Below are 144,179 nucleotides of genomic sequence, written 5' to 3' on the forward strand. Positions count from 1 at the left end.
TGAGTGGTGCATGTGTTCACTTTTGTTAAAATGGATTTTCCCCCCAAGGAGTGATGCCTTAGAGTACAGAACTTTTACCCATCAATGCAGTTATACTGGTTCTGAGTAAGTGACTGTCCTTAGTGAAACCAGCGTTTTTCTCACTTTTCAGGGGACATGCACCTTAGTTTTAATGACAGAAGCTGACACATGTGTTTGTTCAGTGTGTTCTGTTTTCCATAGAAACAGTGAATTTGCTTTCAGAAACATGCATTACACTGTTGTTTCTTCTTGAAACAAACACATGTGTAGAAGTACTGTGCTTTCAAAAACTGACTGGTTTTCCAAGTTTTCTAACCAAAGAAACAAGTTACAAATATTGAAAATGCATTTGTTCAATTTCGCTAGAAATGTTTTTTTTTTGCCTAAGCAGTGCTGCCTTAGAGTACACTACTTTTGCCTATAAATGCAGTTGTACAGGTGCTGAGTAGTGACTGTGCTTAGTGAAATCAGTTTCTCTCACTTTTCTTTGAGTAGGGAGCTTATTTTAGCAAGAGAGGCTTACACACATGTTTGTTTAGTGTATTCAATTTTCCATAGAAGCAGTGACTTTGTTTTTGAGACATGCTTTACAGTGTTCTTCTTCCTGAAATAAACAATGTGTAGATTTAGTGTGCTTTCAAAAAATGACTTTTTAAAATACATGTGTTCTTACCAAGGAAGCAACTTACTAACGTGAGTGATGCACGTGTTCACTTTCTTTAGAAACAGTTTTTTTCCTAAGGAGTGATGCCTTAGTGTACACAACAGTTGTCTATCAATGCAATTGTACAGGTTCTGAGTATGTGACTATTCTTAGTGAAATCAACATTTCTCTCACTTTTCTGTGTGTAGGGAGCTTAGTTTTAGTGAGAGAGGCTTACACACATATATGTTTAGTGTACTCAGTTTTCCAAAGAAACAGTGACTTTGCTTTCAGAAATATGTGTTAATGTGTGTTTCTTCCTCAAACACATGTGTAGAAGTACTGTACTTTTAAAGCAGTAACTTACTGACGTGAGTGATGCATATGTTTACTATCATTAGAAATGGTTTTTTTCCCCCTAACGAGTAATACCTTAGAGTACACAACTTTTGCCTATCAATGCAGTTGTACAGGTTCTTAGTAAGTGACTGTGTTTAGTGAAATCAATGTTTCTCTCACTTTTCTGTGAGCAAGGAGCTTAGTTTTAGAGAGAGAATCTTACACATGTGTTTGTTTAGTGCATTCAGTTGTCTGTAGAAATAGTGACTTTGCTTTCAGAAACTAGTGTTACAGTGTGCTTCTTTCTTCAACAAACATGTGTAGAATTACTGTGCTTTAAGAAAGACTGTTTCTACATGTTTTCAAACCAAAGAAGCAACTTACTAACCTGAGGGATGCATGAGTTCACTTTCACTAGAAAGTGTTCCTCCCCGCCCCCGCAAAGAGTGATGTCTTAAAGTACACAGCTTTTGCACATCAATGCAGTTGTATAGGATCTGAGTAAGTGACTGTGCTTAGTGAAATCAATGTTTCTGTCACTTTTCTTTGAGTCAGAAGATTAGATTTAGTGAGAGAAGCTCACACATGTGTTTGTTTAGTGTATTCAGTTGTCCATAGAAATAGTGACTTTGCTTTCAGAAAGGGGGCAGAAAGAGGGCATCAGATTCCCTTGGACTGTAGTTAGGATGGTTGAGTTTCCACATAGGGTGAGAACTGATCCCTGGTCCTCTACAAGAGCAGCCTGTGATTTTAACTGCTGAGCCATATCTTTAGCCCCAATTTCTATTTCTAAAATGAAGTAGTTAGTACACTTAGATGACTTACAGGTCATCTGGGTTCTGATGTTGTTTTTTGGCGGGGTTGGGTGGGGATTATTTGTTTGTTTGTTCGGTTTTGAGTCTGGGTTTCTCTGTGCAGTGTTGGCTGTCCTGGACTAGATTTGTAGACCAAGTTAGCCTCAGACTCACAAGGATCCACCTGACTCTGCCTCCTGAGTACAAGGATCAAAGTCATGCACCACCATGTCTAGCTTGGGTTCTGATATTGTATATTTTCTCACAGTCAAAGTGATTGTGCTATCACTTGACAAAATTCAAGCTGAGTACAGTGGCACACTTACATTCCATCTACTCAGGAGGCTGGCAGGGATTTGGAGCTGACCTAGGCAGCACAATGAGACAATACCTCTTTTTAAAACAGCCCCAACTCAGTAGTCACACTGGAAATGAACAAGTAAGATGAGAACTTCATTTGCGCCAGTGTCTTCCTGTGACATGGTTGACTTCCATAGTAAAAATTATATTTTTGGCTGGAAATAAATGGAAGTTATCAAGGTACCGTACTTCTCTGTGAATTTAGTTTTTTATTATTAATGAGAATGAGGACATGACCACTCCAAATTCTGGTTGAGGAAAATGATTTTATTGTAGATATGAGGGAGAAAACAGCCAGAGGCATCTGGGAAGACTCTGGACTAAGAAGAGAAAGTGGTGGACAAAATATGACCATAACACAGAACCAGGCCATGAGAAGAGGGGAAAGAAAGAGAGAGATAGGAAACAAAGAGGAGAGAAGATGAGAGAGGGCAGGGAACAAGAGGAATCATAGACCAGGCGACCCAAGAGATTATGTGGTCTAAATGGCAGGTTTCTATAAATATGAGGAGCTGGGAAGAGACTGAGCCCCACACTGGAGAGGTTTAGGGTAGGGGGCAAGGTGAGGAGTGATGGGAGGAGCCACAGGTACTGAGTGAGCCTTGTTGTGGCTTTCTTTGGGACCTGACAGTTAATTAATAATCAATTGGATACAGATATCATTATGTAACCCCATGTGTCATTCAAAGTAGACTAACTGACTGAGTCTGTATAGGTACAACCTTTGGGCTGGATGCTTCTGGGAAGTAGGATAGTCCAGGCTTGTGAGTCCCAGGGCCAGATGTTCTCTAGCCTTCCTTACTCTGAGGGCCCATATCTCAGGCTGGCTGGATTGTTGGGTGGTGTATGGGATGGAACGCTGAGGTGTGGAAAGATCTCTTGTTGCTCCTTGCCCTAAGCCTCTGCAATGGTAAAGCCAGGAGAGGAACTGACTCTCTGCTACTGGGAGAGCTCCTCAAGGCCAGGACTGGGATTTTAGCTCAGTACCTGCACAAGGAATGAATAAGTAAATTGTTGAGCGACTAAGTGAGGGTGAGGAAAGCTCATCCTGTGGCACATGCAGCAGTAGTCACTAAACCTGACAAGGCTTTGATTAGCAAGACCTAAGGAATCCAGTCTTCCAAGCTGAAATAATTGAGTCATTGTTACCCATTCAATTTTCCCAGCCTCCTGCCACCCACTTAGTGCCCTTGTGTGGTTTTGAACATGAATTCCTTCTGTTTAGTCAGTGCCTTCTCCCCAAGTCTCTGATAGAAGTTGTTTGCCTTAAGATGGGGGATGTGGCGAGGCACCTGATAGGGAACAGAGTTTTGGGGGACCACTCAAGAAAGAGCCTTACTGAGTCCAAAGCCCATGACAAGATGAACAGAGCTGACATGGGAGCAAGTCAGGAGGCACTACACATGCCTCTGATGGATTGTGCTTCTGTGCGCAACCAAGCAGGGCTGTGACTGCCACAGGTTGAGCAGAGACCAAGCCACTTCCACATACCTGTATAGGTCTGACATCCCTCAGGACCCCTCTTGTCACACTGGCAAAAGAAAAAGAAATTTCTCTTGCTTTGGTCCACACTTGGAGCAATTTTAGTCAGATGGAGAAGTGAACTGAGGAACCTTTCCAATTTAGGGTCCTTCCTTCTTGACAGACCAGAAAAGATAAAGTAACTGCTGGAAGTGCCTGAGTATGAAGGCAGCTGACCAAGCACAAGTCTACAGGTGCCTGAGGAGGCGCACTATGGAAGGCAGCGGACCAAGCACAAGTCTACGGGTGCCTGAGGAGGCGCACTATGGAAGGCAGCGGACCAAGCACAAGTCTACAGGTGCCTGAGGAGGTGCACTGTGGAAGGCAGCCGACCAAGCACAAGTCTACAGGTGCCTGAGGAGGTGCACTGTGGAAGGCAGCCGACCAAGCACAAGTCTACAGGTGCCTGAGGAGGCGCACTGTGGAAGGCAGCCAGGGGCATTAGCTTCATAGTGCAAGTCTTCTTGCTTGATTATAGCTTTCTTTTCATTTTGGGGGTGAGTGGGTGGGATGGAGAGTCTAATACTGTAGTCCAGGCTGTCCTCAATCTGGTGACAATCCTCCTGTATCAGCTGCCAGAGTGATGGGATATTTTGCAAAGTACTTAGTTATACTTTCAACAAGTTTCCCTCCCCCCCAGGCTTCATTTTTGATAAATGAATTATATTTTAAAGTTGTTTCTTAAGAGAGATCCTGTCTCAAAAACAACAACAAGAAAGGCAATTGTTTCTTAATAAAAACAGACCAGAATGTATTTAAAAAATAAACTTACGTAAATTCCTTATAAATGAAAACCCTAAAATTTTTTTCTTTATCAATGTTGCTTTCTCATCCCTGAAGTTTGCATATTTTTCTGGTTAGCTCTTCTGAATTCCAAGAGCGTTTATTTCCCTAGCTAGAGAATCAGGAGCCATTTTTCCAGTTTGTCACTTTCTCATTTCACGTTGTAGCCATGACTTGTCTGCTTCATGCCCTTCCCTGAATGCAGTGCCTTCCTGCAAAAGCACCTGTGTGGGGAAACAAACCGGCTTTTGGAGCCACAGTTCTGTTACTCACTAGGAGGTAAAACAAGGATAAGAGTATAGTTGCTTTGTGTGATTTTTTTTTGGCAAGGATTAAATGAGATAGATGCAGGAGACACAGAAGCCTGCCATGATGTCACCTGTTATCGTCTGCTGTCTAAAAGAGTGGTCTGTGCACTTGCGCACCCGTGTTTATTGTCCTAGTATTCAAGCTAGCAGGAACTAGAACAGATGAACGGATAAAGAACACGTGGCGCATACACACAATGGAATGTTATGTAGTCAGAAGAAAGGTGAAACCATGACAATCACAGGAAAAGGGCATAAGTGGAGATCATGACTTGAAGCAACCTGACTCAGAAAGACAAGTGCCATGCTTTCTCTTATACGCAGAATCCAGTTTTAAAAGTAAGTGTGTGTGTGTGTGTGTGTCTAGAAAGAAGATAAGGAGAGGAGAGGAAGAGATGTTCAGGGAAGTAGAGTGAGTGGGAGGACATGTGCAAGAGGAAAGCAAACAAGAGGGGCTGGAGAGATGGCTCAGCAGGAGGACGGAGTGCCAGGAGGCAAGCACATGAAGGGAAAGTGACTGTATGACACATGCATGTGCAGACGCTGGAATGAAACCTATTGCTGTGTTTACTAACCTAAAGATTAAACAACAGAAACAAAACAGAGAATGAGCTCTCTTAACAGTGTGCCTTGTCATTCCTGCCACCAAGAGGCTCATAAGCCATGGCTGCGTTTACTGCTGCAGTTAAAGCTCCAGTCTTCTTCCCTCTATGTCCGCAGCACCCAGAGCATGGCTGGTACTCAACACGCAGTCAGTGAACATTTATTTACTGAATGAATGTATATAGGAAATTACAGTATTTTATGAATAGGGAAACAAAGGCTAGAGCGCGTCGATGACGTAAAGTCTCCCCGTGACTTTGAGGGGACTAGGAAAGGGTTCTCTAGCTTGGCTCTCTTCTACCACTCCCTTCCTAGGCCTTACGTCACCATCTACATCTTTAGATAGGCTTTCTTTGCTATTAAATATAAAAAGGATTCTGAAAGTTTGGAATCTACCGTGGTGTCCCCCACCTTGACTGCTTCCGTGGGAATGTGCTTTGGAACTGGCTCCTCTTGTGACAGGGTCACACATCCTGAAGCCCCTAAGGTGATGACCGAGACCTGGCAGCCCCCGTTCTAGGAGAGTCCATGCAGCCTTCCCAGCCTCGGTCGGGTTATTCACTGCAAGGCCCATTAAAATCTCAGCCTGGAACACACATGAGAAAAGAAGCCATGGTGACAGTAAAGCAACTGAGACCAGGGCTGTCCTTTAGAAAGCGTGTCCCCTCCTCTCCTCCCAACACTCAGAGCAGTGGGCATGGTGCTCTCAGGCTCACTGTCTCAGCATTGGGGAGGTCAGGATGGAGGATAAGGAGCTAAGGGCACAGCAAGTTGAAGCAGCCTGTTACAGAGTGAGAGCCTCCCTCAAATGACAACAAACACAAACAAAACCCCAGATAAAACAAAACACTCTTGGGGCCTGGAGAGATGAGTCAAAGGTTAAGAGCACTTGCTGCTCTGGTACAAGACTGAGGCTTAGTTCCCAGCACCCACATGGTGGCTTGCGGTCATCTGTACTTCTACTTCTGGAGGCTCTGACCCCCTCTTTTGTCCTCCACAGGCACCAGTCACATATGAGGCGCACTTACACATACACAGGTAAACACTCAAATGCATGAAATAAATCTAAAAATATTTGTAAGCGTCGTGGGATAACTTTGATTTTCTCTGTGTAGTCCTGGTTGTCCTGCAACGAGATCTGCAGACCAGGCTGGCCTTGAACAACCAGAGATCTGCCTGCCTCTGCCCCTCAAGTGCTGCAATATGTTCATTGAGTGTATGTGTGCATACCAGCTGAGTCCTGGGGATTGAACTTAGGTCATTTATCTTAGTAAAGGTAAAGGGTAAAGGTGTATGCTTCCGCCGCCCTGCTTGCTTTTACTTTTCAATAAAAACAAAAAATAAATACTCGCTGGGAGTAGGAGAAGCAACATGGCAGTGTTGGCAGCTCACAAGGTGAGGGTGGATGGCTGTGTTGCTCTCTCAGATCCTCTCGATACAGAACTGGGGACAACAAATGCAGTCTGTGGAAGGAAGCGAGGAAGGTGGGAAGTGGAGAGAGGCTCATTGCCAGGGACTCCAAGTTTGCTGCGCCTGTAAACACTGGCACCTAAGGACGCCATTGCCCAAGGCCTCTCGTGGCCTGGTGTCTTCCTCATGGTCCTGCAGACTACTCAATTCTGTTTGCTTCTGCTGAGGAAGCTGGAGGCACGTGTAGTCTTGTGTAGTGTATGGTTAAACTACAGTATAGAGAAGGGAATATAGTTATACACTCTTAGTTAAAAAGTACCGTATAATTCCTCCAGTGCTGGAATATGTATGAGTTTGTAGTTTAACCACACACTATATAAGGGTGTGCTGGGTGTGGTGGTGCATGCCTGCAATCCCAGAACTCAGGAAGCAGGGGCAGGTGGATCTTCGTGAGTTTGAGGCCAGCCTGGTCTACAGAGTGAATGCAGGACAGCCAAGGCTACAGAGAGAAACCCTGTCACAAAAACAAAATACAAACCCCTGCCCCCCAAAAAGACAGCATATATCCATTCGCTATATAAAAGCACAAAGCACACAACTAGGCTGCTGAGATGGCATAGGTAAAGGCAGGCATTAAAGGCATGTGCCACTGAAACTAATGTCCTGAGTGTCATTCCCAGGACTGGTGGAAAGAGAATATTGAGTCTATCAAGTCCTCTGACACTTCCATGTACATGTCATGGCATATGAGCATGCATGCACACATACACACAGAAAATGTATAAAACACTTTTAAAGGGGCTGGAGAGATGGCACAGGAGTTAAGAGCACTGACTGTTCTCTCAGAGGACCCAGGTTCGATTCCCAACACCACACGGCAGCTCACAACTGCCTGTAACTCCTGTTCCAGGGGATCACCTGACATAGACACACATGCAGGCAAGACACCAATGTATATAAAATTAAAAAAAGCTTTAAAAGTATATTACCAAATTCTGTCTTTTCTGTAGTGCAGTTTAATCACATGCTGTGTATTCCTAAGAATGGGACTACACTTCACTTTTATTTGCTCTGAACATGCCCAAATCAATACTTATGCCATATGAAAAATCATTCCTCAAGTGTCTGCTCACTCTGAGCCTCAACTTGGCCATGTACCTTCTCTTCCCGTCTTCTGAGTGGTCCCTTTCAGTCTGAGTTGGTTGTACTCTGAGGCCATCTTTAAATTTTAAGTATTTAGGTGCATGTGTGTGTGTGCCTGAGTATATGTCTATGTACCAAGTGTGCACAGGAGGAGCCGAGGAGGCCACCAGAACAGGGCACTGGATCCCTGGGACTTGAGTTTTAAAAAATGGTTGTTAGGCACTGTGTGGGTGCTGGGAACAGAATGTGAGCCATCTTAATAAGTTTTGTGTTAATCTGTGTTACTGGGACCACTTCTGTCTGCAAAATTCACTGATTTAGTTTCAGAGACGTTCAGTGACATCTTCTTAAAACTCTGTAATCTCTGTCAATACCGTGTGTGTGTGTGTGTGTGTGTGTGTGTGTGTGTGTGTGTGTGTGTGTTCTGACCTACAGTACCACTGTGCACCAGGCAACACTAGTACCAACTGTCAAACATGAGTGAAGAATCCCTCAGCCTTGCTCCGCAGGGACCACAGAGTGAGGACAAGCCATGCTGGGCCCTATGTGAATTCTCCATCTGTGGCAGCTGAGAACGGAAATCATGAACGTTGCTTTGGAGAACTTATTGCATTAGGTAAGTATACAAACAGGGACAGGACACAATAAGGCAGATGCTCTGTCTTAATGAAATTTGAAATTCAGTGGAAAAGGTAGATGAGCTGATTAAACAACTGTCCGAGGAATAAATACAGTGTCTTTTAAGTGTCACTGGGGAACTCTAAGCCCATCTGGTGGTTGAGAGTAATGCAACCTTGTATTGCGAAATGGTCGCCCAGTGCCTAGCCATGGTGGTTGCTCAAAAATGTTGCATACCCTACTGTGGTTTGTTAGAATTAGTTTCCACGTAGCAGCCTTCTCTCTCCTGTATGTTCTGACAGATAAAACTGTCAAGCAAGCAGGTTAAGAAAGCCTAGACCTTGATTGAGCCCTAGAGCCAAAGGAAAGCTAACCTTTCCTGACCACCTTTCTCCCTGTGCATGCTGTATCTCAATGACGACAGAACTCTAGTGTAGCTGGCTTTCTGTAACAATGGCGACTGACTGAGACCTCGTTCCCAACAGTACTTACAGACGAGTAGGTTATATCCCCACACTGACAGGTATGTTCCGCGACCTGCACATTATGACCCTTGGGCAACAACACACTGCCTTCCTTGTACAGCAGCCTCCATGGGATCCTGCATCTCTCCACCACTTCCGTCGCACGAGCTGGACACTGGAAGGCAGCAGCCACCCCAGGAGCTGTATAATAATTGCAGTTGCCAGATAAAATACAAAAAAAAGCTCAGTTAAGTTTGATTTTCAGGAAAACAACAAATAGTTTGTATGTTTTTTTCACTGATTATTGGATATTCAAATGTAGCTGGGCATCCTGTATTTTAATTTGTTCAACTTAGCAACTTTATTATTAGTTAGTCTAGCTAGGTGCATGCCTTTAATCCCAGCACTCGGGAGGCAGAGACAGGTGGATCTCTGAGTTGGAGGCCAGCCTGGTCTACAGAGTGAGTTCCAGGACAGCCAAAGTTACACAGAAAAACAACTTAGTCTAGAAAATGTGCAATAATTAAAAAGAAAACAATATATCAATATTTGTGGACTGGAGGGTGCTAAAACTGGCAGAGGGCTAGTCAGTGTCAGCTTATGGGGCATGCCTCAGAATCCTTTATGGTCACACAAGGCTTAGTAATTTCCTTTCCTCCACCCCTAAAACAGTGAAAAATCTCTTTTTACTGAATTCACATGTGCTCAAACTGATGCAGCTGGTCCTGCCTCTTTGTTTTATCCAACAGAGGAACCAAACCAGCTGTCTCTACCTCACTTTCATTGCAGCAGAACACACTGGAGAGGGTATAGAACCGGGGGTCCAGGCAGGCAGTGGCAGGAGCTGGATTGAATAGCGTTTCACTACCAAGGAATGGGAAAGGGGATCAATAGTTATCATTTAAAAATATTAATTTAATCTTTTTAGTTCTCTTTTAGGTCAGATGTAAAGTAATGGGTTTTGGTATGGCATTTTCATACCATTTTGACAAGGGGTATGCACAGACACTAACTGAGAGAGATCTGAGGGCCATCGCTTTTGCACTCAACCAGATTGAATATCTTTAAACCACAAGCACAGAAAGGCTTGAGATCTCAGTCCTCACAACAGCCTAATGTCTCCATTTCCTCTGCGTGTTTGTTTATTTTTGTTTGTGTTTTTTTAACTTTACCATTTCAGCTTCAGGGGCAAGCGTCAGATTGACAACTAACATGATTATACAGTTTAGGTGAGGGCAACAAGTGTATTAGAGTAACAGTTGGTATATAAGGACATAGATGAATTTGAATGGAATGGTGAACATTCTTGTAGGTTTGTAAGGTGTACTTATCTGTTGGGGTGGTCCACAAATTCATTTTTCAGGGGCGAAAAAGCGACAGGAAAGAAACAGCAAAGAATTAGAAATTTTCCTAGTAGTAACAGCATGTAGAAAACTGAGGTGTGGTGGCGCACGCCTTCAGTCCCAGCACTCAGGGAGGCAGAGGCAGGCAGACCGCTTGAGTTCGAGGCCAGCCTGGTCTACAAATTGAGCCTGGAATAGCCAAGGCTACACAGAGAAACCCTGTCTTGAAAAACCACCACTACCACCACCAACACCAACAACTGAAAAAAGATTAAAAAAAGAAAACACTTAAGTATATGTATATTTATACAGCCATTAGTACAGGACAGAAGTGCTTTTCAGAGGAGAAAAATGAAACATAGAGAGATGAGGCCCAATGCTGACGTCATACTTATACTCTGGCACATGATAAGGCTGAGTCCTAACCAAGAGTCCCTTGGCTTTGATTTTAAGGTTTGAGTCTCTTTAAAATAGCAACACGACGTTCCTTCTTCGTCCTCCAGGCAGCCCGCACAGTCCCTTTACCACCATGCCGATGTTGATCGTGAACACCAATGTTCCCGGCACCTTTGTGCCAGAGGGGTGTCTCTCCGAGGTCATCCAGCAGCTGGCGCAGGTCACCGGCAACCCGCACAGTACATCTCAGTGCACGTGGTCCAGGACCAGCTCATGACTTTCAGTGACATGAATGACCCCTGTGCCCTCTGCAGCCTCCACAGCATCTGCAAGATCGGCAGCGCCCAGAATCGCACCTACAGCGAGCTGCTGTGCATGCATCAGCCCGGACCGGATGTACACCAACTATTACAACATGAACGCAGCCACCGTGGGCTGGAACAGTTCCACCTTCGCTTGAGTACTGGGCTGACAGACTTACCTGCACCTCTGTTCTTGGAGCCTTGCTGACGCTGTGTTCTGTGTTTGTCCACCAGTATTGATGCCCGACTTCTGGTTGGGAGAACTAAAAGGTCTCTATCCACAACAACACATCCCTCCAGTACCAATGCACTGTATCTCACAGCAGTTCCCGGTGTGAAATTCTGCAAATTATTTTAAAGGACTTAGAAATTCCATTTGCAAAAGGCTCCTACTTTGTGACAAAACAACTGGGTTGGCTGGATTTCTTTTATCAGCCTGGACCCATAGATTCACACGGCAAACAATGCCACCTGATTAGTTCTAAGGAAAAGTCCTTCAGCTGCAGTTCTTAGAGACTGTTCTAGAACAATGGTTACAAGTTTGTTCACACAGCAGGAGAGCCTGATCAGACAGATGGGGGGCTTCCAGCCTCCACTTCCAGCCCACTGATCCAGGAACCCCCACACTCACAGGTTCTCCAAGTGGCTCTCGTAGCTAGCTCAGCAGTGACACATCCCCCTGTCCTGAGGAGATGCTAATCTGCTTATGGCTGATAGAGACCCCATTGCTGCAACACTGAGTGTGTCCAGCCCGCTCTGACCTTCCTAGGTCTTACTTAGCAGTTGGGTCAGTCAGTGGTCTTGACCAGTCTAGCCTAACAGTAGCACCACACTTTTGTTATTTTAAACTTTACAATGTCCTCCCACACAAATTTTATGGGGTTTTTTTTTCCTGCTCTGATTTTTGTACAGGGCAATTGTTTGGCTTAAATTAGAAAATGCATGTAAAAGCCCCATGTAAACTATAAAGTGTTGTCCAAATATAAAGGATTATTACTGTTATTATACTGTCTTTTGCACACAGCCTACAGCCACGCCTGTCCACCCCTCTTCTGCCTTCTGATAGAGCATGTAGCCCACCCCCAACCTCTTAGTGGTTTTTTTCATGTCTTCAGGGATGAGAGATGTCCACTATGCACACATATTCCTCAGGGCAGTCAGGTTTTCAGTTTTCTGACTAGCACTGCGTGGGTGGGGGTGGGGGTGGGGGGTGGGGTGGGAGGTGGAGGGGTAGGGGGTGGGGGGTGGTCTAGATGACAGTGGCTCCATAGGTGCATATGTCCCAGCTGAGGGAACTGACAAGGGGTAGGAGGTGTAGCCCTGTTGGAGGAGGTGTGTTTCTGGGGTGGGCTTTGAGGTTTCAAAGCCTCTGCATCATGCCTGTGTCCAGGATGTGAGCTCTCAGCCATTTCTCCAGTACCACGCCTGCCTGCTTGCTGCCATGCTCCCTAGAGGGCCACAGACCGTAAGCCCCTGAGACTTTAAGCCCCAAATAAACTCTTTCTTCTATAGGAAGCTGTCTTATTCAGTGTTCTTGCTGTGAAGAGACACCATGACCATGGGAACCCTTATAAAGAACAATACTTAATTGAGGCTAGCTTACAGCTTCAGAGGATTAGTACATTATCATCATGGTGGGGAACATGGTGGCACATGGGCACACATGGTGCTGGCGAGGCAGCTGAGAGTACTACTGTAGCCAATAGGAAGACAGAGCCACTGAGCTCGGCTCGGACCTCAGAAACCTCAAAGCCCACCCTCAGTGAGACGCTTCCTCCTACAAGGCCATGTCTCCTAAGCCTTGCTGCTCCCTCATGGCCAAGCATTCAAATCTCTGAGCCTATGGGGACATTCTCATTCAAACTTCCCTGGTTGCTCTGATCATGGGATCTCATCACAGCAGCAGAAAAGAAATCAATGCAAGCATACTGTTCTCTGATTGCCTCAAGCACTAAATTGAATGCAGTTGCTCATCTAGCTTGATCCTCAGCATTCCTCAGCACCTGAGCACAGGTACCACACCAAGGTACCAGGAACAAAGATGCCGGATGAAGCCTTCTTAGAGAAGTTCCTGTTGGTTCCTCCAGAGACCCAGGATCTAGCACTTCCTCTCCTGTGCTCATCTTCAGAAGGTGACAAGCTACAGATATGAAGTATGGTGATGGTCATGCTACTGCTTATGGGAGAAAGCAAAAGGAATTTTAGACATCTGTCCATAGAGTTGCTTTAGAGAATTGCACTGGCTGCTCTAAGCTATATGGCTGGTCCTCTTTTTTCTTGGCCTACACGATACGTACTCTAAAGCTGCTAAAGAGTGATGCTTTGTCAGAGAACTATTTCTATACTTTATTTACTAAAAAGAAGTCAGTCTTGTGTCAATCCTTCCATCTAAAAGAAAGCAAAGCATCACTGGAAGTGTATCTGCTTGTAGAGAGGAGGAAACATCTGAGCCATCCCTCACTAATCTCACACATGATTAGTTATAAAGATTGCTGGGAACAAGCCTGGCTGTAGATTCGGTGTTGTACTTCATGGAATGACCTCGTTCTTAAAACACTCACAGTATCTTCTACCAATGAAGAAATGATACTCGGATTAGTGGTGGGGGATAGTGGAAAATAAATTAGGATACAAGTGAAACACCATCAACAAGGTCTGGGAAATCGTGGACGGTAGATGAAGGTACTTTGTGGGCTTACTGGGCTATGCTCCCTGTCTCCGTGCCCGTAATGTTCTACAATGAGAACAAATGTTAAATAGAATTACACTGTATTTTAAGTATCAATGCTGGAATGAGGAGCTCTATAAATTAATTACCATAAATATTGCATAGAACCAGGCAAATCCTATTTGTCTGTACTTCACTGGGGCAACATTCCTTCCAACCGCCACTGTTTATGTAAGCGCAGAGTCTGATGTGTGGTTTATAGCACCCAAGCTTAGGGCAGAAGTGGAATTGCTATAAGGAAATCACTCTTCTTGGCTTCTGCTTCTATAAATAAACAGAAACCCTTTACCAGGATGGAGAAACATGAGGAACTAGTGGACACAGGTAGTGAAAGAGAAGTACACATTTTTAATACCCGAGGTGGAATCGATACACAGCTATTCTGAGTTGAAATCCTCTCCTCCTCTTTTCATAGCCGTAAAAATATATCCAAATTGGTAAAAATCAATCAATCAATCAATCAAATCCTGTGTGTATGCTATTTCCCAGCACCCATCTCATCAATCTACCCTTTGTGCCATTCTAGTCCCCCCCCTCCCTCCACTCATCCTGTCCTTACAGAGAGTCCCACAGAAATGCCTATGACAGTCACTTCTTCCCAGCAGCCACCTAGGAATGGAGGGGGCGTGCATTAGGGTTTCCAAGGGAACATACAAATCTAGTGTGTGAGAAAATCAGGACCAAAAGAGGAGCCAACCCTTGCCAGAAAGTTGGGGTTTTTCCAACCCCATGAAAAGGAACAGGTGGGCGTCTCTAGGTGAGTGGTAACAGAAAACACAGAACTTCTTCAGCTCCTCAATCCCATGTAGGGTGCTATCTTCTGTCCGTTCCTGAGAGGCCATGGCAGACCTAAGAGTGTAAATCCAATAAACGTCAGCGGCACTGGCTAAGAAGCAGATACTTACAGCTGCTTAAGGAAGGGCACGCTGAAAGAAAAGATTGGAGGAACGCTGTCATTGAATTGGTACCTATTGTTTATCAGTGCCATGACAGACTCACCACAGATTAAAAAACACAAACAACAACAACAACAACAACAACAAAAAACAAATTAAAAAAAAAAACCTTCAAATACCTGCAAGTGCCATGAAGGCAATAAACATCTGTGAAGGGTCCAGAAGCAAGGCAAGAAGGGATGGTGGAACCTGAGGCAGGTTCAATATAGCCTTTCACTAAACACATTCAAAATCAGTTTCTAAAATACAGGCCACCTGCACAGGTCAAGGGAACTGACCTGTTGCCTCCTGCAATGAGGTGTGTGTAAAGAGGCTTTTGTCCTGGACCTTTCATCAGCGGGTTAATAGAGACCTGTCTGGCAGAAGCAGGTATGAAAAGGGAATAAAAAGAAGATATAACAGAGTCTTAATTCCTGGAGGATTAGGGGCACAGAATGATCTTCTTAGGCAACATTCAACTCTTAGTTAGAGCCTGCCACTAAAAGAAGCAACTTGGAGACCATTAATGATGCATGAGGTGTGGGGATGCTAACAAGAGAGGTGGGGGCGGGGGTCTCCAATAGGGCCAGAGAAATCGGATGCCTTACTGGACTCTAGGTTTTAGAGAGGAGGTGGGGAGAGACTATATCTATGGAGAGGACTTATCTCAGGTGAGCTTTATGGTTCCTGGGATCATGCCCAGAAGGAGAAGGGTCAAACAGGGAGTTAAGGTACTCACAGACATGAGGAATGCCATCCGGCCAGAGGTCCCCCATCCACTCAGCACTACCAGGGCCCCATCTGGATCCCGAGGAAGGAAAGAGGCCCAGCTCAGGAGAGAGGAATTATTTTCCTCCTTGTCAGTAATGGAAGAAGACTTATAACTCCTTATTCTCGTTATAAAATTGAGCAGAACATAAGCCATGTGAGGTAGTAAAGTGAACAATGATTTGTAGAAGGATGCTCTTGGCTCTCCTCTCTGACTAAACCAGTTATTAAAATTTGTACTTATTCCAGAAGGGACTTGAGAGCAGCTTTGTCAATTAAGTAAAAGTAAATAATCAAAGCAGCAGCAGCCATCAATCATCAGCGGATACATTTGAGTAATCTACTGAGACCATCCTTTCTTTGTTTCCTGGTCTGGGAAAAGAAAACACATTTAAAGAATTATAATGCCTACTTTACAGACTTTTGTGAAGGTTCTGAGTGTGAAAGTACATTGCTGGGGCTGACGGCTCAGCAGTTAAGGCCCTGGCTGCCTTCCATTGGTCCCAGGTTTGATTGACAACACCAACATGGCAGCTCACAATCATCTGTAACTCTAGTTCCAGATGATCTAACACAGTCTTCTGCCTTTCATGGGTACCAGGTACACATGTAGTACACAGACATATATGCGGGCAAAGCTAACACACACACACACTATTTAAAAAGCAGATGCACAGCCGATGATAAAGTATTATTCATCTAGTAGCTATCATGACTATTATCGATGACTAAGGTAGCAATAAATATCCAAAGGGAGGACCAAGCAATTAAAGAATTGAAGTTTATAAAAATGAGAGATGGAGACCCAGGAAAGAGGAAGTTAGAGGGAACAGAGTGTTTTGATGAGAACCAGGTGGAGTGTTTGTACCTTCAGAACTTCCTGGACTTTGCCAGCCACTTGCAACATCGTCATCAGAACTACTCACTGTACAGAAAGTGAACACTCTGCAGAGAGTGGACAAGAATCAGTTTGAAGAAAAGGAGGATAGAGATAGGAGGAAGGCAGTAAGATGGCTCAGTGGGTAAAAGGAGTGTGGCCAAGCCTGAGGATCTGAGTTCAATCCCTGGGCCCCACATGGTGAAAGGGCAGACTGATTCCCAAAAGTTGTTCTCTGACTTCCACACATTTCTCCAAGGAACAAATCCTTCCACCTCATAAAATAAATAAATAAATAAATAAATAAATAAATAAATAAATAAATAATAAAAAAATATGAAAACATGGGAATGGGTGAAAAAAGAAAACAGAGGATGATGGTTTGGGATGGAGGAGAGGGTTTAATATTTCCAGTATCAGGAAGGGAGAGGTTGAGATATGGCTGGCTTGGCATTGCTGTTTGCAGTGTCCAAGGCTCGATTTTGGGTCACCTGGTAGGTGGGCATGACTTGCCCCTTCTCCTGGAATATCTCAGCATCACACTGTCCCAGCAAGTGAACAATTTTCTCTGCATCTGCTTTGTCCATGTTCCGGGTCAGTGGGTTGGACTTCTCTGTGATTGGCACAGCTGCTCCATACCCTAACAACTAAGAGAAAAATGCCCAAGGGGAGGGTCAGGAAGCTAAGTCTGTTTTATACCTGCTGGACTGGAGGTGGGAGTGGCAGTAGGACACTGGTTGGCTTGGATTCACATACTACACACACACACACACACACACAGACACACACACACACACACACACACACACACACACACACAACCATTCACAACCAAGAACTTAGTCTTCCTGTGATGTTGTCATTCTTTTAGGGAAGGAAGATGACAAGGAAAGATAAGGAAAAGGGAATCTATCATGGAATATGTGCCTGTAATACCGGCATTTGGAAAGTGATAGCAGGAAGATCAGGAGTTTAAGGGTATCCTCAGACACATAGCAAGTGTGAGGCCAGAATGGGTTAGATCCTGTCTCAAAAGCACACATACACACACACACACACACACACACACACACACACAAAAAAAAAAAAAAAAAGGGACGGAAGAGTCCAGAGTTGAGGCCAGTCCAAATTTAAAACTACTTTTGGAATCAGTGCAGAAGGCTAAAATTGAGAAAGGACCTCATCTCCCATTCTCTAGGCTCAGGGGTCCCGATCACGTACTGATATCTTTTTGTGCCTGGCATGGTGTCACACTGTGGACACTCTGTCCTGCCTGCCTCTGCAGTCACACAAACCGTATCTGAGTCATGGAGACGATTAACCTAAGAACCCTGCCTCTCTGAGCACCACCCCTACACCCCTCTCTTCAACACCCTTTCCTGCCACTGGTTTCCCAGCCCTTATGGAGCTCCTGCGGGTCCTCTCTGCATATGCTCTGCTTGCCAGCCTCTGCTTTGCCCTTGGAGAGGAGGACCAGAAGGTCACTGCTCTTGCCCTTCAGGTGCAGTGCCTTCTGGGAGGCAGGGAGCCTGGATGTGCACAACACCCAGGTCAGAAAGAATCCTGAACAAGAGAGCTCTGGAGCCCAAATGCCCCTGAAGGCCAGAGGTCAGGGTCAGTAGAAGTCAGAGGACCTGGGTCATGGCTTGATCACGTGTCAGCATGCAGTCCTCCCCTGTCCCAGTGGCCCATTTTATCCTCTCAGAAAGAAAAGCGACAGAAGCTGCTGGGCCCTGGGTTTGCATACACTGAACTGAATATCACAGAGGAAAATTCACAGAAATAGAAATAGTGCAAGAACAGTGAGGACCGAAGAGCCTGCCCTAAATACAGGCAGCATCTATTTCTCCCGACCCATTCGCTTTCCCCCACATGTTAGGTATTATTGGATACAGCGACGCTTAGAAGTCATTGTTGACAGCCTCATTTTTAGATGAGGGAACAGGTTCACACAAGTGGTTGGTTCTTTAGGATCACACGGATTTCATACTCAGCTAAAATATGAAATAATTCAAGGACTTACATGTTTACTGAAGGAACGCAACAACTAACAAGTTTATCCAGATTAATAATACTGCAGTAGCGGAAGGTTTTTAAAAAGATCCTTGTCCAGTGTTTGACATTTGATATTCCTAGTGTTTCCACATTTGATATTCTAACAACTGTTTCTGGTTTCTATGCTTTACAGATGGGAATCCTGAGGCACAAGTTAATGGAGTTCACTTAAACGAATGAGTCACACACACACACACACACACACACACACACACACGCAAGCACGTGTACACACACAGAGGGTGGGTGGGAGAGAGAGAGAGAGAGAGAGAGAGAGAGAGAGAGAGAGAGAGAGAGAGAGAGAGAGATAGATCTGCTTTTTAATAGTCCTCTCCAGTTCTTTTTTTTTTCCTCTCCAGTTCTTATAATGCCAGGCACATAGAAGATGATAAGTGAATATTTGCTGAATAAATGAAAGAAAGAGTGAGAAAGCAAATGGAATCAAGTCAGATCATGAATGGGAAGGAGACTTAAAAGCTGCCGCAGTCTCCAAGAGATTGTTAAAACAATTATCTACATCACTCAGTCTCCTCTCCTCTTAAGTCCCCTCCGGCATTCGGAGATGGAATACCTCCTCCCAACTTGGCTAATTTCACGCGGGGAAGAAGGAGCTCTCTCAGGTGCCAGAGACCCTCATACCTGTGCCTGTCCTGTTCCCTATCAGTTCAGCTGTTAGAGCAGAAAGGGTTAACCGAGAGGGACCCAGCAGGCCGCCGTTGGGAGTGTCTTGGGAGGAGTCCTCAGAAACAGGGCTTGGGGAGAGTGTGAATGGGGCGCTGACCGCGGGAAGAACCAGGGCGGGGCCGGGGCGGGGCCGGGACAGGGCCGGACCAGGCTTGGGGGGGGGGGGGAGCGGGGGGGGGGGGGAGAACGGGGAGGGGGAGAAGGGCGGAATTAGTGGAGGGGGCGGGGCTGCAGCTGAGAGTGCCCGGCCAGCTTGAAGAGCTGCAGCTGGCTGGCCGGGATGGCCACATCCTGCCGCAGGGGCCCATCTTAGGTGGCTGCACTGTCCTCTGCCCTAGGGAGGCAGGCCAACTGCCGGGCCTTGCTGGCAACGCCCTCTGCTCAGAGACAGACCAAGCGCGGCCCCTGGGAACTCCGCCTTTGCCCTCTCTGCCGGCAGCTCGTCTGGAGCTGCCCACCTAGGTATGCCCGCGTCGGGATGGGGTAGGGCCAGCTTTTAGGGGGGTAAAGGTTCAACCTTGGACCATTTAGAGGCCTATGGATATCTTCCTTTCTGCATTTCATTCAATCTCTCTGATATATTGCAAGACATTAGACCAAAAAATTCTTGATAGGATCTGAATCAAACAAAGAAGATAATGTCTTTTCTGCTTAACCAATCCCCAACCCCAGGGGTCAAACCGCTCTAAGCTAGAATGGGGGCCAATCTCTGATCTGTCTCCTGCACTGACCCATAAAGACATCTAACTGGATTTCAGTGACCAGCCTTGAACTCACCTGTTACCCAAAGACCAAACCGGGTGCCTTCCCTTTTCCTAGCCAGTGCTACCAACATATCCCTCAAACCCGGGATCATTTCCTTGAGACTATGGCAGGGAAGAGAAGTTGGGCATGGAGGCAGTAATCTGACAAGAGTTGAGTTATCTTATGGGAATAGCTTATTAAGTCCGGGATGAATCCCTGTTCCAACAACTCTTACTAGCTGTTTTAACTTCGGCGAGGCGAGCGACCCTCCTGTGCAAAATGGGACTGTGCTGCTGCCCACTGAAAACACGGTGCCTATCAGTATTGAGTGGCCTCCTGCAAGTCACATACCTTTTGGGGGAGGCGGAGGTTTCAGCTTGGCGAACTGTCTTTCTCCTCTTGTAGCACCTGCTTTGTTTTCGTCTAAAGCGCACCTGACAGTCTAGCAGTGAGGAAAAAGTAGGTTTAAGGTGAAGTAAGCTCCAGAGAGGGAGGAAGACGCACAGGGTGGAGCTCTCCTTTAGGTTCGCAAGCAGCTGCGGGATTGGTCAAGGAGAGAATTCAACAACCCCTCTTTATGGTGGCGCTATAGGACTCATTGAGCTTGCGCATGTCCGTTTTGCTCCCTCACATACCCACTATGTGACCATATGACGTGGGTCGCACTCAAGTCTCCTGTCTGTCAACGGTTAGCACCGCCGCCACTAGGCGGGTTGCCCAGGTAACCAACCGCAGGAGCATCAGCGACCAGTGTGCCTCACGCAGTTGAAGCACCTGAGGACGCTTCTGAGCCCTCAAGTAAGGAATCTCGTGCCTCTCCCATTCTCCGGCCACCTGGCGTTAAAAAAATAAATGGAGAAACAGAAGTTTATACTTTTGAGTGCCTACTTTGTGCAGAAGATTGTGAAAGATCTTAGAGTAGGCAACACGCACAGCTATCGACCATAAGCTTTCATTGCAGCATGTACGCCAGTTGAGTGCCAGGCCCCAAGCTTAGGCTCTAAGGGATTGGGGATCAAATCCACCTGCGTTACATCAAAGGCTCTTTCTGGAGGGAGAGGCGTTTATATAGACAGCAATCATAACTTTACACAGGATGCAATAAGCACTTTAGATACAAGCCCTTAAAAAGGTATGGTAGAAGGCTAAACCTTTTGGATTGTGAAAGTGTGTTTCTTCAGATTCAGAAGAGGCCAGTCAACTAGTGGGGAAGCCCAGAGACATAAAGGAAGAGTGGGTCTGGGAATGAAGAGAACGGAATTTAGGTTAGCTCCAGCACTGATGTGACCAAAGGGTACCTCTGGCTTTAACGCTCGTCATGCGCAGTCCTTTTGTCGCTAGCTTCTTCAGTTGGGGAAAAAAAGGTAGCAGTGAGAACAACTCTAAGAGACTTAGGAGAAAGTTAAATAAAATTCTACACACAAAAGAACCCCACCATAAATGTGAGGAAACTATTTATGTATTTTGGTTTTTTGGGACAGGGTTTTTCTATGTAGCCTTGGCTGTCCTGGACTCACTTTGTAGACTAGGCTGGCCTTGAACTCGGAGCGATCCGCCTACCTCTGCCTGCCTGAGTGCTGGGGCTAAAGGTGTGCGCCACCGAGCCTGGCAAGGAAAACAAACTGTAAAGCTCAGTGAAGAATGACAGACAACAAGAACATTCGGAATTGAAAGGGCAGGTTAACACAACGCAAATAAGGTTAGCTATAGAGGAAATGACTCCGCGCCAGCATGAGAAACTGAGTTAGGATCTCTGGCATCCACTTACAGGTCAGGCACTTCACTCCCAGTGCTGGGGAGGCAGCCAGCTGGTCCTAGCGGTCTTGTCCTAGAACTCCAGGCTAGCCACACTCATGAGCTCTGGGCTTAATGTCATTAAAATAAATAAATAAATAAATAAGGTGCAGAATGATGGGGGAAGACACTTGATGTTGACCTCTGACCTCCACATGCACACACAGGCCTATGTACCTCGCCCCCCACATCTACATACAAAACGAGTATGTCGCGGGCAGGAGATGCCGCTAGTGGTCAAGCGCATATTGAGCTTGTGTGTGCTCTCACGTTCATCCCCAGCACTACAAAAACAAGTCTCTTACCTGATCATGGTGCTGATGCCTGTAATCTTAGAACTTGGGAGGCTGAGACAGGAGGATTGCTGTGAGCTCTAAGTCAGCTTGACTTGTAAGTAAGACCTTCTTTAAAAAAAAAAATAAGGATAGCCAGGTGTGGTGGCCCATGCCGTCAGTCACAACACTCAGGAGCAGAGGAGGGCAGGTTTCTGGAAGTTTCATGCCAATCTACTCCACAAAGCGAGTTCTAGGACTACATAGAGAGACCCTGCCTCAAAAACTAATAACAATGAATAAGAATAATTAAGTCATTAATACAGATGCTGCAACAGCATAATTAAACACATTAGAGGTATAGCTTATGGGATCAAACATACATAGATTCAAATAACACACCTGCCATCTAAAAACTATATATATATATAAACCTGAACAGATTCCTTATTCTTCAATGCCTCTGTTTCTCCATTTGTAGAATGGAAATAATAATAGCTTCTACCTCAGAGTTAGGAGGGTGGCACTTAATGGGTGTCAGGCATCTGTGGAAATGCCTTCCTGACTCCATTTTATTTAATCTTCAAGACAGTCCAGTCAGGCACCTCACTGTAGAGAAAGGAGAACTCACTGAAAGGAGCTCAGGGATGTTTGCAGAGTGTGCGGAGGGTAGAAGTCAGAAGAAAGAAGAGTTGTCGGGGATGGAGCCCTAGCTCTGTGGTAGAAGACTAGAACGCTGTGCTCCTTGCTCTGTAGACTGCTGTTGTAATCCATAATTTCAAAATGTCCTAATGGAAATAGAAACTTCTGGTCTCTAAAAGAGAGAGAGAGAGAGAGAGAGAGAGAGAGAGAGAGAGAGAGAGAGAGAAAGAGAGAGAGAGGGAGATGATGTCATGGTGCAGCTGGGCCAGATGCCCTGGATGGACTAAGCCAGGAGGAAGGACCAGCCAGAGCTGACCAAGTGCCAGCACCTGCCTCCAACCTACTGCAAAGAATGGTTGGGCCATGGAGGTGATGGTGATGGTGATGGTGTAGTTATTTTCTGACTGTGGTTTGAGGACTTTGGTGCAATGACCTCTTTCCCTTCTAACATTGGACGTATTTAGGTTAGATGTGAAAAGTAAGTTTTGTTTTAAGCCAGACCTCTAGTAGCCCAAGTGGTTAATCAGACATTTGTAGTAGGAGCTACATTTTATTTCAAGTTCAGAAACCTTTAGTGGCAGTGCCTTAGAGGACCACAGCTGGGGCAGTGAACACACAGTAAAAATAATGCACTGGGTAGTGATCACTTTGTGTGTGTGTGTGTGTGTGTGTGTGTGTGTGTGTGCGCGCGCGCGTGCGTGTTTAAGACAGGGTCTCCATAGCCCAGGCTGGCTTTAATCTTACTGTGTAGCTGAGTAAGATCTGAGCAACTGGTCCTCCCGCCTTCACCTCTCAGGTGCTGGCATTACAGGCGTGTGTCACCACACCTGTCACTCCCATATTCTTTTTACTTACATTTTCGAGTTGCCAGGGATCAAACTCATGACTGTAAAGACGGGCACTCTACCAAGTGACCTATATCTCAGGATTAGTGGCGGCCACTATTAACTCTAGACTTTGATAACACAGGCAGTTAGGCAGGGGAAAGTGGCGTTGGTTATTAGAGATTTCAACTCTAGTTATGTTTCTCCTTTTTTCAGAGCTTCCACTTTCTCTCCTATCCCTGCTCAATATGTTCAAACCATTAGCTTGCATTCAAAGGCTCATCCTGGGCTGGCCCAGTCCATACTGCTTGCCTTCTCTCCTTTCTCTCTCCTCTCCTCTTCTCTTGTCTTCTCTCTCCTCCCTCCCCCCTCCCCTCTCTTGTTTACAAAAGTCTCAGCTTCCTTAAATCTCAGGTCCTTGCCCAGAGCTTGACTTTGTTGTGCTAGCCACTCCATCTGAAGTAATTCACCATTCAATAGCATCCATTCTTCAGAGTTTAATTTTGATCATCTAAGTACAAAATTGTCTTGTGCTTCTCTAAACTATTAGTGCACTCAGTACATATTTTTCTTATGGGGCATTTCCAATTCTGCAGCATCTTATTAGGTCCTGGGGCAGGGTCTGTGTTTTGCTCTTTGTCTCTCTGTCAGCTCCTGGCCATATGCCTTTCTGGTAAAGTGCTTGAAAACGCTAATTGAATGAGTGGCTCTAAAGACAAAAATGTATCAAATTAATTGAGTTTATTTGCAGTAGCAGACATGAAAGCTGAAGGAACAAGGAGGCCATTGCCTTTGGAACAGTTGATGAGTCTCAAAAAGCACATTAGGACCTGGGGAGATGGGTTAGTGGGTGCAGTGTTTGCTTAGCTTGAGTGAAACCATGGGTTCGTTTCGCAGCGTGGCAGAAACTAGACATGATGATGCATGTTGGATGCCAGCACTCAGTGACATTCATGGCCTGGTCCTAGAACAATGCTCAATTTGCTTTCTGCACAGTGGACTGAGTGGTCCTGCTGTATGATGAATATGGAGAGTGGAGAGACAAGTTCTCCACCAAACCAGCGGTCGTGAAGGTGCAGAGGGCTCATCCATGCCCTACCCATTAACCCAGGACACTTTGTAACCTGCCTTCTAGCTGAGGGCGTGGGAAACAGTCCACCCCTTTCCTTAGTATAAATCTTCCGGGTCTGTCGGGACATATGTGTGTCTTCTTTTCTCTTTCCTTTGTACTCATTAGTTGTGTTTTTGCTGCCAGTACGGGAGGAAGAGCTACATGGTGAAAGGCATGGCTGTCTCTCCTGATTCCACTAAAATTGCCGTAGGACAGACCGACAGCATCATCCATGTCTACAAGATTGGAGAAGAATGGTGAGGACCGAGACGAAGGGTGGGTGGCCCACAAAAGAAGAGTTATGCATGAGAAGTGCCTCGCTGGGGTGGGGATGACGCGCGTGCGCGCGCGTGCGCTGGGGTGGGGATAACGCGTGCGCGCGCGTGCGCGTGTGTGCGCGCGTGCTCACCTTAGGGGATTGGTGCGAGGGTCAGCTTGGGAGGCGGAGACTTTCTAGAGTCTGTTTCTGTTATGTGCCTGCCTTTGCCTGCCCCACGTCCCTACAGTCCCATCCCTGGAGGGAGGAGGGGATGACTGTAAGGCCAGCAGAAAGTCTTGAAAGCCAGTGTGACGCTATGTCTTTGACAGAGCTCCAGGGGTTCTTGGGTGCCCACTCACATCTCCATCAGACCTCCCACAGAGAGATATGAAACACGAGTGGGCCAGGAAAGGGGTCTGGTCTTGCCTCTTTCCATCACCACCCTTGGAGGCACGGTTTAAAGTATGCTTCCTTTCCTTTTGTTTGACAGGGGTGATGAGAAGGTGATCTGCAACAAGTTCATCCATACGGTAAAGTTCAGACTTTACCCACTTGTGTATGCGCCCACGAGTTGTCCTTTCTAATGTCTAAAGCCAGTATGAGCCTCTGAGAGCTTGATGCCTTTTCTTTTGCTCAGGGAAACCTACTTTTCTCTAAAACGAGATACATTTTTCTCAGGAAACAGGTAATGGCCTGGTCTATACATCAGGTGCTGTAGAGGCTAGAGAAGGACATTTAGAATTATACAATCTTGCTCTGATTTCAATTAGATAATGATTGTATGTTCTTTGGTAATGGTAATATTATATTTTCTCTCTGAAAGAGGAAAAGATGAAGTAGACCTGGATGAAAGGAGAGTGAAAACTTAAGTCAGTCTATACATACATGAATTCAAACTACAGGTAGCATGTATTGGTAGTCCCACGGCATGGGAATGACTCTGAGACTGCCTGAGACATGAATGTCTATGCCTTGCCAATGCTTCTTGCGAGTTAGAGAATGCCCATGACATATTATCACATGCCAGTCTTTGTGTGGCATGAATGAAGGTTTATAGATATCTCTCTTCTGCTCATACAAAGAGCAGAGAACCTGTTTTGATAGTTTTGTGAATCCTGAACACCTCATGCATTTATAGTTTTAAGACTGTATAATGGTTGTGAGAAATTTTATATTTTCAGAACAAAAGAACTGGACACTGATGCTGGATCAGATCTGACTAGATTCATTCTCCATCATATGGAGACACTGACGTCATGCATCATTCATGTTTCAGCCACAAGTGCTTCAGTTGCTGTCTGTCGTCAGAAGAGAACAGCTCCCAAGACAGCTTCAAAGACATCTCCTGATTCCAATTGGTCCAGCATCTCAGACTGTCCCACACAGGACTTCTTTTAAACCTGGAATTTCTCAACGTTTATAGAGACTGGGCCACAACTGCTATCTCTAGCTTGTTTAATCACTTTCCCAATTATATTTGGGCCCTGACATAGGTATTATCCACCCCAAATCAGCCGGAAGAAGCCTTAAAAAGACAAAAATGCCCCATTTCCCTTAAAATATATTGGGTAAGCTTTTGGTTGTTTTCTTGGGCTATGGATGCTTATTTCTATTGGGAGTTGATTATGTTATTATTGGTCTTATTCAAAGAGAGAATGAGATTGGACACAGGAATTTCTTTCTGAGAATATAGAAATATACAGGGATGATAGGACAAAAAGTAGATTATTGAATCTACTCTTGAATTTAAGGCCTTAATTGTTACTTACAAGGTTATTTTTAATTCTGATACATTGGTATAAAATTCAAATTTAAGATTATTCTTTACACACATTATATATATTACTATCCTAATATGAGGTTTTGTACACATACAACTCAATTCTGACACAGGGTTTATTTCCAATATTTTGAAAATGCTATTGTAGGCTGCTTAGGATAATTAGTAATACAAGTTAATTTTTAGTTGAGCAACTCATATTCATGTCAAATACTATTCTATTTTTAGCACAAGAATATACATCCTAGGTTTAATAGATAGATATAATTTAATAGATGATGTAAAATATTTTGATAAGGTCTTTAAAAACTTCAAAGACCTACAGAATACAGCATGTAAAGATATGTTTTTATTGTTTTGAGGATTCTTTGAAAATGAGACAGGTTGACTCCTGGAAACACTTAGCCTGCCTCAAAGAAGATGATGAACATCGAAGAACCTCCTTATGGAGATGGCTTCAGATGTGGCAAACCAGCCACTAAGCAAAAATTTCCTTGTTTTCTGCCACAGAATTCTGTCTGAAATGGGCAAGCTTGGATGCAGGTGAAACTGATGGCCAAACTCTGACAAGATAGGGTAGGCAAGTCTTTAAGAGTGCCTGCTTCACAAATATGTCTGTCAGATAGATATACTGGACCAGAAGGCTGAAGATGATGCTCCAACATGTTAGAGAGTTTTGAGTGACTATTCAGGCAGCAAAGTGTCTCTGTAATTTTTTCATTTTGGAAGATGCTAACCTGCACTTATTTACCAAGATAATTAATTTTATTCCTTCTCAAGTCTCTGATGGGGTTGAAGAAAGATAGTTTAGTTTACAATTAAGCTTAATTGTTTAGGTATTAAGATGTTTTTAGGTTGATAGAGAGTAAACAGAGTTTTGTTTTGTTTTGTTTTAATTAAACAGGGGAATTGTGGAGGAATGCTTTGAGTGAATATAGCAAGTCAATAAAGCCCTGTTTAGCTAATCAGCTTGGCAGAGTAACAGGAAGTGGAAGGTGGGAAACCACCCCCCCAAGGGAGGAGGGGAGAGCTGGTGGCTGGACAGTTGACAGTTGGGGAGAGATGCTGCTCCAGGAGGATCAGATTGGCAAGTGATTGGGATATATGTAGGTTTTGAGGCCACAGGATTAGAGTAGTTTAGTTTGGTTTACTAGTCACTAGTAGTAGTTTATATTCTGCCTAGCCTAGTGCTTGCAGCTTTAAAACACGCTACACTCTTACTGTATCAGTTATTTACACACTAGGCCATACTGATAATTCCAACAAACTGGCACCCAATGAATTTAATGTATACATACCCATGAAATACCATACTTTGTCATAGTTTGGTGGGGGCACTAGCTCCCAGAGAGAGAACTCAAATAATAAAATAGAGGCTGCTATAGTCCCTCTTCAAGTCACTATGGCAAAAGGCTCCTGGATCCTCTTTGGTTTGCTTTGGCTTTTGTTGTTCAGGGAGAAAGAAAGTTGCGAGATGCAAGGCTAATTTACCAACAATGGGAAGGGAAGAAGGAACAAAACTCTTCTCCATAGAGTTCACAGTTGTCCTTTCTAGTGTCTAAAGCTGATGTGAGCTACTGAAGGACAGCGCTGCCTACGTGCTCCTTGTATCCTACTAAGAACCTAGTTGTGTCTGCTCCTTGCACTCTTTCCCCATAGAAGGCTAGGGTGATGGGTGCAGTGTGTGTCAAGTTGTTATAAAGTTCTGATCAATACATGTAGGGTCATCCCTTCACCCTTTTGCATACAGAGAGCACTGTCACTTGTCTGCAGTGGCCTGCAGAATACATCGTCTTTGGACTGGCTGAAGGCAAGGTAAAGGAGGGGACGGGAAACACGCAGTAGGTGCTAGGTGGGGATAATGGTCCTGGGTGGGGAGTGGGGGGCAACATAGTTCATCCTTTCCCCTGGAGCCTAAGTGTGTACTGCAGAAGAATGCACAGGGACCAGTTTTGTACCCTTTGGGTTTTTGTCTTTGTCTCAGAGCCTGGGTGAAATTGAAAGTAGTCTAGCCAGACATGTGTGTACTCTTTGACTTTTTAGGTTTGATTAGCAAACACTAAAAATAACAGGTCATCTACCACCTATGGGACACATTCTTATGTGTTGGCATTGACAACCAAGTGAGTACCAAAAGGAAGACTTGGAAATGTCAGGAATGAGCTGCATTTGACAGAAAAGGGCCTTTGAGTGAGGTCAGTCTCTGGCTCTAAGTTTGCCTTTCTGCCTTTACTCTTCAGCTGCTCTCAGGTCACACAGATGGTACCACTGTCAGATACTTCTTTGATGATGAGGGCTCTGGAGGGTCACAGGTATGAATAAAGCATACTGTGGGGTGGGGTGGACATTCCAGGAGCATCCTAGGGGAGCTGCATGTGTGAGCACCATGACTGAGCTACTGGGGGAGGAGGCTGGCAGGGTGGGGTCTTGGAGGGAGGCATTTAGATCCTGCCATAGAGAAGACTGTGTTTAGGAGGCTAGAGGTTACTATTGATAGGGAGGAGTGGGTGGAAGATTGTCACCTGTTGGCATGCTTGCAGCTTCAAAACGCAGTGTGGTGCTCAGCCTGGAACCCCACAGCAGAATTCATCAGCTTCTCCATGTTCTTGCTGCCTATTTGAGACGTTGAGATCATCCTGCTGTACTCTAGTTGCTTCTAATCTGAGGGGTCCTTGAGAGGAAGGCTTTTAATCTCCAGTGCCTACCTACACTGGCATCTGGTGTGTGATGTATAGCCACCATTTGGTGAGCCAATAATGAAATAGCAGATAAGAAGCCAATTCAGGTCCCCTGTCAGTCCTTTGTGTCTTTCAGTCTTGTGTGTCTTCTGATGTTCTTTTCTTCTCTGAGTCCTATATTTTCTTGTCTCCTTTCCCTGTATTCCTGGCAGTTCATTTATCTCATTTGTCCTCCTTTCTCTACTTCCATTTGCTTATTTTCGAGATAGGGTCTCACTCTGCAGCCCTGACTAGCCTGGAACTCAGTAGGTAGATTACAGGTGTTCAGCATCACACTGGCATCCATCATCTCACTGTTTCCTTTTGCATCTTTTTTATCCTCTCCAGCTAGTCTGTCTCACTGGTCTGTTGTTTTGTATCTGCTTCCCTTTCAGACAGAATCAGACTGGTTTCTTTTAGGTACTAACTTATTTTCACTCTTTTGCTCAGCCTCTATCTTTTCCAGAAGCCACATACCTCTCTAGACACTTTGGGTGTTTAACTTGAGTCCTCGAAGAAGCATCTGGGAAGAGGCTAAGCCCAAGGAGATTGCCAACTTATACAATGTCGCTGCCTTGGCCTGGAAGCCAGATGGCACACGACTCTGTGCAGTGTGTTATCAGTGGCCCCTGTCTGTACTGGTGGTTGCCTCCAAACTAGACTAAAACGCTCCCTAGGCCACGGCACTCTGCTGTGGTACTAGAGAGGCCCAAATTGCCTTGTGACTTCAACTTAAAAGTCTGCTGCTAGAGGCAAGAAAGGGAAACATACATTTATTGGAGGCCCCAAGGGACCTCCAATTATTATTATTAATACCACTACTACACAGCCTTCTGTTTTAATAGGTATATTTGTACTAAGAGCTGTGGGAACAAAGTGAGTGATAGGTGTTATTCAGTAGAACTTTCAGAATCACATGTACCATGAACAGCAAAAGAGAGATGTGAAAGCATTTCCCAGGTAAGAATTCCTGTGTGAGTGTACGGTACTGTCACTATGAACACCATCCTCAGGCAGGTGCAGACACAAGGTATTAGCTGAGCTCAGCATCATGGAGGTGTGTGAGGGGCATGGCACCTTTGCAACTCTTGTGCTGAGAAAGCCTGAAGGGCTCAGACCTGTCCCTTACAGGTGACTGTGAAGAACCTATCTTCGGGGACCAAGGTGGTGCTCAAATCACACTACAGCTGTGAGGTATAAGAGGCGAAGATCCTGGGGAAGGAGTGTTACTTGGTAGCCCACACGTCAGATATGCTGCTGCTGGGAGACTTGAACACTAACCACCTCAGTGAGTTGGGAACTGAGAATAGACGGATGGGTAATGGGACATCTTGGCTTGCTTTCTGGGGACCCAGGACCCCAAGAAGCAAGATCCCCAAAGGAGGCCCTGCCATTCTGATGCTGTTTCAAGGAGTGAAAGGTCTGGAATCCTGGAGTATGGATTTCCCTAGTCAGACTGTATTTGTGCGGCCATCTCTCAGAAGTGTAGAGATCAGGGCAAGACTCTGATGCAGCGCATCTTTTGTGTGATGCCAGACCTCCCTGAATGCCATCTCTCTTTCTCCCTACCGACATCCTTCCAGCCTTGTCTTGGGTAATTGTCTCTGTTGTTTTCTCCTCACTTTGCAGATAGCCTGGCAAGGATCTGGTGGCAATGAGAAATATTTCTTTGAAAATGAGAATGGGAGTAGAGCTTGACTTCTTGCCACCATTTCGATAAGCCCCATTCCACTCCTAGATAGAAGGGCCAGTGGGAAACTGGATCTTATGTGGGGCTTATGATGGGCTCTGAAAAATCCAACTCTGTAGGGGTTTGAAGTTTACTGCATGTATTGTCCTTGGCTGGTGCCATACTTTGAGCCAGACCCCTGGGCCTAGATCTGCCCATCATAATGTTCTTCTTGTAGCTTTCTAGGATCCTCTGGATCCTTCTATTTCCCCATTCTCCCAAACTTCTCCCATTAATGGACAGGACATTCTCCAAAGTTGAGTGGAGAATGGGGTCTGACTTTCACACGAGCTCTGGTGCCCCATATTTGACCATGTCCTCTGGATGGGGAGACCTGGTGGCACTCAGAGGAAGGATAGCAGGCTACCAAGAAGAGACTTGATACCCTATGAGTATATACAGGGGGAGGAGGTCCCCTTCAGTCACAGACATAGGGGAGGGGAGTAAGGGGAAAATGGGAGGGAGGGAGGAATGGGAGGATAGAAGGGATGGGATTACAATTGAGATGTAATATGAATAAATCAATAAAATATTAAAAAAGAAAGAAAGAAAAATCCAACTCTGAGTATGGGACAAAAGCAAGGGGCTGTGTGTTCTCAGTTCCACAGTTTCATCTCTAAGGTATAATGCTCACACCAAGAACATCACAGCGGTGACTGCACTGAGTCTGGACGCTATCACTCCCCCTCCACACCTAACAGCTTCACCCAGGGGCTCCAGCCAGACCAACACCACTTCTGCTCTCCTCCCCTCTACAGGGTGTGGTCTAGCCCTGTTCTGAACATCTACTCCAGCCTTCCTTCTTTGGAGGGGGCTGCAGCAGGGAAGGAGTCACGTGATGACTGGGCTTCCTCTTCTATTGAGACCCTGCCCTCCCATCTCCACAGCAGACTAGGGAGGCCATTGTGTGTGTGAGGGGGGAAGGGTTGGAGCCAATAGGAGAAGCCTGACATTTTAAGGGATCCTTTTGAACCCTGACCTTGAGTTCCTGTCATTTGCACACCTAGTCCCAGCCATCCCACAAGGGGTCTTACAGATGCAAATGGAGTTCAGGTACTGGCCCTTATTGATCTCAAATTACAGACCCATTCTCACCCCCTTCTCTCCTAGATTGCTCTTTCACTGTAGCAGTGGCTGAGCAGGAAGGGGCAGCTAGGATGTACTTACTAGGGGCACATCTCTCCTATCCACTAACTTCATGCCTGTAAACTTGTCCAGCTTTTGAAATGTTTGGTGTGGTTGTTAGTATTCTGCTTCAGTCTGCCTGTGATGCCATTGCCTACCTGCCACAGGGGCGTGGCCCTGCCCAAGGCTATATGAAAAGACAGCCCTCCCTCGCCCCTTCCTCTCTCTCTCTCTCTCTCTCTCTCTCTCTCTCTCTCTCTCTCTCTCTCCTCACTCTTCCTGTCTCTATCTGTGTCTCTTTCCCTCTCTCTCTGGGGTGCCCCTTCCCCCTTTCTTTCTCCCCCCCCCATGCTCATTTAATAAACTCTTCTGTAACATAATATCTGGGACCTTATCTTATTGCCTTATATCTTTATTATTAATTATAAAACTGGTGGCCCTGTATGCAAAAGGCTCTTCCATCACTAACAAGTCTGGAATCCTTTATAGCGAACTCCATTCCTCCAAATTTCATTCTAAATCTCCATTCATTCCCCTCTTAACCCCTCTCTGCCTTCCCTTCAGACCACGATTCTAAGCTGAGATAAATTTCTACTGCTTCACTTTCTCCCAAGACTCAGGGCAGAATGCAGACTAAGCTAGCCTCACTTGCTCCAGGCCAGCGGTGGAGAACCCTTCCTGATCAGCCTTTCAAGACTGCCACTGAGGTAAATGGATGCTCTCTTTGTCTAGGTTCACCAACCCTCAGGAGCCTAACCTTGGCCCCAAGAACACTCAGGCACTGGGCTTCCCATCCCTACTGCCTGCGCAGGGGAGTGGCCTGGGAGCTAAGCCTAGCCAGGTAAGAAAAAAAGACGCTGCTGCACTGCTACATTACATGGTGTTCATTAGAAGATGCTGGGAACAGACATCATCGCATGGGGTGGCCAGATGGCACTTGCTACCGCCACTCGCTGCTTCGTGGCCAGCTTGTGCATCCAAGCTGTTCCAAAGCCAGCTTGTAACTCTATCAGTGCAACAGCTCTGGCTCCTCTCAGAGTGACTGCTGAAGTGCTCAGAAGGATTGGAGTGAGCCTGTTCAGGACTGCAGATGAGTCTGGAAGAAGGCCTGTGTACCATGTTACTGCAGATAATGTAGGGTGTTCTTTCAGAAGAGGTATGACTTTTCCTGCCAGAGGGAATGGAAGAGATTTTTTCAGAGAGACGACCATGGATCCTTTCCAGAGAACTGCATCCTGGCCTCTGGGTGAGATTAACGTAGAAGCTTTTTGAGGGACTGGGACACCTCCAAGGAGAGGAACTCTGTTGGCTCCTCCCAGAAAGACTGTGTGGACTCTTTGCAGAGGGACTGTGTCCTCTTCTCTCTGGAGGACCACAAAGGCTCCTCCCTGGGGAACTCTGAGAGGGTCTCCTTGAGAAAATCTGAGTGCTTCTCCCTGAGGGACTCTGACTGCTTCTCCTTGAGGGACTCCCAGGGCTTCTCTGAGAAGGACTGTAATGATTGTAATGTCTCCTCTCAAAGACATATCGACGAGTTCTCTTAGAGGGGCTGCGATGGCGTCTTTCGGAATTATTACATAGGGCTCTCTCCCAGAAGAAGCCACGATGTTCCTCCCGTGTGTGCTTCTCTTTAAAATGACTCTGCAGGGCTCTCTTCAAGGAGGAGTCAGGTACTGCTCTCTCTTGGGCCCGAAATTCGGCTCCTACATTCAACTTAGGCTCTGAGCAGGGGATGTCATCACTGTAGTTTTTCTTTGCTGGACTACTGACTTTAGCCTGGATAGAGACATCTCTTTCAGAGATCATGGTCTTCTGCAACTGCAGAGGTCTGGGTTGGAGAGCATTCACCTGTTTTGACTGTTGAGCTTGTGTACATTGGTCACCTGTCTCCTGCAATTTGTCCTCTTGCTTAGGGATCGAACCTGTGGCCCTGTGCTTGGCAACTGGCGTGCTGGCCCATGTTGGGCAAGAATCCTTGGCTTTTTGTTTGGGGTGCATATTTTTGCTTGAGCACAAATTGTCTGGCCTTGTCCTGCCCTCAAACTTCTGTCTAAAAAAACGCAAAATTCTAAGTGATTTTTGGAGTATCTTAGACCTTAGGCGCTGAAAAGGCAGTTGGATGAACTTGGACTTGGAGGATTTCTCAGGCTGTCTCTTCGAAGAAATGGTGCTTGCTTGATAGGGTGTAATACTCTTTTTTTTTGACAGATCTGTCAGTGTTCCAGAAGGATTCTCTTCTGTCATGCCACTGTTTTTGTAGAGGTTGGTGTTTTGTGTTTTAGGTCCCTTAGTGGTTGTCTTCTTTGGGTATTTTAAGGGCGAGCTCTTTCTGAGCCTTGCTTTGGCTCGTGTTCCATCCTGAGAAATTTTAGAGTCTTTGGCCTCTGTCTTTCCTCCCACACCTCTGCTGCCCCATTGCGTTTGTCTAATGTGGCCTTGGACAGAAGCAGCAGATGGGGATGAACTGGACTGGAAATCTCTTTTAAGAGCAGGACTTCTAGAAGCCACCATAGAGGTTTTAGGTTTCCGTCGTGGTGGTAATGTAGTGCCCTTCTGTGGACCCGCTTCGTTTCTTCCTTGGTACTTTGAGACTTGAGGTCTTTTCCCAGGTTCCACTCTAAAAGCAAGACGACACTGAATCTCTCCATGGCCTTCGGGGGTCCTTACAAGGTGGAGCTTTGGATAGATAAGAAGATAGGGCCCAAAAGCAGACTGGAACTTAGGGCAGCAGTTAGTCCCTGACAGTCGGCCACATTTGACGCAAATAGGATATTTTAGGAGAAGACCTGACGATGGAGGCGGAGGAACATTGTTGGGTATTTGACTCCTTAGGGGTTTTGCTGCTATTTTTAGCTTCAGTTCTTTTAGCATATTGTGCTGTTCTGAGATATCAGTGTTGGCCAGGGGGAGAGAGTTTGCTGTGAGGGGCTCACAAATCCTTGCCTGTGAATCATTCTGTGAGGTTTTACTTTGCTTCCTGGAAAGAGGATGATCGTCCATATTATAAAGTATCCCAGGAGTGGGTGCTGGGCTCACTATTGCAGGCAACTGGGGCCCTGTACACGAGACAGGCTCCTGCTGAGGGACTTCCTGGAGTGTATGACTGAGCTTCGAGTCCGTCTTCTTTATTCCCAATCGAGTGCCAGAGTATTGCCGTATTATGGAAGAGGTAGAGCCGCGTGTCCACATTTTCAAAGGTATTCTCTTCTCATTACAACAAATATGTCTCTGAATATAATTTTTAACTAAATTCTGTGAAACAGTTCTTGGACCCTTCTCTAGCAGGCTCTGGGAAAATTCCATCAGTTCATCTGGAACCCCAAATAAATTCTGGATAGATCGACAGATCTCCATAGTGGATCCTTCGGTTAAAAGTGCCTGAGAACAAAGCTTCCTTTCCATCGTGCTTCCCAGAACACTCCCCAGCATTACCATACTGGAGAGATATTTCCTAGGCAGTCGCTGCCTGCAGACATGGCTTTCCCAGACATTCTGTCGTCTGCCCAGGAAAGAACGCAAAGGGCTTCTTCGAGTCCCTAATCCTGCCTGAAACTCCTCTGGTAGGAATCTCAGTGGATACCGAGAAGCGCTCTGGAGTGAACCCCCAAATTTCTCCATGTGCTTCTTTTCAGCTCCTTCCTTAGATATGAGGTTCCTCTCCCAGATCTCAGGATATGGGGCTCCCATGGTGTTCTCTGCCTTTTCATGGGGTTGATTATGGAGAGCCAAGAGAAGAGCTGACAATTTAAAAATGATACAGTCTGTATAGGGCTCTGCAGGCTGTAGAATACCAACCCCAAGGTTTTTCATAGACAAAGTTCTTGATACTTTTGACATCCCAGATCCCTGAAGGTGCCCAAATTCTGTCAATTTGACAGAACCTGTAATAAATGGGTTTGAAGGGCTGTGTATGAATCTAGAGAAGTAATTCTCTGCTTGTAGTTTTTCTGATGTGATCGTTTTTTTGTTGCTATTCGGACACACCAGTTCTTCATTCAAATCCTCAGTTTCCACTGCCTTAGGAGATTCTGTTTTGAGCCCTAGAGGTCTTTCAGCATGAAGCCTTTGCTCGCGAGTTAACACTGTTGGTTCCTCAAGTGGAGGTGTTTGCTGTAAGATGAACTCTGCAGAATTAATTTCAACAGTTGCCCTTGGTGTTAATTCCATAGGTGTTTCCTGCTCTTGAAGATGTGGTTTTGGGAGTAAATCCAAACACTCCTTTACTTTAATGCTTGATCTTGTGGTGACTCCTATTGGTTCGATAACCTGAGGACATGGTCCTGGTGCTAATTCTTCAGATTTTGCCATCAGAAGCAGTGGTTTGGGAATCAATGCAGGTTTTAACATTTGATCTAGTGGCTTTGCACTAATACTTAGATAATTTATAATTTGATCCTGTGATTCTATTGGAACAGATGGACTTGATGTCGAATGACTCACACTTTGCAAATGTGCTGCAGGCTTGCACTCAGCAGAATTTGCACACTGGGAACTTGGCCCTAGGGTGCATGCAGAAGAATTTACATCTTGGAAATGTGGCTCAGAGTTGCACCCAGTAGAATCTATACAATGCAATTTTGATTCTGAAAGGCATGTGGAAGAATTCATTCCATGCAAATGTGGTGCAGGGGTGCACACTGAATTTATACACTGTGGCTTTGGCTCTGGAATGTTTGCAGATTTACTGGCTTGCCAATGTGACCCAGGTGTACACCCGCTGGAATTTATATATTGAGAATTTCTATTGGGAGTACATGCAGAATTCACATCTTCAAAGTGTGGCTCAAGGCAGATCACCTTAGATTTTATACCTTGAAGGTCTGGACCAGGGTGCAACTCTGAGGACTCTATATCCACCATCTCAGTGTTGGATGACATAACATTTTTACAGTGACTCCAGTCACAGGATTTCCTACCTTGTAATCTACGTTCAGGCTTGAATTCCAGAGATGACTCATCTAGAAGCTCGGTCTCTATACACACCTGAGAAGGTTCTATCTTTGTTCCCTGAACCAACTCAGATGGATTTTTATTTAGTGTCTGTGGTCCAAAACTGAAGTTCACTGATGTTCCACTTTGGGATTTTGTCGGTGTTACCACTTGAGAAGATTTTATACTTGCAAAGTGTTGTCCTACAGCATCTGCACCTTGAAGTTTTGTGCCCATGACCAGCTCAGGGTATTTTGATTCTTGCAAATGGGGGCGTGAATCAAGCCCTATAGACTTTGTGCCTAAAAACAATTTCTTTGGGGTGGAATCAGGTTTCTCACCTTCTAACTTTAGACTAGGTTTGATTTCATTTTGTATTTTGGTCCCCGTGGTTAAGTCAGTAAATGGCTTACCTTTCAGTGGTGAGCTGTGACTTAGCTTGACACATTTCATATTTTGGGACTTTGTTTCAGGTGTCAAGTCAGGACATTTTGCACTTTGCCACTGGAACCCAGACTGGATCTCAGGTTTCATACCTTGAGGCTTTGTCTGAAGTGCCAACTCAGAGACTTTTGCACTTTTCAACTCTGTGTTTTTATTGTTTTGCAATTGTGGCCCTTGGCTGAACACCCCACATTTCACTTGTGATGACTGTGACTCTGGTTTCAACGCTAAAGATGTCACATCTTGAGGCTGTGTTCCTGGGCGTGACCCTAGGGGTTTTACTTCCTGTGGCTGTGTTCCAGGGGTCAGTTCAGCAGAGTTCCTATCTTCACAATGAAACCTGGGTTTGAATGTTGCTGATTTTATATCACTGACCTTTGACCTTAAGGCTGGGTCACATGCTTTTATCCTTTTAAATTGCAGCTCAGATGTAAAATCAATACTTTTGCACTTGTGAGATGAATATTCCTGGGCTGGTACGGAAGGTTGTTTGCCTTGTATCTTGGGCCTTGTAGTCAATGTATCTGGTGTCTTCTCATCTATTAGTTGTACTGAGGGTTTTAATTCTTTGTGTGTGATGCCTTCAGATTCTAACCCAAGATTCAGCGTGGATTTCTTAAACTGGAAGTCAGACAGTGGAATCCACTGAAAAGGTTTCGTATTTTCAAGCTGTGTCCCATGCTGTAATGGCACAGTTTCCACTCCTTGAGGCTGTGGCTCTGAGGCTGATGCACAGTTTCCCCCCCCTTTTAGCTCTGGTCCTGGTTTATAATCCACAGATTTTTTCCCTTCAAGTTTTGGCCCCAGAGTCACTTCAGGTGGCTTCCCAACTCCCAACAGTGTGGGTTGTTTCCGTTCTGTAGACTTGCCACCTTGAGATGATAAACCACAGTTTAGTCCTAAGAACTTTGCACCATGGAACTCAGGTCCTGGTATCCACTGGACAGATCTTACACTTTCAACCCGTGTCTCCTCGGTTACCTCCACAGTTTTGAGACCCTGAGGCTGTGGCTCTGAAGTTAAGTTAAAAATTTTTGGTTTCTGAAGCCCTATTGCTAGCGGAGAGGTTTTTACTTGCTGCAACTGCGGCTCAAGATGAGATGCCACAGATTTTTCTCCTCGACCTTTTGACCTGTCAGTCAATTCAGATGACCTCACACCTCCCCATTGTGTAGATGGCTCCAGTTCTGTAGATCCAACCCCTTGAGACTGTGACCTCAAGTTTGACCCTCTGCATTTCTCACTTTGAAATTCAGATATTGGTATCCATTGAGTAGTCTTTGTGCTTCCGGTCTGTGATTCTGTAGTTAGTACCACAGTTTTCACCCCTGGCCACTGTGGCTGGAACCTTAACTCCGAGGCTTTCGCCTGGTGAATCTGTGATGCTGGAGTCAACTGGCAAGGTTTCACACTTGGCACTTGCACGCCATGTTGCTGCTCGCTACCTTCTACACTGTGCACAGCTGGCTTAAGAGCCAGTTCAAATGACAAATCTTTGAATTGCACCTTAGAGTTAATCTCGGTGGATTTTACATGTGCAGGTTTGGGTTCTTGATCTGAGTCAAACTGTTTGTTCAGTTGGTTGAAAATCCCACGTTTCCACTCAGGTGAGTTTATCAATATCTGGCCATCCAGTCCAGGTACAGGAGTTAATCCGATGGGTCCCATCCCTTGATGCTGTTTTACAAATTCCATTCCTTGGATCTTTTGTGTTTTTGCCACAGCCCCAGGTTTTAGACTCTGCTGTTCCAAACATGAGGTAACCGCATGTTTCCTATCTGTAATTTGAGGTTGTGAAGTCACTGCTTTGGGCTCTATGCCTTGCAATTGCGGCCCTTGAGCGCCCTCCATAGGATTCTCTTGAGACAGCAGCCCTGGGACAGAGGTCACAGGATGCTCCCCGGGCTTCTGTGGTTCAAGTCTGAAACCCATGGCATTTGCATCCTGAGCCTGTATATCACCAAACAAACCCACAGTTTTCAAGTCTTGAATCCTCGAACCTGGAATCCTCACAGTTTTTATATCTACAGCCTGGGAAGTTCTTGGGGATACCACAGTAGATTTTATCCTCTCTAGACATTGTCCTGGGGTTAAGGTCACAGATTCCCTATCTTCTGACTTTTGCCTTGAAGGTAGAAACTCAGGTTCTACGCCTCCTGAGTTGGAGCATGGAGGCAGCTCCTCAAGTTTCCTATCTCCTGCTTGCATCCCTGGGGTTGACAGCATACATTTGACTTGTCCCAGCTCTGAACTTGGCCTTAACTGCGTAGATTTCATAGCTCCCAAATTTGGCCCTGATGTTATCTCTACAGTTTTCAGCTTTTCTCGCTTTGCGACCTCCACAGGGCCTTGGATCAGTTCAGAAGATCCTATACCTTGGGCCTTGGGTCTTCTGATCAACTCAGAATGATCTGCGTATGCTAAGTGTATCCCAGAAGTCAGTGTCATTGATCCTGCATTTGCTATGTGTGGATCACATGCCACTCTATATGACATTTTGTCTTCAAAGCCAGGTGCTTGATTCCCTGTAACGTGTTTTATGCCTCGAAACAGAGACTCTTGTGCTGTCAACTCTGGCTTCATCCTTTGCCTCTCTGGCTGTTTGGTCCATTCAGAAAATGTTACACTTTCTAACAGTGGGCCTGAGTTTAGCTCTGAAGTTTTCACACCTTGAAGTTGAGTTCTTGGTACATCAAACAATTTGACATCTTTTAGGCACGGCCCTGAGTTAAAGTTCGCCTGCTTCGTATCTTGTAACCCTGGAGTCATCTTTGTTAGTTTGGGAACATGAGTCACTAACTGTGGAGTCTCAGAAGTTACACCAGTAAGCACCAGTCCTGTAAGTTGTTTCCCAAATTTGACTCCTTCAAGTTTTGGCCCTGGAGCCAAATCAGAAAACTTAGTATCTTGTTGCCACAGTCCTGGGCTTACACCCAGAGACATCACATTTGGATACCGAACTTCAGAGGCTTGTGTTGCGGATTTCATTCTGCTAAGGTCCCATCCTTCTGTAGGCAGAGCAAGCTTCCTGTCGTCCAATGGTGGCTCTTGCTTTAGTGGCCAAAATGATTGTGGTGTAAATCCCTGAGACTTCCTCTCCTGAACGTGAACACCTGGGATGAACTGTGTATTTTTGAAACCATGGTGCTTGGGCTCTGGGGTCAGATCAGAAAATTTCACAGTTTGCAAGCATGGCCCTTGGTTTACCTCCACAGGTGTCATGTGCTGTGGTTGTGCTTCTAGGGCCTTTGGATGTGAAATAAAGTCTGTTAACCTGATTTCCAGTCTTGGAGGATGTGATGTCACTTCATCAGGTCTCACAGTGTGACATGAGGGGTCTGAGATGAAATTTACTGGTGTTTCCCCTCGAAGGCTTAACCCTTGATATGAATTTTGAAATCTGACACTTTCTAATTGTGGTCCTGGAATCAATCCTGATGTGACAATTGGCTGTTGTGGACCTACATTCAAATTCATGGATTTCACTTTTGGAGGTTGTATCCCCTTGATCAATTCCTCTAGTGATGAACCCTGTAGCCCTGTCTCTGGATTTGCCTTTTCAGGCTCTACCACTCCTCTAGATGACGGTTGTGTTAAACTCACAGATTGCTCATTTGGCAACTGTGATTCTGTGTCCAGCTGCCTAAATCTTACTTTATGGAGCTGTGGCCCTGGGACCGCATCTTTAATATGAGGTTTGGGTCCTATAGTTAACTCTGTAGGTTCTACAGCTAGGATAGATGGTTCAGAGGTTAATTCTGAAGATTTCAAATTTTGTGCCAGTGACACTGATCTCTCGCATCGTACTCTTGGTTCTAGAGTCAAGCCCAGAGACCCCACTTCAGAATATGTCTCTGCAGTGGTTCCCTGTGTGTCACCCAGTTTAGGCGATATCAATCTGATATTTACTGTGTTTTCGTATTCTGATCTCAGAGTTATTTCTGATGAGTTAGTAACTTGTGAATGTGATTCTAGAGTCACATGAGCAAACTTCACGTCTAGGGGCTGTGGTTCTGGGGCCATCCCTTTTGAGTTTATGTTTGGCACTTCTGATTTTGGTAGCAAATCCGGAGTATTTTTGACTGCGTGTCGTGACTGTGGAGTCTCTTTCCTTCCTTTTACAGCTTGGGTTTCAAGAGCCTCTTGGAGTGGTGGCAGGCTCAATTCCATAGATTCTGAGTTTGGGGTCAGTGGTGCTGGAGTCATTGCTAATGATGGCCATGTCAGCTCTAAAGAGTCTACCGTCTGATGACAGGTAGCAGAGGTCACCCTCACTTTTGAGGCTTTCTGCTGTAGGGTCAGCCCTTCCAGTTCTGGGAAGTGATGACTTGAGTTGGGGCTCACTCCTAAAGATTTTACTGCATCAAGGTGTATACTTGGGATCAACTCACCAACTTTCATAGTTTCCACCAGGGCCTCGGGAATTAAACTCGTACCTTCTACCAATGAAGCCTTCAAATCTTCAAGCACCATAATGTGGGCTACCTTATCAGAGCTGGTGTTTTGTGAACATTGTTTTGGGGCCAAGTTTACAGATTTTGTATCTTCTAGTGATGGTCTTGGGGTCAACTCCACCATATTGATATCCGTTTGTAACTCCTGTGGTGCTGCTGAATGAATGTGTTCCATACCTTGACATTGTGAACCAGAAATCAAACTTACTGATTTATTTCTTTGTAACTGTGAATCTGGGGCCGACCCATCAGATTGTACATGGTGGGGTTGTGCTCCAATTGTCAGCTGGCCTGACTTCCCATCTTGAAGGTGAGACTCTGGAGCTGATGGCACAGAACCTGACTTCACATCCTGAGGCTGAGACTCTGGGGCTGATGGCACAGAACCCGACTTCACACCTTGAAGCTGAGACTCTGGGGCTGATGGCACAGAACCCGACTTCACATCCTGAGGCTGAGACTCTGGGGCTGATGGCACAGAACCCGACTTCACACCTTGAAGCCGAGACTCTGGGGCTGATGGCACAGAACCCGACTTCACATCCTGAGGCTGAGATTCTGGGGCTGATGGCACAGAACCCGACTTCACACCTTGAAGCTGAGACTCTGGGGCTGATGGCACAGAACCCAACTTCACATCCTGAGGCTGAGACTCTGGGGCTGATGGCACAGAACCCGACTTCACATCCTGAGGCTGAGACTCTGGGGCTGATGGCACAGAATCTGACTTCACACCTTGAAGCTGAGACTCTGGGGCTGATGGCACAGAACCCAACTTCACATCCTGAGGCTGAGACTCTGGGGCTGATGGCACAGAACCCGACTTCACACCTTGAAGCTGAGACTCTGGGGCTGATGGCACAGAACCCGACTTCACACCTTGAAGCTGAGACTCTGGGGCTGATGGCACAGAACCCGACTTCACACCTTGAAGCTGAGACTCTGGGGCTGATGGCACAGAACCTGACTTCACATCCTGAGGCCAAGACTCTGGGGCTGATGACACAGAACCCGACTTCACACCTTGAAGCTGAGACTCTGGGGTTGACGGCATGGAATCCTTACACTGTGATTGTGGAATGGGGGTTAATTCCTCAGGGTGTACATTCTGCTGATGGAGTTCTGGGGCCAAATTGGTAGAAACCATCGTTGAGGTCAGCGGTCCATGTTTTGCCCTTTCTGGGACTAAATCTGTGGGTATGTCCACAGATTTCATACTTTGCAATTTTGGATCCAGAACTGGGTTCTCATATTTTATATCCTGTGAGTCCCAGGGCAAGTTCATTGAATCCCTGAGCTTAGGTTGTGGGATTGTGTGACCTCTCAAATATCCCATTTCTTGAAGTGGCGGTGTAGCTGGCACTACGTTGGGTTCTGTAACTGGATGCTGTTGGCTCATTCCTATAGGTGCTGCCCCTTTATCTGGTGCCCCTCGGGTTGTTCTCACATCTTGGTGATGTGACGGTGCCATCTCTAGAGTAGTCTTCCTTTGTGGCCAGGTCCTGGAGGTCAACACTTCAGTCTTCACGACTTTGTGACTTTGCCATGAGCTCACCTCTGAATAGCCCAATTCTTTGCGCCATGGGGTGAATTTCGAAGGGTCTGTGTCCTGATGAGGCTGTCCTGGAGTTGATGGCTTTGGGGGAAACCTCACAGATGTGGTCACCCTCGAGTGTGCTTCTGGGCTGATTCCCATTAAGTTCATATCCTGACGCAATGGCAGTGGCGTGACCTTTATGCTGGCCTTGGCTGAACACGGCATCTTGGGTGCCAGCTCCACATTAGGTACTTGTGCCTTTTGTGGCTGTACCCTTTTTTCTGGGAGACCTATGGTCCTCTGTTCTATACTCTGTTCTGACAGGTGCTTTGGATCCTTTTTCAGTGAATGAAGTGATGAAACACCTGAAGATCTGTATGTATTTTCCTCATCGCGCTGAGGAATGGGTATAGGCAACTGAGTCTCGGGTCTCTCTTGTTCAGAGACCCCTGGTACCTCTGCCAGATCATTGAGCATGTCCCAGGATTTCTTTACAGGCAGAGGTACTAGGTGTTTCCGCAAAGCAGAAACCTTCCGAGATATATGCCCTTCCAGGTCTCCTCTGGCAGAAGGAGAGAGCTGGAGTGGAGACCATACTAGGGGTCCCGGGCTCTCATTCAAAATAGAATTTGGCCCATGTAAGGGAGGAGGAACTGACAAATCCTGAAAAAAACCTGCCTTTGGCCAGGAAACAGGTCCACTACTGCTGTGGGATTGCAAAGTTGTTTCTTCAGAAAGGACAGGGAAAGAAGACAGGCTCAAGCTGTTGTTGGAGGATCCAGAGGACGTGCTGTACTCACAATAACACTTCTCCCTTTTACAGTAGCAGCCAGGTGAGACAACCTCCTGAGCCACAAAGTCAGAGACAGAGGAAGAAGACACAGTTTGGGAGTCATGTAAATTTTGCTCCATAAGTGTCACCCTGAAAAACAAGAGAAATGTTTTCATTTTCATAGGAGCCAGTAAGGGAAAATTAGGAAGAAGAAAGGGAATAGTCATTTCAAATCCAAACTATGCTTGGCCTAAGGGAGATGTGACGGGGATAAGGAGTTGCATTCACAAACATCAATTATGTACATGAAGAATTCCTCAATCAAGAGCAAGATAGACAAGTCAGTCAGTCAAGCACATGCCACACAATTAGAAAGCTGAGGTCCATGCCCATAACCCACATGATAATGAAAGGACAGGGTGCCCTGGTGCTGGAAAAACAGAGACAAGTGCATCCGTGGGCTCACTCACTGGCCAGCCATGGCCAATCAGTGAATCCAAGTGAGAGACTCTATCTCAGTAAGCAAGGTGGATGGCACCAAAGAAGTGACACGCTTGTTTTACACACACACACCTGTGCTTGCCATTAAGCCAGAAGACCTGAGTTTGATCACTAAGACACCCATGTTGGAGAAGAGAACTGACTGCCTTGGCTTGCCCTCCAACTTCCCCATGCATGATATGGGACAGACGTGCACACATGCACACACACACACACACACACACACACACACACACACGAAAAAATACGGGTAACATAAATGTGCTTTTAACAAGCAAACAAAACCTCACTGCTGTGGGAGTTGGATAGATGGCTCATCAGAGAAGCAATGGCTTCTCTTCCAGAGGACCCAAGTTTGATTCCCAACACACACATGTTGGTTCACAAACTTCTGTAACTCCAGTACCAGGAGATACATACACTCTTCTGGATGGTGTGTGCAAAAGGCACACCTGTGGTGCACAGACATATATGCAGCCAAAACATCCATACACATAAAACATAAGTACATCTAAAAATTTCTTTTATTCAAACTTTTCTCTTTATCTCTTTTCATTCTGTTTTCTTCCTTCCTTCATTTTAAATTTTTCTCTACCCTCCACCCAGAAACTTTGTCTCCTGACCTTGCATTTTCTAGTTGTCGTAAGATCCGTTTAAGACGCTTGTATATTGTCCATAGTACGTAATCCTGGGTCCAATCAATATTCAATCCTGAAATACTGGGCACAGCAAAGAATGTCAATGGAATTGAAGTGATATTAAAGTACCAGTAAGCTAACCCAGTAGAAATAGTTAATCTAGGAAGGAGATAATTGCTCTTACAGTAAATGAAGTACAAATATTTTACTTATAGCATTTATAATTAAGATGGTGCCTTCATTAGGGTTTCTATCATTGTGATTAAACACCGTGATCATAAACAACTAGTGGAGAAACAATATGTTTCATCTTACTATTCTCAGATCATATTCCACTGCTGAGGGAAGCCAGAGTAGGAACTCAGGTCAGGATCCATGAGGCAGGTGCTGATGCAGACGCCGTGGAGGAACTCTGCTTACTGGCTTGCTTTCATGGCTTGCTCACCCTGCCATACCACCTACAACCACCAGTCCAGGGGTGGCACCACCCACAGCGAGCTGGACCTTGCCATACCAGTCATCAATTAAGAAAATGCACCCTGTCTTGCCCACTGGGCAATCTGGAAGGGGCAGTCGAGGGGCCCTCTTCAACACAACACTGGCTTATATCAAGTTAGCATGAACCAAGCCAGCACAGGTATTTTGTCAGTAGGACAGACTGAAGTCAGACTCTGCTTACCCTGTCACTTCGTCACCACTAATAAAACGTAGCCTGGCTTCTTCTGCCTGTGAAGCTGGTAACAGGAGTAAAGAAGATGCTGTTTAGCATAGTGCCTGCTGACGTCATCTAAGAGAACCCCCTTCATTGAACAATCATGAGGGCAAAGGTGACGTCGTGCCCATCATGGAGCCAATTAGTGGCACAGCACAGCTATCAAGTCTTTTAATAGTCCATGCTATGCTCTCTCCATCATGTACTGTAAGCGTCCCATTAGAAGCACAGGACTGGGAAGTACATGGCGGTGGGGGACACAGAGATCCTGATGCATTTTTCCCTCAAAGATGTCTACCCCAAATCCATGCTAGAGGAATACAGGTAACAGACCTCCCTCATCAAACTCTTGGGGGTTATCTCCATCCATTCTCCTAACCCACTGAATTTCCCTCCCACACTTTGGGATTTGCATAAAAATACATGGACAGAGAAGCATGAGAAAGGGAGGTAAGGGGGGATATGGGCTGTTCGCATGACTTTGGAAGGTGTTAGAAAGATGGTATACTCTCCAGTCACATCCCCTTTCCCCACTTTCTTCCACATGCTGTTAAAGACTAGAATGTTAAAGCAGATCTGCCATCAGCCTTGAGGTAGCAAAAAGGGGTAGAACTGTTCTGACCTGTGAGCTTCTGGGTCTGTTGCTTCAAAGCCTAGAGAAACACAAAAAGAAACATTAAGTCAGGTTTACACTCTAGGTGGAGATTTTATTGACAACACATTTCATCTCATCTATGGATATTCTTATGTCCCACATCAAGTATCAACTCAGTTGTCTGCCGTAGCCATATCATTAGTTACCATCTCATTTATTTATTTGTGAATGATTTATTAAATATACTAAGATACCAGCAAGATAGTATCTCTGACACCATGTCTGATGACCTGAGTTCCATCTCTGGAGCTCACGTAGTAAAAGGAGAGAAGCAATTTCCACATGATGTGCTCTAACCTCCCCATGCACACCATGGCTTCTGTGCATGCATGCACACTCATACAAATAAGGTGTTTTTTTTAAAAACTATGTCCTAGATTATTGTGCAGGGTACTGACTCTAAAGGTAAATATGAGCCATGTACTCTAGAGACTTGCATTAGCAAGGGAAACAGCCACTAAAGAGTGGTCAGTGGGTAAAGGTGCCTGCTGCCAAGCCTTGGCTGTTTGAATTCCTAGGACCTTCAAAGTGGATGGAAAGAACTGACCTTGCAGCTTATCCTCTACCTGCTGCCCCATGACATGTGTGCATGCGTGTACACACACACACACACACACACACACACACACACACACACACACACACACACATTTTTTAATGCGGTAAATGTTGTAATAGAAAGATGTCAGTGAACAGAGAGGACCTTGATTAATTTCCCCATGAGTTGCCATTTGTGCTAGAGATAAAGAGTCATCAGATTTCTGGATGAAAAAGAACACGGTGAGCAAGTGAGACTGTCACCGAGAATGGCAAATTATGATTTTTGTTGTGGGGTAGTCACTGGAGAAGACTGGACAGACATGGGTTTAAACCAACAGAAAGCTTTTATTAACCTGGCCAGCAACTACACTGGGTGTTTGGGATCCCACTTGTAGCCTCAAGCTTTTTCCAGGATAAGATTTCAAGCACAAAAAAGCATGTTCTGTGTTGGTAATATTTCAATTAACAAGAACAGTTACCCAGAAGCAGAAGTACAGAAGCCAAAAAGTGAGGTTAGTGTATGTTGAGGTTTCCTCAGAACTTTACGGACGTTGATGGATCAGGCCCTCGTCTAAGTCATGGCAGGAGCTGCTGTCTATGTGCTGAGTTCTACAGCATGAATGGCACTTCCATCATGGAGTCAGCTGTGCTAAGGTTTGGGCCCTGTTCCATCATGGAGTCAGCTGTGCTAAGGTCTGGGCCCTGTTACATTTTTCAGGTGCACTTTTGCTGAGCTGTGGGAGATGGGGCTGGGAAGGTGAGAAGCCGAGTGACGCTTGAAGATAGAGTTTCAATTCTATTCCCTAAGTCCTTCTTAGCACATAGCAAACTCCTGGGATTTCACAATGATGCCCTGGTTCAGTTTAAGGGTATTAATGGTATTTGTCGCCATTAAAAATAAAACAAAGCCGGGCATGGTGGCACACGCCTTTAATCCCAGCACTTGAGGACAGAGTCAGGTAGATTGCTGTGAATTCAAGTCCAGCCTGTTATACAAAGTGAGTCCAGCACAGCCAAGATTACACAGAGACCCCTATCTGGAAAACCCAAATAAGTAAGTAAGTAAATAAATAAATATAAAAATAAAACAAATGTTTATTCCTTTTCTTTGAACCAAGGCATCAGTGTCCTGGAGTGCATTTAAATGGTGCCAGGAGTTGTGGCACACCCCTTAAATCCCAGCACTCAGGAGGCAGAGGAAGGCAGATCGCTGTGAGTTAGAGGCCAGCCTGGTCTACAAAGTGAATTCAGGACAGCCAAGGCTACACAGAGAAACCCTGTCTGGAAAAAACAAAACAACAACAACAAAAAGCTCAATTATGTTATATAAACATGTTTTTGTTTTAATCGCAGGGTTGGGATATAGGTCTGATTCAGAATGTCCACAGCAACAAACTCTTTGCCTCCTGTGGCTCTGAGAGGCGCTCTTTGCCAGCTACAGATAGTTTAATTCTGAGGACTCTAGAGAGGGGGAGGCTCTGAGAAGGAAGAATGCTGATGCTCCCCCCTCCTTCACCCTGCACTCCCCCTCCTCCACCCTGCACTCCCCCTCCTCCACTCTGCATTCTCCCTCCTCCACCCTGCACTCCCCTCCGCCACCGTTCACTCCCCCTCCTCCACTCGGCATTCTTCCTCCTCCACCCTGCACTCCCCCTCCTCCACCCTGCACTCCCCTCCTCCACCCTTCTCTCCCCCTCCTCCATTCTACACTCCCCCTCCTCCACCCTGCACTCCCCCTCCTCCACTCTGCACTCTCCCTCCTCCACCCTGCACTCCCCCTCCTCCACTCTGCACTCTCCCTCCTCCACCCTTCACTCCCCCTCCTCCACCCTTCACTCCCCCTCCTCCACCCTGCACTCCCCCTCCTCCACCCTTCACTCCCCCTCCTCCACCCTTCACTCCCCTCCTCCACTCTTCACTACCCCTCCTCCACCCTTTACTCTCCCTCCTCCACCCTGCACTCCTCCTCCTCCACTCTGCATTCTCCCTCCTCCACCCTGCACTCCCCCTCCTCCACTCTGCTCCTCCTGGTTACTGTTGATGCAGTTTGTAAAGAAGTTGGAGATATCCTGAAACAAAGGTTGGACTTGCCCCACAGAACCCAACAACCCTAACCAGCAGGAGGTAGCTAAAGGGAACTACACCCCATCTACCCACTGATCTTTCTCTCCTACCTTGTATTGGGGTGTTGGAAGGTATTAGAAGGGATTTGCAGTAGGAGCCAAAATAAGATAGGATTAAAAAGGGTGCTACACTTCTCAGTATCTAGTACATTCTTCCTCAGTGTCTTAATATATTCCTAAAGCTTCTGCTGTTGCTATAGCCACCACTACTACCACTCCCTCCTCCTCCTCCTCCTCCTCCTCCTCCTTCCACTTCTTCTTTTCTTCGTGTGTGTGTGTGTGTATGTGTGTGTGTGTGTGTGTGTGTGTGTGTGTGTGTGTGTGTGTGTAGACAGTAGTCCTTGCTGCCCTGGATCTCCACATCTTCATCAGGCTGACTTTGATCTCAGAGAGATCCTCCTGCCTCTGTCTCCCAAGTGCTGGGATGAAAGGAGTGCACTACCATGCCCAGCCTAAAGCTTCTAAAGTGAATTGAGAGAGAGACATGCTGTCTCAACTCTCCCTTTCCCTCCAGTCATTTCCTCCTATGGCCCAGAGGCTAAGCATTTATACAGACCTACAGGGGTCCAGCATGTGGAGAAGTGAGGTCAGGGACAGAGTGGCTGTTACCTACCTTTGTCTTGGGTGTCACCTTCTTCAGGCTCTGACACCAAGAAAACACCTCCAAAATTCCACTAACTAACAAAACGAGAATTATAAAGCTAAGACTGGCAGGCAGTGGGATAACTAGCTCCCAACCTTGCACCATTTCTCAAAACTATGTCTCTCTCAACTGAAGAGTTTCTGTCTCCAGGCTGAAATTCCATGACATCACAACAGGCACATAGTGTGGCACACTCAGGTCACAGCCACGCCCTTCCCTGTGGTTGCCCTCTGCTCTGAGGTGTCTGATAGCCAAAGCTCAGGGAAGAATCCATCCAGGAATGTTCTGGGGCCTAACTACACAAATTGTCATTAAGGGAGGAGTGATGAGGCAAAGTTTCAAAGGGCCTCCAAAATGGCTTCTTCTGACTCACATTTTCTTTGGAGCCGGCCACTGTCCTAAGTTTGGACTGGGTACACTGCTATAAATTTCACACTGTAGCTTAGTGCACAGAGTCATGTAGGATCGGAGAGAGTTAGGACAGTTGAGGTGGGAACCCACATAGACTTCGAGGCGCTTGGTGTTGTAAGCCCATGGGTCTCCATGTTCTCTAGTTTCTGTCGCCCTGAGACACATCACTGTGAGTAGTGGCCTTCGAGGAGCACACTCTCTTAGGACCTACTGTCTCACTGCTGCATTTGTATTTATTTTGGAATAATCACAAAAGCTGAAACAATAGTACAGTAAATCCCATTGACCCTTGCTCATGAATCCTTAACATGGGTATTTTGCCTGCACCTATGTCCACCACATGCATGCCTGAGAGCCAGAAGAGGGCATCAGATGCCCTGGAACTGGAGTTGCAGGCAGTTGTGAGCCACCAGGGGGCCTAGGACAAGGCTCAAGTCCTCTGCAAGAGCAGCCAGTGCTCTTAACCACGGAGACATCTCCCCAGCCCCATTCTTAACATCTTATATAACTTTAGCATGCTTGTAAAGACCATGAGACTAACATGGGAGATGGAGGTGGGAGGATCCAGAATTCAAAGTCATCCTTGGCTCCACTGCAAAGCCAAAGCCAGTTTGAGCTACACAAATCCTATCTAAAAAAAAAAAAAAAATCAATGCCATTATATTAAGTAAATTCCAGTTGTTATTTGGATCTCGTATTTTTCCACAAAAGTTCAGTATCTAATCCATAGTACCATGCTGGTGAACACCAAACCTAGAGTCCTCTGAGTCCTAGGCAAGAGCTTTATAACTTCGAAAAGAAAAAGAAAGAAAGAAATTAAGAAAAAGAAAAGAAAAAAAGGCCCTAAATTTGAGTGTCTGTGATGTTCTCTTTAGGTTTAGACTGATCTTATGTGTTTAGGGTGGATGGGGATAGGGAACACACAGCAGTGGTACACCCTTCGCATTCCCGCATATCAAGACTGATGTGCTATCAATTTGTGACCCCAGTGCCATGTACTTTTTAGGCTGGTGTGTGATGCATTTCTCTACTTGAAGTTATCATTTCCCTTTGTTCATACTTCGCTCCTGGAAGTGGTCTATAGATCTCCTGTTGGGGGTACAGGGGCTAGCATGACTGAGTCCCCATGTCCTGGAGGAACAACATAACACACATATTACTTGAAATTCTTGTGCCCGAAACATTAGCCTCCCTTCCCCTCATTCTTTGTTTGATTATATTTATTGCTTTGGATGTGTGCATGTTTCTCTTGTGCTTTGTATTACGGCTCATTATTGTCATTATTCATCTTGGTGCTCCATTTTTTTTTCTTCAGTTTTTTTCTGTGGTAAGTTCTTCTGCTTGCTTGCTTTGGATATATGCCATCACTGTGTAGTTTGGGGACCCTATAAAACAGAGCTCATTTTTGGAGTCAGTCACCAGCTGAAAAGAGACCAGTTCTTCCCTCTCCCATGAGGGGAGTGTTTTATAACTAGTTTCTATATGCCACACTAGATTTAATCCATGTGGGCAAACCCTGCCTTGAGTTTAAGGGGGACACTGGGCATTTAGCTGTGTGTGTGTTGAGACCATATGTGGAATCAGGTTAGTACTTTCATCCCACGTCAGGTTCAAACTCCCTTCCTTGACCTTACACAGTCTATAGCATATTCAAGATCTGTGCTAGCCGGCCTAAGTTGTGAAAATAACAATGGTCATGAGTTCCATTTTTAATATATTAGGCTTCAAACATGCTCAGTATCCAACTGTCTCCTACCCTAAGTCCTCTTGGTTTTGGTCCAGCAAATGGGTATCAGAGAGATCATTTCCTTTATCTTCTTCAGTCCTGGAGTCTTCTGGGTCAGCTCCCTGTCATCAGTGTGTCATCACCACTGCCTACGTTCTTGATGTTTTCATCCCCTCAGATGTCTGGTTTTTCCAAAGAGTGCTAGTATTGAGAAGCACGCTGTAGCCCATTTGTCTCTGAGGAATTTTTTAACAGGGAGAAAATCTTGCTGAGTAGCCTCCAATTCAATCTCCTACCACATCCTCCCACGTGAAGGGATCAGAGGCGCATGCCTCCACACCCTACTCCATTCTAACAAGTTTCTGAACATCTTTAGCTCTTTTGGAATCTCCTGACAAAGACCCAACTCTCTGTTATTCACTCTGTATAAGCCCTGTAAGCCTTAAAACATTTCCAAGTTTTATTTGTCTCATTTTTCCTTTGTTGTCCTGGATTCTCGACCTCCCTTTGTAATATTCCAAGATAGTCCTAGCCACTAAAAGTTCCTGTAACTCCATGGGAGAGGTCCTGGGGCATCTATTTGTTGGCTATTTCTCTGCCACAAGGGGGAGCCAGATTTCAACAGTGAGAGCCTTGCTTGTAGACCCCTGAAGAATGGATGGGGATGAATTTGGGTGCCTTTGATATATCAAAACTTATGACAGCTTAAGTCTAAGCTGTTCAGACACCTTCCTAGTGTTTTTTGGGTCCAACCACCAAAGGGTACCCAGCACCGCCAGAGTTCCTTATACTCTTTCTTGCAAACACCGGGGGAGGGTGTAACCAAAGCCCTGTGCTCACTGGTCTCTGAGTGGATGTGGCATTCATTCTAGTTCCAAGGAGAACATAAAGGGAAATTTCATAGAAAGGTGACAAATTCAAAAGCTAGACAAAACTCTCTGGGAGGCTGCATGGAGCTAGGCTTCTCATAAACAGTAGCTATGAAAAGCAAAGTGGCACAAAACCTATGGAAGAAGAGCTCCCAACATGTAACAAAATTACATTTGCATTTAACCTTCGACAAAGAGCTAACGTTCCCAGGTGTCTATCTCAAAGAAGCACTTAGACGCATGTGTACTCCTTGCATCACTATTGGCAACAGCAAAATGTTGAGAACAAGCTAATGCCCCACATAACAGACTGGTCAGGTAAAGTATCACATATGTACACACAGCTGTCAATGTACATGTCATCTGTGCACGGCAATGGAGTAATACATGAGATGTAAAATGTATGCCACCCTTTGCCCAGAAATAAGACATGTTTTTTTTTCTGTTTTGTTTTTTCAAAAAGAAACGCCCAAAGTATGTTTAAATATGCATATAACTAGTCCTGAGGAAGCCAACTTGAACAAACTCTCATTCTGACGATTAAAATGACAAATAAGTATCAAGAGAATTATTAGACTCCTAATGGTGGGAGTGGGAGCTCCCTGTGACTCTCTGCCTGGTTCTGGGTGCTTTTCCTCCTGCTGGGTGACCTTGTCCAGTCTTAATATGAGGGTTTATGCCTAGACTCATTGCAACGTGACATGCTATGTTTGGTTGCTATCCCTGGGAGGCCTGTCCTTTCCTGAAGGCAAACAGAGGAGGGGTGGACCTGGGGGTAGGGGAGGGGAACTGTGAGGAGAAGTGGGAGGGGAAACTGGTTGGGATGTAATAGAGAGCAGAATAAAAAAATGTTAACTTGAGAGATGTATTGGGGATGTATTATAGGTGCACTCGCTAACAACTGTTACCTCTACTTGATAAAGAGTGTCTCCTGTAGATGCCATCTTAGTTGAATAATTGTTTTGCTCTTTTTGTCTGTTTCAGCCTTTGATTGGAGTATTTAGTTCTTTTCTACTTAATCAATGATGATATAGGTAAATGGCAATCTTCGTTGTTGTTGTTTTGGTTTTGGGTTTTTTTCCAGACAGTGTTTCTCTATGTAGCCTTGGCTGTCCCAGAGTCACTTTGTAGATAAGGTTAGCCTCCAACTCACCAAGATCCACCTGCCTCTACCTCCCCAAATAGTGGGATGACAAGCGTGCGCCACCACACCCAGCTCATCAATCGTTTTTTAATGTCATACCTTTTCTTCAGTCTTGTTGCCATTCTGTTGTTCTCCACTTCATGCAGCTGTGAGATTTATCAGTAGTCTCTAACTGATTGCAAGGGCTTTTCCCGGTGTGAGCTCAGACCTGGATGAAATGCCAGTGGGCCCTCCAGGCCTTCATCAGATGGCAGATGACAGGAACCAAACCCAGTGGGCTCCCTCTGGTGGCTGCTAGACCAGTTCCCACTGCTGCTGTGGACTGTGGATTTTAAGGAACACTACAGAGTTGGAGGGGAGGGAATAGACATGGGACAGTGCCCGGTGTCCTCATCCCGATCCGGCCATTTCTTTGGCATGAATATGGTTTGTATTATTGCACACATGTACTTGGTAACTTTGAGAGCACAAAAAAGCTGGTTTTCTTTCTGGTGGATTTTCAGATGACCTTATGTTCTTGCTACTTTCCTTCCTTCCTTCTTCCCTCCCCCCTTCTTCTTACTGTTATTAACCCATGGAGTAGTATTAAGCCTGGAAAAAGGTTCTGGTTTCCAGGTTTGTAGCTTTTGGTTGGAGACCAACCACTTGATTGAGAAATCTAAGTTTTCACTTTGTCTCACAAGGTTAATACCCACATCTCAGAATTAATGTAGGAATTGAGGATAATACACTTACCACTGACTGACAAATGAACCCGAGTCCCCATTTAATGGGAGGGTACAAGAGGTAAAGGTGATGTTGATATAAAAGATAAAAGTGTCAGCAAGGTTCTACCTCCAGGCTTGCTTGCTTTGTGCAAGTAGTAGAGGCTTGGAATCCTTTTGGGAATAAAGGGTTTCCTGGAGCCAGGGCTTGTCTAACTACAGGAAGATCATATGAGGATGCTTTGCAGCCTGCCATATGTCTTCAGTTCAGGCCGACAAACAAATGCCAAACTACATAGGCATTTGGTGCTTCAGGTGTGTAGAACTGTTACGAGGTATAACTCAAGCCCTGTGCACTTAGAAACTTGTGACCCAGGGTTGTGTGTTTCTGAAGTTGTCATTACACTGTGTTGTCTCCTTCAAATGCCACAAGAAAGAGAAGCTAGAATTTAAAAAGACAAATGTTGTCCACCATTTTCATATCTGTCCAAAAGATTCGGTTTAATGTGAAATCTAGGTAAACGGAGAAAGGCATCTCCAGAGCATTGATACAAAAATTGGCACTCCCCAACACCAGCTGCAGGAACGGCAAAGAGGAGAGAAGAGAAGGGGATCTGTGGTAGGGAGAATTGAGCAGGCAGTGAATGGATGGGTAAGGGAAACCAACCACTGTTTGAACAAGTAGCTAGAGGATCTACTTGTTGAGTAGAGGTTGAGGAGAGGAGGAAAAAGAAATACTTAGGGACTCAGGCATATGCGGTACAAGCTGAAAGTCTTAAAGCCCAGGACAACTTTTCTTCTGTCTCCACCTCTGTCTCATTTGCTGTCTGTCTGACTCCTTGCTCCTTGCTTGCTTACCTGCTTACTAGCTTCCTGTCCATCTATTATCTATCCATTTGTCTGTATCTATCTATCTATCTATCTATCTATCTATCTATCTATCTATCTATCTATCTACTATCTCTCTAGTTTGCTGTTACCTGTTTTTCTAGCTCCTTGCTTGCTTGTTCCTCATCTATCTATCTATCTTCCTGCTGTTACCCATCTCACTCTAGCGCTCCCCCTCCCTCCCCCCTCCCCTTCTCTCTCATGTCTATTACGTGCTTGCCTTTTTTTTTTTTTTGCCATGCCCCATCTATCCGTCTCTCTTGCTGTTCCTCCCTTTACTCTAGCTTACTCTCTCATGTCTGTTACTTGTTTGTCCCTGCCTTCTATCTATCTATTTACCTAACTAGCTTCTTGCTTGCTTGCTGTCTGTTTGTCCAACTAACTAACTAATTAACTCCATGGGTCAACCCCTGTACTTTATTGAGATGAAGTTCGACTGTTTTCATTATAGATCACATCATGGTATTTTCTTTTACAATCAAGAGAGCCTTTGAAAATCAATAGTGGAAGAAAACAATCTAACAAGGAAATACGCACAGTTCTGTATAACCTACAATAACACATACAGCACAAATCAATTAATTTCCAGACAATGGTCAACATAACCTGTTCATTATCTTTTAAACAATACACAGGAAAGTTTAATCATAAATTTCCCCGGGCTAAAGCCAATGTGATTACAAGATGGTCATAGCAACATAGCTTGAGCTAAATGTTCTCTAAAGAAAAAACTTGGCTCACTTCCAGTCCCAGGCCAACAGATGTGCGATCCAAGCCTAGGCTAACTGCCAAGGGATCCTCTACTGTAAAATATCTGTAAAGCATGATGTTCCAAGCCCATCTTCTATTGCTCTCACAGCAGATTCTAAAGAAGCGTCTCTACAGGTAACAGTATCTAGCCAGGTGCTGCTATGTGAAGGTCTTAACTTTCTTACATGCAGTTTCTGCTTGGGTGCTCACAGATCAAAAAACTCTATCATTGTCTCAAGCCTTTGGCCAGATGCCCTCTTTCAACATTCTCTGTGGGACAAAGTTTTCCCTGTATGAATTTCCTAAGGGCTGAGAAATAAAGAGAAAAACCAGTTTTAGGAGAAATAGCAGATTTCTAAAAAAATTATGCCTGGACGATACAAACTTGGGGTGCAGTGGTGATCAGCTGGAGATCTTTGCAACTTTGACAAGCAAAGCTTCAACAGCTGCTCTGGCTGTCTAGAGATCATGCTGGACAGTCGGAGGTCTCTGGAACTTTGTCAAGCAAAACCTCTATGACTTATCCTCATGTGTGTGACAAAAAAATAGCACCACTTGCTTTATGTCAGTGTTGGGCTGAACAGTAACATACTGTTTATGGTGCATTTATTGGAGAGCTGGAAGACACACAGCATTTGCCTCAGTGCTTTTGAGATTGCTAGCTCCCATCACCCACACCCGCCTGTCTTCTTTCTTCATTTGGTTTTCCATGAGACTCAAGACACTAGTAAAACATAATCTTGGACTTCTCTGACTTGAGGGTACTAAAATCTGAAGAAAGTAGGGGAGACATCTAACCAATTCTTCAAGGCAGGATTTGCTGACGTACAGACCAGTTTAAAATGTGAGTTCTTATTTCTGTTGTTAGTCATTTCCCCGTTGTCCCAATTTTTATACAAAAAGTAAAAATGAATTTCCTTGGTATCCAACCAGTATGTGTTGCATGGAAAGAGGACAGTGATCATTCCTGTCAAGTGTGCCAACCCAGCTCAACATTTCTTTATTTTGTTTCTGCCTTTTGAAAAGCTTCTTTTCTCCTTCACTGTTCTACTTGGTTAATGGATTACTCACTTTTGTGAGGTCATGTGATGCTACTCTAGTGTGGACTCGAGGCTCAGATAATCAAGGAGATTGGTGAGGCCAGTAGTGTCTCTGCTGGGTGGGTGAGGGGAAGCTTAGTGCCGGTGTGAGGCAGGAGGTAGTTGATGAATGAATGAGGGGAAGCACAGGGATGGTTGGAGGGGAGCTGGTTTCTCAGGTGGAGAAAGAGCTTGAGGAAAAGCATGGATTCGGGAGTTTATATGGCTGTTCCAGTATACGCTTGCTATTTGGGTGGCCCATTCAAGGAGTGTTTGTTTTTAATTCTGTAAGAATTAAAATTGTTTTAATTAATTAAAATCTTAAAGATTTATTTCCATTTTGGGTTCAGGGAGTTAAGGGGACTAAGGGGAGGAAAACAGACAAGCTCACAAGTGCCTGTAACCCCACCTCAGCAGATCAATGCCCTCCTCTGGCCTCTAGCAGCACCTGCACTCATGTGCACAGTGCTATGCTCAGATACACATATACAGAGCCTAAAAATAAAAATAAATCTTAAAAAAGAACAGAAGGCTATATCCAAATGGAACTTGTACCTGTGAGGGATGAATTTTCTTTTTTGTCATTCTTTAACACTTCACTTTTTATGTTTGACAAATGAAAATGTGAAAATTGGTTTCAATAGGTTAACTTCTTGTAAAAGTTTAGTTTTTTGAACTATGAATGCTTTCTGGACAAAAAGTATTAGAAATTCAATGTCATGGGGCATACCTAACATTTGTAAGTGCTGTTATAAATTCATTTAAGCTAAACAAACATTGTAGATGAAGATACTTGTTTTAGGGGATACAAATTACACAAAATAAGATGCAATTTTGCTTTATGTATTTCCCAGTAAGTAGCTTCTGTGTTGTTATTAATAGTAGGTGATATATTGAGATACTGTCTAACTTTGTAGTCCCCAAATGGCCCAGAGTTCAGTCCTCTTGCCTCAGCCTCCTGAGTCCTAGAATTATGCTTTATAATTATACTTGAACTTAATTATAGCTGGCAATAATACCACTTGTGAATACGGCCTTTTAAACACCCTGATCTTTAAATCTTCTACTAACGTGATAAAACCAACACTTGGCGATTAGTTAATAGACAGGCTTTTACATATCATTTATTTTACATTGCGTTTGTGTTCTTTGTCTCCTTGAGAGGGTTATTGTTTGGATAGAATATTGTGTGGTCTCCTGACTAAACAGTACCGAGTCCCTGCCATGTAGTGTACCAGATGCAGATGTGGGATGCATTACACTGTGCCAACCCATGAGCAGAGAGCAGAGAGTTTGTGGTGGTAAATGATAAAGGGAGAACCACTCAAGGCCCTGCCTTAGGGTTACCTAACTTTATGGATAGGAGACGTTATTGTAATAGATTTTGTGTAATTGACCAATATGTCACAAATGGTACTGTCCAAAGTTTAACTAAAGAATGAAGGTCACAGGTGAGTACCAGCAACCTTAGCAGTAAGCACAAGCAGGACGAGGTTGATGTTTGTTACAAAGGAAAATATTCTGAGTTTACTCTTAGGTTGGCAGGATTGAAGGAAGCCTTGGGATCAGTGTGTGCCTGTGTGTGTGTGTGTGTGTGTGTGTGTGTGTGTGTGTGTGTGTGTGTATGCCTGTGTGTGTGTATGTGTGTGCCTGTGTGTGTGTATGTGTGTGCCTGTGTGTGTGTGTCTAGTTGAACCCTGGTGCTGGCACTTGCTAAAACCTCTGAGTGACATCACCAGACCCAGACTTCTAAATTAGTCATAGCAAGTTCAGGAGGAAGGAAAACACCCTTTTGAAGGGCAGATGATGTGGTTTTTGGATTTTGCATCTGAGGTGATGGTGCTGTGTTCAAGCAAAGATAGCTGATGGTCCTCTACAGCAAAAAACCCAAGTGAAGGCCCATTGTGAGGTGGAGTGGAGCTGGCAGGTGCTGAAACTATGATAGTAACTGAATTCCTTAGAGAACACTGTACCAGCTGAGACTATTAGGCAGAGGCTTGTCCTCTGGACATCTTTAGCAATTGGAGGAAGGTAGAAGAAAAGACACTACTGAAATACAAGTCAAATGGAACACACTGGGGTCAACACAGCAGACTTGGTCAGAGAGCAGAGAGCCAAGGGGAGGAAGCATCAGCGAGTGATGCCAAAAGCCACACCATTCTTAGGAGGCCAGTGGCTTTGAAGCCCACTGCTGACCTTCAGAAACAGACTCTGGACTGAAGAGTGAGTGATGGGTCAGGCAGCAGATTAGTATCAACTGTTTACTTACAGCCATATCAAAGCGAAGAGGATCCCATGCAGTGTTGGGCTCACTGCAGAGGGGTTAAGTAGAGCTTTTAGATACTCGAGGCTTCAGGCAGAAATGAGACACTCTGCTGGACAGAGATGGAGGGAGGCTGGTGGCCATGGCTGAGTGGTAGAGCTGCCAGTCACCAGGAGACACTGGGACGAGAGGAGAGGAAATATCAGCTCAAAACAGGCAACAATGCTTTCTTGAGACTGGAGGGACATAGTTTCTGCTTGTTGAGCACTGATGATCTAAGAGAGTATGTAGTGTGGATTCCCTTTAGACCATTTAGTGGTACTGAGAGATGCAAATTATGATGTTAAGATGCAGACTTGCAAGTGTTTGGTCTCCGTGTGCTAAATGGAGAGGGAAGAGGTATGAGTCACACATAAAAAGTGGTACACTAGATGGGCAGGGTGCTGCCCAGGGGTGAACGAGGCTTTGATGATTAGAAAAGGCCTGATAGAGAAGAAAGTATTAATGTGGCTGTAAAGAGGGCATTAGATCTGGATTGAAGTGAAAACTGGGAAGATGTATTCTGGGAACAAGAGCCTGCATATGCAAACAGCAGTCATTTGGAAAGCAGAGATTCTTGGTGACTGTAGAGTTTGACTTTATTTTATTCTGTCCTAATGGTAATACAGGAACTAGTATTGCATGTGACCTGGTTCCAGGTACTGTTTTGAAAGCACTCTGGGGGTTTCATTAGCCAGAAGCACAGTCTCCAAGGTCCTTAATGTTTTTACCCCCTTCATAGGTGAAGAAATAGAAATGTTAGTAGTTTGTACCAGCTCGTGTAGTTCATGAGGACTGGAGCTGCTATTCAGTCTGGACTTCTGTCCCAGATCTAGAGCTCTTAACTTCCCAGCTTACCTCCTGAGGAGATCATGACAGGACACAATGCCATACTGGCCAAGGCCAAGTGGTAGAGAGCCCCAGATACCTCAGGCTGTCATCTTAGAACTCTTCCCTTCAAAAACAAAATGAAGTTGTTTGGTTGATTTTCAGGAGCCATCCAGCACACCTCCCTGCCAACCTGACCTTTGTAGCACGGTACTCTGTGGTTTTAACCATCCCAAGGCCCAGGTCATGCTCACCCATCATTTGCAGGGGCAAATGTGCCCTGCCAAGTTAGTGGGGTTTGTTGTTGTTGTTTTGAGACAGATTGTCACTACATAGCCTAGGTTGGCTTTGAGGCTGTCATTCTTTTGCCTCAGCCAGCTCCCTAATACTGGGCTTATAGGCATGTGACACTATGCCTGACTCATTTTAGTTTTCAAAAGGATAAAATGTTTCTATTTGAAATGTAATCTGATAGTCTCTTCATAAAGTTGTATTACTTGTAGTAGAAGATTCAAGGAGGTTGGTGTTCACATTTCAAGGATGGAATATGTGAATAATATACACAGAAAAAAAGAGATTCTCTCCCCCTCCCTCCCTCTTTTCCTCCCCTCGTCCCTCCTTCCCTCCTTTTACCCCTCCTCTTATATTGGTAAGCAATTAAAAAAAACTCCTAAAGTTTAACTTGCAGAGCTGTCAATAGATTTGAGGCCTGCAATAGCATCTGGGCTGACTGAGACTAAGTACAGTGGGGAGGGCAAAACTTTGCTGCCTGACACCTAGTTCTGAGTCTTAGGACCCCAAAGCAACATGGCACAGGCCAGTCCATCCGTCCTTGCATGGGGTGGAGGTTCTAGTTGGTGCATCATTTCACTGCTGGGAAAACAGAGCCAGCACATGTGCGGGGCTCGCACACTTCTGGTCCCAAGTCAGCCCTCTATAATCAACATGGGACTTTTCTCTCCAGCCTACTGCACTGCACAAGCCACGGTAGCAGATTACTGCTGCCCATTTTTCCAGACCAATAGGATGATAAACCTAGCAGGAGATTCTCAGAAGCATATAACGTAAACACACTGACTTTTCCAGAATGAGTAAGCAAATAACAGACAGCTGTAACCAGGTCCAAACAAGAAGGGAAACAGCATTCAACAACCACAGCCCAGAGTGATGGGAAAACAGAGGAAACTATCCCTTTAGGGAGGCTGAGACAGACAGGTTAAGCGTGTGCACCTTCAGTGAGGAGAACCTGAGACTGCTGCGCACATATTTAAGAAGTGAGCGTGAAGCATCCTCGGGAAAAGCCACTACCAAACAGTGATCTGGGATTTGGTCCAGGGTGCTCCCTGTTTGTTGAGCTACATTCAGCAGCTCGTTTGCACTTGTGCCATGGGACTGAAGTAAGGAAGCAGAAGGCAGAGAATGGAGAGCTGGCTGGATTAGGGCTGGGTTGTGGTAACCTTAGTACATGTGACAGACCATTACACAGCAATTAACTGGCCTTAAAGGGACTGAGCAGAAAAGTGTGAACCTTGGATACTCATGTGGAAACACCCACCCACCCTTTGGAAGAAGGAAATCTGAGTAGCAAGTCAGAAAACTGGCCAGGCAGTGGTGGCTCACGTGCTTAAGCCCAGCATAGGCAGAGGCAGGTGCATGCCTCAATTCAAGCCCAGCCTAATCTACAGAACAGGAAGGAGTTCCAGGACAGCCAGTGCTACACAGAGAAACCCTGTCTTGAAAAAACAAAACAAAATAGAAAACTGATTGTGATATGCAAGCAGGGAGTATCTCTCTGTGTTTTCCTGCTTTTGTAAAGGTTATCTTTTCAGACGTAAAAGTGACTTCACCTGTTCTCCAGTAGCTCTCTGTGAGCCCCTCAGTGGTTGCTTTCCACTTCAGGTGCTGAAGTCTGGGGAGTACTGTAGTCACTGCACTCCAGGAACTAATAATCCTCAGGCATTGAGTGAGCTATTTTCTCTCTAGGCCATGACTTTCTCTTGGTTTCTTTTGAATTTATTTCTTTTTTTAAAAATCATTTCATTCATGTAATTCATAATTAGAATATTTAACATAACCTTCAGATACATGATAACATCTCTTTATGCAATAGTCTGAGGTTTGGTGGTTTTCCATTTGAGAAGCAGAATTTTCCTTTCTAACTGAATGAACTCCCCCTATAGCTCTCCAAGCCGGCTGATTCTGAATCCTTTGTGTGACCAGTGTATTTATCCCACCACTAGATGGCACCAGTGCACCTCTGAACCCTATCACCTCTGGGGCGTCTCAGAGCCTTGAAGTTTACCCCCCACCCAACCTTAGTGCCCAGGGCCAAGACTCAGAGATGAAGTATTGCAGCTGTAGCCACACAGGTGCTCAGAGCTCCTGAGTCAGCCACATCTTCTCACTTCCTTTGTTCTGTGTGGCTCTTTTCTCTCCCTCTCCCTCTCCCCATCCCTCTCCACCTTTCCCCCTCTCTCACTTACTCTTCTTTCTTCCTTAATAACTTAAAAATGTTTAAGCAATCATTTAAATAAGGCATAATTAGAGCAGGGTGTGGTGGCGCACTCCTTTATTCCCAGCATTCGGGAGGCAGAGGCAGGCAGGTCACTGTGAGTTTGAGGCCAGCCTGGTCTACAAAGCAAGTCCAGGACAGCCAAGGCTACACAGAGAAACCCTGTCTCGAAAAACCAAAATTAAAGTTAAAAAAAAAAAAGGCACTATTTCATTCAAAACAAGCAATCGCTCTGCTTTTGTGTTTCTGCACTGGCACCCACACACTGGACTCTGGCTTCCACAGGTCTTGGCCAGCAGTGGCAGTGGCCTTCTGGCTTGCCCCAGATATGTGAGCTCTATAGAAATCTCAACAGAGCCTCTGCCCAGCGGTTGTTTCCATTCTTGGCCAGACCATCTTAGCTCTTCCTTCCAGCTGGCCACGCCCATCTCCTTGTTGCTGCTTCTCTGTGCATTTGTATGGCTCTGGGGAAAGGAGCCAGTTGGGGTCTGAAGGTAAAGGAGCAAGCAAATGAGCGGGCCTCTTGGGTGCCCCAGTACATGTTACATGCGCTATTTTTCTCCCTTCTTTCTTTACTGGTAGCAAGAGTGGCATTGTCATAAGTCATGGCTCATTTGAGGACAGGACAGGACCAGGACGGGACCGGGACCGGGACAGGACAGGATTTTGTATGTCATTAGAGGTCTCTTATTCTACCCATGTCCTTACTATGCTTAAGGTGAGATGTCATTCCGGGGGCTGCTCCTGCCTTCCTGAGGGATGGCCCCTTAGCAAGGTCTTCGGATTAACTCTAAAGGGAGGAGACAATGGCATGTGTCTGCTCGGAGGCGGTACTGAAAGACCTGGACACACATCAAATTTAAAAGACTTAGTAGGAAGAGGATGGATATAAAATAGGTCAAGCATGTTATATATTAATAGCACGTTGAAGCAGTCTCATTTTAGTTATCTAGATTTAAATATTATTAAAATAAACTTTAAAATGTACCGCCAGAACTTGCAAGGAAGCTATGCTCTTACCCACCTGACAGTTCTGGGCAAATTAATAGTGATCTTGGAGCTTCAAGAACTCAACTGTATTTTAAGGACTTGTGTGAAAGTTTTGAGGGTTCCTGATTTCATTATTATATGCATTGTGTTGGTGTGCGTGTGTGTGTGTGTGTGTGTGTGTGTGTGTGTGTGTGTGTGTGTGTGTGTCTGCCTGTCTGTGTGTCTTCACATGCATGTGTAACTAACTCAACTTGCAGGAGCTGATTTTTCCCTTTCATCTTTCAGTGCAGTCTCTTGTCACTGCTGCTCTGAGTGTTTCAGGCTAGCTAGCTTACAAGCTCCCCGGCTGTGCCTCTTGGGAATGCTAGTCTATCGATATGTGCCACCACATCTGGCTTCTTTCTTTCTTTCTTTCTTTCTTTCTTTCTTTCCATTTCTTTCTTTCTTTCCCTTTCTTTCTTTCTTTCTTTCTTTATCTATTTATTTATTTATTTATTTTTGACATGGTTTCTGGCCATCAAACTCAGCTTAGGTTGTCAGGCTTGTGGGACAAGGGCTGTTACTTGCTGAGCCATCTCACTGGCCCCATCAGTCATTACTGATAGCGGTAGTTTAAGTAATAATTTGAATATAAAGTAAAAGAGATGTCAAGGATTGTACACAGTTCTTCAAAGTCCAACACCCTGAATTGAGAAATAAAAAATAAAGAGGATGTAGTGAGTCAGATGTAAGTTTAAAAATGAGAGCTTTGTGAGTCCAAGGGACAGGATACTTACAGGCCTCTCCTTTCATGGCTACCTGGTACTGATTGTAGGCTTCTGTTCCATGCAAATTACTAAAACAATGCAAAAAAATAAGCAAAGGTAAAGGATAACAGAACAGTATTAATACTTTATTAGATTAAGTCATATATCTAAATTTTTATTAACATTTTCTAATATGCTAAGTATAAAACATTAGCTAGTTTTAAAACTTAAAGGTAAGTAATAAACTTCATCTGATCAGTATGGGTTAGAGCTCTATTGTAAGTGCTGTTATTTGCAGTATTTGCTAATCTTTTCTGAAGGATTGAAAAATAAGGTTCTTCATTTGTATCTTAACTTTACACAGCCTCCTTTTTATATCAACATGTGAGGAAGAATATTTGTTTTATCTGTCTGTCTATCTATCTATCTATCTATCTATCCATCCATTGCTGTTGGGGTTCAGGCAGGAGATTGCCGTGTTCTTAATTTAGTCCCAATGAGATAGTCCTTATTCCAAGTGACTTAGAATTCATTGTCTCTAACTTGCCCTCTTGGAAGGGACCCTGGCATTTTGTACCATTTTGTAAAGAAAAAACTGCAAACAAATAAAACCAGGTATGTCTTTGTTTTGGAGATGTTAAAAGCAAGGGTGTACCCTAGTACTGATGAAACGAATGAAGACTTCAAGGATGAACACGTTTGGGTGGCAGGGACTTGTTTTACATATTGTCACATAGGTTAGGGCTGCACTTGGGTCCTTTTAAACTATGTCACTTCAGGGAATGTGGTTTTTCCCTGAATGGTTCTTTTTATTCATTCTATAAATAGCCAGGTGAAAGCCGAGTGGTGAGCTGACTTTCAACCATAGTTCAGGGCAGTGAACTAGGTTCCAGCAAGTCTCTTTGCCCCTCCCCACACCAGATGCACACCACCCCTGCAGCCTTCACCTAGCCTCTACCAAATCTGTTCTGCATAAAGGAAGCCCTTGGTGGTCATTGGTAGCCTCCTGTGAATTCTGAGAAGTGTCAAGTTGCTCTGCGACATTTGGTTTGGAACCCTTTATCTCTAATTATCAGCCAACAATCCTTATCTGCTTAGAGAACTTTCTGGTCTCTGCGCCCTCCCTGTGGAACAGGTGTCTGTGGGGGAGGTTTGGGAGGAGGGACTGGAGGTATCTCCTCCCCTGCCCTGGGAAAGTCTGGGGCAGTTGTGGAGTGTGTTATCCCTTTCGCAGAGCTCTCCCTTGCTCTGTGTTCAGTCTGTAAGAAAGTAGGCTTCCATCTGCGAGGGCTTGGTGACTGAAAAGGAAAACAAGGGTTCCTGACTAATGCTCTTGAATTTTTACCAGTTACAGCTCCTTTGATAGGGTCTGTTGAATTTTAGGGAAACCCTGTGATGTAAAGAAACTAGTTACCTGTTTTCCAAATATCAACCAGATTAGGACTGTATGTTTTCCAAGCTTTCTGCAAACGTGCCTACACAGATACGTGCTAGGGAGGTTGTTCTTGATTAAATAGTGGAGGTTTTCTGTGGGACTGAAGGATGAAAGCAGAACCCGGTCCTTGTGTTTGTGTTACACAAACAGTTGTGAATCTGCTGATACTTTGTAAAGGTTTTTTACATCATTAGTTCCAAGTTTAAAATACCAGACCCAAATATAAAGGCCTATAAAGAAAGCTGCCCGCTACCTTTAACTGACACCGAGTGTATAAATAATATCAACATTGCAATGCTTTCATTGCTATACATGCTTTGACATTTTCATGTTAACTTTCATGTCCACTAAGTGTCCTACATTTAAACTTAACACAAGGCAAATATTATATAGTTCTGAATTCTGCATAGCCATGTATTCCTCCATAGTACTCTAAATCTGTTCAGATTGTAGCTTCTAAGTGTGACATGTGCTTGAATCACTCTGACTTTTGATCTTTGCATCTTGGGTAGGCTGCATCTACTTGGCCTTGGAAGACTACGGCAGCTCGGCGAAGGCGTTCCAGCGCTGTGTGACCCTCCAGCCTGATGTAACTTTGTTGCCCCCTTACTTACTTCCGCTCCTTGTGATCTTTTAAGTTAACTGAGCTGTGCTGTACAGCTTAGAGTAGCAGTTGCTTCCGTGGTGGAAGCACACATTGGATGGAAAGTCACACGCAAGGTATGTGGTGTATAAATCAAAATGCTTTTTCAGGGGAATCATATAATAGCTACGGTTTCATTTAGTAAACAATTTTGGTAAGCATTTTTTTAAGTTAAAACTAGGTATGGCTGACTAGTACAGCAAAGTGTGGTGCATCTTCTGTCATTCACTAACACGTTGCCTATGTTCATTGCACTGCTAGGTGCTAATTGCTTTAGTGTCGTGTTACTTTCTGCTTAACAGCTTTGTAGACATGGTCATTCACACACTGTGAGTTTAGTTAAGAGTAATAATTGAGTGCTTTATTTCTGAGTTGCAACCTTAGCATATTCATAGAACATTTTTATAACGCTGAAAAGAAGCCTAGCTCCTATCAGCAGCCACTTCCCATTCCTCCCTCCTAACCTTCTTCCCTTCTCTAGCACCAGACAGCACTATCTCTACAGATTTCCAGTTCTGGGAATTTCCTAAAAGTAGACGTAGAGGTTAGTCCATTAGTGTTTTACAACTGTCCAGGCTGCAGACTGCATCAGTGCTGCAGTAACTTTTTACTGGCAGGTAATGGTCCACTGTTTGGGCAGATCAAATGTATCCACTTATCAGTTGATGGCATTGGGATCTCTTCGGGGTTGGCGCACTTCTCAGTGCTTCTGCTCTTGACGTTTGTTTGCCAGCTTCGGCTGGACTCGTGTTTCCATTTCTCTTGTGTGTATAGTAGTGGCGGAGCTGCTGGATCCTGCGGTCAAACCTTCGAGGACCTGACAGGCTTTTCCAGGGGACGTTTTACATTTTTGCCAGCAGTGAATAAGGATGCCAGTTTCTCAGCATCCTAGCCAGCACTTGCCACTTTCTCTTTTTGCTCCAGCCGCCCTGGTGGGTGGTATCTCATTGCTTCAGTGTGTTTCTTTGATGGCTAATCTGTTGAGTATCTTTGCATTTGCTTATTAGTTGATTACGTGTCTTCCTTGCGGAGAGTGTTTATTTGCATACTTGCCCACTTAAAAGTTTGATTTTGATTGTTGAGTTGTAAATTCTTTATGTATTCTAACTCTAAGGCCTTTATGAGTTGTATATAATGTCCCTTTCCTTATGTTTCCCCCCTTTCTTTGAAGATTTTATTTATTTTATTATACAAATACTTTGCCTGCGTGTGTGTGTGTGTGTGTGTGTGTGTGTGTGTGTGTGTGTGTGTGTGTGTACCATGTGTGTTCCTGGTGCTTGAAGCAGAAGAGGTCACAGGAGAGGGCATCAGCCCCCTTCCTGCTCTGGAGTTACAGATGGTTGTGAGCCACCGCAGTGAATCAAACCTGAGTTCTCTGCAGGAGCAATAAGAGCTGGGCTGTTCCTCCAGCCTCATTACACTTTCTTAATGGTGCCCTTTAAAGCACAAAAACTGTCAATTTTATGTGTATGGATGTCTTGCCTGTACATATGTCTGTGTATCACGTGCCTGCCTGTTGCCCAATGAGGGACCAGAACTGGCATTACAGTAGTGAGCTGCCATGTGGGTGTTGGAGATGGAACCTGGGTCTTCTGCAAGAGCAACAGTTGTTCTTAACTGCTGAGCCACCTACCCAGCCTATTATTTCACTTTTAAGACCAATTTAGTGTGCACGAATGCATACTTTTTTGCGCATGCATGGTGGGGGGGGGGTAGGGGTAGGGGTTGAATGAAAACCTTGACCTGTGTGGAGGTCAGATGACTGCTCAGTTCTCTTCTTCCACCACATGGATCCAGGGGTCAAACTGATGTTGTCAGGCATGGCACCAGGTGCCTTTACCTGCTGACAGCTCTCTGGCCCTTACGTTTATTAATGTGTTTGAGTGTGCTGCATGTGTTGCACGTGTGAAGACCAGAGGACAGCTTTCTAGAGTTGGTTCCCTCTTTCCCTGAGTCCTGGCGATCCAGCTCAGGACCTCAGGGGTGTGCAGCAAGTGCCTTTACCTACTGAGCCATCTTGCTGGCCCCAAGACTTAAATGTTTTGTATTCGTTTGGTTCGGATTTGTTATTGTCTGTGCTCACCTGGATCTCACTATGTGGCTCAGGCTGGCTGGCCTTGAGCCCATGGTTCAGCTGAGTGCTGAGATCACCGCACTGCCATGCCCAGTCATAATGTCTACCTCATCTGCCTTTTCCCTTTGTTTCTAATCCATTGCCCAAAGTATGATCTGATGACTGACCCTCCCTGCCCTTTTTTCTTTCATTATGCGAGATTGACCTCAGAGTTTTGTGTGTGCTAGGCAACTGCTCCACCACTGAGCTATATTCCCAGTGCCATTCCTACCTCTTCTTCTAAGAGTTTGTGTAGTTCCTAACTGGTATGAAACTATAATGATTGGCAGTTCTACAGCATAGTTCAGGGGTTAAGAGCAGTGATTGCTCTTCCAGAGGACTCTGGTTCAATTCCCAGCACCCACATGCAGCTCACAACTGTCTGTAACTCAAAGATCTAACACCTTCACACAGACATATATGCAGACAAAACACCAATGCACATTGAAATAAAAATAAATAAGGTATTAAAAAGATTACTTTTTTAGATAATTGATCCTTTCTTTGTAATCACGAATTGCAGTCTGTCAGTAAAAAGAAGCAACTGGCTGAAAAATTACCTTGCTTGCTTACACTTTGTTGATCTATAACACACTGCTTAGTTGTGAATGTATGTGGGTTCTTGGGCATAATTTGTTTTCTTCACTAATAATACGTAAAAAGTTTTTCATGTAAAAACATTGGGGTATATACTGTTTTTCAATGACCATTCACTAAAAGAAAAATAGAATGTAATCAAATTGTAGTTTTTATACTGCTTGGAAGGTGTTTGTTGGGATATGTAAGCTATGAGAAAAAATAAAGTTGTTGGATCTTGCCTTGCTTCATTCACCAACTGTATGTGTGGGGTGTGTGTGAGTGTGTGTGTGTGTGTGTGTGTGTGTGTGTGTGTGTGTGTGTGAGAGAGAGAGAGAGAGAGAGAGAGAGAGAGAGAGAGAGAGAGAGAGAGAGTGTGTGTGTGAATATTCCCTCCTTTTTATTTTTCTTCTTTGCTAGTCACAAGCAATATTGGCCCTCAGCTGCTGGCCAAAGGGAGAAGTGGCTCCAGTAAATCAAGCCTCATCCCATCAGAGAAATGTCTGGTGAGTGATCAGTCACCAACTCTATGTCCTGCCTCAGTTTACCCTGTAGTGTTCAAGCTGACCTTCAGCAGAAATGTACAGAGGCTTCACCTTATTAAATATATTTGTACAGTTTCTCTCCAGTATGAATTCTTTCACAATGATGAAGACTACAGAAACATGCAAAGGCTTCACCGTATTAAATATATTCACAGAGTTTCTCTCCATTATGAACTTTTTCACGCCTTCGAAGATGACGGGGACATGTGAAGGCTTTACTATATTCATTAAACTCATAGGGTTTCTCTCTAGTATGTGTTCTTTTATGATATTGGAAACTACTGTGAAGTGCAAAGGTTTCACCATATTAAATACCTTTAGAGTCTCTCTCCACAGTGAATTACTTCATACCTTTGAGGATGGCTCTGATGTGCGAAGGCTTTACCACATTGAGTATATTCAGAGTGTTTCTTTCCCGTGTGACTTCATGCCTGCAAAGATAATTAGAGCATGTGAAAGCTTTCCCACATTCATTACACTGCATTAATTTTTCTCTGTGAATTAATTTTACAATTGGGTCTAAAGGTAAAGAGGAACCAGATCTTAAGGTTTTATCATTTTGTTTACATTCATGGTGTTCCCCTTCTTTATGTGTTGAGTCTCTGAGGATAACTATGGTAGTGAGAGCATTTATTACATGGCTCACATTTATAGCATCGTTTTTTCTATATGATGTTTTTCATATATTTAAAGAGAACTGGAAGAACTCAGAGCTTTACCACACTGACTGCATTCACAAATTTTTCTATAGTGTGAGTGATACCACATTTGAAAAGTGAACCAAGACAAACAGAAGAATTAGTATTGATAGAGACTTTCTGCAGTGTGAGTTTATGGATGTTCACAATGACGTTGGAATACTAATTAATTGTAAACTTGTATCACATTCATAAAGTCTAATCAAAGTGGGAACTCCTACATATCTTCTCATGGTTCTGGAGAGAGGTATGTTGCTTCTTTCAATATCCCTATGCTCACATGCCTTGTATCCATTGTGACATAGGATACACTCATTAAGAATAAAATATGAAAGGTTTCTACATTGTTTCAGCTTGATTCTTGTTTCTTACAGACATGGTATGAGATTAAGGCTTTTCCACAACAACAGTCATGATTATCATAAACTGTCCTCTCACTGATCTTAGCAACATTACTACAAGTCTATGTCTAACACTAGCAATGCTGTGGACTTTTTGTTTATGCAAGGTTTTGGACATATACCTATCACATATTCAATGTGTATTCCTTTTGCAATACATAAGTGGTATGAAACTAAACTGACTGGCAGTTCGACAGCACAGCTCTAATGGGGCTATGATTCAAATGATGACATCTGTTAAGTCATTGTTTCCTTGTTTCCGTTCTTAGATGAACACCTTAAGAACACAAATCAGATTCTTGACTTTGAGATATGTGATTCTGTGAGAATGTAATAATCATCACTGAACTTAAAGTAATGGAGTTTTTTTTGTTGTTGTTTTTGTTTTTGTTTTTTTTAGAAGATCCTGAGTTTTATAGCAAACCGTATTTTGCAGACTTGGGGGTTTAGGGATCCAATCAGGCTGGGTCCCACACTTACCCCTTGCTGGAGTGCTTTCTTCCCTCCCTCAAGCAGCCTCATGGTCAAGCCTTTCTCCAATCCCAGGCACCCCTGCCCCACCTGCCTTTGGTCTGCCCAGCCCCCACTCCCAACCTTCCTGTTACCTGAGGTAAGTAGATAGATTTCTCCTCTTCCCACCACCATGTGATACAATCCAGTTCCATCTGGCCTAAATTGAGTTGGGTCTGGACCGGATTCCTCCCTCAGACTCTAGAGACCCCACCCCCACACTGGAAGAAGGAAAGAGGTGGGGAGAGGGGAGGTGCCAAGAGTCCTTTTAACTAAGTTCCCAGAGGTGTCCATTGGCTGCTATTTCCATGGCAACCAAGAGTGGCAGTTCCCTGGGCAAATGAGACACAAGCTTCCATGAAGATGAAAGAATGGGATGAGCCAAGCTGGAAGAGTCCCATCTTGCCCATCTTTAATCTGACATCCCCCCCACCAGGTCGGAGTGGTGGAGCTGTTTGAGACAGTAATGCACGAGAGCCGGGGGGTGGGAGAGTCCAAACTGGGTACCCACTAGCCCAGTTTAGGTCAAGCTGCCGCCTCATATCACAGTCCCCTAGGTCTGAGAGTCCCTGGGTTCAAGTACAGATGAATGTTCAAGCATTGTGTTGAGAGCCAGGCAGCGGTCTGGGCTATCCCTCACCACTCTCCCGGGCCATGAGCTGAACAGTAAGCAGGTTGACTTGCAGCCCCCCACTCCTTGCAATAGCTGCCATGTTCAATGACGTTCAAGGAGTCAGGGTCAGAGAAAGAACTGGAATCTGGGCAGAAGGAAGGGAGAAGGGTAACCCCTGAGAGGGAATGAGTCCCAGGCCCCAGTCCTGGCATTTCCTAGCTTGTAGAGGACCCTATCTTACACCTGGATCCCCAACTGCTCCTCTGGTTTCTTCTTTTCCAACCCCCATCCCACCCAACTGGTCTTTGTTCCCTGAGCCCTTGTTGGTCTGCTCTCTGCCCTCCCCAGAACCATCCATCACCTCCCACTGGGAGCACTGTGGCTCCCAGTATCCTGCCTGCTCACCCTTCCCTGCTCAAGACTTGCACCTTTACCACCCTTCCCACCATCCATTTGGCTTAGCACTTCCCCTGTACCTCTTGACCCACGCCCCCAAGGGGATGGACAATGAAGCAGGTGGAAGGCAGAGGTGGGAAGCAAAGATCCCCAAAGACATCAGTGCAGGTGGGAAAGGGGAAGGCTGGCTCAAGTCCCTGGGCAGAAACTCCAAGATATTAAACTAAGGAGTGTCAAGTCATGAAGAAAATAACCTGGACTCCCATCAGGGGGCGAAAAGAAGACAAGAGGTCCAGGAGCTGTCCTTGAGAAGTAGTTTCTATTCTGGACAACAGAAGGGGCCAGGGGGCCCAGCGGCTGCCAAATGGAACAAGCTTCGGGTGAGAGCCGGCAGCAGGAGCGTAGGTCCAGACAGATCAAGGTGCATCTGAAAGAGAATTTTTAATTAGCATTAAAGCAACCAGAACAGCAGAGCTCATTAACTCATAAGCCCAAATAGTTGAGAGTGCAGGTCGGCAGGTTTGCTAGCCCAAGGCCCCAGATGATAAGTCACAAAGAATGCAGAGATAGGAGACAAAGGCCTACTGAGTGTTTCAGGGACTGGCTGGCCATAAAAGATAGGGAGGATACACAAGGACAAATTCCTGAGAGAAACAGGTACCGGACATGGTCGAGTGAGTAATGAGCCAAGACCCCTCATCCGATCTTATGGTGTTTGCTTAATCCCCCCTTGAGGCCCGCACACAATGTTCCAGGTTTGAGTTTAACCAGATGTGTCGTTAGCTCAGATAAACATCTACCCTCGGGTTCCGAGAAAAACAGGAACCAAGGACTGTTCCCGTGTGATTAAGTCTGACCTTACCCCAGATCTGCCTACGTAATTTGCTGATGTTCAAATGTTTGAAACAACCAATCGTGTGTGGCCGCGCCAAAACTTTCTGCTCCCCCCGACCCTTGCCCATATAAACCCTACGCTCCTGGGCTTCTGGGTCGACCCCTCTGTCTCCTGCATACGTGTCGACCCGGAGCTCTGCCAATAAACTGCCTCATGTGTTTATAGCAAGACGGTCGTTTGTGTGTCTTTGGGTACGCGCTATTCCGAGGCTTGAGTGAGTGTCTCCCTTCGGGGGTCTTTCACATCAGCGTCTCCTGGAGAGTGGTGTGGGCACTGTAATGAGGTGGACACTGGGGTCTCCATCATAGGCGCAGTTACTCAAGTTGAGGGCACTGACTTGGGAAGCATGGCACAACAGGAGAATCAAGGAGGCATCGGTGAGCTCCAGGCCTGCGGGGAGAAGTTATGCCACCCACTGCAGGTGGCCTCAGCTCTCGGTTTTCCCAGTCTGGTGGAGGCAGCAGCAGCTCTCGAGGCTGGGAGTCTTTAACATCCTCAATCCAGTGGAGGTCCAAGAGTCACAGTGAGGGCAGTGGGGCAGAGCCCACAGCAGAGACAGAGAGCCAGGAGCACCCAGAAAGCACCAACTCCTGCAAGCCTTGAAGTTGGTTCAGAAGCCACATGAGCTGCTCTTTTTGAAGACACCTGTCCAGTTGAGGTCCAGAGCACATGGCTGGCAGTGAACCACTCCATTAAGCATGGGTGGGGTCAGCGACTTCCTCTGGCTTAGGTCCATCCAAGGCCACAGACACTTGTCGAAGCACCAGCAGCTCCAAGTCCGGCAGAATAGCATGCAGACACATCGCTCTTGGGGTCCAAGGTACTGGAAGACATGGAGACAAGAAGCCCGAGGCAGCAGCAAAAGCAGAGTGTCAGGCTTGGGGCTTCAAGGAGAGGGGGGCGTACCACGTGCCACTCCAACTGTGGAGGCCGTGGTGGTGGGGCAGGGCCCAGGGGACAATTGAGCAGTGGTCCCCCACTGCCAGGGCATATAGCCCACTGCGTCCCACAGTCTCCTTCAGCTGGCCTAGGCTGGCTGAAGGCCATTCCAGGCCTCTCCAGGAGCTTTGTCCTCACTAAGCGATGTGCTTGCTAAGTCTGAGTCTGAGGAGGAAGAAGAGGTATCAGGCACCTGCTCCAGCAGCTGGCACATAAGCTTGAAACACTCAAGTTTCTCCCTCTGTGGTGATGGGATGGCACTGCCAGGCACTCAGCAGAAGCCATAGGTGACTTGGGTTTCTCCCAGTTCTCTGAGAGAGCCCAGGGTGGCAGGATGAGAATGCCAGGCTCGGATTCAGAAGCCTGGGGGACAGAAGGCCAGGGCAGCCTGGGCCTGCTCCTTGGAGGAGGTAGGCATCGCCACCACACCTTCTTCAAGTGCCTCTCTTGGCCTCCTTTCACCTTTTCCCTTGGGGTGAGGGTCTTATTCCCCGCCTCCCACTCCCTCCGTTTGGGGGCCCAGACACATCAGGGTTAGGGTTAGGGCCCATCAGCAGGGAGAGGGCCAGCAAGCAAGCGTCCCTTTCTTCTGAGTAGAGGTGGAGGGGGTGGCTCCACTGTCGGCTTCCATCCACCCCCTCACCATTGTTAGCCCCATGGTGCCCTGGACCCTCACCTGCATCCTCGCTTGTCCGCCCTTCCTGGGTACATTGGGGGCACTCCCAGCATTGCGGATCTCCGAATTGATAGCACCCTCAGCCTTTCCCATCTTCAGGCAGCAAGGGTGGACAATCTCGTTAGAGATTGTACACTCCATGAGGCTCAAACCAAACTTCTCTTCCTCTCCATCCACCTTATTCTGCTTCCCAGCTTCCCCACACAGAAGGCATACAGCTGTGTGTGGGAGCACAGGCATAGTGCACTGCTTAAGCAGGAATGACTGCTTAATGTGCCCGCCATCCCATTTCATGTCTCCACAGAAATGGCAGTCCCCACACTCAGTTTGCACACAGGCCTGGCAGTGGCAGCAGCGGGTTCCAAGTCTGCGCGCTCCAGTCCTGCCCTCAGATGCTCGACGACACTGGGGGCAACAGCAAAACCAAGGGTTCACACGTGTCCCAGGAGCCATCTCTCCTGTCTTGGTAGCTCCCGACAGGCATGGTACGGGGCACTCAGAATGCTGGGGTCCACAACCCTCTCACCCCAGGGTGCTCAGCCCCTCCCTCCAGCAAAGGCCGGGACAACAGCGAGTGGAGGTTGGGAGCGCCAGGGGCAAGGCCCTCCCACCAGCTGCCCTGAGGGACAACTGGGGCTCCTTGGGCACAGGGTGCTTGCTCAGTTTCTGCCAGGGCCCCACTCAGTCCCAGGTACGAGTCTCAGCACCTCACCCCCACCACTCCTCAAAGCCCCTGACCCTTAACTGGTCCCTTCCCAGCTCCAACTGCCTAGGGATGCAGGGAAAGACCCGGGACTCCTCCACCATTTCTGGCATTCAAATCTCTCCCACTGCTGGTTCTCAGGGAGGGGGGGGGTTGCAGCAACCTGCCACCCTCCCTCTGATCCACCCCTGTCCTGCAGCTCCCTGACCCACAGAGACAGGGTTTGCAGGGGGGGGGGGTTGGTTTTTTTGTTTTTTAACTGTTGGTTTTCTTTAAAACTTGCAGGGCACATTAAAATTTCTTCTGCAGGACATTTATCAGCTTGCACATGAAAATTACCTTCCATGCCTTCTAGACCTTGACAATGTTCTTCAATATTATGGTTGTCCAATTTGTAGCCTGAAATATAGTACCAGAAAATATATTATATATTATTGGAAATTACAAAAAAATGAAATTATTGTATTCAGAGTCTCTTAGAACCATGCCTGATTTATTGACCTCATTCTTCCTCATCCTCAATTGAAATTAAAGAACATCAGTAACAGAGAAACATTTGTCCCCTGACTATAAAAAGCAAAAGATAATTCAGTTCCACCTACATCAGCTTGGTTCATGTAGGTCTCCAGCATCACATCTTTGTCGAGACTCTACTGTGAAGGATCCAGCAAAGCCCACTCTTCCCGAGTGAAGTTCACATGCACATCATCATAGGTCACTGCATCCTAAAGTAGGCTGTGCCCTGGCCCGCAGGGTCTTCCAACAAAACTAGAAGGGGGTGTCAGAGTGAAAGATGGACAGGAGACATGAAGAAATGAGGGCAAGTCTGAATTTTGATCAAGCCCCGTTTATTGAAAAATTTCACAGGGTTTTTATAGAATCTCAGAAGGGCAAGGGCAGGGTTGCTATGGAAACCTAATGGCAGCTATTCTGCTCTCTAGCCCACTAGTAAAATCTTCATGATAAGAAAGTAAGTGAAGGTGACAAGCAAGCGGGTTCCTAGGACCTAATGAAGTTGTTCTGCTATATATCTCAGTAGTGAAAACTTCAAGGATAGGGAGGTTAGTTCTGAGGAATGCAGCTGCAGAAATAAGGTAAGCAAGCAGCTTCCTGGGACCGGGATCGGGTGGTGTGGCCTCAGGCTGACCCTCAGCTTGCTACGTGCCAAGAGGAGGTGTAGAAAATGGGTAAGGTGGAATTGCCTATGTTTTAAGCCAAGAGCCACTAAGGGTGGCCCCCCAACAGGTCCCCTTTTTCTAATATATATATATATATATATATATACACATATATACACACACTGGATGGGTGGTTCAGGCCTGTCTTAGGCTGCATCAATCTCGTCAGACCGTCCCTTACCCATCATCGAGAGGCCAACAGCTTGATGTTTTTGAAAATTGGTTGACATCTCTGTCTTAGGTTGGATACGGTCCCGATTGTGCATAATCCCGTCACTAGCTCTGAATCCCCTGCTGCCCTCTATAGCCCGTCACTGGGTCCAAGGGTAGCGTTTTGACTCCTGGCCCTGTTTTAGGTGAGGTCACTCTGGGTATTGCCTGTTATTCATCTGAACAGCCTTGGTCTGTAAGCTTCAGCCTGTGATGAGGGACCTGTATGCCATCCACTTGCTGTTTGACAAAGGCCATGAGTTTGCTAAAGACAAAGGGTCTTAGTGATAGTAGTATTAGTAAACCAAGGAAGGGGCCTAAAACGGGGAGAAGATATGGGAGAAACCTGGGGAGCCCACTCCAAAGGGGATTATCGAAGATTTCCTGTGGCCACTTTTCCAGGTCTTCTTGTAGCCTTTTAAAAATCTTATCTCGAACGATCCCAGACTTGCTAGCATAGAAATAGCACTTTTCCTGTAGAGCCACACAGATACCTCCCTGTTCTGTTGTTAGCAAATCCAAGCTCCTGTGGTTTTCAAGAATGACCTCAGCCAGGGAGTCGACCGGATCCTGTAGATCCTGGATAGCGCTGGGCAAGGTTTGAACATTGTCTGTGAGTTGTTTTGAGAATTCTGCATATTTATGAATGGAAATACCCAGGCCTGCTGAACTTGTAGCAAGGGCTGAAGTAATTTCCAGTCCTACTAAAAGGGGAATTAGCTGGACAGCCCTTTTAGGTTGTCTAGCAATGTAATCAAAGCTAGGGATTGGCACTGGATCATTACCAGGAGTAATGCTGACATCAGGGAGAAGCGTAACCAGGGCATAGCTCCCTGTCCAATTCTGAGGCAGGTAGGTGTAAGCAAGGTCGGAGCCACAAACAAACACTGTGGTGTTATCAGTACATAGTGCAGAAGAAGCATTAATATAACTTTTACAGTTGGCAAAGGCTACAGTACCCACATCTACATCATACACACACACACACACACACACCCAGCAGCCCTGTGTCAGAGAAAGGGGAACGAAAGTACATTAGTGTTCAAGCACATCATGGACTTGGTCTGTCAAGTCAAGGCTATGATAATGCACCTGTATCACTCAGGCATTTCCAGCATCCAGCTGTTCTTTTACAAAGGTAGTAAGGCGTCTAAAAGCCCAGGGGCCAAAAGAGATAAGGAGAAGAAATCTTACCAGGGGGCCCAGAATGGAGGGCAACAAGGTAGTAAGCCAAGGGGAGGTGGAGAACCAATTCTCTTTCTGTTCTCATTGTCTTTTTCTCTTTTCTAAGCCTTCTCTAACCTTGGCCATGCTATCTTTGACCACCCTAGAGCGGTCAATATAAAAGCAACACTTCTTTGAGGGCAACACAAAGTCTGCCTTTTTGGAGGAATAGTAGGTCTGAATCTTAGCAGCTTGTAATTTACAGGTGACCTCTGCATGGAGTCTGTTAATCAGGTAAAAATCTGTTGAGACAAATACAGACTGGAGACAGAAGTTAAAATTGTATCTAAAAGCAGTTAGAGTAGGCTTACGTTTTTGAAACCCAGTAAAAGCATAAACAATTTCTTTTTCCAGAAGACTTGATATACAGATTTGACAGACTCGTTTTTAATAAGAAGCCAGTACTTTACCAGTTTAGTATAACCACTGATCTTATTTTAAATCTGTAATTTGTACTTACCAACATTTAAAACACATTTTTAGGGCCTCAAATATTAAACATTTTTTAGACCTTTAATCATAGGAAACCACTGTTAGGATGTGTTAATCTCTGTTTTAATTAGTTTAAATATAATTAATGCTATACTTAGCAGATCTCTAATAAGCTTGAGGACCAGCATATCTGTGCTCAATCCTCGTCTGTCTTTAGTTGTCCGTCCTAACCTATATTTTATAAACATAAAGCAGAATGTTATAATCTATAGTTTGTAGTTAAGTGCTAGAGGACCATATCTGTTTAATTTTAGTGTATCTGAATTGCTTGTTTCTAGCTATATATTGGCTGATTACTTTTAGAAAACACCTGTGATTAACTGAGCTAGTACCTAACAAAACCATAAGCTTTAATTATTTTAAACAGTTTGTGATAGTAGCTCTTAACTTTACATACCAGTTGTAGTTAAAGTACCAGTATGGCTTAAGAATGTTTATTATTATGTCTATAATTATTATTACTGTTGTATTTTAAACCCCCCCTTTTTTTTTTTACTGGAACTGCTTTGCTCTTAATGTAGGGAAATAGTAATAGCTGAGCAAGTTTATGCCCAGCATTAATTTGTATCTCCTGTTTTACACACCATGATTTTAATGTACAATAAGACCTTGAGAAGTTACATAACAGTTGTTAATAAAATGATAACCATTAAATTAGAGTTTCTTTACTTTGGCATCAAGATCTATAGGGGTTGGAAACATTTTTGGTTTCCATATGGCATATCATTATAGAATACAACAGTTTTATAAAGAAAACTTATCAGTGTTACTAATGTATTTAATTTATTGACTGTAATGTAATTAATACAAACGAGTCCTGTTACGTTTGTTTAAGAATGAAGTCATAGAGTATAACCATAACTTTTAGAACTTAAAACCAGATTTTTACAGTGCTTTGAACTAGGACTGAATCACATAATATCTGTGTTACAAACACATATGCACTCATATATTTTAAACAAGAGTTTGAACCTAAAATTTAAACATTATATTTAATAAGCAAATCATTAATCTTTAGATAAAAGTTCAGATATATGCTGGAGATGCAGTTTTAATACCTTTAAAGTCAATAAGAAACAAACATGTAGTAAAACTGACAAAATGTTTCTTTAATTTTATAGCATAATTTAAAAGGATCTTATACCTAAATGTTAAATGCTTAAAGGCAGAACCTGTGAAAGATAATAGAGAAACTAGGAGTATCCAAATTGGCTCCTGCCCAGGATGCTGTAGTGGATACATAGATAAGAGATGTTTAGATTTTAAACATGTAACCTGTTATATTTTAGAATTCATCTGTTTTTGTGATTAATTGTACTCTTTTGACTATGAGGTAATTCGCTTTTCTCAGAAGTATAAGTACGGTCTCCTACAACAAAAGCAGTGGGGAGAATTGAGAATCTTCAGTTGAAGTTAAGATGCCTGACTTCATCCACCTTTTCTCCTGATCCTCTCCTCTTGAATGTATGTGTGTGAGTGGTTTATTCTCTCTCTCTCTCTCTCTCTCTCTCTCTCTCTCTCTCTCTCTCTCTTCTTATTTCTCTGTAGATTCGCAAATAAGTTAGCTGACTGAGGGCCATCAGCCTTCTATGGCTAATAAGCCTAAGTTTACACCAACTTATTGGAGATCTCCGCAAAGAGGCCTATCTACAGATCAAAGAGCCTCCTTTTATGACCCCCATGCAGTTTCCAGCCAGAAGCCGCTTTTACAGCCTCAGCCATAGGAAAAATGTGGCCAGTTTAAGTTCTCCTCGGCCTCAGTTACAGCCAGTCCCTAGAGAAGAAACCTTGGGCTCTCTTTCCCTTTCCTTTTTGTTCTTTTTAATTTTGATCGGTTGTCTGAGTCATCAGTTCTGGCCACCCAAGAGGTGAAGCACACTGGAAGGGCATCCTCATCCAGCACCAGAGCCCCCCCACCCCCCAGAGCACCAGCCGGGCACCAACAGACAGAGCTAGTTTATCAGTTTTTGTTGTTTCTTTTTCTTGAGAATCACTGAAATGAGTTAGAGCTAATAGCCAGTAGATGAAACCTTGTTCTTTTTTCTCCAACAGAATATAATATATAAACCAACATTTAAACACCAGACAAAGACAAAAAAAGTAACAGATTTGTCTTTTTTCACTATGAGGGACAAGTTATATGCCCCAGACAACAGTCAAGGGGGGTTGGGTTTTTGTTTGTTTGTTTGTTTGGTTGGTTGGTTTTTTTTTTTTTTTGTCTCATAGTGAGAAAGTCTACACAAATAGACACAAATAAACGAAACCAGAAAACGGAGCCAAAAAGCCACAATAGTCTGGACTACACCAAAACCAGAACCAAGTGAGCAATCGGACCTGGTGATCAGGCTTGCGGAGAGCACTCCCCAAGTGGAGGGGGATTGACTCCCCCTCCTGGAGGTCAAGAATGTCTTCCAGCCTCCCTGTCAGGAGGTACACTATCTCCTGGTACAGGCAAAGAGCAACCTTGACATTGTGACCTAAATGCTCTAGCTTTAAAGCGAAACTAAAGAAGTGAAGCTGGAGAGATGGCTCAGCGGTTAAGAGACTGTCTGCTCTTCCAGAGGTCGTGAGTTCAATTCCCAGCAACCTCATGGTGGCTCATAACCACCCACACCCTCAAATGCTCTCTCCTGGCCTGCAGGTGTACAGGCAGATAGAGCACTCGTGTACATGAAATAAATAAAAAAGAAAAAAAAAGAAAGAAAGTGGAGTGACAGAGAGACAGACAAAAAAGACAGACAAAGAAGAGTGGCAGCGCCCAGGTCTGGGAGGGGACTCTTCAGGCAGAGATTTACAGCCTTTGGATTTAATAGGGGTCCTTAATGGAGGACTGGGTAGGCCGACTTTTACATTTTCCCAGACCTTTTCTAAGTTCTTCTTTAAAAAAATTTTCACCTTCATCTAACACATTTTTAATATCCTCATGAAAGTATCTTATACAGAAGATATCACTAATCAAATTTCATCATTTAAACCATCGCCCACTCTTTTCCATCTTTTTTCATCTATGGTTCCTTCCTGCGGGAACCAGAGACAAATGTCCTTAAGGAAGAGGAAAAAATAAACAAAATCTTTTTTTTAACGCTAGTTCTTCGTGCCTTGAGAGAATCTTTAAGTCCACCTATGAATTGTTCATGTACACTAATTCCCTGTCCCATAATATCACCATCTGCTTACCTCTCAGGTCTTCTCTCACGGAGTGGACGTTTCTCCGTGGCGATCTGTATGCGAGTCTTCACTCAGACAGTGGGCGTTTCTCCACAGCGACCTCTTTGAGGGGCTTCACTCACGGAGTGGACTTTCTCCGCGGGGACCTCAATGTATGATGCGACTGCAGTCTTAAGATGGCGCTCCTTGCATGCTCCCCGGTGCCTCAGGCCACACATCTGGGCACCAAACTGCCCCGCCCGCGGGGTCTTCACACGAAACCTAGGAGGGGGTGTCAGAGTGAAAGGACAGGAGACACGAAGAATTGAGGGCAAGTCTGAATTTTGATCAAGCCCCATTTATTGAAAATTTTCACAGGGTTTTTATAGAATTTCAGAGGGGCAAGAGCAGGGTTGCTACGGAAACCTAATGGCAGCTATTCTGCTCTCTAACCCCCCTAGTAAAAACTTCAAGATAAGAAAGTAAGCAAAGGTGACAAGCAAGCGGGTTCCTAGGGCCTAATGAGGTTGTTCTGCTATATACCGCAGTAGTAAAAACTTCGAGGATAGGGAGGTTAGTTCTGAGGAATGCAGCTGCAGAGATAAGGTCAGCAAGCAGCTTCCTGGGACCGGGACCAGGTGGTGTGGCCTCAGGCTGACCCTCAGCTTGCTATGTGCCAAGCAGAAGTCTAGAAAATGGAGCCTACAGGTAAGGTGGAATTGCCTGTGTTTTAAGCCAAGAGCCACTAAGGGTGCCGCCCCCGCCCCCCCCCCCCCCGCCCCCCGCACAGTTATGCATAGTTACACGGTAGTTGTCTAAGCCTAACATTAGTAGGTATTTTCCATACTCAATCGATTCTAATGTATCATGTCCTTACTACTCTCTAGTGCTTTACAGGTCTGATGCCTGTGACTCTGCTGGCTGTTTGAACAACTGTTTTGGCCAGATAAAGAAAGTCAACCACCAAGTGATGAGAAAATATATAAAGTTGTAGACATAACTTTTTTCGTTAGTGAAATAGGACTGAGTAGCAACTTTAGATAAATGAGATTGCAGATATTAGTATTCTTTTAACATAATAATTAGTTCAAAATTGATATTGGAAAAAATGAGGGAAAACTTGAGCCTGTATCTTGTTCCTCTGTGTTCCCACAAGGCCTCTCTGCCAAGGGGCAATGATCAAAGCCAGGGCACCAGGGTTCATGTCAGAGGCAGTCCCCCACTTCCCCCCCCCCCCCCCCCCGTTGAGAATAAGCTGTCTATTGGTTATATCTGAACAGGGGGTCTAGGTTCTCTGTTTGCAATGTCCGTGGTTGGTGCATCAGTTTGTGCAGGTCCCCCTGGGTCCAGATCCCTCAGCCTTGATAGTCCTGTGGAGCTCCTGACAAGCTCCGCCCCTCTCCCGCTCTACCATCCCCCAACCCTTCCATACAGCTTATACGACTTGCAGTGCTTCGCCCATAGTCCGGCTGCGAATCTCACTATCTGTCCCGATGCCCTGCTGGGTGGAGTCTCTTAGAGGACATTATGTTGGGCTAATACCTACTTACAAGTGAGGATACACTATGCATGTCTTTCTGGGTCTGGGCTACCTCACTCAGGATGATCTTTTCTACTTCCATCCATTTGTTCTAGGATGGCCAAGGTTACACAGAGAAACCCTGCACTCCTCCCCACACAAAAAGAAAAATCACAAACAAACCAAACTGAAACCCACTAGACAGCAAAAAATAACAATCAAAGCTGAAATTTAAAATGCAGAAGGATTCTTTCATGAAGTCCAGCATGACTTCATGATGGAAGTTCTACAGGTAACAGAAATAGAGGGAACATGTCTCTATAAAGTAAAAGCTAGAATCCTAAATCCTAAAACAAGTAAGCCTAATTTTTGAACTGTGTACTGAAGTCATTTCTTTCTAGTAGGTTTGTGTTTGTTTGTATTTTTCCTAATTTTTTACTTTATACTGAAGTCAATTATTTGTATTTATATACATTTTTAAAGGTAGGCAATTAAGCCAGGTGGTAGTGGTGCACACCTTTAGTCCCAGCACTCAGAAGGCAGAGGTGGGTGGATCTTTGTGAGTTTGAGGCCAGCCTGGTTTACAAAGTGACTTCCAGGACAGCCAGAGCTGTTACATGGAGAAACCCTGTGCCAACCCCTTCCCCCCCAATAAAAGGTAGGCAATTAAAGCTATAAATTTCCTTATATGATAGACTGTACTGTACTTCATGGGTTGTGTAGTATTATGTGCTTTTATTTTCATTTAGTTGAGGAACTATTACTTCCTTCCTTTTTCTTCCTTTCTGCTATCTGTTTTCTCCCTTTCATCACACAGTGATTCATGAGTTCTTGAATCTCCAGTCCCATAGACCCTGATGACTTCATCTGTCCTCTGAGGGCAACTGGCAGGTTGTTAGACATAGAGTAACAGGCCAGAAAAATACTCATTCCCATAAAAATGAAGTACCCATTCAGCGTATCAAAGCGGACCTGGCCTTGAGATTCTCCCGGCATTCCTCTGTTCCTACCTGAACTTTCCTCCAGAGGATCTCCACTATATAATCCAGACACTTGGGACTGTCGGTGTTTGTCTGTCTGTCTCTGTCTCTCTCTCTGCATTTCTTCTATCCTCTTTCTCTGCCCCCTGCCACTTTGTCGTCTGCATGGAGACTTCACTGACCTCCCCATATGAGATCAGTAAACCTGCCTGAGAGCTGCCCCCAATAAAGCTGTCTTTACCCTCTAATTTGTCTTGAATTGGCTCATTTCATTAGCAGAGAATACCTACCAAGAATTTGACAGCCATCATCCTCCTAAATTGAGAAAAACTTGAAGCAATTCAGCAGAAGATAAAATTTGTGTGACAGTCCCTGAGGATCTCTGGAACAAGGCAAAAAATGCTAATTATTTTTTCATGCACTTGATTCCCCCTGAGGACACATAGAAGTTTGAAACAATATCAGTAGCCTTCCATGAATGTCTCTGTATGCTGACCATGGAGCAAAGCCTGAGGGAAACTGTTGCAGTGGGTACTACAGAACCATGGCGAGTCAGGAACCAGACTGACTTACTATACTGGTAGGCATTTCATTACAGATGTCTATACCTATACCTATATCTGTGTGTGTGTGTGTGTGTGTGTGTGTGTGTGTCTGTGCGCGCGCTCACGTGTGTGTCCTCCTTGCCCCCTTCCACTGTATTTCTCCTTGCCAAACCTCCAAAGCAATAGACTAAACCTATAGAACATCCCATTCATTCTAATGATTCTCACAATTAAAATTACCTTTTAGTATTAATAAAATTTAAACATGAATCTACATTAACTAGTTCAAAACTCATTTTCTTTAAAAAAAATCTCTTAAATATAATTTACCTATTAACAAATTAGTTAATGTAGCTTAACACAAAGTGAAGCACTGAAAATGCTTAGCTGGATCTTCTCTTATTCCATAAACATAAAATTCTGCTCCTAGGAGGTAAGATTATACATGCAAATCTCCATAACCCAGTGTCAAATCCCTTAGAATTTCTTACAAACCCTAAGAAGAGGGTATCAAGCACATTAAAAATTGCTTAAGACAGGGAAGAATGGGAGGATACAAGGGATGGGATAACCATTGAGATGTAACAAGAATAAATTAATAAAAAAAGGAAAAAAAATAGCTTAAGACATCTTACTTTGCCACATCCCCATGGGATCTAGCAGTGATTAAAAATTAAGCAATGAGGACTGGCCCTACAGCATATGGGCTCCTGGGCCCGCCAGGCCAAGATGCCCAAACAAAAGGTTAGCCTGGATGGAGCGGCGAAGGCGGAGCCCAAGCCCGCCCCTGCTAAGGTGAACAGGAAGCCAAAAAAGGGGAAACAGACACAAGTGGCTGACCAGCAAGCTATAGATCTGCCTGCAGAAAATGGAGAGACAGAAAACAGAGTCCAGCCTCTGAAGTAGAAGAGAAAGACGCCAAGTCTGACTAACCCTCCATCCTGTCTGTCAGTGGTCCCTGCCTCCCTTCTTGTACAATCCAGAGGAATATTTTTATCAATTATTTTGTAAATGCGGGTGTTTTAGAAGCTCTAGAAACATTTTAAAGAGGTGGGGGAATCCTACCTCATCCCATTTTTAAAGTGTAAATAATTTTTAAGAGGTTAAATCACTTGCTGGTTGTTTATTTTTTGGCACAACCAGAAAGTAGCAGGATACTGAATGAGGAGAGGCTGGGACTGTCTCGGGGTCACCATAACATTCCGCAGAGGGGCTAGTTTTATATCCTACAACACAGCGTGCTAAACAGCAATATGGAGTCTCAGTCGTGCATTCCTGTCTGGAATATTAATATTTTCAGTTAGATCTGGTCTCCTGTTTCTAGTAGAGCTGTTTCCTAAGAAAACCACTCCTTGGTCCTTGCTCTGTCACAATTGTAACGTCTCTGGTCATGGCCGTCCATTTTTCTAATAATTGTGATAATGTGCTGTGAAAGCTGGAAATTTTGAGTATGTACTGTCTGTGGGATAAAATTGCGAGTCAGTGGAATTGAGGTTATTGTGTGAGGTCTTAAGGAAAACCTGTCAAATTTGACTCTGGAACATCACTGGAATAAGCTCAAAGAGGGACAACTCATGGCTCTTCATGTGGGCACGTGAACGCAATGTGTGTGTGACTTCAGAGTCTGGGTACTTTTGTTAAGAATTGAAATGTCTGTATTCTGCTCCTCAGCCAATAAAATCTCAGCTGTGAAAGAGGAAAAAAACGTAAGCAATGAATGAGAGCTATACCTCTAAGGGTTAGTAAATATTGTGCCAGCCTCCATGGTGGAATGATTAACCCAAACGAATTATTCTCAGCATAAAACATTTCATTTATACTCATGAATAGAATTAAAATCCAACTTTATGTGAAACTCATTGTTTGGGCTTAAACTCAATCATGAAAGTAATTCTACTTTATTAAATACATGATAGCTACTATCCAAACTGTGATTAGATACCAACTATGCTTAGCCCTAAACTTCAATAATTTTCCAACAAAATTATTCGCCAGAGAATTACTAGCCACAGCTTACAACTCAAGAAGACTTGGCGGCACTTTACATCCATCTAGAGGAGCCTGTTCTATACTCAGAATCTCAGCATCTCTTGCTAATTTAGTTCATATACCACCATCTTCAGCAAACCCTAAAAAGGAATTAAAGTAAGCAAAAGGACAAACATAAAATGTTAGGTCATGGTATAGCCAATGAGATGGAAAGGAATGGGCTACATTTTCTTAAAAAGAACATTTTATGAAATCCTTTATGAAACTAAAGGACTAATGAAGATTTGGTAGTAAATTAAGAATAGAGAGCTTAATAAAATAGAGCAACGAAGTACATACATACCACCTGTCTCCCTCCTCCAATTAATATTCATCAACTAATTTGTGAGAGAAAATAAGTCAAAATATTGGGTCTGTGGTCGTGCAAATGAAAACATCAAGTGTCCCATGAGAGGGTTGAGAAAAAAAAAAAACAACTTTATTTCCAGGCAGAAAGAGATACTGATGTCATGGACACTGTCCAATGTAAGACCATTGGAACTGTAACAACCAGTCTCTGCCAGAGTTAGTTTATATAGGCAAAAACCACAATTTGGTCAAGCAAGGGGTTGCTAAGGGAATAGGGTGGTTAGCAGGGTGGATGACTTGACACCCTTAGACCAATGCACATAAAATAAAAATAACTAAATTTTTTAAAATGAAACATATTCTGGTTCACAGAGGACAGTGGCCTCTTCTGACCACCAGCATTTGGGTGACCTTACAGTTACCTTTAGCTTCAAGAACGGTCCTTGCCTCTTGGAGCCATCACACTCCCGTGCTTGGGGGTCACTGTCAGTTCTCTATGTAAGTAGTCTGGCAGGAACAGGCCCCTCACACTGCGTGTGCCACCTCTGCTTCTCAGGTGCATCTCTTTGAACTTCATTTACAAAGCATAGGGCCAAAGAGAAAAGTAGGAACTCCATGATGGTGGGCCGGGGAGACAGCTCAAGTCACTTGAAGGTGTGCCGCACAAGCCTGAGGGTCCGAGCTGACATCCCCAACACCATGTAAAGAGTGAGACATCCCAGCACACGTCTGCAATCCTAGACCTGAGGAGGGAGAGACAGAAGGATCCCTGAAGCTTACTGGACAGCCAAATTAATAAGCTCTGAGTTCAGTGAGAGGCACTATCTCAAAGTAAAACAAGGTGGGGGGAGACTGAGGAAAGCATCTACACACACACACACACACACACACACACACACACACACACAAAACAGATAAAATTAATGTTTTTTAAAAGTAATTGCGTGATGATAAGCCCAGAATTTACAAAAGCTATCTGTCCACAACTCCAGGTCTACATTAGGGGGTGGTAATAATAATAATAATAATAATAATAATAATAATAATAATAATAATAATAATAATAATAATAATAATAATAATAATACACATAAGGTATACACAAAATAATGTACACACGTAAATGTACACACGTAAATGTACACATGGGCAGACATATGCTTGCACTTCCATGCAGACACACACCCACAGGAATTTTAAAAGATCATAGCCACACACTGCAAGGTTTTGTAAATGCCTTTTATTCTTTGTTCTGGGCTCTGCTGTGACTCTGTGGAAAAGCTGTTTGTGTAATGGTGAAAGATAATACATTCGTACTACTCTTGCTTGGGAAGTCATCTTCACGCAGGCTCAGTAAGAAGGTCAGAGGGTGAACAAGTCTACCTGTGCATCATCAAGGCAGGAGCCACGCCCACTCAAGCACCCTCCTCCCCTCCTCCCTTGTCACACCAGGATGGAGACAACGTGCCAGATGTTAAGTTTTTTTGTGGTCCTTTTAAGATGACTTCATCTATTGTTGAGACTTAAAGCACATAAAGGTGCTGCCTTCTACTGTTTGCCAGACATGCCACTTGACAGGAAAGGCACGTGCTATTAAAATGGGAACTGTTTTCTAAAAATGCTGAGCGAGTTGCTCTGACGGAAGCATTGTTCTTGCTTTCCCAATCCTCTTCTCCTTGAGTCACAGCCAGATAGGTGCATGGATTACAGTCGCGTGCTCACTGTATTACACCTTCCCCTTTCTTTCTGCTCCCCATTTTGATGGATGAGATAAGGTTGGCAAGTGTTCCTGGTCTAGCACAAGTCATCATTTTAGCTCTGGCCGTCATTTTTCACTACCTGCCATATTGCCCCATTAATCACCCACATCCTGGGCATTCCTTGTAGCCTGCAACAGAGTAGGTGTTTAGTTAATGCTTCTTGTATGAGCAAGCAATGCCTGTGGGATTTTATGAATGAATGAAGTTGATAATCGACTCCATTAATCCAGAGCCAAAACTCACTTTTCTTAGAGATAAGAGTCACACACACACACACACACACACACACACACACACACAAACACACACACACACACTGAACCACAGAAACAGTTAAAATATTTCTATCATGATAGCCAGATTTCTACCAAATGAGATTTACTTCTTTGAGTTCATTAAGTTCTGAAGTCCCCTTTTAAATTTCAAAGATCTATAGGAGATAAATACACATTTAGCGTGTGTGTGTGTGTGTGTGTGTGTGTTTGTGTGTGTGTGTTTTGTTCTGTTTGTTTCGAGACAGGGTTTCTCTGTGTAGCCTTGGCTGTCATGGACTCAATTTATAGACCAGGCTGGCCTCGAACTCACAGAGATCTTCTGCTTCCCTGAGTTCTGGGATTAAAGCATGTACCACGACACTGGCTTTTTTTCTAAACCATATTTTAGCTCATAAGTTAAGTAGTGTTTGCCTGGGAAATTAGAGACAGCCAGTGGGGTCACATGTACCCAAATGAGAAGAAATTTCAGGCTTCCTCCTGGGTGAAGCTACACAGAGGGTGTACACATATTCCACACATATGTACACACATGAACATATGGCAGGATGGTAACATGTGTGGTCTGTGACTTGAAAGGAGAAGATGGTATTCACATAAGGACGCACACAAGGGGAAAGAAGTGTGGATGGAAAAAGAGAAATATAAATACATTTCATGCATTTGAAATTTTTCTTTGACTGGCATTCCTCTCTGGCGTTTATCTCTGGTAATGTCCCACACTATCGATATACCCAGTACCCAGCCTCCTAAGAGGTCGCATCTCACTTACTCCAGGTTGGCAAATGTTAGAGAGGGTGGGGAAGGGCTTGGTAATAGAATGATTAAAGCAATTTACACCCTTACAAAGATTTGACCAAAGTACCATGATGGAGCCTTGGTGTGCCTTCCAGACAGGATTCTGACACCTTCCAGAATGAAGTGGAAGAAGAAAACCAAATGGAATGGAATGGAGTTGACCAAGAGCGGCTAAGCTTTCACAAGGAAGATGTATCATTTCAACAGTTCTCACTGTGATGCAAAATCCATGAGAATAAATTTGGGAGAAGGATCAAACATTTGAGGAAAAGATGAATAAGCTGTCTGGACATTCATGGATGTTACAGCTTTGTGAATATTGAACAACGTGGCTCTCCTTTAATTTATATTGCTCCATCCATGCTGCACCTGTCACCATCCATGCTGCACCTGTCTCTCTCCACCCGTGCTGCATCCATCGCTCAGCCATGAAAAGGCTGCTTCCTGACCTTCCTTTCCCCATTGTGCCTCCTTAGGCAAGAGTGAGAAATGTTCACCTTGTTTATCCAAGTCATTATCAGAGTAACTAGAGCTAGGCACGCTGCATGTCAAAGGGCTGGCTTAACAAATAAACAAATGATTTTCAGTTGGGCTAGCAACAATTAAGCAGATGTAAGGCTGATTCCAAGGTGGCATCAGTGTCTTTGTACCCACAGAGTGTCCTCATCGCCAAACTGAGACCAGTAGTTCTCTTCTCCAGAACTTGTAATACATGATCCATGGCTGTTGCGTGCACACACACATGTGCACTCATGCACACACATGCATGCACATGCACACACACATTCACACGTGCACACTGCTCATATACATTCTATCTAAAGATAACTTGGCCATCACATTCTCCACAAATGTCATAGGAGCAGACAGGCACTAAGGGAACATGGCAGAAAAGCCACATCTTAGTCACACACTTCTTACCTATCTGTCTTCCCTTCAAGGTTCCTGGGTATTTATTTCCTGAGGATATTTTTTCCATCTGTCTCACCATTCCTTTCTGTTCCCCTAACCCTCACTGACTCTCTGCCTAAAGAGTGATCTCACCAACACTTCAAGTGAACAGATTCTGTCTTTGAGTTGTCTGCTGTGCCTCTCACTCCTGCTGTCTCCTTTGAGCTGCTCAGGGCCCTCCAGCTTCCCCCTCCCCATCAAGGCCTAATTAAGAAAGGGCTCATGCCTGTTGGTAATTCACTACTGTGATGATTTCCATTCCAGCTCTCAGACTCATCAGAAGTCTTCCCTGTGTGCCTCACAAGGACATCTGGAGCACTAGTGGTGAGATGAACAAAAGGAAGGGAGGAACGAACGAATGAACGAAGTAAAGAAGAAGAAAGCCGGGTATCTCTGTGATCCTAAGTCTCCCCACTCCCCTGCAGTGTTGTGAAGTGGATCACTCTGCCCCTCCAGAGTATCCAGTGCAGAGTTGGCACAAGTGATCAACTGCTTCTCCCAATGGAAAGCATGTGTCAGGGTGAGCAGAGATGCACAGGGGTAAAGCATTCTTGGGTCCTGTGGCAGTGGGGCTGGAGGACCTGGGAAAGCTTGGATCAGAATCTGCAGCTTTACCAGGTCCGCCAGCCCCACTGCCACATGACTCAAGCTACTGCATGACTTACCAAGGGATATACAAGTACCCAGAACAGAGAGCCTCCACTGGACTCCCCAAACAGAACTTGATACCATGCCGCTCCCAACTCAAAATGATGACTCTAAAAGCAACTGGGCCCGCCTCTCAGCTTAAGACCAGTGTAGGAAATGAATGGCAAGAGCCTGCTCAAGACAAGAGTTCAAAGCTGTCTAAAACCAGAACATTGCTCCTCCTTCTTCAAATCATAGGCAAGCAAGTGTCCTGACTGAGTGATCAGATGGAGGTCTTGGCAGCAATCCTAACTTTCCACATAGTAGTGGCACGCTGCAAGAGCTGCTTTATTAAATATTACTACTTATATAAATAAAACTGATGAGCTCCTTCCTCTGGCCTAGCACTTTTCAGCAGGATGAAACATCCCACAGTACCCTTCTTCTGTGTGAGAGGGGTTGAAGTTGGTGTTAAAATGCCATTAAGCGGGCATACGGAAGTAGCATGGGCTGTGACCTCAGAGGTCAAGAAAAGAAGAGAAAAGGAAACAAAAACGTGGTATTGGCGATTACAAAGGCTTTGTCTACACAACCAGTGATTAATGACCTCTCATCAAACCTAAACACATCCACCTCTCTCAGTGAGAAGGACCAGTGTCCCATCTGAGGCTGACTCGCTGACCCATCCTGAAGACGGCCCAGATCAGTGACTGAGACTCTAGCAAGCACATCTCATCTCTGAGTCTTCCAGCTCCCATAGAGTCAATCCTCCCACAGACCTGCTGAGAACAGGAAGTGGGATGGAGCAGAAATCAAAAGACGCAGAGCTCAAGGATGAGGAGAGACCATCCTGCCTGCACGCTGATGAGCAACCCAGGATGTGTGAACTCGGGTATGGCCCTACTATGGCCCCAAACTGAGTACTGAATTTAACACGCCTTCTTAAGACAAGGAATGAACTTTAAGAATCTTAGGGACTAGCTCAGCACACTCCTACGACCTCAAACAAGCAAGCAGCAGGTTTTCTGAGCAATGAGATGCACGTTTACGCCACCGTGGATGGTGATCACTTTAACTCCACAGGTGCAGAGTAACTGGAGCTCTTTGGCCCCTGAGATGCTTGCAGCTGGACCTGTTTCCATCGCTGGCTGTCTCCAGCTGTTCAGGTTTAGTTGGTGACTTCTAAGAAGGAGGTTTCAAGTGGAAGCTCTCAACTGGTATCCTGCTAAAATGTACTGCTGTTCAGTTTTGTTGCTCCGAGGTTCAAAAGGAGAAAGTCAGTTGGCGAGGAGTAAACCTGGCTGAGATTTCTTAGCAGAAGTTCCAAATAAGGTAGTTAGAAGCCCCGGATAGGCAGGACTGAAAGAGGGATGCTACCAAGAGAGTAAGGCAGAGTTGCTAATGCTTGGAAGCTTCTGTTCTTGAAAGGCATCCTGTCGAGAGGGTGAACAATACCAGGCCTTGTGGACTGAGAGCCGGATAACGACTGCCCATATTTGCTTCCCATGCTACATCTGTAGCTCTACCTTCAAATCTGCACTTTCCTTCCCTTCTTGTCTCGCCTGTGGCTGAAAGTGGTTTTATGTGAACACAGGTTCTGAAGTGATAGCTTCAAGGGCAGAATACAGGAAGAAATGTTGCATGTGTTTATGTTTAATAAAAGAGTTCTACTGGGGGGGGGCAATTGGAACCCCTTTGTTTTCTTAAGGCAGGAAAAAATGGAGCAAGAGTCTCAGTATGGTGTGGGCTATCAAGTCCACCTCAGCATTAGTGAGACAGGATAGGTGAGTGCTTTGGTAATGTTCTTTACACATGAGGCAGTTTTAATACCAATCATTAACCCTTGAAAAGGGCTTCTAATCATTAAAGAATTTCTCAATTCAGGGTCCAGTGCTCTGTAAGATAGTCTTTTACCTAATCTCATATATATGTGAACAGACTATGTGTGTTTGTGTGTGTATGTGTGTGTATATATGTTCATAAGTGTTGACCAAGGAATGCCTTGTGTAACACAAATGCAATACAGTGACCTAAGGAGGTTGCTATCGTAGTGTGGCATCCACCTATATTTCCTCAAAGACACAAAAGACTAGTTTCTCCTTGTACATACTATCTGACCTCACTTCTGACATCAAGAGCACACAGAGAGCTCTGGATCTTTTGTCTGGGTGAGGCTGTTGTAGGAAGGATGAACATTCACCCTTGGCATACAGATCCTCTCCTTTGTACATGAACCGAACAGAACTGGGGGGGTTGTAACAGATTACTCTGGATCTAAGAAACAGAACATAGTCTCATACCCCAAAGAAACCTCTAGAAAATATTACTAACCTAAAAATACAATCATATTCAGAGACAGACTTGCCTCTCAATATTTCAGCTGCTTGGCAAAATAAGAACCATCTCTACACAATCTCGCCCATACCATGATCTAACATTCAGAAAATACATTTAGGAACATGCTGAACACCCAGACACTGGTGAACACCATACGCGGCTGAAGTGCCGGCATTTAGAGCAATCTGGATAATAATCCACACTTTTCCTCCTGTCTCCCTAAGAGGAAAGCACATTTTAAAAACTAACTGTAAATCATCCTACACATATGAAGTACTGTCCTCAGTGAGATATTTGCTCTTAAATATTGATGTCACACTTCTAGAAGTATTTGGGGGTAAGAAGCATTATTCTGGATGTAAATCACCAGGGCTCCATATCCCCACCCCTTCCATGCAGAAAGGTGCAGTGGCCGCTTTAGGGAATAAGGAAGAGCGAACGGTAGCACAGCACTGACATTAAGTGAAGGCAAATGGTAGCACAGCACTGACGTTAAGTGAGGGCAAATGGTAGCACAGCACTGACGTTAAGTGAGGGCAAACGGTAGCACAGCACTGACGTTAAGTGAGGGCAAATGGTAGCACAGCACTGACGTTAAGTGAGGGCAAATGGTAGCACAGCACTGACGTTAAGTGAGGGCAAATGGTAGCACAGCACTGACATTAAGAGAGAAATGCTAGGAGGGGCGGATGGGAAGGAACACACCCAGAGAGAAGGTTTTCTGTCTAAATAAGTTCATAATATGCGAAGTGCAGAATGGGAGCAGGCAGCAGAAGTGGAGGTAAGCTGCTCAAACGGCATCCCTATAAACACAGATGCAAAGGAAATCGGCTTGGGAGAAGGGACAGCCGAGCCTGAGTAATGCCACTCCACCAATCAGAGCCATAAAAAGAGGAGAATACGTGGAGTGCATGATTGTTCCTGTGAGCCCAAAGATGGGGGCGTGGAGGAGTGAAAGAACGCCTGAGCTATTCTTTAGTTGGCTATTTCTGCTACACTGCATACTTGTTCCAGGTTTCAACAACTCATAAAGCGTCTCTCTACCTGGCTATATGCTATGCGAATCTCCATCTCAGTGTGAAGATGTGCCCTGGAGCCCTGGGACGTTGTGGCTCTGGGCTGCATGTTTGGCCTGATCCTCTTTGGACTGAGCACCACATGACTCTGTGTGTTGCAGCCCCTGGTTCTGACATGATAATGGTGTGGCTGAGCAGCACTTTGAGGTGACATCTGGCTAGTTGTTCCCTTCACTCCTTGTGACCACCCTTGTTCCATCTGTTGACAAAGCCACTTCTCGTCCCACAGCAAAAGAACAAAGGTGGGGCACTGTCACCTTCTAAAACAGAATGCAAAGGTTCTAGGGAAGGAAAGGGAATTTACAACAGGGACTTCCCTGGGTAGAGCCATCTCTACCTGATAGCCTCCTTAAACAGTGGAGGTGGGGAGGGTCAGAAGGAATACGGAAGGTAGATTTGGGTAGACCTTTGTACCATGTCTCTGCCACTCTCTGGCAGTCTCACAGAGGAAATTAACCAGAGTCACTGGTTTCTGAGAATGAGAACTGTGCCTCACTGGGCCCACATGCCAGTGCAGACCTCAGCATTCCCTTCACAAGCCTTTGCCTCTGGGCATGTGACCAAGTAGGGGAAAGGCTGCATGGGTGTGCTGAGGTGCCACGAAGACACCTGATGGCCCCCTGGTCTTTCTAGGGTCCTAGAAAGCCTGTCCACTCGCATGAGAAGGAAGACGAATGGAGGGGAAGGACTGATAGGCACAGAAACAGGAGAATGAAAGTGAGGCAACTGAGGGTGATTTGTGAGCTGAGCGACCAACTTCAGAGAGCAAGACTGGCACCAAGGGGAATCATAATTAAATGTGGCTGAAGCTCTGCGAAAGGAACCCTATGCAGGACCTCTACATGTGCAGCCTAGGACCATGACAGGTGGTCTCTGACCTCTACAGGTGCAGCCTAGGACCAAGACAGGTGGTCTCTGTGCCGTGAACAGCGCCTCTCCAGAACCCTGTGGCAGGAACCTTTGTCATACCTGCCCCTTCTAAGAGTCATTTACAATACAACTGAGTCTCGACCTCATTTTTCTTAGCTGATACTACATTGTCTGAAAGTGACTAGATTAAGTTTCTATACCAAGTACAATGAGGTCAGACATAGAAAATTAAATCTCCATTTAGGAAAATGAACTAACTTATTTTTGCTCACTGGAGCCTATGTTGGTGAAAATTCATACCCAAAAAATTGGTTCTGCCCCCACAGAGACACTCATGTTACATATTGTTAAGCAACGGCATAAGTAAGGACTTCCCATAGAACACGCCCTCTCTGTGCCCGCAGGGATCTGAGTGGCTTAGTAAACTCCCCACTTGGGCCAGGACTGCAGCAGGAGATAGCAGTTCTAGCCTGAGAGAAGCTAGCAGCAAGCACCATCCCACTAGGATTCTTTTCCCAATTAATTATGCAAATGGTTACTGATTACTAATTAGAACATTTAGTGATATTATTAAGAACTGGGAAGATAAATCTTTTTGACAGTATCCCAGATTATGAGTTTCTCTTAAACACAGGAAGGGACTGTTTCTTAATGTTTTGTTCATACTTCAACTGGTGGCTTGAGCCCCAAGTGTCATCTGGCTCACTCAGTCAAATATTAGCCACATGCAGAAGCACCCAGAACATTTTCTCTAGTGCACAGTGCCCGTGGCCCAGTCATGCTGACATCTCATAGCACTCTCTAGAACTCTTCCTGTAGATGGGAGCTGTGAGTATTTATGCCCTCTCCTGTTAGCTTTTCTGTTTTCCTGTTGCAGTGTTAGAAGCTAAACACAGGGTGTTGAGTCCAAGACAAGAAATCTACCATTGAGCCACATCCCCAGCCTGCTCACCTCCCTCTGAATTCCTTCTTGCAGCACAGGTAACCATGGGAAAACAGGCAAGAGGTGACCCAGCAGAGGTCAAACAATGGTTTTCAGAGCTGTACCTGGGATAGCCTGGATTTACCTTAGTAAATTTGTTTTTTCTTTCCATGCCCTTTTTTCTTCACCTCATATGAAGAAAGCCTCAGAGCTCAGGGAGGGATAAGCATTAATTTTAGCTATTTGACTGCTTAAAACTGGAAATGTAGTGACTCCAGGGTATAGTACAATGCTGTGTCTAAGAAATCATCCCTCATCCATCATAACTGTGGCTACATCTCCGCTCCATTGGTTTGTGCCCCTGGGAAGTCAATTCCTTAACCTCTGTGAGACTCACAGGATGATTGCAAACATGGATAAAACAATAAAGATGTGAACAATGCCTATGCCAATGCTTCCAGGCTTTCCATAGGTTTCCTTGTTGTGACACCAAGCAAGAGGCAGACCCATTTCCCCCTGTATCAGTCACTGCCAGTCAGTGGACCGTCCAAGAGGGCCTCTGTTGCCACCCAGTGGCCACTGATCACACTATGAGCCTAGGTCTACAACCCAAAGGCAACTCAGTGCTGATGAACAGAGACTTTAGAAGAGACAGAGAAAAGAAACTACAACCTCCAGTCGTTGCCTCTTCACAGGTGACAGTAGCTACTCCTCAAGCAAGCACCAATGATGCACAACTGGCAGAAGAAGGTGTCTGTTGTCAGATTGGAAATTTGTTGTTTCTGTCTTAAATTGACATTGCATAAATTCATTGTATGTGGAACTATGTTATAAAAGGTCATTTTCATGGGAGCACATGCTGACATTGAGCATATTTCCTCCATTTGTGGTATCTTAGGAGCCTATTCTCAGGTTCGTGTGCATGCTTGTACAGGGGGTGGAGTTCAGCGCGTGTTCTGACCACATGTGGATCCAGACAGTGCAGCTGGGAGGGAACTGCACTGCCTCTGGCTGCCTGGAGCCACACAGGCATCCCAATCAAACCAGGTCAGAGTGTCATAGGCACGGCGTGTCCAAAGCTCAGTACACTCAGCAGAGAGCAGGCTTCAAACTCCTTCCCTGGCCTTCTTTCCTCTTTGGCTCCCAAACCCCACAGAGACACCATTTAGGGGTACCTGGGAGGCAGAATGGTTGGCAGTCTCCTTCTATTTCTCCAAAAGTCAAATGAAGTCCAAGTGAAAGCAATCAACAGATGTCTGCCCAGCAGACTGTAGGAGTCCCCACAGAAAAGAGAGAGGCATCTCTTAGCATCTCACAGGGCTGCTTCCTTAGCCCTCTATCTTCATTAGCATCTGTCCCAACAGGTTAGGTCTCCCTCCCTTGAAAGCCTTCTTAAACAAGGAGCAAGGGAGGAAAACTAAATTCAGACTCTGCTGCAGTGAAAATTTCCCAAGGGAAAAATGTCTCCTTGCTCTTTGGGGGTGACCTACCACCAAACAGTCCCAAAGTGTAACCCCAGCCAGCACCCATCCCACTGACAGGAAAACAGCCAATGTCTCCCTGGGGAGAGACAAGGAGTCTGTAAGTAAAAGATGCTGTGTGATTAGGAAGCACAGTCTTATTTGTATCATTAAATGGGCAAATCATGAAGCATCTCAAATGATTAATTTCTCACTAGGGTTGTCAGTAAGCTGTCACCAGCTGACAGTTCTGTCACAGTGTCATTTATACTAACCCCATCAATGCCATTAAACAATTATACTTGGTTTAGAAAAGGAAAGGGGGAGTATGTGGAGGAGGACACACCCACAGCCATGTGAGGGGCTGGGGCAATTAGATACTCTGCCACTGCTGGGTAGCAATCCCAGCCAACAGTTAAATCTTACTTGACTTGTTCATTTAGGCAAATTATCAATTACTTGGAAGCATCAACCTGGGTAATTTATTTTTCTCCACTGGCAGCACCATCACAGCCTGCCAGGATTGTTATCATGTGGCTGGGGGCAACTTTGATAATTACCTCACTGTGTAAGACCCCCCATCAAGAACCAGCGAGACCAAGGTTTCGGTTGCAACACGCAAGAGGCTTTATTAAGGGGACGGGTACCCGGGCGTTTCAGTCTCTGGAGAGGCTGGCGCGCCGAGCGAGTCTTTTGGGGGCCTTTTATAAGGATTTTAGCGGGAAGCGCGGTTACAGAAGCGAGAAGCATAGTTACAGGGTTCTGATTGGTAAATTTAAATGAGGCAAGGTTATGGCCCGGTCATCAGATGGGCTCTGGGAACAGGGGAGTTTGCCTGTTCCCTGGGCCAGAGGGCCGACCATAAATATCTTGTTTTACAAGGACAAACTGTTTCTGTTATTTTAGCACGCTTTTGTCTTTCTCCTCTGGGCCCCCGGCCTCCTCTTATCTCGGGAACCTGTTATTTTAGTCTGGCCTTGCAAGATAGCGTTACTGCTGCTATGCTTGCTATGGCGGGTGCACAGGGGCGGGGGTCTTACAACTGCTCTGGCTCTTGGACTCTATCTTGTGTTTTCTTCATCAGCGCTGGATATATATATAGTTGACGCCACTAAAGATTGCTCTTGTAATGAATAAGTATTCTTTTTCTTCCTTCCTTTGAAATAGTTTGGTTCTTCCTTTTTCTACATGCAACTTTCTTCCTAATCCACTGGGCCACTTTGCTGGGCTCCCTCCCACTCAAGTCACAGGGTCTTGTGTCTCCTTTTACAAAACGAGGTTGTTTTCATGGGCATGGTCAGCAGATAGGAACACAAGTGCTCTTTTCTTTTCTTTCTTTTTTTTTTGGGAGGGTTGGTTTTTTTCGAGACAGGGTTTCTCTGTGTAGCCTTGGCTGTCCTGGACTAACTTTGCAGACCAGGCCAGCCTCAAACTCACAGCGATCGCCTGCCTCTGACTCCCGAGTGCTGGGATTAAAGGCGTGCGCCACCACGCCCGGCACAAGAGCGCTTTTCTAATGAGTATGTAGCACAAAAGGAGAATACGTAGGACGCCAGGAGCCAGGTAGTGAGGTGAGAATATGACCAGAGCCTGTAAGGATGGAAAAGGTAGTTAGGACATTCTTGGTGCTAGAGAAGAATTGTCTTCTGGAACAGGCTGCCTGGGGAAAGCCCTGGCTGGTGAGAGTCAGATTCTTTCAGTGTCCCAGGAAAGCAAGATTCTCCTGTAGAATGTGCTCAGAATGCTGTCATTTAAGCACTGCTGCCTTGGGTAGATGTGACTCTCTCCTGGCGCATTCCAGAAACTACTGCATAGCTACAGTTGGTTCATTTTTATGATTTTGACATTTTGTTGGCATCTTGGGTAGACATTGTTGTTTTTGCTTTCCAGTATCTTTCCTAGTCTGAAAATAAGATTTCCATTTTTTTTGAGGCACATTGGTCCTTGCTCACTCTCGATCTTTGAGTAGGCCTGACTCCACTCCCGCTTCCAAGAGTGAGCATCTAACTAACACCCAAGCAGTGAACAAATTTTGTGGCCTGGAATGGCAGCCAATCCAGAAAGGGCTGTAACAGGACCTCACCCCAAGCCTTTCCTGACATCAAAAGTCTGAGTCAGGCAATGCTGGGGACTCTCCTGCCATCCCAAGAGAAAGCAAGACCGAGAACAAGGTTAGGGCCAATAGGCACTGGGAGTCATCAGCATGCTTTCTACAGGGTATGTGGCGGTTATCTTCGATTGACAACTTGATGGATTGAGGAGCACCTAGGAAACTCACAGAGCACATTTCTGGGTATGTCTGTGAAGATGGGAGAATTAGCTGACAAAGAACACCCATTCCATGTAGGCAGCACCATTTCAGAGTCTGGAGGCACCAATGGAATCAAAGAGGAAGATGGAAATAAGAAGAAAGTGTTCTCCCACCTCATCTCAGCCACCATGGTATAACCCACTCTGCTCTGACACCCTGTCCCTGCCATATGACAGACTGAAACCCTAAGCCAAAGTAAGCCTTCCTCCATAAAGTTATTATGCTTGGCATGAGTTGTCACTGAGAAACTGTCCCTGTCTGCAGTCTAGGTAGGTGTCTTTGGAATTGGCTTGTGAGAGGAGTTTGGAAAAGTCTGGAGATGTGCGCTAGACAAGTCCTCCAAGGCTGTAGCCAGATCCATTGCCTAGTGGGAGTTCAGATCAGAATATGAGGAGGATGCAAATACTCCCGTCAGGTGGAAAAGAGGACACCATGAGAACTCGGCCTGGCAGCATTCACATATATGCATTTATATTTGCCTGTGTCCTGAGAATCTGTCAGAGGTGGAGTTTAAAGTCAATAAGATGATTGGCCCAAGGCTGCTCATCCTTCAGACTGCAGCATGGCTTTTGCTAGCTCTGTTTAGTGAGGTTGAGAGCAAAAATTGTGAACAAGAACAGAGCAGAGGGGTCTGAACAACTTGTAACCTGTCCAGAAGAAAAAAAATTAAGTTAAGCCCAAGGAAACTACAGCTGAGATGTAAGGGGCCAACCTTAGTGGCTCTTGGCCTGTGGGAAAGATTAAGCTTTGTCATAGGTGGAAGCAATCTTGATGGGCTTTACCCTTGGGGCACCCCATGAATACCTTGTGACAGACTGTTTGGAGCCTTCCTGGGCTTGGAATTCAGGAAGCCGACCTGAGAACCCCACCGTGGCTATTGTTTTCCTAATTGACCCTCGAAGGGAGAAGGAGATCGCCCTTTGCATGTGACTGAGAAGGTGGGGAGGAGAGAACAACTAGTGCAGCCCAGATGAGAGCGCGAAGGGAGCAGCAACCGGGCCGGACTAGCACGCGGGACAGAGAGACACCTAAGGACCCGTCCGGTGGAACAGATACCAAAAGGTTCACTCTTTTGTCCCTTTAACCTTTTTTCCTTCTTGTGTATGCTAGTTGGGTTGTATAATAAAGTTTAATTGTTAAGAAACAGAGCCAACATGTGGCGCCCAACGTGGGGCCCGATGGGTTCCACAGTCCCTAATGGTATGAGGGAAGATTCAATATTCGAAGGTATAAAAATACTTTTTCAGGGAATCAACAAAGTTACAACTGCTGTTACAAAACTCTTTCCTGCATTATACTTAAAAGGAATTCTCTGCTTTCTCATTGTCCTTTTATTACAATATTTCATCCTTAGAAGGATTAGAAGACAGGCTAATGGCATAGAAAAGCCGGAAGGGTCAGTAAGTTCTATCCTTTTGGAAAAGATTACAGATTTGACTGGACAGATAGAAAGACTGAGAAATAAAAATGAAGGGATGGGAAAACGGATAAAATTTTTGACATTTGGTAGTGATAAAAGACAAAAAATAGAGACCAAAAAGCCAAAAAACAAACAAACAAACAAACAAACAAAAAAAAACCAGGAAGAGTCAATAAGCTCTATCCTTTTGAAAAGAATTACTGACTTGACTGAACAAATGAACAAAATGCAGAGAAAACTGCAAGGGCTGGAAAAGCAGAAGGCACCTTTGGTTAAAAAGGGTGGAAAAGGTCAAAAACCATAGACAAAGGAAGCCAGAGCGACCAAAAGGTCTTTGGAAGTAAATGTACCAGTGGAGGACACCTCCACAGTCACCCAGGCACCTTCAGCTTTTCCAGTCACTGTAAGACATGTACTCAAACAAAATGGTGCTGAGAGTCATGACGAAATGGCCTGGTGTCCTGTAGACATGATGGATTTAAAACATTTTAAGAAATCCGTCGTCAAATATGGTATGCACTCTACCTTCGTTAAACAAATGTTAAACAGCTGGGCCTATCAGAATAGACTTGTTCCCCAAGATTAGAAAAATTTAGTTTCAGCGGTATTAAAAACAACACAACAGTTACAGTGGTTATCATGGTGACGAACAAAGGCTATAAAAATAGAACAAAAAAATACGACACAAGAAATAAATATTAATAGAGATCAATTGCTTGGTGATGGACAATATACTATCATAAGAAAACAAATTCAAGCTGACGATAGAGTGATTGAACAATGTCGTAAGACAGCCTTGAGAGCTTGAGAGCTGGTAGAGGAACCTGAGAAAACAACTATTCCCTTTACTAAGGTGTTCCAAGGACCTCTGGAGCCCTTTACAGAATTTTTGCAGAGATTAGGATCTGCTATAGATAAGGCGATGCCAGATTCTGACAACAAACAGGCATTAAAACTTATCATGGCTTATGAGAATGCAAATACTGAATGTAAGAAGGTGCTTAGACCGTTAAAGGAAAGAGGCGCTCCATTAGATGACTGGGTAAAGGAGACAGTTAATATCAACTCTCAGGAATATCAAAATAATAATGTGGGACAAGCTTTAGCCAGAGAGCCCAGATATCATAATACTCGGTGCTTCAATTGTGGTCAAATTGGTCATGTGCAAAGAAACTGTAGAAATAGAAGGCGCAATAACCCAGGAGAAAACGTAACTTGTAAAAGAGAACAAAGAGGTTCTGGTTATGATGGTAATGAGGTACCAAGACTCCCAGGGTACTGTAGTCGCTGTGGAAAAGGGAAACATTGGGCTCGGGATTGTCAGTCTAAGCGAGATGTGCAAGGCAACATCTTGCCGACGAGAAACAACAGGAGGGGGCCATCGGCTCGGGCCCCTGTAAACAATGCCAGCCGAATTCCTTTGGCCAGTCAGGAAGTGACAACCCCACAAAAAAACGGGAACTGAGTGTTAGTGATCTAATACATGCTACTGAAGGCAGTGCAGCCTTGGATCTGCCTTCAAATATGTCTCTTACTCTATCTCCTCAGGTTGAATGTTACAAATTAAATACTGGTATTTTCAGACCTTTGCCTTCAGGCACAATAGGAATGGTTCTGGAAAGAAGTGGGCTGACTTCCCAAGGTTTTATTGTGCATCCCGATATTATAGATAGAGATTCTAAGGAGAAAATAAAAAGCATGGTATGTGTGAAAAAAGAGATAAAAATCGATGCCGGGGATAAAACTGCTCAACTCCTACTGTTTCCTTACATTAAGGACAAAGCCGCTCCAGTGGAAAGGACTGGTGCATTCAAAAACACAGGGACACGTGTGTTCTGACAAACAGTAATTAATGATCAGAGACCTAAGTTAATTATACAGTTAAATGGTGTTAAAAATAAAAGGCTTGGTAGACGGTAGAGCCGATGTCTCCATCATTTGCCAAAAGTCTTGGAACCAAACTTGGCCACTTCAAAAGGTTTATACAAAAATTGTAAAAATAGGTAAGTTATCTCAAATAAAACAAAGTGTACAGTGGCTTGAGTGTGTGGGACCAGGGGGGCAGATAGGGAGGCTGAAACCCTATGTGGCTGATATTCCTATAAATCTATGGGGAAGAGACCTTTTACAACAATGGGGTACTCAGATTACTATTCCTGCAAATACCGAGATAAACAAGGTTGAAACTATGGGTGAATTGGTATGCGCTTCTAGGAAAGAGATTAATGTAAGTGATCAGAGGCGACCACAAGCTGTGCCCATTGTCCAACCTCAGAACTCTTCAGGTTTAGAGTGTCAAAATTTATAAAAGGGGCCACTGCTGAGATACCAACCACCTTGCCCCTAAAATGGATTTCAAACAGACCTGTATGGCAGGAGCAGTGGCCCTTAACAAAAGAAGAGTTACAGGCGCTTCAAGGTTTAGTGAAAGAGCAGCTGGAGGCTCAACATATCGAAAAATCTTCCAGTCCCTGGAATTCCCCTGTGTTTGTGGTAAGAAAGAAATCAGGTGGATGAAAAATGATAACAGATTTGAGGGCCATAAACAAGGTGATTCAACCCATGGGTTCGCTTCAACCTGAAATTCCTTTGCCTTCCTTACTACCTCAGTCTTGGTATATAATTACAATTGATTTAAAAGATTGTTTTTTTTACCATACCTCTACACGAGAAGGACAGGAAAAGGTTTGCTTTCTCAGTACCTACTCTGAACAGTAATTCTCCAATAAAGAGATGTCATTAGAAGGTACTTCCACAGGGAATGTTGAATAGCCCAACTTTATGCCAGTATTTTGTACAACAAACTTTAGAAATACTTCGTAAGCTGTTTCCTCAATCTATCATATACCATTACATGGATGATATTCTGCTAGCTGATTCTGATCCTAGTGTTGTAAAAAACATGTTTCAAAAAGAACAAAGAATTCTGCCATGCTGGGGATTACAGATTGCTGTGAAAAAAATACAAAGAGGAGATTCAATTACCTATTTAGGCTATAAAATAACTGAACAAAAAATTCGACCACAAAAGGTACAGATCCGTAGAGATCAATTACAAACTCTTAATGACTTTCAAAGATTATTGGGCGACATTAACTGGTTAAGGCCTACAATCGGGTTAGCTACCTATGAGTTAAGTAACTTGTCTCAGACATTACAAGGGGATTCGGATTTAAACAGTCCTAGGTGTTTAACCGCTAAAACAAAAAAAGAGTTAATTCTGGTGGAACAAAAATTTCAAAAGACATATGTGGATAGAATTGATCCTAAACTTGATTGCATTTTGGTTATTTTGCCTTCAAAACATTCTCCTACTGGGCTTCTCATGCAAAGGGAAGACAGGATCATAAAAAGGATATTCCTGACAAATAAACAAAACAAAAACTTAAAAACATACATAGAAAAAAATTTCTAAATTGATAACAAAGGGAAGAATAAGGTTACGCCAATTGTCAGGGATGGACCCGGCGAAAATTGTAGTGCCTCTTACTGATTCTGAGATTATGTCATTATGGGTAATTAATAAAGATTGACAAAAAGCTTATAGTAACTGTTTGGGAGACATTAACAATAGATACCCAAAAAACAAACGTATACAGTTTATAAAAAAAACTAATTGGATCCTTCCAAGTATTGTAAAGAGGTCACCAATCTCAGGGGCACCCACCTTTTTCACTGATACAAATAAATCAGGTATGGCTAGTTATGAGTCTAAAAAAATGACCAAAGTAATTAAAAGCCCATTTACATCAGTTCAAAAATCAAAATTTTATACTATCCTTATGGTATTGTTAGATTTTCCTGAATCTTAATATAATTACTGACTCTCAATATGCTAAAAAGGTTGTTTTACATATAAAAACTGCTAAATTTACTCCTGATAACACAGAATTGACTACCTTATTTATAGAACTACAACAGATCATCAAAAACAAAAATTATCCCTTGTATATTACTCATATTCGATCCCATACAGGTTTACCAGGTCCATTGACACAAAAAATAAAGAGATCGACAAATTATTGATAGGTAATGTATTCAAAGCCTCAAAATTTCATAAAAAACATCATGTCAATGGTAAGGGGTTAAAAAAAAGATTTTCTATCACTTGACAACAAGCCAGAGAAATAATAAGTGTCCTACATGTTCCTTATATAGTCAACTACCATTACCTACTAAAATTAACCCTAGAGGTAACAAAAGAAATAAAATTTGACAGATAGATGTGTTTCATTTTACAAAATTTAAAAAAATGAGATATGTGCATTATACCATTGATACATATTCAGGTTTTCAATGGGCAACTGCCTTAAGTTCTAAAAGGGCTGACTGTGTGATTACTCATTTGCTGAAAATAATGGCATTTATGAAAATACCTGCACAAATTAAGACTGACAATGCTCCTGCATATGTGTCTCTTAAGATAAAAAAACTTCTTTATGTATTATAATATAAAACATGTTACTGGTATACCTCACAACCCCACAGGACAAACAGTTATAAAAAGAACTAATCATACCTTTAAAAAAAATACTTATTAAACAAAAGGGAAGGGTAAAAACACCCAGGGACCAATTAAATAATGCTTTGTTGACTCTAAATTTTCTTAAGGTAAATGATAAAGGGACATCAGCTACAGAGAGACATTAGATAATAAAAAAATTAAAAAGTTGGGACAACCAATATTCTACAAAAACTTTACAAGTATGAAATAAAAACCTACAATAGTTTTGAGATGGGGTCATGGGTATACATATGTTTCCACAGGGAGTAAAAATACATGGCTACCAACTAAACTTATAAAGATTAGATCTGACCATATAACAAGTAAATCTTAAGAGCTATCTGGTTCTTAACAACTTGACATTGTTCCTTACAGCTTGGAGAATTAATGCCCTCTTCTGTCTGTTGGTGTATATACAGGTAGAGCCCTGTATTTACAAAAAAACAGGACAATACTAAAAACAACAGACAACATAGATAATTTAACCCCAAAAACATGCCTCTGGCACCTCGAACAGGATGCCTCAACTGATGTTTCCTTAAAAAAATCATATGTGTACTAACATACCTGTACTAATGGTTTAAAAAGTCTACTTACTTTCAAAACAAAAAACAAAACAATTATGAAGATCAAACTTCTGCCTCTGGCACTACTGCTTCTTCCAAAAATTACATACATATTAATAATAAATCAGCTAGCCAAAAGGATCGATCCCAAAAGGACTGAACAAAAACAGCTAGCTTTTCCAGCGCTTGGCCAATATATTATTTTTCTTGGGTACCCAAAAAAGATTTTTCTCCTAAACAACATAAAGTAATTTTGAGAACACGACGCCCCCATTCCCAGTAGGTGGTGAGAAATTGTAAAATTATAAAATGTAAGACTCTTGCTTGCCCTGCCCAGAGGCTTCTCCCAGTTCTCGTTACTACTAGCCTCAGAGTTCCACCCTAGTTCCCAGAATAGCTACATGCAAGCTCCCTATATCAGAAGTCCCATATGGTTTCTAGTAACCGCCCTAGGGACCCACACCAAAGTCCCCACAAGAAGTCTCCCACTGCCAATGTCCATATGGTTTAAGCTTGATAAGGAACCCCACGTACTTGTGGTTTTTGCCCTTAAAAACTAGTCTGTAACAGCTACTCGGGGTCCTTCACCTCCCGAGTGCTGAGGTACCCTTGCGCGTCAGCAATAACAATAAACCTTTGCTTTTGCATCAGTGTGTTGTGCCTCTCGTGGTCTCTCACGGCGACCCCCCTTCCCGAGTTGGGCATGAGAATCCAACATTTGGTGCATTGGCCGGGAAGTTGAGGTCGCCTGAGACCCCCGACTCATCCACTGAAGGTTCCCCTCCCCCCCTCCCCCCCACCCCCCCATCCCCCGGCCCCGGGCCGCAGACGGACGACGGAGACGTAAGTGACTTTTGTTTCGTATTTGTCTGTATTTTTGTTTCTCCATAGCGCGCAAGTCAGCAGCAGGGACGAGAAGTAAGGGCAGACGTGCTGGGCACTCTCTCTCCCTCACCCTAGAGGACGCTCTAGGTGGTCTGATATCACCCTGGGGGACGCTCCAGTGGTGGTCTGGATGAGTACTGACGGCAACACCGTCAGGCTCCTCAAATCAGTAGGTGGACGTGTCTTCACGCCGCCGTCAGAATCCGTATTTCTGGTTTGGCGCCGATTCAATGCTGCGCAGCGTGTGTTCGCTTGTCTACTAGTTTCGTTTGTGTGTGTTATAGCCCTCTTTGTATTTGTGTTGACTGAAGCAACCAACGCTGACATGGGACAGACTGTGACCACCCCCTTGACTCTAACGCTTGACCATTTCAAAGATATACGTGCCTGCGCACACAACCTCTCTTTAAGTGTCCGCAAGGGACGCTGGCAGACTTTTTGCTCTTCGGAGTGGCCCGCCTTCAATGTAGGCTGGCCACCCGAAGGGACCTTTGACTCACTGACTATCACAAGGGTAAAATCCATTGTCTTTAGTCCAGGGTCGCGTGGCCACCCCGATCAGGTACCCTATATCTTAATGTGGGAAAGCTTGGTTTCAGACCCTCCCCCCTGGATCTGCCCATTCCTACCGCTGAAGCCTCAATTGAAACATGACACCACCCTCCTGCCGGTAATGTCCTCAGCCGCTGGAGACCAGGACCAGACTTCAACTTCCCGCGATTCGATTTCTCGGCAGTTCTTGAAACCTGTTATTCCCCAAGATCCAATGCAGGACCTTCTCCTCCTGGACTCCCCTCCTCCGTACCCCCTACCTCTAACCCCACCAACTTCGTCTCTACCCTCTACCACCTCCGTATCTACCCCCTCCACTGTCTCACCCACTGCACCTCCTTCCCCCGACCCTCCTTCTCTTACCCCAGCAACAGGCCTTTGAAGCCATAAAGAAGGCCCTCCTGTCTGCCCCAGCCCGGGGATTGCCAGACACCACAAAGCCATTCACCCTCTTTGTAGATAAAAAACAAGGGATCGACAAGGGGGTATTGGCACAAACTCTGGGACCTTGGAAACGGCCTGTGGCCTACTTATCTAAACAACTAGACACTGTAGCCGCTGGATGGCCTCCATGCCTGCGCATTATGGCTGCCACTGCGCTGTTGGTTAAAGATGCCAACAAACTGACCTTGGGACAATCCCTGATCATAGTCACACCTCACGCATTAGAGGCAGTGATACACCAGCCCCCCGATAGATGGGTCACCAACGCCCGTCTCACTCACTACCAAGCTCTACTCCTAGACTCTGAACGTATCACCTTTGGCCCTCCAGTTACCCTCAACCCTGCCACATTGCTGCCAGCCCCAGACCAAGGACAAGAGACTCCACATGACTGTCATCAAGTGTTGGCTGAGACACATGGAACTCAAGAGGACCTCCAAGATCGTGAACTTCCAGAAGCCGACCACACTTGGTATACAGACGGTAGCAGTTATTTGGACTCAGGTACCAGACGGGCCGGGGCAGCAGTGGTGGATGGGCAGAAGGTCATATGGGCCCAGGCCCTTCCCTCGGGGACCTCTGCCCAAAAGGCTGAGCTTATAGCCCTAACCAAAGCCTTGGAACTCTCTCGAGGCAAAAAGGCTAATATCTACACTGACAGCCAGTATGCCTTTGCCACTGCCCATATACATGGGAGCATCTATGAACAGAGGGGCTTACTAACATCAGAGGGCAAAGAGATTATAAACAAGCCCGGAATTAAAGCCTTGCTAAAAGCCCTCTTCCTACCTGCTCGGGTGGCCATTATTCACTGTCCTGGGCATCAAAAAGGACAGGACCCCATTGCCCTGGGGAACCAACAGGCAGACAGAGTGGCAAAACAAGTCACCTGCATGGAGGCCCTAACACTGGCCCTAGAGGCTGATAAAGCCAATCAGGCAATCAGCCAAGTAGAACCATATATCTATACTTCAGAAGACCAAGCCAAGGCTCAGGCCTTAGGGGCCTCATTAGACTCAAAACTCCAACAGTGGATCAAAAATGGCAAGACTGTGCTACCAGCCAAAGAGGCAACTGCCATGATCCAACAGATGCATGCCTAGACCCACCTAGGATCAAAAAAGCTTCGACAGATCCTGGACAAAACAGAGTTCATCATCCCTGGAGCCAATGCCCTGACTGACAAAACTGTAGCCAATTGCCAAGCCTGCCAGCAAGTCAACGCTGGAAAAAGCCAAGCCCCAGAAGGAACCAGGGTCCGTGGGGACAGACCAGGAACTTACTGGGAAGTTGACTTCACTGAGGTAAAGCCCCCAGCTGCGGGTTATCGATACTTATTGGTCTTTATAGACACTTTTTCAGGATGGGTAGAAGCTTTCCCAACCCAACGGGAAACAGCACAAACAGTAACCAAGGCCATCCTAGAAGACATCTTTCCTCGGTTTGGACTCCCTAAGGTAATTGGGTCAGACAATGGGCCAGCCTTCGTCTCCCAGGTAAGTCAGGGATTGGCCAAGATCCTGGGGACTGATTGGAAATTACATTGTGCTTATAGACCTCAAAGTTCAGGACAGGCTGAAAGGATGAATAGAACCCTAAAAGAGGCCTTAACTAAATTGACCATAGAGACTGGCTTAAAAGACTGGAGACGCCTCCTACCTCTGGCCCTGTTTAGGGCCAGAAACACCCCTTCTCGTTTTAATCTGACTCCATATGAGATTTTATATGGAGGGCCACCTCCTCTGTCTACTATGCTCAATTCTTATCAGCCCTCTGCTTCCAAAACTGATTTGCAGGCTCGCCTAAAAGGACTACAAGCAGTACAGGCCCAAGTTTGGGCCCCCCTTGCTGAGATCTACAAGCCTGGCCACAACCAGACAGGACACCCTTTCCACGTCGGTGACTCAGTCTACATTCGACGACACCGGTCCCAAGGACTCAAGCCTCGGTGGAAGGGACCCTATACAGTCCTCCTGACCACACCTATCGCTCTCAAAGTAGACGGAATTGCAGCTTGGGTACATGCCTCCCACACCAAGGCTGCTCCTCTTCCTCCAGACCCCGAGCAACGCTCCCAATGGCACCTACACCGCTCCGGAGATCCTCTAAAGATAAGACTCACCAGATCTGGTCTTTAACTGTGCTCTTCCTCATGCTGGCCCTAGGGACAGTGGCCTACCTCAATCCCCATCAGCCCATGAAACTCACTTGGCAGGTCCGATCCCAATTGGGGGATGTGGTCTGGTCAATATCCCGAGAAGCCCCCCCCCCCCATACCTGGTGGCCTGATCTAACCCTAGACTTGTGCCTCTTAATTGCTGGCTTAGATACTTGGGATATCCCAGAGAGAAGTTATAAAGAGTTACCCATTCTTTCTGAAGCCACCCATTACCAAAGAACAGCAGCCTTAGGTTGTGCCAGGCCCTGGTCAAGATGCCAGTTACGACTGGCTCCTTTTTATGTTTGTCCTCGAGATGGTAGGTCAAGATCAGAAGCCCACCGATGCGGAGGGCTGGAAAGCTCTTATTGTGCTGCCTGGGGGTGTGAAACGTCAGGCTCTGTCTATTGGAAGCCCTCCTCGACATGGGATTTAATAACTGTATCCCGTAACCACTCTGGCACTACTAAATGCCCTCAGCGGGGACGGTATCTTCCTAGCTCCCAGGCTACTTGCAATCACAATAGCCAATGCAATCCCATAGTTATAAAATTCACAGAAAAAGGAAAAAAGTATTCAGATTGGGTAACAGGGTGACAGTGGGGCTTAAGATTTTATGTAGAAGGCACTGACCCAGGACTTACTTTCTCCATTAGATTAAAATTAGAAAAACCCCTAAAAATGTCTATAGGCCCCAACCCCGTCCTTGCTGACACTGGGGTACAACCCCCATGCCCCAGGCTCCCGACTATTGCCCCAACTCCTCCGCCCACTACCCCAAACACAGAGCCACCCTTACCCAAGACTGGAGATTGGCTCTTTAATCTGGTTAAGGGGGCTTTCCAAGCCCTCAACACCACCAACCCCCAAGCAACCCAGTCCTGTTGGCTCTGCATCACCCCAAGCCCACCTTATTATGAGGGAATTGCTACCTCAGCCACTTTCTCTAACACAAGTAATCATTCCTCCTGTGACTGGGGTCAGCACAAAAAGCTCACCCTGATGGAAGTTTCAGGTCAGGGGACCTGCCTAGGCACTGTTCCTCCTAGCCACCAACACCTCTGTAATCATACCTTCTCCATAACTACCACCACCAGTAACTACTTCCTTACTCCTCCCTCTAACCTATGGTGGGCCTGCAACACTGGACTCACCCCTTGTGTCTCCACTGCCATATTTGCTGCAACCCACTATTGTGTGCTAGTCCAGCTTGTCCCCAGGATTTACTATCAGACAGCCCAGGCTTTCGAGGCCAACTACGAGGACACACATCCCTCCCGTTTTCGGAGAGAGCCAGTCACTCTGACTCTGGCTGTCATGTTAAGTTTGGGGGTTGCAGCAGGGGTGGGGACAGGACAGCAGCCTTAATACAAGGGACCCAACAATTTAACATGCTTAGAACAGCTATAGACGAGGACCTCAGTGCCATAGAGCAGTCCATCACCAAGTTAGAAGAGTCCCTCACGTCACTATCTGAGGTGGTCCTACAAAATAGAAGAGGGCTAGAACTAGTGTTTCTCAAAGAAGGAGGTTTATGTGCAGCTTTAAAAGAACAGTGTTGTTTTTATGTGGATCATTCTGGGGTAGTTAGAGATTCCATGACTAAGCTCCGAGAGCGCCTTGACAGGCGGCAACGAGAACGGGAAGCCAACCAGGGATGGTTTGAAACATGGTACAGTCAGTCCCCTTGGTACTCTACCCTGATATCGTCTATTATTGGGCCCCTGATCCTGCTCCTGCTTATACTCACCTTTGGCCCTTGCCTCTTAAACCGCCTAATGGCTTTTATCAGAGATCAACTTAATGTCACTCAGGCCTTAATCCTGACCCAACAGTACCAAGCCCTTAAACAAGAGCCTCAAGATTGAGGCCAGATAAAAAAAAAAAAAGGAGGGAATGAGAAATTGTAAAATTATAAAATGTAAGATGCTTGCTTGCCCTGCCCAGAGGCTTCTCCCAGTTCTCGTTACTACTAGCCTCAGAGTTCCACCCTAGTTCCCAGAATAGCTACATGCAAGCTCCCTATATCAGAAGTCCCATATGGTTTCTAGTAACTGCCCTAGGGACCCACACCCAAGTCCCCACAAGAAGTCTCCAGCTGCCAATGTCCATATGGTTTAAGCTTGATAAGGAACCCCACGTGCTTTGTGGTTTTTACCCTTAAAAACTAGTCTGTAACAGCTACTCGGGGTCCTTCACCTCCCGAGTGCTGAGGGACCCTTGCGCGTCAGCAATAACAATAAACCTTTGCTTTTGCATCAGTGTGTTGTGCCTCTCGTGGTCTCTCACGGCGACCCCCCTTCCCGAGTTGGGCGTGAGAGTCCAACACCTGTATTGTGAGAAACAGTGCACTTTGTCTATTTTGATATATGAGACAAAAATAATTTTATGTGATAAACAGCCTTATTCAGTATATACACATGTATTTAAGAATGAACAGCACAGAGCCGACCTAACTCTTACTACCCAGATTCCTGACTACCAAGAAATGAAAACAAACTTTAGAAAAATACAATGCAAGAAAAGATTCAAGTCAAAAATATATTCCTTTGGTTAAAAATCATCCCTCTGTATGGTCATTTGTACTCTACAAGCATGTTCAGTAGCCATAGGCATCCACTCCCGTCACTACTCTTACATGCTACAGCGGTTTTTCGGTCTAGTAGTTGTGGAGCTCACTTGGTTGCAGAAACAAAAACGAACTCTGGAACAGTAAAGCCTTGTAGCATTACCCTCTTGATGGTGGTTTTTAGTTTAGCTGTCTCCGACACATGTACTTTTCTTCAGATACTGTATAGCCAAACTTTTTGTAGAAATCAACATTTTGTGGTAGACATTCAAGTGTGGTCTTGTAACAGTTCAGTTTCTTGCTTAGCAAAGTAAGAGTTGATAATAACAGTATGCCGAGCTGCTTCCCTCTGCACTCGTCACTGACGACAACATCTTCCACTCTTCCTCTCTTAGCATATGAGTGGATAAATTTATGTTCTATTATCAGAGTCGCTGTGGCAACAATTTGCCCTAGGGTCACATCTTCCACCACTGTGACATAGTAATCCCCGGACTTCTTCATATGTTAAAGACTTCATGAACTGCTCAGGGCTGATGACGCCAGTCTCCATCAACTGACCCAGTACCTTAAAAAAAAAAACCTTTATTCAAGTCGGCAGTACAAAGAGGCCGCAAAACCAAGCCTTCTCCAGGATGCGTTGGGGAAATGGCCGGAGAAAATGTGACTGTATTTTCGCTCCAGTCGACATCTCTGAGCAGGCTTGGGTCAAACATAGGCGTTTCATCAGGTTTCATCTTCCCAGTAAAGCCGGCGCCTCAGTCTCCCGGCTGGTCACAGCGCCGCCGCATCCGGAACCGGCTGCAGCTCCAGCCCCACCTCCTCCTGCTCCCTCAGCGCCACAGCTGGAACTGCCGGGTCTAACGTGGCCAGACCAACGCCTCCGCCCTGCCCCACCCTCCAGCACCGCTGCCCATGCACGCCGCCCCGGGGTTCCGGGGGAGAGCTATTTTATATATCTTTTTAAAGACTTATTTTTATTATGTATACAGTGTTCTGCCGTATGCCAGAAGGGGGTAACAGATCACATTATAGATGGTTGTGAACCACCATGTGATTGCTGGGAGCTGAACTCAGGACCTCTGGAAGAGCAGGAAGCACTCTTAACCACTGAGCCATATCTCCAGCCGCAGTAAGTCCTTAAAATGTTTTAAAAGACTGTGTGTGCTCTAAGTCTCCTTACACTGTTTGGGTTTATCATGTGCTGCTAGAAAATGAGCTGGTGTTGGGTGACGAGAGTGCAGGGCCATTTCCAACATGCTGGACTTCACACCACCCAGGAGCTCAGTCTCTGGGGTCTTCACTTTCTTCAGCTGAGGACACATGAAAATACCCATTTGCAGGGGGTGTGAACTAAATAATATAGTCTCATCAGCACCACATTAGCCACACAGCAGTGGTGCCAAGCCAGAGAGAAAGAGGGCACGTTACTGCATTCCCCTAACTGTACCAAATAGCTTTAATACACACACACACACACACACACACACACACACACACACACACACACACACACCCCTATATATAAAGGTTTCTTTGGGCTTGCAGTTTTAAAGGTCTCAGTACGATTATTTACCTTTGTTGTTTCTGAGCTTGTGCTAAGCCACCACATCAAAGCTGGAAGGCAAGAAAGGGGGGGGGCGGTGTCAGAGTCCCTCAGGGGCACCTCCTCAATGACTACAAGACCTGATGCTAGATCCCAATCCCAACAGCATCACATCCTGGTGGGCCTTCTCTCTGCCAATATTTCATTTGTTTCATTTTTAAAGGTTATTTATCAATTTAGTCAGTGCACGTTCGGGGATCACATATGCTTCATGGAGTGCACCCTTGTCCAGCAAGTGTCTTACCAGCCACACTGTCTCCCAGACCCCAAAAGGTAGTATATTTTTAAAAATAATTACTTCCCATTCCTTTTTAAACACACAAATGGTAGAGCACAGGCTCACATCCCATCACTGAAGGAATGGTGTTTGGACCCCATCCTGAGACTACCTGATTTCCCACATGAAGAAAGTCATTTTTCCAGACAGAGATCTACATTCTCAATTCGCCCTGAAAATCACTTTGACAGACAGATTACCCTTGTCTCCCCAGCAAGAAAAACTGAGTCGTCATAGGACACAACATGATCCCCTTTTGTGTGTGAACCTGATGTATCATTTTGAAGCCAAGGATCTGGGAAACAAGGCTCCTGCTAGCAGCCCATGCTGAGACCTTGTCTGTTCCCAGCAACTCAGCAAAGGCTCCGCAACATGCTGGCTCAACAGCCTGGTCTGGCTGACTCACCAAGACTGTAAACTGATCAGCTGTCTGTGCAATGGTCACTGCTCTCCTTTCATTTCATACATTCTTTAGCAGTTGTTCAGTAAACCCTTGAGCTAATGTTGCTCTTTTCTGTGTGTGTGTTTGTTTTGGTGCTGAGCAAAACTGTACAAACTGAAGTACAGACTTCAGTTTGCTAAGCATGTGTTCTCCCACTGATAAACATCTCCAGGCTTAACATTCTATTCTCGATACAGGATTAAATGAGAAGCAATAACACAACTTCTTTCTAGTCACTGGACTGTGTTCGTCTTTGATTCTTTGTATTTTGTCTTCTTGTTCCTGACTGAAGCAGGGGAGGAAGTGGTAGCATCTCTGCAAAGGTCGTATGGTGTCCTTGAGCAAGCAGCCCTTTTAAGAATCTCTTTATTCTACCACGTGATATGAGTGGCCTTTGGTTTTGGTGTTGCAGATTGAATGCAGGGCTGTGTGCGTGCAGGTATATGCTCTACCACTCAGTTTCACTCCCAGCTTAGAGGTGACCTTAGAACTCCCTGCCTGTTTCTCCCTCCCTCCCTTGCACCTTCCCTCCCTCAATTCCTTCTCCCTCCCTCCCTCATTGTCCTTCTCCCTCTCTCCCCCCTCCTTCTGCCCTTCTCTTCCTCCCTCCCTCCCTTAATCACTGAGCTGTATCTAAGGAGGCATTCTTGCCCACTGTTTCTGGTACCAGTTGCCTGTAATGTGTGGTTCCCCTCTCCACACCCGAAATTCTCTCCTCACCCTGTCCTTCTCGTCCTTCATTTTGGGAGACATAGAGTCTTTCTATGTAAATCAGGCTGTGAGGTGTGCATGTCCCATGACGTGTATATCAGAAAACAACTTAATGGACTCCTTCCATCTTTATATGGATTTGGGGGATTGAACTAAAGATTGCCAGGTTTCATGATAAAGACATTTGCCCACTGAGCTAAACCACAAGTCCCAGACTGCTAATATTCTTAACCAGGATGTATGTGGTACTCTCAGGAATTGTGTTTGCTCCAGACCTTCAAATGTTCGCAGCCCATCTCCGTACTCACACAGGGCACTCCACTCATCAGGCAGGCATGTGTCCCACACCACACAGCAGACTTCCATACTCGGAGTCTCTCTAGGTACAATCCACCTTCAGGAGACTCTCTGTCACATGTCTCACTAACCACCAAAAGGCTCACACAACTTCTGACACAAAGGCGCTATCACATCCTACACTGAGAACAGAAGTCCTATCAGAATTCCCTCTGAGCATGCTCTGTCCTCACACTGCTCAGCCTTAGCTGCATGCCTTACAAGAAAGGGCCATGCAATCTCTGCTCTCTTTCATCTATTTATCTGTCAAGTTCCTCTTGGATGCCACGTATGTTGCCTGGGAAAGTAACATAACTGTCCCTTAAAAATGTAATTCCCAAGACACCTCCCCTTCTGAGAAATGTGAAGTAGACTTGACAACAGAAAATGGTGACTAGATGCTGAGCAAGAATGACAGAGTAGGGCTGGCACAGGAAAAGAAAAGATCACTTAGGAGGAATCAGACTAGGGACCATCCTACCACGGGACCAGCACGGTCCCTATTTCTAACTTGTTCCCTATTTCTAAAATGTAATCTTTTAAGAAGCAACAAATGAACTTAATTATGTGTGTTTGAGACCAGTGGCTCTTTGTTCAGCATAATTCTCTGGAGATTTATCAGCTGTAGCATGTTTCAATGGTTGGTTCTTTCTTACTGATGAGTAATTGTTTATATCTTTACAATTTTTTTGAGATTACAATCACATCATTTCTCTGTTCTTTTTCATCACTCTAAACCCCGCCGTACATTGCCACCCCCACTACAGCCCTGCCCTCTATTGGAGTAACAGTTTCCTTAGAGGTCTGGCAGGGAAGTTCCTGAAGCAGGGAAGTAAACAACTTAAAATAGTTTCAGGATGTCCATGAAACTGACCAGATTTGCCGCCCAGTCAGAGTAAACAGGAAAACCTTGCCCTGGCCTGCAGGGTCTTCAAAAGGAACCTGGGAGGGGGTGCCGAAGTGAAAGGTCAGGAGACAGGAAGAAATGAGGGCAAGTCTGAACATTGATCAAGCCCCGTTTATTGAAAATTCTTACAGGGTTTATATAGGCAATATCTAGGGCAAGGGCAGGGTTGCTGTGGGAACCTAACAGCAGATATCCAGCCATCTTCCTTGGCAGGAAGACTCCAAGATTAGGGATTGAGCTCTGAGGGAACACAGCTACGGAAGCAAGATAAGCAAGCAGCCTCCCAGGATCTGGAGGAGCCTACTACGTGTCAGGCAGCAGTTCCCAGGGTCCGGGTGGAGTGGATTGGGCTGACCTCAGCTGGCTACGTGCCAGGCAGAGGTACAGAAAATGGAATCTACAGACAAGGTGGAATTGCCCAATGTTTTAAGCCAAGAGCCACTAAGGGCAGCTCCCCACAAAACCTGAGAGTCCCTCTTAGACCTGAGGAACAACTGCAAAGAAAGCTCTAAGACTAGCCTAGCTGCAAAGACTCTAAGACCAGACCAACAGCCTCAAAGAAAGCAGAGACAACTGCCCAGAAAAGATTTAGACCAACCTAGTCGTTTTGGAGAGGACACTCTCCAACCTGTTGAGCTGCCTGCAGGCTGTGCAGTGTGCTCCAGTTTCCAGCATTGTGAGCTGTCACCCATATTGGGTTGGGCTTTGGCGCTGGACTGTCTGTGGGTCATTTCTGGGCCTCTACACCCTTCCCTGGGGCTGCATGTGGGTGAGGGGCTCTGATCTGCAACTGATTGTGAGCTTGCTCTCTAGAACAAAAGGACACTCATATCTCTCCTCAGTCTGGGATACTTTTCAGTCTCTAGTAGAAGTGATTGTTTTCCAAAAACCCACTCTTGCTCTTGCCCATTAGTGTCCATCTGCACACTTGAGGACAGAGGAGGATGTTAAGGGTCCTGCCCTGCCAGTTAGTGTCCATCTGCTCATGTGAGGAGGACAGAGGAAGATGTTAAGGGTCGTGCCCTATCACTCTCGGCCTTGACCTCCTAGTCTCTCAACCCGCACCTCGATACTGTTTGGCTGTCTGCCAGCCAGGAAGCGTCATCAGTTTTTGTTTCTCTGCCTCACCCTAGTGCTAGGGTTACATGTACAAAAGGCCACATTGCCGGAGTCTCATAGTGCTGGGGTGACCGTCACACAGGGCCACACTGCTGGAATCCCATAGTTGTGGCACCCGCGACACCATAGTACCGAGTCGAGGGTGAGGGACTGCGGATTCAACTCATGCACACACACAATAACACAGCGGGTCCTTCGTGCTAAGAGAGCAGCAGCCACAGCAGCAGCCGCGGCAGCAGTTTATTAATAATCATCCTCCCAGAGTTCCAAACAGCCTTCTTATAGGCAGCAAGACAGGAATCCTCCTCCCAGGTGAAATCCCTCAAGAGGTAATCGCACACAGGAGGAAAAGCCTCGAGGAAGGGAGGGGCACGTTCTCAGAACAGTAAACAAGACTAGCTAACCAAGATAAACACAGACATGGAAGCTGCTAGAAACAGTACATGAAACAGCAAGACAGGCAAGCAGCCCAGTCGGGCCTGGTTCCTACACATAGTGCTGGGGTAACTGGCACACAGGGCCACACTCCTGCAATCTCATAGTGCTGGGGTAACTGGCACACAGGGCCACACTGCTGCAATCTCATAGTGCTGGGGTGACCGGCACACAGGGCCACACTGCTGGAATCCCATAGTGCTGGGGTGACCGGCACATAAGGCCACACTGCTGGAATCTCATAATGCTCGGGTAACCATCACACAGGGCCACACTGCTGGAATCTGAACTCGGGTCCTCATGTCTGTGCAACAAGTGCTCTGACCACTGAACCATAATTATCTGAGTCATGGATGTAGAATGGAGGGATGATTACATCTAATGCATTGTTGGTTTTCTGCATACTTTTTGTCTCTGTATTTTTTGTGATGTTGAGCATCACTTCTAGGGCCTTATGCATGTTAGACAAACATTGTCTCCTGTGTTCCATACTTGTATTTTTCTACTACATCACATCCCACAGGAAGGTGACTCTAGCGCAGGGAAGGCAGGGGATTAAGTATCTCTTTTCTGTTAAATTCAGCTCTCCCAGGAACACGCTTGACAGCTCCCTACTCCCACAGGGATGGTGTGCAGGTAAAGGAAAGAGCACTATGCTGTAGAAACATCCGCTTAACTGGTGGAGACGGTGAACTGCCAATGCAGCTCAGAGGGCAGTGAAGAAAGGGGCCAGGCTGAGAGCCAAGCACAAGTCGGCTGTCAGGAGAGGGTGTGGAGAGGGTGAGCTCTGATGGTGATGGCCAGTCACTAATGAGATCCTACACAGTCACGGTGGACTGGCATTTATTTGTAGGGCGTAATTAGTGGACTTCTATAAGCAAAAATGGAACACAGAGAGCAACATTCTACTACATCTACTACTCTTGCAACATTAGAGAAGTGGCAGCTGCTTTCCTCTCCTTTCTCCTGCATCCTCCTTTCCGTCTTTCCTTGGACTCATTTACTGACCATCTAGATCTTGGGCTAGAAATGCAAATAAGCAAGAGAAAGCACTCGGAGTCCAGATCAGCCTTACAGCACCCAGATTTTGTACACAGTGGGCACAGGAGTGGAGCAGATGAACTTGTGAGCAAACGCACCTTACCAGTGTGGTGGTTAATCTTTTTGAGCCTGGCTGCATTTAGAATCACCCAGGAAACATGCACCTCTCTGGACACATCTGTGAGTATCCCTCCTGAGAGGTTTAACTGAGGAGGGATGACCCACCCTGAACGTGTCTGGTCCCTCCCTATGATCTGTATTGCTAGACTGAACAGTTCTAGAAGCTGTCTGTTCTCTGCTTCCTGTCTGTGGATGCAATGAGACCAGCTGTCTTAGATTCCTGTTGCCATGACTCCCTCCTAATCAAGAGGGACTGTTGTGTAACAGTTTCCTTTGAGATTGAAACATCCCATCCCCAGGGAAGCAGGAAGGTGAAGGACTCAATATGGCTTAAGGAAGTCCGAGAAACTGACCAGATTTTCTAGGCCCCTGTCTCCCTGAGTAATATAGAAGGCCCTAGGTCACTCTCAGACAAGTCAAGCTGCAAAGTACACTGAGGCCCCACCAGATGTCTGGTAGAAGCAGACACTAGTCAAGCTGCCTGGAACATGGTTAGACCAACTGAGTCGCTTGGAAAGGACACTCTCTAACCCATTGAGCTGAGCTGCCTGCAGGTTGTGTGATATGCTCCAAGTTCCTAGCTCTTGTGAGCTGTCACCATGACTTCATGGGCTTTGCTGATATAGCTGTCTACATGCCATTTCTACTGCCATAAGAAATGACTCCAATAAAACACACTGGCTCCCCAAGTTTGACTTTGATGGCACCCATACTTTGATCGGTTGGTGGGCTCCCTATCTGGGGTAAGTAGACACATATCCCTCAAAATGTTTGTCACACAGCTTGGACAATGCCCCTTCTTAAACCATGAGGCAAAACAAACTCTTCCTTGGACTGGAGATTCGGTTCATTAGTTAAAATGCTCACTGCTCCTGCAGAGGACCCAAGTCCAGTTCCTAGCACACACAGCAGACAGATTACAACCACTTGCAACTCTAGTTCCAGGGGATCCAACTTTAGGCTCTAGATGAGCTCATACCCACACTTTAAGAAGAACATCTCGGGCTGGAGAGATGGCTCAGAGGTTAAGAGCACCATCTGCTCTTCCAAAGGTCCTGAGTTCAATTCAAGGAAACCACATGGTGGCTTACAACCACCTGTAAAGAGATGTGGTGCCTTCTTGTAGTGGACAGGCACACATGTGGGCAGAATAAAAAAACTATCTATCTATAAGTTGATTTTGTTAGGTATTTGTCTCAGCAATGAGAAATGTAATTGATACACACAGATAGTAGACACAGCAGTTGAGGAAGGTTGTGTTGAGTGTGGGTGTGTGTCATGACCCCTCCAGTGCAGTCTGTGTGACAAAATGTTATCACAGAACCAAGGCAACGGCCCCTACTCATTTGGGAAAGCCTCCTGGAATGTGGGTCTGATGTTCTTGCCAGGAGTGGTGATTGCAGCCCCCTCCTTCTTTCTTCACTCATTTGTTTTGGGAACATTTCACTTTTGTTTTCACTTGTCTTATCAAAGAACTTTTGAGATGTATCTGTGTTGCTAGCCGACCCTTTACTCGAAACTGCAGCCAAGGGCCACTCAGTCAAGCTGATGACTAAGTTCCATTCCACTTGTTAATGTAAACATGGTTAAGAATTAGTCACCAATGAATAGTTTATATTATGACTTACAAAGAGTTTTGAGTAAAACCCCAGATAGTGGTGGATGAGCTAAGAAAACTGTCTTGACTCACACATGGTTGGCATAATGAGAGAACATTGACCTTTGATAAAGAGAACACATGATTTGATGCCAATCTGATGACTTATGAATGATTGTTCAAGATTGACGACAACATAATTACACAGCATCCTGTATTTTGACTTGTATGGAAAAATAATGTAACCACGTGTAAACCATTTCAAAATGTGTATATAAACCTGGTTTGATGGTCTCCAAAATACACTCAGAATCAAATAGCACCTTTGCGTTTGTGTTTTGTTGTGTCACTCGCCTATCTTTGTTCACCGACACTTCGAGAACTCCTGACCCAGGGACAGATACCCAACTAAGATGGTCCGCAGCAGGTGTGGGTGATGAGGAGTTCCCTGAGTGAAGCTGGAGAAAGGTGACCTAGGGAGTAGGAGGAGGCCAGGAAGCGCTAAACGGTTGCTTGTTTAAGGAACCCCAAGCAGGCTCAGCATGATTGTTGCACTCTGAGGGGAGGAATGGAATGAGATTTATGGGTAAGGGTTAGAATGCTAGGAGTCCACAAATTAATAGAGGTGGAGTTTCCTTCTAAGGCAGGAGTCTCCTTAGGTGGGTGTGAGGCAGGTCAATGTTGCTGCTAAATATTCTACAGTGGATAGGGCAGACTAGGGTTGACTGATGAACTTATAAGATGTAGCACAGAATGGAATGGTGGGTCTCATTCCCCAAGGAGTAGGAGAAAAATGACAATACAATTACTAAAATATATGCCTCTAATCCAACCCAGCACTGAGGAGGCTGAGGCAGGAGGATGGCCTGTTTGAGGCCAGCTTGGTTATATAACAAGACCCAGTCTCCTGAAACAAATCCAACCAAATAGACAAACATCAACTATGTAAAATCATTTCCTTTTTTCCACATTGTAATTATTTGTCATGGTTTTTATTTGCTACCCAGTGTTGTTCTAAATAGAGAAAAGTTAGAAATTTCAAATTATCAGCAGATGGCGCCCCCTTTATCTTCATACTGTGTAGTGGTGGTTTTAAACTACAAATATTAAGGAGCTCATGCAGGTGGGTTCAGCCCAATCACACTCCTTTAAAAGCAGAACATTCTCTATGGCTAGTACCATATGCAGAGGGGCCAGAGAGATTCAAAGCATAAGAAGGATTTGAAGTGCCTTTGCTGACTTTGAAGATGCTGAGCTAGAAAGATGAGCTTGAAAGAAGCCTCTCCACACTGAGTATGTACTCTGATCAACAGCCAGCAGGGACATGAGGCCCCTGCCTATAGCTGCATGAAAAATATTGCTGCCAACAACTGGAAACAACTTAAGAGTGGCATCTTCTCCAGCCCTGCTGAGCTGACTCTGCATTCCAGATCACGAGTAGAGAACCCAGTCATCTCTAAAGACTGCTGGCCTACAGAGGCATGAGACGATAGAGCGGGCTGGCCCACAGAGGCATAAGATGATAGAGGGGAGCTGACCCACAGAGGCATGAGACAATAGAGGGGGGCTGACCCACAGAGGCATGAGACGATAGAGGGGGGCTGACCCACAGAGGCATGAGACGATAGAGGGGGGCTGACCCACAGAGGCATGAGACGATAGAGGGGGGCTGACCCACAGAGGCATGAGAGGATACAGGGGGCTGACCCACAGAGGCATGAGACGATAGAGGAGGCTGACCCACAGAGGCATGAAATGATAGAGGGGGGCTGACCCACAGAGGCATGAGATGATAGAGGGGAGTTGACCCACAGAGGCATGAGATGATAGAGGGGGGCTGACCCACAGAGGCATGAGATGATAGAGGGAGGCTGACCCACAGAGCCATGAGATGATAGAGGGGAGTTGACCCACAGAGGCATGAGATGATAGAGGGGGGCTGACCCACAGAGCCATGAGATGATAGAGGGGAGTTGACCCACAGAGGCATGAGATGATAGAGGGGGGCTGACCCACAGAGGCATGAGATGATAGAGGGGGGCTGACCCACAGAGGCATGAGACAATAGAGGGGGGCTGACCACAGAGGCATGAGATGATAGAGGGGAGTTGACCCACAGAGGCATGAGATGATAGAGGGGGGCTGACCTACAGAGGCATGAGATGATAGAGCGGGGCTGACCCACAGAGGCATGAGACGATAGAGGGGGGCTGACCACAGAGGCATGAGACGATAGAGGGGGGCTGACCCACAGAGGCATGAGACGATAGAGCAGGGCTGACCCACAGAGGCATGAAATGATAGAGGGGGGCTGACCCACAGAGGCATGAAATGATAGAGGGGGGCTGACCCACAGAGGCATGAGACGATAGAGGGGGGCTGACCCACAGAGGCATGAGACGATAGAGCGGGGCTGACCCACAGAGGCATGAGATGATAGAGGGGAGCTGACCCACAGAGGCATGAGACGATAGAGGGGGGCTGACCCACAGAGGCATGAGACGATAGAGGGGGGCTGACCCACAGAGGCATGAGACGATAGAGGGGGGCTGACCCACAGAGGCATGAGAGGATACAGGGGGCTGACCCACAGAGGCATGAGATGATAGAGGGGGGCTGACCACAGAGGCATGAGATGATAGAGGGGGGCTGACCACAGAGGCATGAGATGATAGAGGGGGGCTGACCCACAGAGGCATGAAATGATAGAGGGGGGCTGACCCACAGAGGCATGAGATGATAGAGGGGAGTTGACCCACAGAGGCATGAGATGATAGAGGGGGGCTGACCCACAGAGGCATGAGATGATAGAGGGGAGTTGACCCACAGAGGCATGAGACGATAGAGCGGGGCTGACCCACAGAGGCATGAGACGATAGAGGGAGGCTGACCCACAGAGGCATGAGATGATAGAGCAGGGCTGACCCACAGAGGCATGAAATGATAGAGCGGGGCTGACCCACAGAGGCATGAAATGATAGAGCGGGGCTGACCCACAGAGGCATGAAATGATAGAGCAGGGCTGACCCACAGAGGCATGAGATGATAGAGGGGGGCTGACCCACAGAGGCATGAAATGATAGAGGGGGGCTGACCACAGAGGCATGAGATGATAGAGGGGGGCTGACCACAGAGGCATGAGATGATAGAGGGGGGCTGACCCACAGAGGCATGAGATGATAGAGGGGGGCTGACCACAGAGGCATGAAATGATAGAGGGAGGCTGACCCACAGAGCCATGAGATGATAGAGGGGAGTTGACCCACAGAGGCATGAGACGATAGAGGGGGGCTGACCCACAGAGGCATGAGACGATAGAGGGGGGCTGACCCACAGAGGCATGAAATGATAGAGGGGGGCTGACCCACAGAGGCATGAGACGATAGAGGGGGGCTGACCCACAGAGGCATGAAATGATAGAGGGGGGCTGACCCACAGAGGCATGAAATGATAGAGGGGGGCTGACCACAGAGGCATGAGACGATAGAGGGGGGCTGACCCACAGAGGCATGAGACGATAGAGGGGGGCTGACCCACAGAGGCATGAGACGATAGAGGGGGGCTGACCCACAGAGGCATGAGATGATAGAGCGGGGCTGACCCACAGAGGCATGAGACGATAGAGGGGGGCTGACCACAGAGGCATGAGACGATAGAGCGGGGCTGACCACAGAGGCATGAGATGATAGAGCGGGGCTGACCCACAGAGGCAAGAGACGATCGATAGAGGGGGGCTGACCCACAGAGGCATGAGATGATAGAGGGGGGCTGACCCACAGAGGCATGAAATGATAGAGGGAGGCTGACCCACAGAGGCATGAGATGATAGAGGGGGGCTGACCCACAGAGGCATGAGATGATAGAGGGGAGTTGACCCACAGAGGCATGAGATGATAGAGGGGAGTTGACCCACAGAGGCATGAGATGATAGAGGGGAGTTGACCCACAGAGGCATGAGATGATAGAGGGGGGCTGACCCACAGAGGCATGAGATGATAGAGCGGGGCTGACCCACAGAGGCATGAGATGATAGAGGGAGGCTGACCCACAGAGGCATGAGACGATAGAGGGGGGCTGACCACAGAGGCATGAGATGATAGAGGGAGGCTGACCCACAGAGCCATGAGATGATAGAGCGGGGCTGACCACAGAGGCATGAGACGATCGATAGAGGGGGGCTGACCCACAGAGCCATGAGACGATAGAGGGGGGCTGACCCACAGAGGCATGAGAGGATACAGGGGGCTGACCCACAGAGGCATGAGACGATCGATAGAGGGGGGCTGACCCACAGAGGCAAGAGACGATCGATAGAGGGGGGCTGACCCACAGAGGCATGAAATGATAGAGGGGGGCTGACCCACAGACACATGAGATGATAGAGGGGGGCTGACCCACAGAGGCATGAGACGATCGATAGAGGGGGGCTGACCCACAGAGCCATGAGACGATAGAGGGGGGCTGACCCACAGAGGCATGAGAGGATACAGGGGGCTGACCCACAGAGGCATGAGACGATCGATAGAGGGGGGCTGACCCACAGAGGCATGAGATGATAGAGGGGGGCTGACCACAGAGGCATGAGATGATAGAGGGGGGCTGACCCACAGAGCATGAGACAATAGAGTGGAGCTATTTAAAACCCGTCCATTTGTAGTAATTCATTAGCTAGAATTAACAAACTGATATAGCCCACTAAGGTGTCAGCTAGTAATTCCTTAAGCAGTTTTAAATTAGGAACTGGGAGGTAGAGGAACCCAAGCATGCAAATAGATGAGTGATATGAGTGTACGTGAGGGAGCTGGTGGGAGAGGAAGGTGACTTGGCTGGGGATATGCTTAGCACCCTTTTCTGGTGTCTCAGGAGAGGTCGGATGCCTCCTATACATACAAAGAAACAACAAAGGATTTTTTAAAATTGTCAGTTGTTATAATTGTTTAGGTTTCAATAGATCTTTACCTTTTACTTTTTGGTTTATGTTTCAAGTTCTGGGAATTCTCCACACTCAATTTCAAACAGGTGTGAAAAATCACAAGCTGCAAAGACTTGCTTTGTTAACAGGTACACATAACCCTCATATGCAAAGGGGATGCAGAAAAATGTCCTGAGCCACCAAGTGATCTTCTAAGTGACAAAACACTACACTAGAAGCTGAGCAAATTTACTCTGAAATGTGTATTTCAATTTATGCTTTTTACAGTCACATGACTGAAAAAAGGACACATATAGTGGAGCAACTGCGGTATTGTGCTGTGCCTGCAAGGCTTCGGACCCACTCTACCCTAGAGTCAAGGCCAGTTACGAGTGTTGCAGGTGCTCTAGCTAGCTTTCCTACACTAAACACAAAAAAGCAACTTGAGGAGGAACAGGTTAACATGGCTTACATGTCTCCTTCATTCAGCCTCATGAAGGGAAGTCAGGCAGGAACTCCAACAGAGCAGGAACCTGGAGGTAGGCATTGGAGCAGAGACCACAGAGGAGTGCTGCTTACTGGCTGGCTCTTCGTGGCTTGCTCAGCTTGCTTCCTCACACAACTCAGGATGACCTGCCCAGAGTAGCACCTTCCACAGTGGGATGAGCCCTCCTACATCAGTTAGCAACTAAGGAAAGCCTCACAGATGTGCTCACAGGCCAGCCTGACTGAAGCACTGCTTTGGGTGAGGTTCCCTCTTCCCAGAGGACTCTAGGTTTGTGTCAAGTTGACAGCTGAAGCTACCTATGACACCAGCCCTGATCCCTGTCTTTGTCTAAGTCTGTTCAAAAGCAAATGTGTGTGGCTTTTTGTTCTGATTGCCCACCCAGTGGTGTGTACAGACATCATTAGGCTGCGGAGATGGAATGGAAGACAACAGCAGAGCACAGAGGGTATGTGTGGTGGTGAACATGCAGTAGTTCCTCCACCATCCTTGAGGAATGTTCTAATAGGGTTGTCTAAGTCTGCAGATAGTAGCAAATCTCACCAACGACACACTTGACTTCATAATCTAAGCACAGTAAAAACTTAATAATACTTAACAAAAAGTAGAATTATCTTAACACTACACTATAATGAAGTTATGTGAAGTTATGGTGTCTATCAAGATATCTTTGTGTGTCTGTGTTGTATGTACATCTGTGTACTTATTGTTCATGTGTATGGGAGGTGCAGGCACTTGTGTTTTTGCACATGTGGAGGGCATAGGCCAACACTGGGTGCCTTTCTTAATTGCTTTCTACTTAATTTCTTGAACCAGCGTCTCTCATTGAACCTGGAGCTTCTCCATTCAGCTGGACTAGCTGGCCAGCAAAGCCTCCCATCTCTGCCTCCCCAGCAGGAGGGGGACAGATGCACACTGCCATGCACGGTTTCCATGTGGGTGCTGGCAATCCAAGCTCAGCCCTCCATGCCTGCGTAGCTTTGCCAAGTTAGCCAAGCCCAGTTCTAGAAACATTTCCATGGACTGTATTCCTCTCTCCTCTTGTGAAGATGTGAGGTCTCAGGATGGCTACAGGACAAGAGGAAGCAAGCTGAATGACACAGGCATTGTGATGTGCTGTTAGGTGCTAATCGGCTTTCTGACTCTGTACAAGAAGGAGGTTCACTGGGCCACAACTGTGCAGTTGATCTCAGGAAACTGGAACTGTAGAAGCAGAACTGGGAGATAGGAATGGTGGTGCTCCATATCACACTTCAGTGGGGACATGTAGACCACACAACACAGACAGTGGTCCCTGTGGTGAATGTGTCATGTAGGCTCCTTGTTCACACCAATGGGGGCTCCAACGAAACCTGCTGATAACAGAGAGGCTCCAGCAGCCAGTGCACAGGGGCTCTATAGGACATAGCTTAACTTCCCTCTTGGCTTTGCTGTGAACCTAAAACCACTCTTTAAAATGACATCTTTATGAGAAAGGATTCGAACAGAAATTGTGTATCAGGGTCTCAAGGCAGCTTTTGATTTAACACACCACGGTCAGGGCTCCTTTTGTTCCTGATTTTGCTGAATGATTTTGCCTCTGTCTCTTGTACGTTTATCCTTTGTTAAGTTCTGCACGTGGCAAGAGGCTTCTTTCTCAGTACTGGACCTAAAAGCTAAATCTAGAACAGATTATTATGATAAGAAAAAAGCTTTCTGGATATTAAAAATGTTTAGGACAGGAAGAACTTACCAGCTCACTCCTTTGTTCATTTATCTGCTGGCTCAACAACACAAGAGTGCACACCCTTTGCAGGCTGGGTACTGGGGAACTGACAGTCTCCATGCCAAAGCCTTAAGTATGAATCTGCAATCTATCTGGTCCTCTTGCCTGGTGTATATTGCATATCCAGAACTCTTACCTTTTCTACTTCTCCTCAGCGTCAATGCAGCAGTTTTGGGGCACAGCAGCTACATGGAGGCTCAGATCTATCCTATCTGTTTTCAGAATGAGTCTCACATAGTCAATCTAGTGAGAAAGGCCTGAGGAGCAAATGTCCTGGCTGCTCCATTGGGGCCTCCATAGGGCCAGGTGGGAGGAGACTCTCCAACAATGAAACCATTTTTCTTGTGTCTGACAGATACTCATCTTACCATTTCTAATGATGCTCTGTGGTGGTTTGAAAAGGTATGGCCCCAGAGGCTCAGAGATGTCAGTCTTGGTCACCAGGCACTAATGGGCACTATTAGGAGGTGTGGCCTCATTGGAGGAACTGAGTCACTGGGGGAGTGCTTTGAGGTTTCAGATGCTCAAGCCAGGCCTACTGTATCTCTTCCTGCTGCCTGCTGATCCAGCTTTAGAAGTCTTTGCTCCTTCTCCTGCACCATGCCTGCCTTCACACTGCCATGCTTCTGGCCATGACAACAGTACACTAGCGTGAACCTGTAAGATAGCCCTAATTCAATGTTTTCCTTTATAAGAGCTTCTGTGATCATGCTGTCTCTTCACAGCAAGAGCACATTGACAGTGACATGCTACCAACTTCAAAAAAAACATATATATATATATATATATATATATATATATATATATATATATATATAAAATTATATGTGTGTGTGGTATGACTAAACATGAGTAGTCAAATTTCTCAAAGATAAGCAAGTACCTCCATAATTAGGGAAAGAGCTGAGTTTTAATCCCTTCACTAAGGCCAACTTCAGGGGCACAATGTTAAACTTTTACAGCTCCATGAAAACAAGTAGTCGCTCCCCTTTCATGGGAATATGTTCCCCATATCCTGCCACAGAGAAGGTGACGGCCAACTAAGCACTCAACTGGTACAGCTCCTCCCAGCAGGAACACGCTGATACCCAGAATGCCCCACACCCCAGCCCATGTCTGAAATTCACAGGGGGTGACATCTTGGGCTTGTGGAAAGAACGCAGAATGTATCTGAACTTAAATCAGGCTAAGTCTCCCAGCTCCTCCAGCCACTGTTCTCCCTGAGGGCAAAACGGGGAGGGGATTCCTAGAAAGAGGAAAGGAGGTCTTCCTTGAGCATTTCATGCTTACTTTGTGTCTTTGTCCAGGGTTGGAGAAACTGAGGCAGGTGACTGTAGATTGAGGATTGGAGTGAGGCAGACTTGTGTCTTTTTCTCAAATTCTGTACCCAAATTCAAAAGCTTTTAAAATTTGAGGCTGCAAAAGGACCCAGTAAGAACAAAGATGAGGAGAGACAGGGCTTCCTTCTCTAGCGACGTGGGACTAGTTGTACTACTGTTAAGGAGGAAAAATTAAACCAACCACATTTTTTCCTGTAGCTGGAGCTGTAAAAGCAGCTTCTATCCCCAAACTGCAGGGGGTCATAAAAAGGTCTTGGATCTGAGGTCAGCGCCTGTGCAGAAGCAGGCCACTGCAAAGAGCTTGCTGGCTACGGTAAACTTTGGCCTGCTTGCCTTAGAAGGCTGATGGTAAGGCCCTAGGTCTATTAACTTATTTGTGAATCTACAGAGAATTAAGAAATAAGAGAGATAGAATACAGACCACACACACACACACACACACACACTCAAGAGGAAAAGGTAAATGAAGTTAAAAACTTCAACTCTGTATGTACACATAGACAAAAGATCAGACATATAGACCTGCACATATTCATACATATACTCAATGGATGATACAAAAGAGCTCCTTACATACAATTAGCATACATGTATGTAACACATGTACAAAAATCAGACAGATGGACACATTCACTTATCTATAAACATATTTACATATTTACATATTTACAACTCATGGATGAAGCAAATTCCAGTGGACTTCAAACCACATTTTTTTTTGGTCTGGCACACTAGTTTTATATTTCTGAGAAAAAGCTCTCTACATCAGAAAAGGAACTACCTCAAAGACAAAAAGGCAATTAATCACACACAAAAAACCAGATGAATGCAACAGGATAATAGGTTACATGTTTTTCATTAAAATTAAACATTTCTTATCTATGTATCCATTACGTAAATTCATAATGAGTTCAGAATGACAAAGGTGGACAAGCCCTAATGGTTAACAGGGTCCAAGAAGTTACAACAAGATATACGTCTTTTCAATTAGGACTGACCTGGCTATGCATTTTCCAGTTATCTCTTAGCTTCTGGTGATATCAGGACAATAATTTTATTTGTCTTTAATGCCAAGATTAGTTAATTGTCTATTTTCTGTGCACACAGAGAGCGAGGACTTTGTCTCTAGCGCTAGAGTGAAAGCATACCTGAGTGATAAACCTGTCTCAGGCCTGTCTCTATTCTAGTGATGTTTATGTGTCAGTGATGAATGAAAATCACAAAATTCCTGGCAGATTTAGTTATTCTGCATGAGGGGCTGAAAAAGCCACTTGAATCAACTTAGGAGTCATTGTCAGGAATCATGACGTCATCCTCATTGTGTCTCTGCAAGAATCTTCCTGGCAGAGAAAAGCAGTTGCATCAGAACGCAGGCATTATGTATATATGTATGTACACACATATATTTATATTTATATGAATGGTACAGGAAATACAAGCATGGAAAGGCAATCAGCAGAAGAAGCAATCTAGAGATGAGCTACCTAGGGTCTTTGCTTACTAGGTCATACCCATCACAGATACTGCAGCAGTGGGCCACCTCCAGTTTGCTCATTTGCTTGCCTCAAGTCCACCCCTGCATGACTGGCTCCTGACAATTTTGGTGAAGCTTAAAGCACTGGTTTAGAGACACATGGGAGACACATTGGCCCTGAGTCTAATTAATGTTTGAGAAGAACTAAAACTCCCTGTGTTTGGGGCTTCGATCTTAGTGGTGTGAAGTATCAGTTGGGTCTGCATGGGTCACCCAGATGCTGTGGGGCAGAATGTTTGGCGTCTCATTGGCTGCCATAAAAAGCAGTGAGTTATCATGCATGTTGGCACTCTTCTCTTTTCTGCCTCTAAGTTTTCACTTGCAATTAAGTGATTTTGTTGAACAGGCACTAGCCTACTAGAAAAAACTATTCCCTCCCCTGTGAGAAGTTTACCTTTTCCAAGTCCACTATGGCAGAGCTTTCTGGAGGATGGGCCTCCCAGAGCTGCTGCCCCTAATCCATGTCAGGCACTAGAGATGTCAGATACACATAAAGAGAGCTTAGTCTCCCCACCTCCAGGGGAAAAGCCCAAGAGCACATGGTATGTATGACACTGGCCAGTGGATCTTGGGCTCTGTCACGATTCCTGAACTATAGCATTGAGTGGTTAAGGTAGTTTTCATGGCAGATGTCAGATCAGGAACCTAAAGTTGGTTCTTTCCCTTTCTTTCTGGATACCACTGATTTCTAAAGCCAGAGCTGAGTGATGGAGAGGGTGGGAACTCACCTGTAACACCTATTACTGTTCTGGTGAGCACTTCCCACAACCAGAAAGGATTCCTAATCCTGACAGCACACATGCAGATTTCCATAGCAACTGCCTTCCCTGGATGTCCTTGCTGTTCTCTTATGGGCTTGAGTGTGGGGTGGTGGCTACCCTGCTGTCAACTCTCGATCCCATCAGAAAGTCCTATGTTCCATCCACATCATGCACCTGATGGCTGGACAGTGTATTTCCTTCACCTCTTCTTATGATAATGCTTTTGCTGTGTATCTGAAGTGACACTAAACGCACTATGGAGTCCAAGCTGGTCTTGAACTCACAAGTCCCTTACTTCAGCTTTGCAAGCGCTGGGATTATAGAGCTATCCCTGCATTTCTGGTATATGGTAATGCTTGAACTGGGAGACTGGGAGATCTCTAGTCTATTCCCGGAGTCCCCAGTAAGAGACGGAGTCCGTTGTTGATGCAAATGCATAGGAATAGGAATTTATTGAGTCATCACGATGGGGTCTGTCCAGCTCTTTCAAGTTGCAGACCCTGAGAAACAGAGGCACAGGCCTTTTTTTATAGGTTTTAGACAAAGAAATGGGTTGGCATTTGGGCAGAAAAGCTGCAAGCAGGGAGTTACAAGTCTTGGTGTTTCGTGCTTGGGTAATGGGTGGAGGGGCAAGTTGATTTATGGAAAAGATTGGTTGAAGCAGTCACAAGGGGCGTTTAGGAACTTTTTTAGTTGGGGAGGGGTAGTGGAAATTGTAAACACAGCTGGTTGTCCTTGAGTCCAGCTGGCCCCTGAACACAGACTGAGACCTTGAGTCAAGTTGGACTCTTCAAGGTTTTTCCTTGAGTGATCTGATATCTCTCTGTCCTTGGTTCAAGCTGAACCCTCTAGAAATTTACATGCTTTGGTCTTAATGGGGGTCTTTAAGGGAGGACTGATTAGGCCGACTTTTACATTTTCCCAGACTTTGGCCTTAATGGGGGTCCTTAAGGGGCCTGGTTCCTTTAGAACCCTGCTGAGTGACAGCAGTGGACCTGAACATGTGCATCCCAATCTAGTGACTGACCCTCATGCTTGTTAAGCAGGGGAGTTAACATGTTGAGCCAGTGAGGCGGGAAGGGCAACTTTCTGCAAGGGCTTTGTGTAGCTGCAGGAAAGTGCTCAGGGACCAGTTACTGCCCTTCTGCATCTCCAGCATCAGTGACTTCCTGCTTTGCAGCTTTGTTTCTTTAAACTTCACTGTCTCTTGGAAGTGCTCTACCAAAGAGACAAGATAGTAAATTGAACTTAGGCAATTTACACTCCAAGAATAAGAACAAAATCAGTTCTCAAATGGGGATGTTTTGGAATTGGATTGGAAGCCCTGGAACTCTAAGGGATGAATAATCAGTGTCGACATCACTCTCTCTACTGGAAAACGACTCAGAAGTTGGCTGTAAGAGATTGAGCTTTCCAAACGGCAGGTTAAATACCTTAATGAACATTACCACTAAGAGCTGTGATTGTAGGTCCCTCTGCAGCTGACCCCAAATTTACCCCTTGGTGTTAAAAGTGCCAATTAAGTAATAAAAACCAAAACATTGGTCAGATATAATTAGTTTGAGAATAGAGTTTTACAACGCACCTCATGCCATGCCAAGCAAACAAATTAACCTGTCTGAAGATGCACACAGTGATGTGGACAAGGAGAACAGAGTTCTCAGATTGGACCATCTCTGTGCTGTTTCTTAGTATGTGCTTTTCTGGGAACAGGAAACAGGAAACAAATTCTGGATCCAAACAGTTGAGACACAGTTTATGTGATCACCCCCCACCTCGTTAAAGATGTCTTTAAAGACTCCAGTTGTTGTAGGCTTGATTGAAAGTGTAATGCATTTTAAAACACAATTTTGATAGGAATAGACTCCAAGGGCATTGCCAACAAGTTATCCAACATAAAGACATTTCTTGTTTGGAAGGTTGCTGGGCATTTCTTAGCCCACCTCTGAAAGAGCATCCTCTCAGTGGTCTCTGGAACTACTAAGGACAAGTGCACTGTCCTAGGCACCTCTTGGGACCAGGTGGGCTCCTTTGCTGTAGCTCTCTGTTCAGTTTATGAGGACTGAACTCAACTGTCTAACCTTATCTGTTTTTATCTCCAGACTATGTAGATGGTGTCAGATGGTGCACTGGGGAAAGATATCTGAACCTGAGGACACAGACTGCATCAGGTCAAGAAGTCATTTCACTTCTGTTATTTCTGCATCTACAGCTTGGGATGGAGAAGAGGGTGAGAGATAAGAATGACAATAAGGCTGACGGACAGACTGCCACCTACAGAGGCGCTAGGTCATGTCCTGGCCACTGCTCTAATATTTCAGCTCTTTGATCCAGACGTCTCTTACTTCCTTAAGCAAGTGTTGCAAACATTATTCCAATATGCTGTTTTAAGTTGAAAAACTCTAAACACAAGTAGTCAGGGAATTGACTCATGCCATTAAAGATTGTCCATTAGAGCAGCATTTCCGGGCTGCTACTTGAGCAAGTATCCTTCTGCATAATCATTAACAGGAAGCTCCCTGGTTTCCTCATCATCAGTCTTTGAGATACAAAATAGAGAAAGAGAGGGGAAAGTGTGTGTGTGTGTGTGTGTGTGTGTGTGTGTGTGTGTGTGTGTGCGCGCGCGCGCGCCTGCGTGGTCAATTGAACTATAGGTTTTTTTTTTTTAACTACAGTTCTACTGAAAAAATATTAAACTTAGCAATGATATCCCATGGGAGCTACATTGAAACATTAGTGAGGGCTGGAGATATAGCTCAGTGTTAGAGAGCTTGCATAGTGTATGCAAGGCCCTGAGTTCAATATCTAGGATAGGGAAAAACAGAAAGAAAGGAACAAAAGATAAGAGGAGGAGGAGGTAAGGTGAAAGAGAGAGAGAGAGAGAGAGAGAGAGAGAGAGAGAGAGAGAGAGAGAGAGAGCGCGCACGCATTCCTGAAACAAGGTTGCCTCTAGAGATTCCAAACTGGGAACCAGGATACTGCTTTGAGAATATTTAAATTCTAAAGTTTCCTTGTAAAGTATTAACAGAAATGAAACTGGTTAACTTTTTTATGTGCAACTAGATTTCTGTGAAACTGGTTAACTTTTTTATGTGCAACTCGATTTCTGTCATGTATAACATAAATCATTTAATGTATCATTTACAGCCTTAGAGAGGCAGACATATTTAATCCAAATTCATAAACTCAATAATAAAATAAAATTTAAAAAACAGACAAAAACCATGATCCAGACAAACACACCAGATGCAGCAAGATATAACAAGACACTCTGGTTGTTGCTACTCAGAGTTGTGATCATCACAAGGATAACTTTCCCTGTACTGTATGCAGCTTGCTAAAAAGCTTGAAAAATATTCCCCCAAACAAAATACACTCAATACACATGCACACTGTATGAGAAAAGCAAGAATCAGGCAGATAGAACAGCAAGTGTCTCCCAGTCTGCTAAGCAGCAGCCAGATCTAGGGATAGCACACTCTAGAGAGTGGCTTCATTGGGAAAAAAAAGTTGCAGGAAAGCTATCGTAGAAAGAAAAGAATTAGCAGATCGCTGTAATTTGATGTCAGCTTGGTCTACAAAGAGAGTTCAGGACAGGCAACGCTACACAGAGAAACCCTGTCTCAATAAATAAATTAATTAAATAAATAAAATAAAATAAAAAGAAAGGAAGGAAGAACCGCATTGACTGCCAACAGCTGGGTGGCTGTAGGGCCTCAGTGTCCCAGCAGCAGGAAGAGGAAACGCAGGTGCCTAGAGGGCTTGGTGTCACAGGTGCAGGCGTTCATTCTGAGCCAGAATAGCCACTGCTGCTTTTGTGACTGCAGAGCTTTTACTGAATTTGAGGGTAGGGTGGGGGAACAGGTTGGGACAGGGTATCTCTGTGTAGCCTTGGCTGTCCTGGACTCACTTTGAAGACCAGAATGCCCTTGAATTCACAGAGATCTGCCTGCCTCTGGCTTCCTGAGGTGGCGTGCGCCACCATGCCCAGCTTCTTCCAAATCTTGATGCCATTTTTATACGCTGTGGGGACAAGACAAGGGAAGCATGTGGACGCTATTGGATTATAATGTGTTTGTAGACAATGGGTAGGGTGGGGTATTAGAGGAGGGCAAGCAATGTAGAAACATACAACCTAGTGATACTATGGCACAAAAATAACTGACTTGTTTTCATTATTCATTACTCATTAATATACAACAACCAAAAGCAATTGGGGAGTTTACATACTACTGAAATTAATAAATAATAAGAGGTTCAATTCATCCAGCAGTTAAGTTGCAGGAGTCGGGTGTGGTGGTGCCCGCCTTTAATCCCAGCACTCAGGAAGCAGACCCAGGCAAATCTCTGTGAGTTCAAAGCTAGACTGGTCTACAAAGAGAGTTCCAGGACACCCAGGGCTATCACACAGAGAAACCCTGTCTCGAAAAACCAAAACCAACAGCTGATCCCTGGGATACTGGGGACGAATAATTGGACTTTCTTTGTTGAGAGGTGGTAAAAATAAGGACGCAGCTAGCCTCTGTGGTGCACACCTGTAATCCCAGCACTCAGGCACTCAGAGAGGGGCAGACAGATTCCGGTGAGTTTGAGGAAAGCCTATTCTATAAAGTGAGTCCAGGATAGCCAAAGGTACAGAGAGAAGCCTTATCTCAAAATAATAAATAAATAAATGTAAGGACACAAAGGCAGGGGACCAATCAGCTAGGCTCTCAATGCCTGTTCTCCAAGCTTTGCAAGCCTCAAGTGTGTCATAAATGGGGTGATTCTGGACAACAGAGATGGCAGGTTTGGCCTCAAGGCAATGGGTGGATGAGGCCTCTCAGAGGTGCCTCTGTCAGGGAAACAGCCTAGCACAAGGAGCTATGGTGCTCTAACTTGCTAGACAGGACCTTGAAACAGGCAATACATTCTTTCAAATACTTTACAGTGTGGTCCCTTTTCAAATGTCAGCCAGTGTAGGAGAGTCAGGCGTAGGGTAGCTGAGGTAGAAGCGAAGAGGTGTGTGTCCCTCACAGTGAGGCTTCAGAACAAATTCTGTCATTTCCAACTCAACATTCCTATTTTGGGGCATAGTTCCCAGTGGCTGATAGTGTGGCTGCCATTCCTTACTTAGTATTCTCCGCATGTACTCACGTATATTACTTTCTTCTCCCCACACACACCCTCCTGCTGGAAGCAGAGCTTCCCTGATGAGCTCCACTGTCTGAGTACACGAAGTATAGAGAGTTAGATCACTGGACCTTGTTCCATTGCATTTCCACACGCAACGAGGGACAAAGCTGCCTCGGCACAGTTCAAGGCCTTTTCCACCTGACCAACAGAATCAGTGGACTGTACATTAATAAGAGCTTTTTGGTTTTTTAAAAGGCTCATCGTCATAGAGTTTATATGCTTTCAGACACCCAGCATTTGAACTTGAAAACAAATAGATATGTAGCTCTCCTTGCCATTTGTAGCTCATTTACCATGGTTTCAGGTACCTGTGGTCAATATGGTCTGAAAATGTTAGGAGAAAAATAAAGTTAGGAGAGAAATAAAAGTTCTTGAGCTCGTACATTGATTCATACCTTTCTATTATAATTTCCTTAGGTTTTATTAGTTACTAGTTGTTGTTGATGTCTTTATGTGCTTAACTACATATCAGAGACATGAATGTATATGAAAAACAGTGTAACTAAGGCTTTGAACAATCTGCAGCATCAAGGACCGCTGTGGGAGCTTGGAGCTCGGAGCGCATCTCCCCTGACTAAAAGGGACCTGGCTCACGTCCTCTGCAGTTATTATCTCAGGTTGCCACTAGTTCTGTTGTTGTTGTTTTGCTTTGAATTTTTTGAGACATGGTCTCTCTGTGTAGCCTTGGCTGTTCTGGACTTGGTTGTACATCAGGCTGGCCTCAAACTCACAGAGATCCTCTTGCCTCTGCCTCCCTGAGTGCTGGATTACAGGCATGTACCACTGCATTTGGCTAAATTGTCACTAGTTTGAGGCAAGTGAATGCTTACAAGTAGAATACGTGTGACAGCTGCCAATACAGCTCAAAGCTTCGATTTTGCAGTTTTCTGTTTCCTTCTTCCCTAGTGGTCTGGCAAATCCATTCCTACACAGTGTAAAATATACTCTTAACTACTCTCAGCCCTGCCATTAAAAAAATAAATCCCAACTTTCATTAACAATGATATCTTTGGAAATGAATACAGGGCAAAACTTTTACTTATTAATAAATAAAAAATTCACAGCCGGGTGTGGTGGCGCATGCCTTTAATCCCAGCACTCGGGAGGCAGAGGCAGGTGGATCGCTGTGAGTTCGAGGCCAGCCTCGTCTACAAAGCGAAGGCTACACAGAGAAACCCTGTCTCGAAAAAAACCAAAAAAAAAAAAAAAATCACACATTATAATTCAAACAGGCATTTGGATGCAGTGGTGCACACTTTAATCCCAGCACTTGGGAGGTAGAGACAGGTGGATCCCTGAGTTCGAGGCTGGTCTACAGAGGAAGTTCCAGGACAGCCAGAACTACACAAAGAAACCCTGTATCAAAAAACCAAAAACCGCCTTTCCGGCAGTGACAAGCTCCCTAGGAGAACATGCCTCTCGCAAGGGACCTATCTCCTTCATCCCTTTCCAGAAGAGAAGAGGAAACACAAGAAAAAGCACCTGGTGCAGAGCCCCAGGTCATACCCTATGGATGTGAATGCCCAGGATGCTATGAATCCCCACGGTCTTTAGGCATGTGCACACGGTCATCTTGTGTACTGACTGCTGCACTGCTGTCAGCCCACAGGCGGAAAAGCAAGGCTAACAGAAGGATGCTCTTACTAAACATATTCTTTTACACATGCTTATTCTACTTCACCTACCCTTTTTCCAACAAATAATAACTCCAAATTATACACTAACAAACAAATCTCAAAACCACCACCTCCTACCTTCCCTAACTATCTTAACACAAACCTTGCCCCTGATACTTCAGCTAATTATATAAGTTTAGGATATAATAGTCCAAGAGTCTTCAAAGCCCTAAGAAAACATACAGTTTAACTTCTGACAAGAACTGTAAGATTCCATCCTACATCTATTGAATGCAAATCAATCACTTTAATTGAGCTAAATCTATGACTATTCTCAACAAACCATAAAGACACTAGAATCCTATACTTAATCACTGGGGCTTGCACAGGTATAGTAGGAACAGTTCTAAGCATTTTAATTTGAGCCAAAGTAGGTCAACCTGAGCCCTATTAGAAATAAACAATGTAATCGTTACTGCACACACATTTGCCATAATTTTCTTCATCGTAATACCTATAATGAGTGGAGGCTTCAGAAACTGATTACTGCATCTAATAATTGGAGTACCTGACATAGCATTTGCATGAATAAATAATTTAACTTTCTGATTCCTACCTCCTCATTTCTTCTGCTTCTGTCATCATGAAAAATAAAAAGCCAGGGCAGGAAGAGTATCTCGCTCTTTGGCTGGAAACCTAGCCCACGCAGGAGCATCTGTAGACCTAGCAGTCTTCTTCCTACATCTATCCCGTGTCTCATCTATCCTAGGTGCTATCAACTTTATACCACTATTATTACTATAAAGCCACCTGCCATAACACAGTATCAAACACCAGTACTCATCGCAGCTCTACTATGGCTACTCTCCCTTCCAGTATTAGCCGCAGGTGTTACTATACTTCTTCCTGTACAACCTACTCTGATCCTGCTGGATGGGGTGGATCAACTCTTCATTAACATTTATTCTGATTCTTTGGTTATCCAGAACTCTATATCCTTAAGCTCATAGGATTCAGAATTATTTCACATATCTTCGCTTATCCGGGTAAAAAAGAGCCTTTCAGATATACAGGAATAGTGTGAACTATATCTATTGGCTTCCTCAGATTTGTTTGAGCCCACCATATATTTACAGTAAACACCTGAGTCTCCTTCACACCAGCCACTATAATTATTGCTATTCCAACTGGCATAAAGTTTTTAGTTGACTTGCTACACTCCATGGAGGCAACACAAATGATCCATAGCTAGACTATGAGCCCCAGGGTTCATCTTCTTATTCACAGTCCGCACTCCGTGGAGTTAACATTAAATGATGCCCAGGTAGACTATGAGCCTCGGGGTCCATCTTCTTACTCACAGGAATTGTTCTATCAAATTCTTCACTTGACATTGTCCTTCACAATATATACTACGTAGTCGCCCACTTTCACTATGTATTATCTGTAGGAGCTGTGTTTGCTATGATAGCTGGATTTGTCCACTGATTTCCTCTATTCTCAGGTTAAACTAAATAATACATAAGCAAAACCCCCTTTGCTACTATACTTGTAAGAGTAAACTTAACTTTCTTCCCTCAACATTTTGTAGGTCTTTCAGGAATGCCCAATGCTACTCCAACTACCCAGATGCCGACTCCACATGAAATGTAATATTCTCTCTAAGATCGTTTATCTCACAAACAGCTTTCCTTATCATGATTTTTATAATCTGAGAAGCTTTTGCCTCCACATGAGAAGTATTCTCAGTTTCATCAACAAACCTAGAATTACTTCACGGCTGCCCTTCACCATGTCACACATTCAAAGAGCCTACTTAAGTAAAAGTTAAATAAGAAAGGAAGGATTGGAGCCCCATAAAACTGGTTTCAATCTAATCTCATAATCGTTATGTCTTTCTCAATGAGATACTAGTAAATTTACAGATCTAACATCTTACCCTTTGCAACTAGGCTTACAAGACGCTTCATCCCTTACTATGAAGAACTTATAAACTTTCATGGTCATACATTAATAATCACTTTATCAGTTCTCTAGTTCTCTATATTATCTCATTAATACTAGCCACTAACTACAGATACTAGTACAACAGACGCCCAAGAAGTTGAACCAATCTGAACCACTTTACCGGCTGTAATTCTAATCCTCTTTGCCCTTCCTTCCCTTCAAATCCTTTATGTAACAGACGAAGCTAACAATCCTGCCCTCACAGTGAAACTACAGGACATCAGTGACATTGAAGCCGTCAATATACTGATTTCGAAGACCTGTGCTTTGTCTCATACATGGTTCCAATAAACGACTGAAAACCAGCTGAGCTCTGCCTACTAGAAGTTGACAATCGAGCTGTACTTCCAATAGAACTTCCAATCCACATCCTAATTTCATATGAAGAAATACTTCACTCATGAGCTGTTCTCTCATTAGGACTAAATACAGATGCAATCCCAGGACATCTAAAACAAGCCACAGTAACTTCAAATCACCCAGGTGTATTCTACGGCCAATGTCCAGAAATCTTTGGGTATAATCCCAGTTTTATACCAATTGTTCTTGAAATAGTACCACTAAAATATTTTGACAATTGATCAGTTTCCATACTTTAAACTCACTATGAAGGTTAGAGCATTAACCGTTTAAGTTAAAGTTAGAGACTAAACTTTTCCATAGTGAAATGCCACAACTAGGTACATCCACATGATTCACTACTGCTCTATCTGCAATAACTACACTCTTTATCTTATTTCAACTTAAAAAAGTCTACACAAGTTTTCCCTACTCACCATCCCCTAAAACTCTAAAATCACCAAAACTCCAAAACCCTTGAGAATCAAAATGAATGAAAATCTATTTGCCTCTTTTATTACCCAAACAATAGTAAAACACCAGTAGTCATTATCATTATTATATTCCCCTCCATCTTATTCCCCTCTTCAAAATGCTTAATAATAGCCAACTCCATTCATTCTTACAATGACTAACTAAACTTATTATAAAACAAATAATATTAACCCACTCCCCAAAAGGACAAGTATGATCCCGAGTAATTATTTCCCTTGTTGTATTCATCGGATCAACAGACCTGCTAGTCCTTCTCCTGCACACATTCACACTGACCACCCAGCTTCCTATAGACTGTAGACGTCAGCACAGCCACCCCACTATGAGCAGGAGCAGCACTCCTAGGTCCACACTGACCACCCAGCTCCCTGTAGACGGAAGCACAGCCAATTCACTATGAGCAGGAGCAGCAATCCTAGGTCCACACTGACCACCCAGCTCCCTGTAGATGTCAGCACAGCTACCTCACTATGAGCAGGAGCAGCAATCCTAGGTCCACACCGACCACCCAGCTCCCTGTAGACGGAAGCACAGCCACCCCACTATGAGCAGGAGCAGCACTCCTAGGTCCACACCGACCACCCAGCTCCCTGTAGACTGAAGCACAGCCACCCCACTATGAGCAGGAGCAGCAATCCGAGGTCCACACCGACCACCCAGCTCCCTGTAGATGGAAGCACAGCCACCTCACTATGAGCAGGAGCAGCAATCCTAGGTCCACACCGACCACCCAGCTCCCTGTAGACGGAAGCACAGCCACCTCACTATGAGCAGGAGCAGCAATCCTAGGTCCACACTGACCACCCAGCTCCCTGTAGACGGAAGCAAGCACAGCCACCCCACTATGAGTAGGAGCAGAAACCCTAGGTTTTTGGCACAAAATAAAAAGCTCA

At 45.1% G+C, this 144,179-nt stretch overlaps 1 protein-coding gene, 2 long non-coding RNA genes and 4 pseudogenes across 7 annotated transcripts; 3 read left to right on the top strand and 4 right to left on the bottom strand.

The window, feature by feature from the left end:
* The first annotated feature begins 10,879 nt into the window (after positions 1-10,879).
* Positions 10,880-11,206, top strand: LOC311585738 (macrophage migration inhibitory factor-like; annotated as a pseudogene). The gene has a single exon. The product of its transcript is annotated as a macrophage migration inhibitory factor-like (transcript).
* Positions 11,207-14,450: 3,244 nt separating this feature from the next.
* On the bottom strand, positions 14,451-17,298 carry LOC311587150 (glucokinase regulatory protein-like; annotated as a pseudogene). Its single transcript has 6 exons — positions 17,293-17,298; positions 16,848-17,003; positions 16,348-16,424; positions 15,451-15,519; positions 15,011-15,084; positions 14,451-14,625 (listed from the first exon to the last, which is right to left on the bottom strand). The product of its transcript is annotated as a glucokinase regulatory protein-like (transcript).
* A 2,026-nt stretch (positions 17,299-19,324) lies between these two features.
* LOC311585739 lies at positions 19,325-70,365 on the top strand. The gene is made up of 8 exons (XR_014775323.1): positions 19,325-19,557; positions 24,627-24,739; positions 25,232-25,271; positions 26,018-28,336; positions 28,762-28,833; positions 32,707-32,799; positions 66,937-67,144; positions 70,177-70,365. It is a non-coding gene; the product is annotated as an uncharacterized lncRNA (long non-coding RNA).
* Positions 33,345-50,171, bottom strand: LOC311586291 (uncharacterized protein; the record flags this gene model as incomplete). The annotated part of the gene is made up of 6 exons (XM_084762262.1): positions 50,011-50,171; positions 46,702-46,732; positions 46,047-46,101; positions 45,353-45,448; positions 42,557-44,378; positions 33,345-33,584 (listed from the first exon to the last, which is right to left on the bottom strand). Exons 1-6 carry the CDS (start codon positions 50,143-50,145, stop codon positions 33,345-33,347), a joined length of 2,379 nt encoding a protein of 792 aa, XP_084618388.1. The 5' UTR covers positions 50,146-50,171.
* Positions 70,366-74,053: 3,688 nt separating the features above from the next.
* On the bottom strand, positions 74,054-75,050 carry LOC311587151 (F-box/LRR-repeat protein 19-like; annotated as a pseudogene). Its single transcript has one exon. The product of its transcript is annotated as an F-box/LRR-repeat protein 19-like (transcript).
* A 39,154-nt stretch (positions 75,051-114,204) lies between these two features.
* On the bottom strand, positions 114,205-115,026 carry LOC311585965 (glucosamine 6-phosphate N-acetyltransferase-like; annotated as a pseudogene). The gene has a single exon. The product of its transcript is annotated as a glucosamine 6-phosphate N-acetyltransferase-like (transcript).
* A 20,727-nt stretch (positions 115,027-135,753) lies between these two features.
* LOC311586796 lies at positions 135,754-143,580 on the top strand. The gene is made up of 3 exons (XR_014775662.1): positions 135,754-135,825; positions 142,037-142,094; positions 142,631-143,580. It is a non-coding gene; the product is annotated as an uncharacterized lncRNA (long non-coding RNA).
* The last annotated feature ends 599 nt before the right edge of the window (positions 143,581-144,179 follow it).

This window comes from Acomys minous, assembly GCF_964271855.1.
Source record: "Acomys minous genome assembly, chromosome: 16".
NCBI lineage: Eukaryota > Metazoa > Chordata > Mammalia > Rodentia > Muridae > Acomys > Acomys minous.